Below are 144,179 nucleotides of genomic sequence, written 5' to 3' on the forward strand. Positions count from 1 at the left end.
AGAGAAAAAAAAACTTAAACAAAAGAATTCAGTCAATGTCATGGTGCTTGAGACTGTTTTTGTTTTTTAAGATTCAGCACGCAGAAAGCAGAATGAGAAAATCAAGCATTATCAGTGCAGATTGAACAAAAAGCATGCACATAAGAACATAAGGTGAAAAGTAAAAGATAATGTTAGCTGGAGTTCACGGGCAGAGACTAAGTGGAAAGAATAAATGAAAAGCAACGTGTTTCAAAGGAAAAAAGAAATTAAAAAAAAAAAAAACCACATCCTGACAGAAATTTTGAGTGATTAAAAACAGATGTTAAAGAAACAGGAGAAAATAAGCAAATATGAAAAAGATATCTGAGGAATCCTCTCATGGATGGACTGAAGATTACGGTGTTCTTGAATGGAAAATGAAGACGGAAATGAGAAGGAGGTGTAATGAACTTCTTTGACAACTTCTTTGAGGAGGGAGTGTGAGGCTGACTCATCTGCATCATATTTTCACTCTTTCACCCTCACAGTGTCAGACGTATTGCTTTTAAAACCTGCAAAAGAAAAGAAAATGGCATTAATGGCTCCAAAATGATTTCAACACCCCCATCCAAGGCAGACTCCTGCCTTCCGCATTTTGCTTTCACTTGCACAACTATGGATCTGCTGTTTGAAATTTAGGATGGCGTAAATAATTTCAGTGATTTTCAGCAGCGGGTGATGATCATGCACAGCAAAAATCTGAAAGATGCTGTAAAATGTGACTGTTGCAGTAAACAATGAACAAGCTAACTTCTGTAGATGTGGAGAAAAACGGCAGCAATTTATTGCAGCGAATGGTGATCCAAGTCAACAACAAATCATTTTTTGTCTTAGTAGTGCTAATCCTTGCTCCTCGCTGCATAAAAAGACTTTGGATTTTAGATTAAGCTTGTGGTTTGTAACTTGTTTATAGCAATCATTGATGCATAAAAGCAGATATGCTGTCCACACTTTGCATCAGCGGATACTTTTTTTTGCCACGACCATTCATACAACTGATTTCCTGATCAGATGCAGCAGGAAGGCATATATATATGGTCTTTATTCTATTATATTCTACAGTCATTTAGCAGGCACTTTTATCCATGTATGTATATATATATATATATATATATATATATATATATATATATATATATATATATATATATATGTATGTATGTATGTATGTATGTATGTATGTATGTATGTATGTATGTATGTATGTATATATATATATATATATATATATATATATATACATATGTATATATATATATATATATATATATATATATATATATATATATATATATACATATGTATATATATACATATGTGTATATGTTTATGTATATGTATGTATATATGTATATATATATATATGTATATGTATGTATGTATGTATATATATATATATATATATATATATATATATATATATATATATATATATATATATACATGTATATATAGATATAGAAATGTATATATATAAGTCGTTTTGGATAAAAGTGTCTGCTAAATGACTGTAGAATAGAATATACATACATATTTATTTATTTATATCGTATCTTATCTCATGTTATAATTGCCTCACTCTCTGTGTAGATGTAATCATAAGCTGGCACTCCTGAATTTGGGCAAATTATCACACTTTATAAAGACTTAGTTGACATCCAGCTTGAGTCTTATCTCATCTCTGAGCGCTCTCCAGCCAGTAAAAGTGAGTCTGATTTTGTTCTGTCACTTTCTCTCTGTCTTTTCCTCTCTTCCTTCAATAATATCCTCATGCATTTCTTTTCTGAATTGTGGTGGGCATCAAAAATGGCCACTGTGCTCTTGTGTCCGGTGTGTAATGTGGTGCCGTAAAGCAAATTTGTCCCAATTGCCTTGAGCTGGAGGGGAAAAAAATGCTGTTTTTCACCCCCAGGATTTTGCAGAGCAAAAATGGTTCCTGGGATGTGTATAATTGGATGTTTGTGTGCCATCAAAATAAGTCAGAAGCACCAAGATTTACGGTGTGGATGTTTTTGTTTTTTTTCTAAATTAGCTTCAACATACTGTTGAGAAAACAATTCCCCTAAACTGCAAACCAGAGACTCATTTCCTCTATCGTTAATAAATTTCCCATGTGTCTTTCGGATTTTTTTTTCTTCATCTTTGCCCATCGTCTGTTTACACACCTTACAGAGACGTAACAGCTGAGTCAACAGCCTGGTTTGTCTCTTGTTTCAAAGCAGCGCTGAAAGTTGCTGTTTTATCTGAAAAGAACATCAGTTAGATCAGAAACTGCAAATAGGTGGCTAAAAGCCAAACTAAACTTATTTTTTTCCTTTTGTGCATTGAATCAGATGAAGAGTATGCCCCTGACTCAGGATCTTGCACAGACATGAAAAATGGACCAGAACTTTCCACCAACATCATCAAAAACAGATCAGACACTCACAGAAAGTCATCATAAATTATTTAGCCAAGGTGCTTAGAGGGCAGCTAGTCTGGACTTTATTTAGCAATATCGTGTGTGCGTGTCTTTGTGTGCATCAGATTATTGAGTATGTTCCTACCCATGTGCGCTCACTGAGTTGTGCACAGAATCCATTGTGAGCGTGTGTCTGTGTGTTCTGTGGCTGCAAAGGCTAATGAGTTATAACGGTCACGCTGGGGTGTCAGAGAGCAGACTTCCTTTCATAGTGCTGATAACCTGCCCACTGGGGGTGATCATTCTGACACACATACACACCCACACACTCACACACACACACATATGAGCAACGGCTTTTGCATTCACATACTGTAAGTGTACATATTCTTCTGAATGCCACACTTAATTTATTCAAGACAAGACAGGAACCCTTCCACCAGTCACACCTGCATTCCAGCTGCCTGTCAACTCTGTCATGTCATCACATATGTTATCTTGACAGGTTTCATTCTACGTACACCACATACACAGAGCAATGGATAACTTTTTCTCTTTGTGAAGCCACTTGTGTCCACGCTTGGCCCTCAAATGTTGCAGTACAAACAACAGCAAACAGGCTGTTTGCAGCCCCCAGCAGCAATGGATGAGTCTTGTTGCAGCAGTGCAGAAGTCCAAACTCCGACCGAGCATTTGGTGGCATCTCTGCCTTTGTCTGTCTTTTGAAATGGATTTTTTTTTTCTTTGGTACTGCAGAAACGAGTTAATTTGTTTTGGAAACCGCAACAAAACGCTTATAATTTGTTTTGCAGAGCATGGTCCTGCTCTGAGGGCTTCGGATCATATTGGTTTTACTCAACATATGAGCTCCTATTGAATTTATTTTTTGGCCTTGGAAATGCTTTGTTGTTTGTTTTTATGTTTGATTATTTCTGGAGAGATTGCATGTATGTATTGTTTAGCCAAGTCATTTTGCATCATTTACATAAAACTATTTATAACTGTTTGAAAGTTGAGCTTGTCACAACTGGATCTATAAATCCCGCTCTCTGCTGGACTAATTGCAAATTTTGGATCTTTAATGGCTGAAACAGCTTCAGTTAATCTTCATATACCAATTAAAATGAAACCACTCTGCTTATTATGTGGGTTTCTACCATGATGCCAGTATCATTCAGCATTAATGACTTCTGAGAAAGCGATGGAACAGAATAAAAATGTTCTTGGCATGACATCTAACCATACTACTGTTGGGCCATTATATATGCAGATATTAGTGTTAATAACAGTTTTACACTTCCTGAGGTGTGATTATCAGCATATCTGACTAAACAGTCAGATATGCTCAGTTTACCAGAAAAAAAGGTGCACACACTAACAGAGTAATAGTTTCATCATCTGCTGTGACCTGATGTGTGGTTGATAAGATTTTTGGAGAGACAAATGCCAACATCATCAAAATGGCACAGAGGCTTAAAAAATATAACAGATTTATGGAAAAAAGGGAAAAAAAAAAATTTAACTACTTAACTTTCCCACTGACAAAAAGGGCAGAAAAATGTTTCTATGTATTTTTCTGTTTGTTCAGGAAAAGAATAAATGGAATAAATATTGTTTTTTTTAGCAAATGGTTAAGATGGTATAAAGAAGTTAATAATAATGTAACAACAATGAAACAGCTGAAATTTTAAACGGTTTGTGTTTTACATGACCAAACCAAATTGGTAGAGATGGCTCAGGGAGGTTTATTTCCACTTTTTTTTTTTTTTTTTTTAAAGAAATTCATCTAAGCCTCATGGTAGACCAGAAATTTCAAGGAGAGTTAATTTTATAATGCTATCATTCTGAACAAGCTGTTTAAATGCCAACAGTGTAAGCTTTAAGTAAACAGGGTCTGCACTGCAATTACCATCCCCATAACATAAGTTGGGTGTGTTTATGAAGCTGCTCAGGAAAACAAGACTGGAATGTGAAGATTTTTATAAGGTGGCCAAAGGATTGAGTGTGATAGTTGTGTGTTTACTCGTGCGAAGACCACAGGCATCTCTATCCAGCTGCAGTAAGGTGGAGTCTTTATTTGTTGTTTATTTAGTTGCTTGGAGATTTATCGGATAAGGCTCACGCTCTCTCGGTTTTATGAGTTGTGCAGTAGTTGAAGCATCTAAGTAAACAGGTATTTTTGAGGTGAGCCTTTGGGTTCAAGCTTGGAGCTTTCTTTTCTCTCGCTCCGCGCCATGATTTATCTCTTACCGCAAAGGGACAGCAGGTTTCTTCTGAGTGAATTTTATCTGTAAGAGATCCAGTCAGTGGTTCTGTGAATAGAAATGTGCCGTTTGATGCAAGATGTTCTCTTGGGAGATTTGATTGGATTGTTTATGAGTCTAATGATTGAAATCCAGAAAATGTTGTCAGCTGACCAAGAGAGCCGTGATTTGAGTGATGTAGTTAAACAGATTATCTGTCACAGATGTCACTTTACAGTTAGACATAGAATTACAATGACTGGCTACGAACATTCAGTTTGTAATGCTGCATCAAATCTTTACATATGAACTTATTCTTCTGAGAGTTTTTTCATTCTGCTGGGAAAATCTGCATCCTAGAAACTGATATTAATGTTCCTTAAAAAATGTGCCATCTACCTGCATTTTTACAGAATAGTAGCAGCTTTCCTGCTGAGGTGTGTCCTCCAAACTCCATGGAGGCCGATCTGAAGGGATCTGATGTTATCTGATGTTATCTGTTGGAAGCAAGCCCAATCCACCAAAGCCCCACCTCATGACCCACATGGCCTAAAGGATATTATCAGACACTTTAAGAAACTTTTAGATATATCCTGCCCTACCCCTAATCCCATCCTAAATGATCTGAACTTTTTTAGGAGGATGTTGCAGGAGGTGTGGGTGTATGTTTGCAAACCAGGTGATGCTGAATGTGATGTAGATGTATTATCAATCTTACAACGATGGTGCCATCAGCAAACTTGACGAGGCTTTTAGTAGGACCAATCGCTGTTGGTCCTCAGAATGAGAGGAGAAGATATGTGATCTCCCACCCTGATGTGCTGACGTCTGTTGCTGAGAAAGTCCAGTAATATCTTTACGTAACCGTAGACCTGTCATCCTCATAAAAAAAAAGTTTGGACCTTATTACGTTATAACGTGATAGTTTTATTGTGAAAACGTGAACTTAATCATTTTCGACTTTAGATGAGGAAATTGTGTGCGGGGTGGATAGGAGATTACAAATGGCTCATTTACAGGACTTGATTGAGTTTTTCTTCATACTTCGGTTGAGATATTGTGAAATTATGGTGCTTTGGAACACTTTGGATCACATTGTAATAAATATGCGTCGTTTAAGGACAGTTTTAAAAGGCATGGGTCTGTACAGAAGGAAAAATGAGTCCGGGTCCGATCCCCATGACGTGGCATAATTTCTGATTGAAACTTGAGCGGCACGAGAATCGCTATGAATGCAAACTATATCATTCAAGTGCCATCTATCCATCCCTCTTCTACCACTTATCGGGGTTCTGATCGCGGGGGCAGCAGCCTAAGCAGGGAAGCCCAGACTTCCCTCTCCCCAGCCACATTCGCCAACTCTGCGAGGGGGTCGCAAGGCGCTCCCAGGTGGTTATATGTTTTTACAGTAAAACTATCACATTATAACGTAATAAGGCCCAAACTTTTTTTTTATGATGACAGCTCTACGCTTCCGTATATCTTAACACCATCAAATTGGAATAAGATGCTCAATCTAAGCAATGAGAATCTGAAAAAATCCACCGTGATGTTCCTCTTTAGCAATATACTGTAAGTAAGGTTTTGAACTAATGATAACAAAGTAGAGTTTTACTAAGCAAAGTGGAAGTTTTATATTTAGAGAAAGAGAAACTCTGCATTCTGTTTCTTCTTACCCTTAACTGTAAAAAATGGTGGCAGTAGTATCCTGGGACAGTTTAACTATTTCTCATCCAGGAAAAAAAAAATTCTAAAACATACCAGTTCATCTGCACATCTGTGAACGGGCCATCAACAGGAAGTGGGTCACCTTACGTTGTCTGTGCTTTGATCTAAATGGAGACTCAGCAATGAAGCCTTCAGCTGATTTTCCTCCCAGCTACATTTGCAATAAAACTATACCAGTGTTATTGCTCTGCAAGTATATGCAAGTGAGTGTCAGAAGTGCTAAGGTTAGCTGTGTAGCCTCCAGTAACATGTGTTTCCTGTTTTTGCACTTTTTTCATCTGATCAAATCTCCCAGATGGGTCTGCCTAGAGAGCACAAGACATGAAATGATTTATAATACACAGACTAACCAGCATCCACACAGTATTCTGCATTTAGTAGTTTGTAGTTGAAAACTTACTAAGTGTGACTCTGCTTTCCAAAAGCTGTTTTATACTTTTCTTCTCTTTTTTTCCCCATCTGTTTCATACATATTTTATCAAAGATGCAATGCACTTGTATTGTTTAATTTCTCAGTCTGTCTGTGTATCTGTCTATTTAACCAACTCGGCAGCAGCTGACACAATTATCTGCTACAATACAGTAAGTTGGGACGTACAGAATTATATTCGCTGCCAGTCCTGAATTGTGCATGCTGTCTGTGTCAGTGCCAACCCTTGTCATTCCAGAGAGAGCTGACCACCAGTTGCCTGTTCACGTACACAGTGAAGGGTGTCACATTCATGTTATATCCAGCAGATCGCCAGGGGACAGACGTCCTGACCAACCTGTAGAAGTCACACTGCGAACATGGCATGATTGGCAGTGTTCATACCTGCCTGTACTGCCAACTCAGTTTGTCTTGCAGGCTGAGCCAAACACATTGGTGGCTGGAATTTTAGCTTCATTTTCCTCCCAGCGTGAAGGAGCTGGGTGTAAAGCCCTGCGATTCCATAATGACAAAAATAGTCACATTCTGATATAAAGTTTAGACAGAACTACTTGTTCTTTCCTTTTTCTAAATCTATTTTCAGGTGGCATCAGCAGCTTTAAAGGTTCAAAACGAAATGGACATATTTAACAAGTTAAAGATAAATATGTGTGATTATGTGAAAAAAACTAAACTTTTAGTCACTGACTGCCTGAAATCGTTTAGTGTTTTTCTGAGCCAAGGGATCTTCGTGGTTTGTCCAGCCTTCATCAAGTAGAGAGTGGACTCAGATTTGTGGAAGACATTTCTCCTCTTCACACAGAAAAGCTTCTGTATAGCAGAAAGATGAAATACTTGAAATCTATGAGGCTTCATGGTTCCCCATGGAAGGGTGGCTGTCGAGAAGCCATTCTTAAAGAAGGGAAACAGAGAGAAAGAGCATGGTATACCAAATGACACAAGAACTGGACTGAAAATCAGTGGTAGCAGGTCTGATGGAGTGATGAATCCCTCCCCAGAGCATGAACCTCAACAATACTGAAGCAATGTGGGATCATCCTGATGGAAAACAGAACAAAAGGCTGCAAGAATCCAACTTTTGCATAGCAGCATAAATTAGCATAAACCTCTCTGTGTTCAACTTATTTCTCTGGGAGTGACCCAAATGGCACTGAAAAGCTGCAACAGATGTGTTTGAAAAGATGCTTCACAGCGCAAAAGCAGATGCCGAACCAAAAGCCCTCACTCCTCGTATTTATCATAAACTCCACCTCAGTTTACTCACCACTTAACTCTGTGTCATCACTGAGCCACGTGTGAGCTCATCTTTGTACCAAACACTGCTGAAAACACATCTGCAGAGGAAATATTTAGTAGCTAAGTGTCCAGTTTCTTTTGAACATTAACTTCAGTCATTAACTGTCCTGGTATTTATCCTCTGAACTGTAAAAATAGTTCACATACAACAACAGCCCTTTTTCTTCTGAGTTGTTGTGATTGTAATAAGGAGCTGGAACAAATCAAGGTTAATTTCGAATTTAAGGAAAACACATCAGATTTTTCTGTTCTATGAACTTTATGTCACTTATGTCCAAATTAATTTTAGTTAGAATCACGCTGGCGTAATTGCATGACAGAAGTTATTTGAAAACTCAGCCATAAAGTTTACAGTGTTGCACATACACATCAGTTTGGGGGTGGGTTGAATAAAGATTGATATGGTGAACAATTTCATTTCATCTTGACAATACTGGATCAATCAGATTGAATAAAATGGAATCCTGCCCGCGTTCTCCCTCATAGCCGCAGTGCAACATCCACAGAAAAGCCATTCAGCTGTGTATTTTACTGCGTGTGTAATAGAAAAGATTCATGAATTTTTTAAATCCAACCATAGTAATGTAGAAAAAACACATTGTTGAGTTCAAGTCCTTAATCTCATTTAAATGCAACAAAAATCTTTTTAATACATTCCTCTTTTTTTGCATTTTAAATGCATTTGTGTGTGTGTGCACTGTTATTATTCATGTTGTTTCAGCTGAATCTGTTTATGCAGTAATATAAGCTTATGAGGATAAAAAGCAGTTCCTCACATTATCAATCATTGAAATTAAGGGTGAAGACTTGGTCAAAGTAGTGCCTACTATGGGGAAGGAGGCACCTGCTCTACGTATTTATGTATGCAGGAAGGTTCTTTAGGAGTGTGCATCAAGTAATTTGGGTAATTGAATAGTCTTTAGGAATTCAATGTGCCATGAATCGCCGCCAGGATGAACTCTTTTGATAAGTAACTCTTTACACACACAAGCCTACACAGTGTGATAAATCATTTTCATCAAATCAACGTGCATCCAGTACCTCAGGGTTTTTGTTATTTGTTTCCTCCTGTACCCATCTCCTTCTTCTTGTCTTTAGCTCATCGCTTTGCTTTGTTCTTTCTCTCAGTATAATCCAGCTGGAGATGTAGTCTCTGAAACCGGACATTTTTTAGATAAAAAAAAAAAATTAAGGTGGTGGCTTCCTTCATATTTGAAAAATGTAAATAAAGTATATCAAGCAAAGTGGAACATACCGCTTAGGGAAATGACATTCTTATGATTCAAAGACAGCTTCAATATGTTACTGTTTAGAATACGCAGCATCTGACTTCTTTAGTACTTTGGTAATAATCAAAATGCCCTGAAGCTTGCAGCTTCCCAGGCTAAAAAAACAGTAGAGTGCAAAGAAAGAGTGAGAAAGAGAGAGAGGCCTAACATCTTCACTTGCACTCGATATTAATCATTTATTTAATGGAACAGTTTGGATCTGAGAATGTCATTTTTATTGGACTATTTTAAATGTGCAAGTGAAGACCGACAAGCACGACTGTCCTTTTTCTTCCTGTGTCTGCAGATCCCCCACATACGGGCGGTCTCCATTATTCAAAAGTAATATCTAATATTCATACCTAAATGAAAGCTGTTCTATAATGTAGTGTGAAAGAGGCATAGGGTGGGAGCAGGGGACAAGGCTGAAGGACCAGAGGCTGGTGCGGACACAGGAATGTGTATGTGTGTCAGTGGGTGTTATGGATGGATGACTGTACATGTCTTCATGTATTTTAGGGATGTTTTTGAGCAGGTGGGAGGAAATAAAAGTGGCAAAAAAATGGGGGAAAGGAAGAAAACTGTGAAGTGAGGTTAAAGTGGTCAAAAGAACATTTACAACAGGAAAAGAAAAAAAAAAAAGGGGGGGGGGGGGGGGGGGGTTATCATTTGGCCATTAAAGGGCTAAAAATAGGTCCAACCTCAAACTGTTGTGACCAAACACTAATTTTCTGTTGTTGCTTTGATTTTTAATAATTCGTTTATTTATTGTTGATGTATCATTAGTTGTATTATCATTTTATAGGAGACACCCAGCTAACAGCAACCGTCCCATTCATCTCTGCTGCATGTCAGATCGGCGTGTTTGTGATGTAGGGCAATGCTGTCTCGCTACATCGTGTCTCAGTTAAGGGTCATATTCTCACCACTCTTTCCTACACGCCTCAATGACTTCATCAGCTTTCCTCCACCTCCTCATCATCTGTCCATGTACCGCTTTTCTTTTTTCTGTGTGTCTCTGTAAAAACCCTCCTCTGTCTTGGGGCCTTTGCACAGTCTGTTTGGATGTACTTCTCGCCGCTAACTCCCTTTATTCCCCCTTTCTCAAATCCTCCTGTCAAGCATTGTCTTTCTTGGTGAAGTATAATGCCCCTCTTGCTGAATCTGTCTGTCGTTTTAGTCGATTCTTCCAGCTCTTTCTATCCCAAACATTGTCCATATTAATTAACCACAGAGAGCCTCCGCCCTGAATTAGGTCATACTTTGAGCAAATCTTTATTGTCGTGCCCATTTTTTCCGCTAAAATAGCTCGACTCTTAACTGTTGACAGATGAAAACATGTTGATATGGACCGAGTTCAAACACAGTTCATAAGAGTCAGTGTTATTTTTTAAATTTTCTAATTTATATTACATGATGTGAACTCAATACAGATGAGACTCTTATCCCTAAAAAGCAGAAGAATAAAAGTGATTACTCCCTGTGGATGCTTTTTTTCCTTTTACTATCATCATTTACAGTTCATCGTATCATTGATTAGTTAATGCGTGGCTTAAAACCCGGTTCCTGTCTGTGTGATCAGTATTGTTCTCATTTTGTCTGTCTGTGTCTCATAATGTTTGCTTTGCAAAGGCTGCCGTGCCAGGAACACTAATAATGATGGCTTGAAGTACTTTATCATTCTGTTTGTGTGAACAAGTCGTATCAACATTCAAGGCACATAAAAATAATCCTGTTACTGAAAACTTGTGCATTAATGCAACAATTCCTGAGAACTTGTGGGTCTGAACGGCCACATGTTCATGACTGTTACCGCACATTTGGTCGGTCTGATTTTCCCCAATTTGAGTTTTTATCGTTCTTAAATGATTTGTTAAAGAATCAGATGTGATCAAATAAAATGGAGTTATATGAACAATAGGTTTTTTTCACAGTTTAAGAATTGGGAAAATGACCCAAAAGGATGCAGAACAGATAAAATAATAGATGGGAACAGAGGTTTGAAGAACTTAAAATATTTTTTTTTTCCATTTCCTGGTCTCCTAGGTAACTACAGGTTGGTGATTTGTCCTGATAAAGAAAGAAAGACACAACATCATTGGAAAGAGAGCCTGGAACAAAAAAATAAGAAGGTGACATGAAGGCAAGAATGGAAACATGAAACATTATTCTGATAAAAATAACTTCGATACAAGCACGAGGAAGGGAAGTAGAGTCAGCGTGGGTGGAGACAACACGCAGAAGCACAGAATCGGGTCAAGAATGAAAAGGCCTCGGTGATGGCTCTGCACTATAAAGTCATTTAAATGTGTGCATATTTAAGAAAAATGAAAACAGAGCCCGAGGGCAGCCTAATCTGTAAGACAAAGCGAGCTGACATTTGGCATGTATGTGTGTGAGTTAGCCCACAAGGACAAGATAAGAAGCTGCTGACAGACACAAAAACAGGCATGTCAGAATGATGGGTTCAAACAAACAACAAGCACTGTCTCACGCTGACCTTTTTTCTGATTGATCTGCCTTTCCCTGCAGCCTTCCTCTCTGTTTATTTTGACTTTTGTAACCTTAATTTTAATTCTGGTCACCCCATGTTTAACTCCACTGTAAGTTTTGTATTCAGTCTTGGTCATGTCTGTGGGACTAAGTGGAGTTCATTGTGCTTTGTAGAATTTCCCTGCCAAAAAACAAAAAAAAGAGAAGGAAAAAAAAGCTACTCTGTGATGGGTGTTGAATGGACAAACGTCTGACTTGCTGGTAGACCGTGGGATGTGACTGTCTGGCGGCACAGGGTAGACTGCTGTGTAATGATAGCAGCACAGGAAGGGTTGCCACAGCAACAACCAAGTCAGGAAACAGGACTTGTGAGATGTCGAGAAATCCATGTAAAATGCTAAGAGTAGTGAGGTTGCTATTTGAAATAGCCAAATAGTCTACCTCATACAGGAGTTTACATAATTGATATTCTGACTCATAATCAGCATTATCATCCATGTATTTATGACTGCCTCATGTCAGCTCAGATTATAATTTCAGATAACTCCACCTAAATGTTACGGCACAGTTCTGCACATCAACCTGCTCTTGTTTTATATTAAAACTAAATATTAAAAACCAAAGATAACAAAAAAAAGTCACATCAAGCATTGCTGATCAGCCATTTAATACTCATGCCACCCAATAGATGAGTCCACAAAGAAGTTAAGTTCAACAGAACCTTATGATGAGGATCATATTGATTTAATTGGATCTATTTGACCTTCTTGCCTCATGCTTCCCAGAAACACTGATAGCTCTTAGCAACTGGTAATAAAGCTAATAAGTGAATTTAACAACAAGCCAACTTCCAAACAAAAACCCACAAAAAGGGTTCTGGACAAGTCTGCTACTGAGCCATCAATTTGTGAAAGGTGTGTAAAAGCAGGTAAACATAAAAAAGCTGCAGGACAGCGGGCCTTGAGAGCCGCAGTTGGGGATCTCTGCTTTCAATCGTGGTTATTCGTGTGACACACCTTTTGTTTGGGTTCAGATTAAAAAAATTACAACGGCACAAAACAATCTCTGTTTGAGGAAAAATACATCACTTTTACATGATGTCACTGTCATGGATGTGAGTTTATTCCTTTGGATGCAGTTAATGATGCTGCATGTTCTTTGACCATTAGTGTCGTCTGTTTTAAAAAGGGAACTGGTTTCTCATCTCTGTGCCTTTTTTGGCGGGGCCTCTGGAATGTCATTTTAGTTCAATGTCCAAATAATTCATTCAAAATCTTCCAGCAGATCTAAAATACAGCGGCAAGGGTGTTGAACTGTACATTTCCTCCATGCTAGCTCCTCCTCATTGGTTCCCTGTCAAAATTAAAATTGAATTTAAAACTCTTTACCTTTTATCTAAAGCACTTAATGGAAAACTTACAACCTATATGAAAGATCTGTTGCACATCACCCCATAAGGACACTTGACTCAGTACACTTTCTTGCTGTTCCAAGATTTGCAGAGCTAAAATTGGACACATCGCTTTCAGGCTTTCAGGTTTTCAGGTTTTCAGGCTCCTCCCTGCTTGGATACGAAACGCAGGCCCCATCTCTGGTATTAGGAGGAGCTGAAAGACATATCTGTTTGAAGGAGCTACTATTTAACTCATTGCTATTATTTTCTCTGAACATCTTACTGTTTGTAGCCATTGTTTAATTCTGCAATTCTGATATTTTTTGTTTATCTGTGTCCTTTAACTGTGTTATTATTCTGTAAAGCACTATGTGTTGCATTCTAGCTGTAAAGTCAGTTACACCTATAGCTTTAGAGTTTTACATCACAGGAAACCATACGACATAAAATGTCATGGTGAAAAAATAAAAACAGAACAAGGTTTTGGAGAGACAAGAAACTGGACGCAGTAATGCTACAAATATTTTATTTATCAAAACCAACCTGGTGATATTCTTAATATAACAATACAGAAAGACAATAAATTACTGAAGTGAAGCACAAAATTATGTCATGAATATTTTTCTCAATGCAGCAAAGCAGGCAGATTTTTGCTTATTTAAAGTGACAGTAACTTTTCTGAATTGAACACACTACAGCGCAGCTGTTTTCTGATGCACAGAAGTGAACAGAACCTTAAAAACAAAGTTGTTGGGAGAAAAACAAGAATTGTTCATAGAGTATGGGGTTCTGATGTCCTCATTAAAGGGAAGTGAACAAGTTTTATGTCAGGCTTTATTGTAAGAAAAGGATGAGAAAACAATTTCAGGGAACAGGAAGGAATGTCACTTTTGGTACACACAACAAAGGAATGTGCTGATTACGCCGGCAAACTGGCATGCACAGGGTGCACACACATGCACACACACATACTTATATCCACTGCCATGTTTTATAGTGATGCACATGCAGTTTATGTAATTAATTAATCCTGTAATTTTTCACATGGCAAGTAAACTCTGACAATCCTTATAAAAGTTGCAAAATATTAAATTAAGAAAAGTCTGTCTTCCAATTATTTATCTCCTCATAAAGAAATATTACCCAGCCAGATGTTTCAATGCCACAAGCTCAAACTTAGTTAACAGAATAAAAGCTATGAGTTTGTAGCAATGCATCTTGGGACAAGACATGTTTCCTACTTTGTGCAAACTTGATGTTTCAAGCAAAAAATTAAAAAAAAAAAACTCAAAAGCAAAACCAAAAACCCTTGAGAATTGAGCATGTGTGTGTGTGTGTGTGTGTGTGTGTGTGTGTGTGTGTGTGTGTGTGTGTGTGTATGCATGATACATGGCACAAATTAACTGGAACTACACATTTGCAATCTTTAAGTATCATGTATTAAATATCCCACATCTGCCAAGTAACAGCCGTGACGTACAGCATAAGCATGCACATAAGAATTCTGCAGGAGTCGTGTTTCACTTTGACTGAATGAATCGTCTTAATGTCCAATATTTTTTTCCTGCCTTTAGAACAAAAGTAGCGTGTAAAATCCAATTTTTCTGGTTAATTCCAGCCTAAGCTCCTGAGCTGACCGTGGGACAAACAGGAGGCAGAGATGGATAGATGACAGATGACAAAGTACTTGTAGAATTTTCCATCACAGGATCATACATTTGGACATTTGAATTCTTGCCCTGCTGCTTTGACGCTCTTGACAGCTTTGAAGGTTCCCTACACATAAATGCATACCACATACATGCACTTGCACACACAGTTACATGCCAGCCGCTGACAGACTACTAGCTGCTGCCAGCTTCAACAGACTGTTGGTAACCCTCCACCCCTTGAACAATAGGGACCTCTTCCTGTGCTGTTACAAGCCAACTTCTGCACATACACACTCAAGTAATGTGGAGGAAAGCGAGAATATTACTCTCATTCAAGCAAATCTCTACAAAAAAAACCAAAACTCGAGCAGCAATCTCTTAGGTGCTGTGTTTTTACAGCGTGTCTCCTCCTGGAGTGCTGGAAATAAAAAAAAGAGGCACCATGATCACCATTTTTCTGTCAGCCACCTCTCTTGAAAACTTCCTTTTCATCTCTCTTCCTGAATTTCTATCTCCTTTTCCTCTCTTACGTGTTTTGGCTCTAAGGATCGTGGTTTTATCCGCAGCAGCAGAATTCCGCTTAGCATCTGGAATGCCAGGAATGCTCAGAAGACTGGGCACAGCCCAGCAGCCTGATCTGACATTTTCTTTGATCTGTTAGAGGGTGAGTGATGAAGGGAGTGAGAACGAGAATGTGCGTTTGGGACTGAGACTGTAAGAGGGAAAGGAGAGAAGTGTTTTGATGGATAGATGCACAATGATCAGTGTGACTATATCTAGTCAGGAATGACCGCAAAGCAACACAAAACTCTGAATTCTGCACATTTAGCTCCAGTTTTGTCTTCAGCTAGAATAAAAGTGTGTGTGTGTGTGTGTGTATTGGTGTGAAATTCAGATCTGAAGGGTTGAACTTAGCCTAATTTCACATCAAAATGAGTTGTTATTTCTGTGTAAACTTCCTCCAGCCCCTCTTCCTCCCTCCTTCTGTCTCTCACTCACTCTTCACAGCAGGCTGTTGGCAGAAGATCTTTCTGAAGTTTCTAGAAAGTGTCTTTTTAATCCAGAAAAAAAAAACTGCAAATACATACATTTGAAACAGGAATAGATTGTTCAATTCAATACAGATGCCACCTTCGAAGATTCTTTCAACATAAATATGTTTTACACATTATTAGTACAATTTCTCCAAACTGTGGTATTAAGTATTAAATTTTCAAAGAAAAATTCATATTGAATTCTGCTATAGAAAATCTTCGACCATTTCAACACTCCGTTGTGTGCCAGATATATAGAGATGCAGCATAAATAGTGACGAGATGTATGAATTTGAAATGGCAAATGTGTTTGACTGGAAACTTTTAGGTATTTATAAAATTTGGTTTGTGCACAGAGACATGAAAGTGGTTTTCTTGCAGGAACAAAAGTCATTGTGTAGACCAGAAGCTGCAGGTGCCAAATTGTTGCCCTCTTCTTTGCTGCAGGTTTGCCAGTGGTGCTGTTTGTTACATGAAGTCAAAACAGATACAAGAACTCATCTCTCAGTTCCACATGCGCGAACCGGAGCGAGTGTCTCAACGAGGGGGCTGGGAGGGGCATACGCACTCACAGGTGTCATGATGTGAAAGAAAGATTTCATCCATGACCCAGGGGACCCGCAGTCTCTGATGGCGCCTGTGCACGCCAGTGTCTGGGGCGTACTTCAGCACCTGGGGAAGACAGAGACAAAGAGGGTAAAGAGACCCAACAGGAAGTGGACAAAGCAGGTTTCTGGTTTAGCATTCACAAGGTGGTCATTCAGCAAAGCAAAGGGTCACTACCTGAGAGGAATGTCTGGTGGAAATTTAACCTACGCATTGTAAAGTAAACGAACACACACAAATCACACTGTTACTTTTTTCCTGCTTGGTATAAAAATGCAACATACAAGGTTTAATTTGGTTGATTTTTTTAGCGAGTTTAATCAAAATATATATTTTTCTTTTTGTCTTAATAACTTTTGTTGATAAAATAAAAAAGACTAGAGTAACCCAGTGTATATCATTTCACAGAGCTCCATGTTAGATGGCTTTCATCTCTTTTACACTGATATGAGTGGAATGACCTCCTGGCTGTTCACACTGGAGTCCTCAAACCCTTCTGCTGGGTCCACCTGCGCCTCCCCCCCCTGTGGCCTGACAGCCTAAGCGGTTGGCCTCATCCTCTCTCTGTGCATCAGCCTAACTACTCAGTGAGTGCTCTTACCACAGCAGGAGCCTCTCTGCAGCATTCCCTCTTCCTGGTTATTCACAATGTTAAGAAAAGAACTGAGCTCTGCTGTGAACCTCAACCTTTCAATTGTGTTTTGTCCTGTTATGCCACAGCTGTGGCAGGAGCTGTTTTTTACTGGGAGTTGCAATATGCCTGTACTAACACAATAATGACATTTAAAGGATGGAAGACTAATATTGTGTTGATTACATACATATGATTGCAACATACTTTTGAGCCTATGATCCTGTAGTGAAAGTCTAAGGAAAGGAGCAGTAGTGGCAGCCCCTCGGTTAGAGGGACACAACAGACTCGCTTAATTGTTTGGTGTATAGAAAGTCTATGGAGTTAAGGATCAATAAGAAAACGATTGTAGTTGCACATTTAACTTAAACAAATGAGATACATAGAAATCCTTTTGTTTGTATGTTGAAGGCAAGTTTTCCATTAATGCTGTTAATTGTTGTGAGGCCTCTACATCACCAGTGCTTCTCGCCAGTAACTGCAGAGGAACCCCCACATTATTATTTAACTAGTCATTCATTATGTGTAATAATCCTGGAACATGTTGCCAAGAGGTTTGATGAATGTTCCACATGAACAAAACCTGATGCAGTATCTCAGAAAATACGCTCCGAGGAGTCAAATCAAGCAGCTTTTGCAGAAGAGATACTGAGAGATTACACATATAGTATTTTCATATGATGTTTGACTGTAGGGATGCCTTAACTATGAACAGTGATTTAACCTTTTTGTTAGAACAAGTGACTTAAAAACAGGTTTTGAATGTTTATAACTCGACTTACTGCAGGAGGTCAAATTGTTTGCAGGTTTTTACCTTAAATTAAGTAGAATTACAAAACTGTCCACAAATTATGTCATGCTTAACAAAAGACACTTCCTGTGATTAATGTAAGGATTTCCCAACTGAAACAATAATTGTGAGTAATATGTTTCTTTATAAGTCACTACAGGAACTACTTTGGGTTTTATGGCATCAGGAAGGAGATGAGAGGAAGCTGGAAACATTAAATAAAACAAACATACAGCAGTAGCATAAAAACTCAGATTCATGTTGTTTAATGCATGTACTGCATATACAGAAACAATACACCTTTTTATGTTATTACACACACACACACACATGCGCACATCCATGCACACACACACTCACAGAGATGGCACAATTACAACCCAAATCCCACTTTTGTCTGAATTCCTATTGTGTGATTTTTTTAACAGTGAGAGGAAGAGAGACAGAAAAAGAGCCCCGAGGACCATGTTTCAATAATGAAGCTATGCAGGAACAAAGACACAAAGAGATGGAGAGAAGTGGGAGAAAGAAATGAATGACAGGCTTAAAGAACAAGAATGGTGCATCGCAAAGGGACAAATTGAAAATGGGAATTGGGGAGAGTGAAAGGATGATGGAGGCCCAGAGAGAAGAGGAGGAGAATGATCGAATCCTTGAGAGAGAGATATGGAAAGACTGCAAAGAAATGAGAAGCATAGAAAAATCATGGAGCTGCCGGTGCGCTGCTGCTTCAATGCTGTAGCTGATGCTGATGCTGCACTGGCCTCTGCACACTCAATTTCTTCCTGCTTCTCTCTCATTCAGCATCTGAATCTTTTCTTCTTCCTCACTCTTTTGCTCACACACAATCTCTCTCCAGAATCTTTTAGAAATTCCCCTTAATTATGGTTGAAATGTAAGTTTGAATATCTGTATAATGTTTGAATATCATTAGAACACAGCAGATTTCTACAATTTGTTAGTCTATATTAATTCATTCCAAAGTCAAATGACAGTACTTCTATATCTGATTAATATATGTGTTTCCTCTATTTAGAGTAGTTTTTACTGGCATGTGTGGGTGCAGTAATGAATGTGTCTAAAGTCAGTGATTTTCAGCTATTACACTTATTTCCATAACAGAATTGTTTCTGTTTTCACTGCAGTGCTGCCTGAACGTCTAAAGATAAACATCTGTGGTCCAATTTTCATGTTAAAAAAGGTAATTGCATCACAACATGTGGACCAACAGCGAACAAAATGTACCATAAACAGGTTCCTGGACCAGTTCTAAAGTAGGTGTTGTTGCAGTCCAATAGACTCAATATGAAATTTACCGGAAGTGTAAGCATGGGTCTACACCATTACAAGTCCAGAGCATGCCAGGGATGCGCTGAGTGAGTGGAGTTTGAACCCCATGGTGGTCCTAAGATCTGAATATATGCTCATTATGGAAGAAATATAGAGATAAATGGAAAATAGGACAATTGAGCTACTAATGAGTACAGTGGTAGTGTGACTCTACGAAACACTCATCTGGTAAGTAATCACTGTGAACCCCTGGATACAAATACATGTAGCAGAAGCAAAAACACACAAGATAAATCCAAACAGGACTTTGTTTAAACCACAACATCCCTGCAACTCTGCAAAGTTAAATCTATTGCTCAGCCCACTGAAAGGTTTTAGAATATTACAATGAAGCTGAGAATGACAGATTCTAAGGTGATTAAGAGTTTTTAGATCCACTGAAATGGACACAAGCTTCTTTATTCCACCTGTAATTACTCTTCAGGTCACCTGAGTACTGCAGCGTTGTCTTTCTCACACACTTCTCCAAATGTCACACAAAAACATGCACATAATGGACATAATGTTTAAACTGCCAAAATCCAATACACACCACTTAAGTCAAGTTATTGTTTTTCATTCAATTTTTCTTTTCTGTGTGTCTTACACTCATTTTCACTGTGTAACGTAATCTACTGGTTTACTGTATGATGAATGTATACAATGTAATGTTTGCATAGTTACTGAACACTTAACAGCTCTAACTCAGGGCTGCGGTTATTACAACTAATCAAGCAAAAGCATAAATGAAAGAAGCCTGAATGCCCCATAAATCAAATTGAATGTGTGTCCATGCCATCAAACCCACCTCATGCAGTTTGTTTGTGGTTTTTGAAGGCCGACAGGTGCAGCCATTATTCCAGTTGTCTGTTCCGCAGCCACAGTTGCCTCCACAGCGTTTCACCAACAGACATCGAGGGAAGAAGACAGCATTGGTGATCCTAAGCTCCTCCCGTAGATTCACTGAGTAGTTGCGCGGGGTGCAGCTGTATCGCTTGACGTCATCGTACAGACGATTCAGATCGACTGCAGTGTGAATAAAGTAAGAGAAAAAAAACACAAATATGCCATTTGTAGTTAGTTCTTGTAAAGCGTTTGGAAAAAAAAAAACACAGTGAGTCATGGAGTCCCACAGGGCTCTGTGCTTAGACTGGCACTTTTCATCTCATAGATACTTATATTAGGCAATATTATTATCTAATCATGTAGTCACTCCAGAAAAATTATCTTGGCATCAAGTATTACTGTAAGCAACTTTGAAATTATTTTTTAATTATTAGACAAATTGGGATAATTCTGTTAATTAAATATGCAGAAAAACTATATAGAACTTTGTTGCTGAAGAACCTGATTGATTTGGTAAAAAGAAACTCATTCATTAACATGTACGTATTTTGTTTACATTTTCAAATGATTACTTTTTCTTTGTTTACGTAAAACAATTCTAACTCAAAAATAACAAAAATAACTCCTAAATGCAGCTGGCCAGTGACCAGATCTCTGCCACGGGCCCTTTGTGGCATGTCACTCTCCCACCATCTCTAACCCTGTTTAATTTCAAGCTACTATGACAACTAAGCCACTATAGCCCAAAGCTCCAATGAAAAAAAGTGTTTTAAGTAATCCAGAAAGTATTTCTGCAATACACATATTAAGGCTTGTATAATTTGATAATAATTTGATAATTTAAACAGGTTTAGGATGAATTCAAACAAATTTGACTTAACTTACTTAAAAAAGACATTTGGATTTAATGAAAAAAGAATAAATTGATCTAATCAAAGTGCAAATTGGGTTAATCCAAAAGATCATTTTCTTGTGTGGACTGCAATTCAATTGTGACATTGAAGATATGTGCTTAACATTGACACAGTAAAAAATGATCAGCAAGTTAGGCCCAATTTGTGAGGATAGAACTGAAATACCAAACGTACTGCAGAGATGGTTAGATAAGTGGAACAAAGACTGACACAATTGAGTCTGTCAATACATTGATTATAAATCATTGTATTGAACTATTGCCATTAGTCTTTTTTTTTTTTTTTTTTTTGTCTTGTCCAGCATTGAACCAGGCAAAATGGATTTTCTGGATGCTCTATTCTGCTGGGCAAATTTACTTTGCCAAGGGAAGCATCATCGATATAATGCTCCCCTTGATATTCTGGAATTTAATTTTATTTTTCTGTTTATTTTGCATAATTGTTTGTATTACAAAGTTTGTACTGCTGGACCGGACCGGAGAGGACAGAAGAGGGACAGAAAGAGAATCGAAAAGAAGAGAAAATAGAAAACACCTTGTAGAGAGAAAAAGAGAGTCTGAAGCCATTAGTCTGAAGGAAAATGCCTTCATCATTTGTGCACACAAGACTCCAGAATAATTTAAAACAAATTTCAGGAGCATTCAATGGTTCTGGCACTTTAATGTGAAGTAAAGGATAAAAGTGTTTGTCCAGACAGCAGAAGCAGGAGACTGAATGACATCTGCATGTTTATCTATACATTTCTAGAATTACCAATGAGAAACTTTGGCTAAATGACATACGCCTGCTTTGTTGTGCTGCTGTAGCGTTTGAACATTTCTTTTGACATGGTCAAATGCTTGAAAGGCAAATACATTTGCAATGTGAAATTTGCCTTTCAAGCAAGCTTGAAAGCTTCCAAGCTTTGCTGGAAAACCACAAGACATCAAGAACACTTCTGTGGAAGACTGACAGAAAGAAACAATGTACTTTTTATATATAAGAAACACTCAAAGTGCTTCACATTGGCATGGAAACAGTACAATGAGACCACAGGTATCTGAAGAACGAATGGGACCAAAAATAAAAAGAAAGATATGCGAAAGAGAAAAATTAGCTCTATAAGAAGGGCAACAATCAGCAAAGGATTGAATGCTCTATGATTACAGTCAATAGGATATTAATCAACGCTGTTCTTACAGAAAAAGCTGAATAAAATGTCTGAAGTCATCAAACGGATAGGTCTTCTACAATAAAAATCAGGCGATTTATGGCAGAACATTTTCACCTTGAACTTGAATGGGAAGCAAACATGAGGAACTAACTGCATTAAGTCATGGGGGTAACCTGCCAAAGCTGGCGATCATAAAACAAAAATGATCATTTAGGCAAATGTTACAGTTTAAAGCTTAAATAATCTTACATCAGTATGCACTTAATACTGTGGAGAGAGATGCATGAAATACAACTCCGACACAACAACTTACAGGTGAGTCAGAGAACAACTTGCATGTTAAAAAGTGTGTGTGTGTGTGTGTGTGTGTGTGTGTGTGTGTGTGTGTGTGTGTGTGTCTGTGTGTGTGTGAATCAAACAAGACAAGGGTGTAGAGTTACTGTACATCTAAACCAATTCAAGCCATGAAAGGATTTAAAGAAAAAAGGTAAACATGTCATCTTGATGAGAAAAGATGAGACATTCAGGGCTTAATTCATTTTAGGAGAAGTTCACAGAAACAGGCTGGGATTTTTGAGGAAAATATTAGCAGAAATTACACCAGCACTGTATATAAGCAGTCCTATGAAACCTTAGAGGAGTATTGCAATGTTTGTGCCTTTTGAGCTCTACCTGTAGTAGCTTTACAAAGAAAATGTACTTCTTTCCCTGTAAAGACAAACAAAAATCCAAAAGTTTCATTGTTTTTTTTTCTCTTTTGTAATGAAGGACCACCATACATGTCCATCTCAGATAATTTGAATATTATGTATTAAGTTCAATATATTTTTTCAATCATTTCAGAATGTGATAACCATATATTATATAGATTCATTACTCAGAGTGAAACATTTCAAACATATATTCCTTGAAATTTTGATAATTGTGGCTTATAGATGATGAAAACCCAAAATGCAGTGTCTCAGAAATTCCAATCCAAATGTTGGAAAGTCACGGTGTCACACCCTAATCAACTAATTAGCTCAACCTGCAAAGATATCCTGAGCCTTTAAATAATCTCTCAGTCTGGGTCAGACTGGAGTCAAGACTGTTGACAGATGTCCAGAAGACAATCATTGACATCCTCCACGTGGAGGGGAAGCCACAAAAGGTCATGGCTAAATAATCTGGTTGTTTCCAAGCATATTAATGGAAAGTTGAGTGGAAGGAAAAAGTGTGGTAGGAAAAGGTGCACCAGCAAAATGGATAACCGCAGCCTTGAGATGATTTTCAAGAAACATCCATTCAAGAATTTGGGGGAGCTTCACAAGGAGTGACCACGGTGGCCTGAAGCTAGACTCAGCACATCAAGAGCCACTACGCACAGACGAATCCTAAACATGGGCTACAAATGTTGCAATTCTTGTGTCGAGCCACTCCTGAACCAGAGACAACGTCAGAAGCGTCTTACCTGGGCTGAGGAGAAAAAGGACTGGACTGTTTCTCGGTGGTCCAAAGTCCTCTTTTCAGATGAAAGCAAATTTTGCATTCCATTTGGAAACCAAGGTCCCAGAGTCTGGAGGAAGAGTGGAGAGGCTCAGAATCCATGTTGCTTGAAGTCCAGTGTGAAGTTTCCACAGTCAGTGAGGATTTGGGGAGCCATGTCATCTGCTCGTGTTGGTCCACTGTGTTTTCTGAAGTGAACAGTCAACACAGCATCTACCAGGAAATTTTTGAGCACTTCATGCTTCCTTCTGCTGACAAGCTTTATGGAGATGCCAATTCTTTTTCCCAGCAGGACTTGGCACCTGCCTACACTGCCAAAGGTACCAAAAGCTGCTTCAATGACCACGGTGTTACTGTGCTTGTTGGCCAACAAACTCACCTGATCTGAACCCCATAGAGAATCTGTGGGGTATTGTCAGGAGGAAGATGAGACACCAGACCCAACTTTGTAGATGACCTGAAGGCTGATATCAAAGCAACCTGGGCTTCCATTACACCTGAGCAGTGCCACACGCTGATCGCTTCCATTGCCACGCCACACTGATGCAGTAATTCACGCAAAATGAGGCCCAACCAAGTACTGAGTGCATGGAAATGAACATACTTTTCAGAAGCCTGAATGATTTTTTGATTTATCATATGTAAAATTTTAATCTAAGACTCTGCATTTTGGGTTTTCATTATCTATAAGCCACAGCCATCAAAATTTCAAGAAATAAATGTTTGAAATGTTTCACTCTGTGAATCTATATAATATATGGGTTTTACACTCTGAAATGAGTGACAAAAATAATTAACTTTTTCTTAATATTCTAATTTTCTGAGACGTACTTGTAAATGTTATCAGCACCGCCTCCTAGACTATATACGTATGTGTGTGTGTGTGTATGTGTGTATATATATATATATATATATATATATATATATATATATATATACATATGTGTGTACATTTCTATGTTTAATACAATAACAATGGTTTACTTGTAAATTATTAATGAAAAGACCAAATGTGGGAACAATGTGTATAGTCTTGAAAATCAATGTGATCTTTAATAGAAGGTTATAAAAAAAAATACTAAACTGATCTCCCACAAATCACAGACGATAATTATGAAAGCCATGAGCTAAATACTTTTCTGACTCTTTACATAATAACTGGAACAAATGTTGATTCTTTCACTTTTACGGTGAAACATGGCTGTCCTCAAAAGTAAAAGAAGCAGAAGAAACCATTATACTAATCAAAGACAGTAGCGGCTTGAGCACCATAAGCCTTACCATTTAGAGAGAGATCGACCGAGCCTATTCACCCAGAACAGTGTGCACCACAGAGAGGAGCAATCAAGGCTCTGTAGTCATTTAGGGTTCAAACCATCAGTGTCTGTCCAAGTACTGGCATCTGCCCTCCTTTTTGTTCACAAATAGATTTTCTTGTCTGTATGGTAGCTTTGTTCTCTATTCACGAATCACTTCAGTGACTCGATGACTTCTCTGACCCTTCTGAAGTCTAATAAATCTTCTGAAGACTCCACGTAGGTCCTGTTTGTGTATGATGTCTCATATCTATAGCCAGTGCAAGGCAGCGTTAGTTAAATAATTATTTTCCCTACAGATAACCTTATGAAAGAATACTGAGACAGTGGTAGCTTTTTCCTATAGCAGCAATAGTGTTATCAAAGCAGAATAATTGGAAACTGCATTATTTTGCATTTATATCAAAATGTGTTGTACAATAATGACAACTTGCCATTGTTTTGTTGCCTGAGAGAGAAAAAGCAAAGACAATTCATAAAATAATCCTTGAGGAGACTTGTCATTAATGTCACATGTTGGAAGCACAACAAACAACAGTCTTTTCATTAGGATTATTATCATTAGGTTACTAATTCAGCTAATTGTATTTAGGATTTATTATGAGAGGTTCTGAAGTCTGAAAAAAAATCCAGATTAAATTGGAAGGATACGTCCAGCTTGATATGGCAAAGTTAAAAAATCCATGATTGCAAATACATACCTTACTGCACATGACGTGTTACTTTTTCTGCCACTATTGCTGAACAATGCACACAGGTTTAGCTTTATGATCCTGATTCTTTTTCTGCAGCACGCTTTCTGAATCTGGTTATGCTGGAGCTCTGCTCCTGTTCAACTGTTCAAAAGGGAAGTTTTTCTCTCTACTGTAACTAAACTCTGTGCTCGAGTTGTGTGATTGAATCAATCTGAAGATAATGTGGCGTCTGCAGTCAGGCAACTTTTTGAAAAATTGGTATGATATGGATATAATTATAATCAACAAGATTGACTGGTACTAAAACTAACCCAGATAAAACTTTATTCAGTTGAATTTGGATTGCTTCTTCAATGTACCTTGATTTTTTTCGATAGCCTGAGTTAAACTGAACCATAACCCTAACCCTTTGGTGAAAGAAGTGGCATTGCTATTGCTATTCATATATTTGATACAGAGCTATGAATTTGCAAAGTACTGCTTTTTTTTTTTAAATAAAATTTAACATCACAGTTTGAAAACACAGTTGCAGCGTCACAGAGACTATTAGGGTGAATTACGAAATGTGATCCATTAAACCGACTGCTGCTGCAGCCCTGATGTACAATGACTGTTTGGGTTTTGGCAGTTAGATACATGCTTCTTTCAGTGACAATAAGTCGTACATGGGTGTTTATACTGTGCATTTCTGAGCGTGTGTATATGTGTCCATGCTTGCAGGGTTTGACTTGTCTGTTTAAGGGGAATAAGTGTAATCCCAGGAAAGCAGTAGTGTGGAACGCTGTCAGGGTGTTTTGAGAGGGGAAAAGACATGAGAGACATAAAGAGCAAGCAAGTCTCCCACTATGGCTGCCACTCACTCAGACAGAAACAAGGGAGAAGTGCAGCATCTGTGCACAAACATGTGAGAAATGATCCGAAACTGTCTGATGAAATTTGTAGCACAAATGTACAAAAAGCTCTGTTTGTTTGCACGTTATTAACTTCTTGTTTGAAATTACTTATGAGTGTGCATGTGTGGACATAACGTGCCCCAATTAATAACATTATCAAGCGTGTGGTCCATGAGAACAGAGACGGGTGTGTGCTTGTGTGTATCTTAATGAAAACAAAGCCAAGCTGCTGACTGCAGCAGATTTCTTTGCTGCTACTCAGGTTGAATTTCCAATTAGAGAGTGTTACATTGGCTTTTTAAAAAAAAAAAAAAAAAAAAAAAACTGCAGTGCTTACACAGCTTTAAGGAACTCCTGCAAAATGTACAAACTCCCCATCTACAAAGCCTTCGCATGCCAACAGAGCACACATGTGAACCAATAAATAGAAATAGATTTGCTGTCAAGTGCGAATATGTACCAAACAACGTGGAATCCCTCCATTACACAGATGCAGTGCAGGAACAAGATGTAAAGGCACAGGTAAGGGCAGGTGGGGTCCTTTTATCCAGGCATTCACACACATAACACACTCTCTAAGACAAGATCCCTTTCATATCTCAAGTACATCTGCTCTAACTGAGATACATTCTGTCCCACCACATAAAACACACAGACTTTAATGCTGTAAAGTCAATCTCTATTATTGTCTGGAAAAATACTTTTGATTTTATTTCAATATGAAAGAAATGGAAAATATCCATTTGTATTGTACAAATATGTACAAAAGTGAACAGACCTATAGTTAAAGTGTCATTTTAAGTTATTTAACTAACAGCTCCAGCTTTCCTCTTGTTAAGACTCTACATCAGGAGTGGCCGACTCGGGTCCTCGAGAGCTGCAGTTCTGCAAGTGCTGGGAGTTTCCCTGCTGTTATGTATTCGCATCATTTCCATCACTAGGCATGGACATATTGACCGCAACAGCTTTCCTCTGCAGCTTATCCATGATCTCTAAGTCCGGTTGTTTGGCCACCACAGGATCTTAGCCCTCTCATTCGCCACCACCTTGGGATGAGACTTATGGGTCTACAGTTCTCCTGTATTGATGTTTCTGTACACTATGCTGGCTAGTTGGTTATGGCGTTTCAATATATTCTTTGCCTGCCAGTATCTTGCAACCGGCTGTGAGGTGCTGGAGTGTTTCAGGAGCTTCTTTATATAGTCTGTAAATAGCATATAGTCTGTATTATGTTTGTTTTATTTATGATCACAACTACTTGCACTTTCTTCATTTATATTATTTGATCTACAACTGAATTTGCAAAAATCTAGCTGAATTGCAAAAGCACGTCTGTTGTGTATTGCAGAAACAAACTGGATAAATTAGAGCCTATAGTAATTGTGGCTTACATATAACTCTTTCAATGTACAATACCCATTTGCAGGAAAGAATTCTGTTAACGGTATTGTTAAACTCCTAGATGAATATGTCTTACCTTTATTGTGTCTGCTTGACAGATAATAGGCCCTGGATCTATAATGTATGTATGTCTGCATGTAGATGTTGTCCAGGTCCTGTTTCCAGGTGTCTGGGTTCAAAGATTTGAGAAGCTGTTCCACTGTGTCAAAGGCAGCAATCGTCTTGTCTAAATCCTCCAGTGACAAAGGAATATCTGTCACTGCTGCTGACGTACCCTTTTCACCCATGTCCTGTAAAAAGAAAAAGATCCAAAGGTAAAAAGACAGAAACATGGACTATGAAGGCCTACACTGACTTCAGCGAAGCTTTTGACTTTTTTACACAAATAAAAATCCTGTGAGCCCCTTTTGCCAAAATCCTTCCTGGATGCATCAATTTATTCTTTCTTTTCTGTCTTTTCACCCTGTTATGCAGCAGATAAGATGTGTTTTATACAAATAATCTGATGTGCAAAGTGATAAAATAGAGGAGGTAACATCAGCCTTCTGAACTCTGTGAGATCCTTATTGAATTCTTTCAAGCTGTGTATTTCTCTGCACATTTTCAGTGTTAAGTCTCCAGTTGCACTGTGCTGATGGAAGGAGATCAACACTGTTTGAAAGCAATAACATGAAGTCAAATGCTTCAAAGGAAGATTTTGTGATATAAACAAAACAAAAGAACTCCATGGCAGGACAACCCATCAGTAACTCAGTGTCATTCACTGTTGGTCATCCGACTTCATCTGTAATCTGAAATGACTGGAATTTACTACAGTTTTGTAGCACATAGAAAAAAGTAAAAAAAGAAAAAAAAACAAAAGCAAAGAAGAAGTCTATTTATAGATTTAAACAGGGAAGAAATTTCAATTGAGTGATATGAAGCCATGGTTTACTGTCATGAAACGCTAACGTTCCTCTGACTGAAGTCAACGCAAACAATTGGTGTCAGACAGAACTTTAACCAAAGTAAGACAAATTAATTGAAAATAAAAACTAAAACACAAGATTTTCTTGTTCAGGGCTGCTTTTTTTTTTTTTATAGGCAAACTCAGCAAGTTCTCCTGGGTAAACCTTCCCCTTTACCTTCAGTGCATTCCTGTACTACTAAACTGTAATGACTCTTATTTACACTCTAAAAAATGGAAAGACATTACATTAATAACATTATTATTTTTCCATAAGCTCAAACTTATCCACATCAGTTAATGGTATAACTAAAACGACCAAAAGCATCAGCTCATCCCACTGATGATGATCAGATGGTCACTGCACTCTGCTATGTGTGCCAGACAGTAAAACATTTCAGTACAGCTCATATGACAAGTGGAACTATTTTATCTGTGACATTGGCTGCCACACTTAGTCATGATGTCAGAGGAAAAGGGTGAGTAATGAGAAGTTTCCAATAGTTTATGAAGGAGGAATGAACTCATCATCAGCTCATAGTGATGATGTTTCATACTTGTGTGTGTGAAGACTTGTTTTTGATGTGCCAAATATTGTTTTTACAAAAAGCACTTTGTGCTACTTTTTGTATGAAAAGTGGTTTAAAAAATGAGATTTGATTTATTGATTTATTATTTTATTAGAAACACTTCTAACCCTAATGGCCATGAATCAAAAATGATATCTTAAGTATGACTTTAACTAAGAAGCTGGCTCACACTACTATTCTGATTATACTATATATACACTATAATGATTTTGTAAAGCATAATGTTAGCATAGAGATTAAAAAAAAGAATCTGGATTCATAATGTCCTCATCTTTATAATAAATGTTAAATGATTAAGTATACAACTGATGCTTTAAAGTGTCTGTATACCAGGAACAGACATGCACTTATTTAAAAGCAGCCAGAACTGACAGTAATATATATCCACACATACTCAAAACAAAATAATGCAATCAAAATCAGTCCATGCATAAAACCTTCCACACACTAATCAACACATGTGTCACCGAACTTTACTGCTTGTACTCTCACTCACTCACAAATTATTCTCATTACAAGTACTTGTACAGCGTTAGCCCAAGGAAGTGTTTCAACATTCATGCATAATTTACATACATAGAAGAATTAATGTAAACTATGTGGGTGTGTATTGCTTTATGAAAATGGGCCATACATACTGCATGTCATAATGATTATTGAAGCTATAAAAGCTAAACTTTGCTTTAAGGTTGAGAGGTGAGTAACCAGTGTGTGTTTATCATGTTGAGCAGGCTGGTAAGTTTTTAAAATGCCAATATTAGCTGGAAATAGTTGTATAATCCTGATTATATAACTTAAGCTCACTGAAAGTGTCTTTGTCATTGTACAAAAACATGAGGATTTATTTATTCATTTCAGTGGCTAGTCTATGACTGAAAAAGGAAGTCTGGTTATTTAAAAACATTTGTGTGTGTGTGTTCATGTTTTTGCGAATGTGTATACATGACTCACCGACATCGGCATAGTGACAGCCTCCCAGTTGGTTTTGGATGCAGGCAGAGGAGAGGAGACCTGCAGACGTGGAAAACAGAATAACTGACTAAATGTTGAGTTAAGCATACAGTGGAGGAGGACGAGAAGCCAGGCAGACGTTGAGAAAAACAGGTGAAGCATGCCGAAAGAATAACAAACTGTACAGTAGTGTTGCTCATAAAGGTACGTTCATAAAGTTTTTCATTTAGTGACAAAGTATTTAGGTACTCAGATTCCATTATGTTGCAACTACTAACAGTTCAAGTAATGAAAGTAGCTTTTTTGTTGAATAATTAATGCTGTTTTGCTGTATGTGCCTGTGAAACAGAATAAACAGACTAAGCACAGCTCCATCAGATAGATGACGTGGCCCATGCTTCTAGGGATTTACTCTTATCAATAGCAACGTTGAGGCCTTTCTGTAAGGTTATCAGTTAAATAGTAACATTTAAGCAACAACCTTTGAAGTATTGAGTCCCACATACTTGATTTGATTCTTATTTGTTAAAATCACTGCTAATAAAGTGATTCTGCAACAGGACAGGAAGTACGTTTAGTATTTTTTAGGTAAATACTTTTTCTACACTCTTGATGAACTTGTCAAAAAATTGCAAATGGATATTAATATTCATGACTGAAAGGTACTCTAACTGTAGTAAAAAGTGTAATCTAATTAAGTTACTCTAACAAGTAACCTTGCTCGACAGCAGCATTGAAAGCAACTTGATTATGATTTGCATGGACGGTACAGATTAAAATTAAATTTTGTTATATTTAGAATAGTGATCTGCCGAGCAAATGATTATGTGGTAAAGATGTGACATATGTTATGGGGAAAGTGCACCAATGAGCTGTGGTTCTGGAGTTGCTTGTTATAACTTCCACATCCAAAGTCAGTACAAACAGACAGCACAGATATAAAACATGTAACTTATCTGGAAAAAAAACAAAAACACTGGGTTTAGAACAAGTTTAAAAGTGTACAATACCTCATATTAAACTGGTTAGAAATACCACAATCTTCAGTAACAAGATCAAACACAGTGTAAGTGCCCACCACTTCACCCTTCATTACAATATGCGTCATGTAGTTTTCCTGCATAAACATGATCACATTCTGGTCAGAGTGGATAATTATGCACAGGCTGTGGAAAACAAATCTCTAAGGAATACGAGTCACACTGCTCAAATTTCCACTTTAACTCAGCGTCTTGAACCCCCACTTTCCATATGTGCCGGCCAAAGGAGAGTTACTGTAAGTGACGAATGAGGTAAGGCATCCAGGTCAACGGGTTAACAGAAGAACATGACGATTAGACAAGATGGAATATCGCTCCTTCAATTTTACTGTTCAGATCCTTTCCCTTGAACCCAAATTGCAAGCGACTGGGCAGAGCATGGATGTGTTTTCCAAAGCCTTCAGGTGTCTGCCTGCCTGGCTGAAGTGCTGTTGACGCGTCAGCAAAGTCTTTCCAGTGAAGCTGGTCACAGCATGCCTTCCTAATCCGTACACACGTTTGTTAGAGAGATAAACCAGACTTTGGTCAAACGGCTTTCCAATGAAAACTCATCTTAATGACATCACATTCACAAATTTCTTATCTATTTTTCCTTGTTTTATACGCAAACACATGCACACATCTCAAGGATCACCAGATTCACACACTCATACACAAAGTCTCACCCGCAATCAGATCCATCAATTTAGAGAGTCTTAAATACCATTGCAGGTCAATGTGGGACAGTAAATCTGTCTCAATTGCACTTCAAAGGCACAGTGCCCTCACTTTGTCTTACTTGGTGAGTCTGTGTGTGTGTGTGTGTATGGATGTAATAAAGTTTTTTTAGGCTTTTCTGTCTTGAATAAGCCCTTTGGAGAAATACACTAATGCATATAAATAGATGCTCAAAGCAGCTGTGAATGAGGTCAGAGGATTTCCTCAAAGAGTATTTGTGTATGCGTGTGTGTGTGTGTGTTTATGTGTGTGTGAGGGTAAAGGCATGTTTAAAAGTCTACTTGTCTCATTTCCTTTTATGATCAAATGCAGAGCATCAAGCACATCTGGAAACCTGAGCAGCTTGAAAAACAAGACTGAGCTGAGTTGTTTAGTTTAAAGTTGATGTGAAAATACTATATATGGCCCGAAAAACTAAACAAAACAAACAAAAAAGAACTAAATACTTAACATTTTGTTGAACCATCTTTAGGTTTGATGCTGTGATAGTCTAATGCAGTCACACCTTATATTTCCATTCTAAGTTACATTAAGTTTTACCAAAAACTTGTGGTTGTTGAACAGTCAGACCGCCGCATAAAATCTTCTCCAACACATCACAAGGATTTTCAGAGGAGTTAAGGTCTGAACTCGGTTGTGGCCAATCCGTGAGTGAAATATTATGTTTTACTGAGTGCTCTTTCACACTTTGAGCAAGTTGAATACTTGCTTTGTCTTCTTGGAATACCTCTGTGCCATCAGGAAAGAAAAGGAAAAAATTGAAGATGGAAAATCTGTTCCTATGAGTCAGATAATCTCAGGTTTTTTAAACGTTTTTCTCATGGCTGCACATCTGTTTAGTTCCAATGCCTTTAGTTCTCATCACTTTGTGTAAATGTAGATGATGTTACTCTCACGATTAAACACTACTTTTAGCTGTTTCATCAGTCCCTCTGGTTGTTTAGTTGACCTCGTCACCCTTTTAAAAAACACATTTTCCAACAGGGTCAGGGAAAGCGGTTGTGTAAGGCAGCGGCTTCTGAGCCGGGGCCCATGTCCCCACCAAGGGATTTATTCATGCTCCCTTTACAGATGTAAATAGGTATGTCTGTGTCAAACATTATGAAATACCACTGCCAACATACTCACCACGCAGGCTTTAGGTTGGCATGGTTGTTAGGGAAAGCATTTAAAAGAGGGCAGGACAGAGTTCAGAGCTTGCTCCACAGTTTCACTGTTACTTTCAATAACAGTATACAACATGGGCACAATGGAGGAGACCATGAAAATCCACTTTCTCAAAAAGAGATATAAAAAGAGAATAAAGTAAACAGCAGCCAAGATGTAAGCAGGATTATAAAAATAATACTAAGGTCCTTTACCAATTTTCACCTGCACATCTTTGGATGAGAATAAAGGCCAAATTCGTTTTACAATGAAAACAACTTTAGTTTCACAGAAACTACTTTCTTTTTCTAATGTGCTTTTATCTCTGTTTTCTCCACCTATTATGTCCTCATCTTTTGCTCTCTTTCCCCCTGTTACATTTACTAATACCCACATAAAAAGAACCAATATAACCAATATAACCCTCAGGATTGAAGCTTTTTCAACACTAGAGCTGCTCTGAAAATATTTGTCATTGAGTCATTCCTACATTTTTCGATGGATATTTTTATTAATTATATAAATGGAAAAAAGTGCAGAAGCTTTATTAGTCACACACATCTTAATAACACCAATCACATGTACACATGTAGCCCAATACATAAATGTAAAAGCAGCAAGTAAGATCTTAATATGGTACAGAAATAAGAAATAGCCGACCATTTACTGCTATTCACTTCAAACATAATGTAGCGTGGCTGGGAAATGAAATTGAAATCTGCAGCTATCTGGAACTCCTGTTTCAACTAGAAAAGAAGTCAAACTTTCAGTCAGCGGGTGAGCTACTTTTGAATTGTATGATTTATGAGGCAAATTTTTTATAGAAGTGAGATATAATATTTCAAGCCACACTGGCATAGTCACTGGTGGTGAGGGAATGAATTCTTATTTACAGTGCAGTCTAGTGGAAGGGACATCAGGGAGCTGCCCTTTTCAACTCCATTTTGTATAGTCGGACACTGGAGCAGAAGAGGATTAAGTGTGTGCTAGATGGCAGGAAAGGAAAAAGTATTTCCCTATCGACTTCTATGCATGAGCTGTTCTCTCGCTTCCAACCGGAGGATATTTATGCAGCAGATAAATCACATTGGCCACATTTATGCTGTTTAATTATTTCATGTCTAAGTCCAAGCTTATTTTCAGGTTGGTGTCCTTAACATAATTAGTCGTGGTTTCCGTCTGTTCAGCTATTATGCATCAGTACTTTTCCTCTAGCTGATTGACACAGGTGATGACTTTATTATAAAAAGGTTTGCACTCATTTGGGGGTCATTAGGTTCTGGAAATGTATGTGTTTACTGTAAACCCCAAAGAGAGCAACCAGGAATGCTTGTTTGGTAGAAGTGCAACATAATTCAGCTGAAGAACTCTGGCAATGCTTTATAGTTACTTGTCTGATCTCAACTGATAAAAAAGAAAACTCAAGCAAAACATTAGAAGCACTGAGATGCAGCAGACATCTGCCAAGCCACTTTTTTTTTGCCAATGACAGTGAGCATTAGGTTTGGAGTTATGCTCTAATGTCTTCTCTGTGACCCCAAAATGCACTAAGAAGTATAAAAAGTTAATGAAAGAATGCCCTAAAGGCAATAGTCTCGCTATGTCCAGGTGTAACTCTACATCACAGCTATTGGTCATGTGACCATTAACAGCTAGCCGATGGAAGTGCCTGTTTTAAAGTGTTCTCACATTTTCAAGTTTAATCCCTGTTTTTCTTTTGCTTTAATCCACAATGAACATTTTTTAAAATGATTCATAGTGTCATACAATTGTAATTGTATTGATACCTTCGGTGTCAAAGATATAAGGCAACGCTAGATCGCTAGTGTCTATGTCTACGTCTATCTGCTGTAACATTGTGAAGGAGCTGCTAATAAGAAGCACTGAAAACGTCCCAAAAAACACCAGCACGTATTTGTTATTGCTGCTGTAACCTGCCATTTCATGGTATTTTTCACATCTATACAAAAAGGACCAAATATTTTAAATGTTTATTATGATTTAATATCATAATAAACATTTTACTATTTGGTCACAAAATAATCCAAACAAATTACTTCAAAATTGAAGTGAACATTAACATCTGACGTGCGTCACTCTCTCTTGAGCCTCTGCTCTTAAAATGTTTATCTTACGCGATCAAAAGCAGTCATTACTCCATGAAAGCATGCACTGCAGATGATAAATCCCACCAGCTGAAAGCACGATTTGAAAAGGATCAAAGAAGAACAATTTTGAGGGAAGACAGTGGCATGAATAATGAGAAAGGCCTTCATCTCACTACAAAGTTGCCTATAGCAACTTCATATATATATATATATATATATATATATATATATATATATATGTATATATGTATATATGTATATATATATATGTATATATGTATATATGTATATATATATATATATATATATATATATATATATATATATATATATATATATATATATATATATATATATATATATATAATTTTTTTTTTTCCTTGCAGGTAGAGAAGGGTTCAATCACAGAGGTTACTTTTTCCGAATCCAAAACATATCTGAAATTAGTTTTCATACATTTGGTATTTCTCTGCACTGTGGACTTTTCCACTGACCACATGTGACTGAAGTCCCTGTTAAACATACTGAACTGCATGCACTTTGCCCCAACAAGTCCAAGATGGCCTCCTTTTATTAAGAGTTTAAAATGCTGAAGGTTCAGAACACGTGCTCTGATGATGTAGAGACACTTACAACTAAGACTGGGTATACCACTATTTTCTGGATCAATTTAATTCAATTCACAACAGACTGATTCTATTTGACCTTGATTAATTCTAATTTGAATGATATTCAAACAGCAATATTTCTTGAGTAATAAAGACATTCTCAGATAATTCACTTCATAAAACACAGAGCTTGTTTATAATCCATTAAAATCAAACATCTGGGAATAATCAGATACTTGTAAGAAAACAAGATCCACAAAGTCAACGTGAGCTCATCGTGGGGGCGGTGGTTTGGTTAGAGCGGTCGGGGAAACACTGCTTCATCTGCTTTTAGAGACCGTCAGAGCATGTGACTGTCCTTTCAAAACATTGTGTTTGCTGAAGATGGCGGAGTGGAGTCTTAGCAGTACCTGTATGTGTGAAAGGTACTAAGCTCCTAAACATGGAGGACCAGGGGGGTGTTTGGAAAAGCAATACAGCATTTTCATAGTAAGTAATAAAATATAAAATTATAATGTAGATTGCTTTATATAATTTCTAATTAAATAATTATTTAAACAACAACAATATCAATTTGCAAAGTGTTTTGTGATTACATATTTTTAAATCTAAATATTAAAAAGGATTGCAAATTGAAACATTAAATCATTATTAAATACTTTTATTTGTATTTTCAAATGTAATTTCAAAAAGTAGAAATAAAATCATACCTTTTCCTTTCTAGTTCTATTAACATCAGCTTAATTTTATTTGAGTTGAATCAAATTGTTTGTTTTCTTTTAAGTCAGATCTAATTACTATTATTCCAAAGACATAATTGTTACAAACAAGTTGTATCTTTAATCTACCAGCAGCTATTGTATATTCTTTCTCTTAGAGAATTTTCTTCTAATAGAAAAAAAAGAAAGCAAGATGAAAACAGAGATCCTGTCAGGTAGCGAATTGGCTCAAAGATGAAGGGAAGCCAGGGCGCCCTTGAAGACTGAGATTCAAATGCCGTCATTGGAGCGAGGTGTGAGACGCTAATTTAAAACATGACAGGAGTTTAACAGTAAGACTGCCTTCTCCTTTCTTTTCCTTGTATTCTTTCACGACCTCCGCTCTGCTGCTTCACTCTCACACTAACTCGCTTTTTCTTGCCATCATGGCTTCTCTTTTATCAAATCCACTCCGGTCCACTCCATACACAACTGCACTGCCTCTCTCTTGGCCCATTTTTTGTCTCTCTCACTTCAGGTTGTTTTAGTCATTAGCTGACATGCTGATACCATCTCAGACACCTGTTCTCTCCTTCCAGTGCTGCTTCTGCTCGTTCTCCCCATTCCCCTCTCCTTCCTTTTCACCCGCTGCCTCCTTTCCTCCTCCTTCTTATCTGTTCGACAGGTCTGGAGAGAACAAATTAGACCTGCTAAATTAAGCCACACACAGAGCTCCAGTCTAGCTGGAGGGAAGCTCTGTGTGTGCGTGTCTGTGTTGATGCATCCTCGTTTGTGTGTGTGTAAAAGATAGGAAGACACACATACACTCATACGCATACACAAACCAGGACTCTTTGAAAAATGGGTAAAACTGATCAAATGAGATAAGCCTGAAGAGTTGGATTCTGTGCTAAATGTAAAGAGGTGTGATTATTTGACCAGAGGAGAAATTACAAAGCTTGAGGAGGGAGGAAGAAAGCTGAGCGAGTCTGAGGGAGCGAGATAAGGAAGTTGTTTGTGGTTTATGCAGTAACAGAAAGTAAATAGTTACATTTAGGTCAGAACTTTATTATGAGGTGCCTTTACTTCTTCCTCTGTCATTATGCTAGACTGAGGGGAAGCATTCGCTGCTAAAGGGTTGTGGGTTTGAACCTGCAGGTTGGCTGAACTCTTTTTTGCTTTGAGTGGGCATACTCCCTGTGTGCTTCACTTTTCCCCAGGTGTTTCCTCCCACAGTCCCAAAACAAGTAAAGTGGTGATGCTAAATTGGACTGTTAGCAAGTGCAGCTGTGTGTCCCTTCATATTAACCCTGTGATGGATTAACCAGGGTCCACACTGAAATCCACTTCTCATGAAGGCCTGAATGATTTGCTCACAAAACTCCAATAGATCATTTTCTGATCATGTTGAGACAGTGATTTGGTTTGCATTTTAATATTTTAAATTCCAGCTTTTGTTCAGTATTTATGCAGAAATATATTTTCTATATGAGATAGAGGATTATGACATGGGATTAGGCCTGTCGCAATAAATCATATAACTGCATAATAAGAAAAAAATGTGCGCAATAAGTTTACCGGACGCAATCATTTTCATTTGTCTTTTTCTTGTGTCACATTTGTTTTAAGACAATATTAACTAAACACAGCAATACAACAAGTTTCCACCTGCACTTCAAACACTGCAGTTTTCCCAGTTGTGAAAAAAGACCTCAACAAACAGGCTAGCTCCATTTTCCCGACAGTCCACGATCACTGGGGTGTTTAACCGACAGATTAAACACAAACAGGACAGTGCAACATGGTGCCCACTCAGACAGCGTGGTTGGAAAAGCCTGGCTGCCATTTAATATTGTTAAAATGGTGACATTTTAAAAAATGTTGCAAACATTTCACAGCCAGTATGAACTTCCTGGATCAACATAGATGTCACAAACGGCAATTACACAACTTTACAATGACATTAAAAATGTAATACTGAAGGCGTTTAAAGACATTCAGTTTCATCATTCCACCTCTGGTCAAGTCCAAACATGTCCCCTTATATGAGCTTTACCATACTCTATGTAACTGTGTTACTTAGTGTTTAGAGACCATATGTTCCAGACAACCACACTGCCAAAACCCCAGGAGAAATCCTGATCTGTTTTAGCAGACTGGGGTCTGGATGAGCATAAACTGGTCTGCACATCGAGCTAAATGTTCTTTAGAAATTAAAGTATGTTGATCTTTGAAAGGGTGTACTTGCATTATTATTATTAGTATTATTTTTATTATTATTATTATTATTATTATTATTATTTTAGTTGAAAATGGTCTCAAAATTACAACAATAAAAGCTCAGCCCAATAATATTGTCTAGCACAATAATTTAAGAGACAATTAATCGCATGGAAAAGTATACTGTTACCGTGACAGGCCGACATGTGATGACTTTAGAATATGACCTACTCTATCTTACAAAGATGCAAGATGCATTCTGTCGTTAAAACCCTGAGGCCAGTCCACAGGTTGTATCTCACGACTGGCATGTGAAACTGAGAAGGAAGAAGAGAAACTCACACTTTCTCTGCAGTTTTGCACAAACACACATATATTTCTAACTTTACTTTTTAACCCTTACCATACCAATCAACAACTTGGTGCAAAATAAAAAAAATATGTTGTGATGGAAGTGAAAAAATGAATGGACAAAGGAAGGTAAAGAAGGATTCTCACGGCTTTATGTCCATCCACCACCACAACCTCCCTCCTATTAAAGAGTTCCCTGACCTCTGTTATCAGTGTTATTTTGAAAGCTGGATTAAAGGAAAGCACTTTAGAGGAGTTTGGAGAAAATATTGAACCCCATGTTGCCTCATTTACATTTCTTGAATGTGTTCGAGGTAACATATTGACTACAAGTATACCATAGAGATGTGAGTGCTTTACAAGTTCACTATTTATAAAAAAAAAACATAAAAACCTTTTCAAATATTATTTAATTTGCTAAACATCCGCAAAGACTAAAGCTTTAAAAAAAAAAAAACTAAGGTACATTAGCAGATTTTTTCAGTGATGCCCCTGAACTACAGCTACTTCAGCTACCTGATAACTCTCTCCAGACAGTAAAAGTCAGTCTTATGTTGACTCTTCTTAGCGCTTGATTTGTCTCTTTTTCTTCTTCTTTTTTATCTCTTTTTCAGATGATCTGTTCTTGTGTTTTTTTGCAGTCATCTACTGTGCATGTTGATAATGACCAGTGTCGGTACCTCATTGCTAGCTGGTGAAACAGTGCATAAAGGGAAACTCAGCTGCAACGTCACATGGTGTCCTAGAAGCAAATGTTGCTGTTTCTCAGCTGTTGTACTCTGCTGGACAGCAAAACCTCTAGAACTGTACATAACACATGTCACTGTGCCATGAAATGAGTTAGAAACACTAAGTTGCAGAGTGTGACTTTAAACAACTGGTTTATCACTCAGTTCATTGATTAAAATATTAATCAGCAACATTTAGCTAAAAACTTAAAAAGATGTCATGGTTCCATATTCACTGGTTTGAAGTGTTGCTAATTGTCTTTAGGTTCTTTATATATATATATATATATATATATATATATATATATATATATATATATATATATATATATATATATATATATATATATATATATATATATATATATATATATATATGTCTTATGGGGAAAAATAAGCATTATCAGGTGTTATGTTGGACTTGGTAAATGTGATTGTATTTCTGTCCATTTACAAGACAAAAAAACAAGACAAAAGAAAAATCAGTGGATTATTTTACAATAAGAAAAAGAAAGATAATTAGAAGATAATTAAAAGATACTGGTAATCTAATGACATAAAACCACAGCAATAGAATCCATGGGGATATTTTCTGCTTCACTCTCAGGTGGAATGCTTTAGCTACATTTTCTAGATGATATTTCCAAACTCTTTGTTTGGTAAATTTTAATGTGCGGACATTTTACATGTTAAAGACTATCTTTACTGTACGATATCAGTATTTGAATCCCAGTAAAGAATTGTGTAATTTTCTCACCTCTTGGGAATGATGGATGCTGATTGTATCATTTTTATCAAACACTTTGAGCTGAGGAAGAGTGGCTATAATTATGTTAAACATACAATTTATGTGTTTCTCTTGTTTTCGAAAAATTAAAAGTAGCGTTGACAACTTTGCTAGATGTTTAAATATTAAATTCAAGAAAAAGCTATAAAATTACACGGAATGGAAATGATAGAAATTTTGTATGCATACATACATATATATATACAGCTCTGTTCTCCCTCTCTCGCTTCCTGTCTGTCTCTCCCTCTCTCAGCTTTTATGCCATTAGTGCTCATGCTACATTTTCTAATACGCCATGCAGCCAACTCTTCATCTTTCCCTTCTCTTTACTCATACAGGAGGAAGCAGTTTTAAATGCCTCTCTGACTATCTCTTCCCCCTTCCCTTCTGATTATAGAGAGGAAGATCAACTTAAAATCAGAGCCTCTTTCTTCCCTTCCTCTTCCTGACAAAATGACCAAACTAATCTCCTTATCCATTGACTTGACATCCTATAAGAGAACATGTTTGCATCCCTCCCACCTCCTGCCATCCTTCCCTGATCCCTCCAACTCTCCTCTGTTGTCGTATGGTCGGGTGAGAAAAGCACAGCTGGCTAACGCATTCTGACATTTTACTGACAGTGTACCAGGACCTCCCTTTTGCCCTTCCTCCCTCCTCTCCTATCTCTCCCATTATCTCTTTTCCTTATTGTCAAGTGCAGCTATAACTGTGAAAGAAGTGTTCTTGTCCTGGACAATTGCAGTGACACTCAGGCTGAACCCAATGTGATAAAAACCATGATAAAAACAAACAAACAAACAAAAAAACTTAAAGCTGTGTCTCAAATAATGGCCAACAAGTGATGTGTGCACTTCTCTCACCAGCAGCGAGTAGTAGACTTTGAATCCTGGCTTGGCGACAAAGTAATCATCAGACTTGAAGGTGACTCTGAGCATGTTGGTTTTGGAGTTCATACTAGGTGGTACCTTCCGCCCACACCAACGACCCCAAATAATAGTGCTGGTCTCCGATTGGTCCTCCACTTCCAGATAATCATACCTGAAGTGATGAAGAGAGAGATGCAGGAAAACTGCAGACAACTTTAAAGCATAAAAAATTATACATGGGGAAGAAACAGAAAGAAAGAAATGTGTTTATGTACTGATGGATTGACCACAATGCAAAGCCTCATTAATAGATTACATCATTTTTGCCTTTAACAATCAGATACTTTTTAAGTTTATTTATGAGAGCTCAGAATACAAAGACATGAAGGAAAGATCGGGGATTCACACGTGCACCACACTAAACACTGCTGTGAACACAACTTTGATTACATTATTATTTGTGACTTTGAACTATTTTCTCTATTTGTAATGTCTTGTAACTGTATATATGTTTAAACCATTTTATTAAAATGTCCAAAAAGCTTGTAAAACTTTGCACCATGTGAAGCAGTCAACTAGAATTCATACAAAATCATACTTCAACCAAAGAAAATCAAATGAACACTACATCATGTCCATCAGCATTTAATGTGGTCATGCATTTTATTATATTTTTCCTGAGATCAAGCTGAAAGTTGAAAAAAATTGATGTCAGTGAATCATCTAGTATTGGGACCATCCCATGCTTGACTTATCTCATAATGGAGTGTCTTAAAGCCAGCATGGCAGTCACAAAATGTTTTTTTTTGCAGAAAACAGAAAATCCAAAACATTGTAAAAATTCCTCCTGATGCCACAAGTTTTGTAAAAACTTAGCTGTGCAGCTGAAAACCTGATTTCTCTATTTTTATTTATAGTGCATCAAATTCTAAACTAGCTTGAAGCATTTCTCTGTATTTTCGTCTTTGTGGGCCAAAGTTACAAGGTATATTCAGGTAACACCAAGGCACTGGAGAAAAATGAATCAATTTCCCCTTCAGGTGTAGGTGAGACTTAAATGAATTTTGTCTGTATTAGCACTGAAGTGCAACAGACCATGATAGGAATCTCATTTTGACCCAATTATGGTCTGAAGGAAAAGTCAGGGGATTACTAAAGTCGATATGACATGCTGTTGGAAAAGCACAACTTGGTCTTAGCAGAAAAGGTCTAATGGTGCCTTTGTACTAGTGCAAAAAACAGTAGCGTCACAATCCATGAGCAAACTGTGACATGGCACAGTTTATCGTGAGATTTGTGTTTTTTGTGATGTCATTTAAAAAAAAAAAACAGGATATTTAAATGCAAAGCCAACGTGAAATATGTACATTAACATGTAAAAGGATGATAAATCCTAGTGACCTAAACTATGTATGTTCAGCTTATACTCCTAATCCCTGTTAGAGCCAAGTAGAAAAGTAATGAATAGTCAGATGGAGAGACGTAGAAAAGTGAATGAACTGGGGAAAAATGGAGCACGGCATGAGTCGGAAATTAGCAATGTCTTGCATCAGCTAAGAGGCTAATGCTATTCACCATCTCACTTCCTGCTTACAGGCAGGGAAATGAACTATGTACAGAATGTGTTTATTGTTGTGCAGCAAGATTTGAAAATTAAACATCATCACAAAGTGCAAATGTGGATACACAATAAATATATAGTATAGTCTACTCCACATATCTGATGGTAAATATAGTCATGTTACAGTTGGAAGAATTTTTTCCTTGTGAAGTTGCAATATTTGGTGCTGAGGACCGAATGGGTGAAAAACATGAACCAGTAATTAGCTTTTTCTTTTTCTCTTTTCCATTTTGTTTAATAAAATTCTGTATTTATATTGATCAGATCTGTTATGAGACAAATTCAGTGTTGTCAGAAAAACCAATCATGATATTGACATGATTGACAAAACTATTTGGTAAATACTTTAACATCAAACTGAATAAATTCAATACCCAAGTTAGTTATCTGACGCACTCACATATTTATACTGTACACACAATCAATATGACAAGACTTAAAGGATTAAGTAAAGCTCCTTCCTCCTTGCCCCTACCTTTCTATATGTCTCCTCCTCCTCTTGTCTCTTGGCTACTCCCTCTTGTCTTTTCAGCAAAATGCTTACAAAGACCGCTGAGTTGCATATGGGGATTAAAAAGTCTATTTTCTTCACTCAGCCCTCAAGGACAAACTTCTTATATTCCTTGCCAAGAGAGCAAACTTCCGTTATCCATCTCACTCACTTCCTCTCAGCTACAATTTATCGTTGGAGTGCCAAAGTGAATATATTAACAAATAATTCCTACATATTTTATTGTTGCTGTCCTTTCAACTCGAGACTTTTACGCCATAAACTTTCCTGTCCTTTCTGTCACTTTAAGCCATCTTCTCCATAACTCATCCTCATGCTTTTTAATCACTTTTGTCTTTCATCTGACTTTTCTCCATTATAGATGCTTGTAATGCGTCAGTGCTCCCCACCATTTATCCTCAGCACTTAAAGCTTTTTTTTTTCTACTCTAGATAGGTAAAGTCTTTCTCTTCTTTGGTCTTTTACTCCAGCAGCACTTTAAGTCACCCTCCTTCCCTCTATAAATTATCTGCTGTATTTTTATTTTGTGTACATTTCCACCAACATCTCCATCCATTTTCTTTCTTTTTCTTTTACCTGCATGCTCCATTCTCAGGCTCCTCCAGGCAAAAGTGTGCGTCAAACTCCAGGTGTATGCGGCTCCCTGGTGGCGACAGCAGTTTCCATGACAACAGCAGGTTGCGAGGATAAGCGTTGGGGTAGCGTGGGCTGTGGATGACTCCACCCATTGGTGTTACTGTGATGTTTTCTTCTTTACTGAACAAGTCTGTGGTGAGGCGATTGCTGTGTGTTAGTGATTACAGCTAATCAGTTAGTTCGTCCACAAACACATGGACAGAAAATAAAAAAATCACACACTCATTGATGCTGGTACAAATACATGTTAAAAACACATGAGCTTTTTATTTTTTTCCAATAAACTGCTCTGATTTGTTGATTGTTTTTGAGTGACATACATACATAAACAGTGGGGTAATTCATGCTTTAACACTTTTCAGTGTTTTCCATTGGATAAGTTATGAGTAAACTTGGGCCTTTTTGTCAGAAATCATTCAACATGACACTAACATTTTTCAGAAGTATCAGTTTTAACTGTCCACTCTCCTCTGTCCTTTCTTATATCATGCTATAACTAAAGCAACACTTCAACCATCAAACTAAATGCTTCAATATTGTGCACAGGTCTACTGCTGTCGTTGCCCCGCATTGTGACCAGGCTAAGAAACCACATTTCATACCTTTCTTTACCCAGGCTGGGGTTGCAGTTGTGTTTTGCTTTGCAACAACTATCGAAAACCGTATTGATCCTTTCAGTCAAGGACACTTCACCACTGCCAAAATGCAGCCTAAATACAGCCAAACCAATGGGCAAATGAACAATCTCAAACAATTCTAGAAACAAACTTTGGGTGACTTCCTGTTTAAATGACATGATTGCAAGCGAAAAAATCAATTAATGTGGAAGCTGTTCATGTGTCAGTAGTTCCCTTCAGGAGCGGTAAGATGTTACTGACTGGTTTATATAAAATGATACAATCTTATGTTTCAAGATTGTGTTTAAAACATAATAAATGCTTGTTGCTACTCATAATCACCAAAAATGCACACTAGCCCTCACTAACCATTGTAGATGCAATTTTATTACATTTTAAAGGCAATTAACTACCTCCACATGAATGATACCACACACACAAACACACACATTTACTGAGAAAGTCAAGATGTGAGCTGAAGTAGGCTGACAGGGCTGTATTTTCTGAGGTGTGTGTGCTTTTTGCAAGAGAGCTGAATGCATAATGAAGGCACCACAGCCTGCACCCCTGAGAGATGATGATGAAACTTTGGCCTTCTCCTCCACCTCTAGACTGCAAACTTTGCTTAATTTCTGCTCCATCTGAACTCCCCTTCCTCTTCATCTATGCAGATTAATTCTTGCTTTGGTCATTCTGCTGTTATTTCTGCACCCAATACTATATTTCTAACAGCAATAAAGAGTGGAAATCATGTCATTTTTAGTTTGAAGGGTTTTTGCTTATAAGAAAGTCCAACTGTTCCAGGCACATGTGTGATGGTGGTGAATTTGTTTGTAATGGAATTGTTCCACTCTGCTGATCAGAGGTCTTGACTATGTGGGCCCATTCAGTCATGAAAGTGCTTACGTGCAAGGAACTTTCCCCACTAATGTCTCAGGGGGAAACACTTCTGACTGTGTGTGACTTACAATATTGCTCATGAAGCCATTTGTGTTAATGCACATATCACTGTTACAATTTCCTTGAAACCAGCATGGTCATCTGATAGTCTACATACCTTTTAATAAGCAAACTGAGGGCAAGCAAACTAAGTATTTGCAAATAAAGTTAGCAGTGCCTGTTTGTCCCCATTTATGCCACCGAACAGCTCAAAGGTAAAGCATAGAGTTTAGAGTGCGTGCACGTGCATGTGTGTGTATGCATACCCTTTATCATAATTGCACCCATCTTCGTGCACAGGTATGTGTGTGTCTGTGTGAGCATTAAGAAGAAGGAGGAAACCCAATTGAGAAAATATGCAAATATGCCTGAGCAGTACCAGTCTCTTTAGGAGGCTGAAGCACAGTCACATCATTGACCTTATTATAAATCATGCAGTGATGTCAGTGACACTATTGCAAATTAATGCAAATGGTCTAATGATTAGGAGAGAAGTTCCTGTTAAGTATCAGCAAGGAGAATTGACAGCGATTGCTACATTTTAACTGACAGCTAGACTTATGGGGCAGGACTCATGAACAAAAGGATTAAGCTGAATCCTGAGGAAACTCTGGGGGCATAGAATAAAATATGGATATATTACATCACTGATGCTGCTTAGTTTAACTGCACTTTGCAGCAAACTGCGTTTGAACCTGAAAGTTAACATGACCAAAATTTGATAGAAATGTGATCGTGTATTACTGTAATAACCTGTGGTGAATGATTTATGCACTTCTATTGCATTCCACCCACACCCACTTCCTGCAACCTGAGTTTGTTATTTTCTACACTGAAGGTCAGAATAAAGGTTACTAGTGCTTCAAAGATCCATCTCATGTTCTCCCTGTGATTTCAGTGAGAGTTAAATATTTAACTTAGTGGCTTTATTAGCCTGCAGTTTAAGGCATTATTTTGATGCATCCGATCTAATTAGTTTTCTGAAGGATTCAATAAGGTCAACACGAAAGTAATACTCAAATGCAAAGAGATAAGGGGAACATTAAACATCAAACACATCTAGCATCCTGATGAATTAAAATCTTCATTCATGACATGGTGGACATAAGAATGATCAGTGGAACTAAAAAACATTAATGGAAGTCTGGATTCAGAGTCCCCATCAACATAAAAGTGAACGGATCAATCTGTAGTGTGAACTTTGAACGAGACATGATGTTCCAGAGCCGCTCGATTGGATGCAGGTCTGGTGAGCGCATAGGCCAGTCCATTGCATCAATGCCTTCATTGCACTGACACACTCCAGCCACATGAGGCCGAGTATTGTCATGCATCAGAAAGAATACAGGTCCTACTGCAGCAGCCTAAGATCTTATAATGGGTCTGATGATCTCATCCTGGTACCTAATGGCAGTCAGGGTACCTCTGGCAAGCACATGGAGGTCTGTGCTATCCTCAAAACATATATCTCCCCACATCATCACTGACTCACTGCAAATCTGGTCACACTGGTGGATGTTGCAGGACGTCACCAGATTCTCTCACATCAGTCTCATGTGCTCAGTGTGAACCTGCTGTCGTCCATTAGGAGCACCGTGGGCCAAAGGCACATCTGCCAGTTCTGGTGTTGTCTGGCAAATGACAAGCGGGCTGAACGGTTTTGGACTACAGCACAGTCCCTGATTTTGGATGTTTCCACCACAGTTTGAGCAGAAACATGCAAATCAGTGGGCTGCTGGAGATAATTTTGTAGGGCTCTGGCAGGGCTTCTCCTGTTCCTCCTTACACATAGGCGCAGATAGCGGCCCTGCTGCTGGGTAGCTGGGCTCCAACAGTCACCTCAATGTATTCTGGTAAACTGTCCTGTCTCCTAGTATCTCCTCCATGTTCTCAACACTGTGTGGGGAGACACGGCAAACCTCCTCCACACCCCTCCAGGTAGTATAGCACATCCTAGATGAGCTACACTACCTGGGCAACGTCTGTGGGTTGCAGACAGCGCCTTGTGTTACTTCTACTGGTGAGGGCACTGGCAAAATGTAAACATGACCAGAACTGATTAAGAAGGGAAATAGTCTATGGTCACAATCTACAGAACCCTTCCTTATCGAGGAATGTCTTGTTAATTGCTCCTCATTTCAGATGGTCTTAACTTCCATTTCTATAACAGCAGGTGAAATTGACTCACAATCAGTGGCGCTCCCTAACTGACAAGATTATTATCACAGAATTTTTACTGATTTCAGTTCCGTGGTAATTATTATGTGCTGATGTTATTTTCTTCTTTTAGTAATGTCTCTTTAAATCAGACATAAATCATCATTACTGACTTTTACTGGCTGGAGAGAGCTCGGAGATGAGACAGAAGGAAAAAGTGCCAAAACGTGAAAACTTGCCAAAGTTCAGTAGTTCTGCTTTAAAAAGGCAAAATGCCTATACACACGCGCACACACACACACACACACACACACACACACACACACACACATATATATATATATATATATATATATATATATATATATATATATATGTGTGTATATGAACATACAAAGCCTACATATTAATAATAAAACATAATTTAGAATTATTACAATTTAACTTGTGAAAATCTTTTCTAAATGGTAACACCTTTTCTTTTTATTCAGTATCCTCTAGGTCATCCTCTTGGTATTAATTGCTCTAAATATATACTTTAGACATTTTAAATATCATTGCATTTGTTTTTATCTTATCTGAAATAACAACCCAAACTTGAAACAGGGTCGCTTTGCATTTTCTTCTGACCATTTCCAAAGCTAGATCAAAGAGCATGCATCTGTACTGTAAATCTTCTCATCAAAGCCATGAAACTTAAAAAATCGGTCTCATTAAAACATGTCTCACAGGACCTTTGAATTCCAGCTGATTATCATCTGGCCTTCTCTCCAAAACTTGATATAAAGTCAATGTTCTGCAGTCTCCGAGAATAAAAAAATATATATAAATATATCTGTAATATCACTGACCATCTGACTCGCATCCCATATGTAGACTCAAGCGTTCTCTGTTATCTGTGTAAAAACAAGCACAAACATTAAGTATCTGACTCTGGTAATTAAACTTTCATCTCCTGATCTCGTACTAAAGTAACTGTGACAATGATGCTGCGTGACTTGTGAAGAGTTTGTGTGTGTTGTGGGCAGTTAAAAGCAAGTTTATTGACGTGCCTGGTTTGAAAAGAAAAGTTCCTGATGCTGCGTGTGTGTGCGCGGGTAAATTCTCACTAATTAAACGTGTCTCTCCCACCTCCAGTGCCAGGGTGTGATGTTCTTCATGGCTCCCAGATCTATTTCTGATTCAAGTGCCAATCACACTCTAATCACCCAGCAACATGATGCATCAAAGACTGAAAAATAGCTCTTGTTCAAGAATGCTGAAGTCACAAATAAAGACTTGATAATAATTACTTCATATAAACCTTCACAATTTCAGTCTTAAACGAGAGGTGTGGGAAATTTGCCAATGTGCACACAACTGCCATGTGTTAAGACCTCACTTCTTTAATACAAGTCCCACTTCTGTGCAAACCCAACTTTTTATTTTGACTGACAGTTGATATATTCCCACTCAGAGACACAGTCCCACGGGACAATTCGTATACAAAAGCAATGCATACATCCTGTCTAGGACATCCTGCCTGACTTCCATCTACGCCAGGGGTGTCCAAAGTCGGTCCTCGAGGGCTGCTGTCCTGCAGGTTTCCCATGTATTCCTGTTCCAACACATCTAGCTTCCACTAAATGGATCAAACAGCCAATGACGTGCACAAATTAAGCTCTACTACTAATTAATTTGAATCAGGTGTGTTTGAGCAGGGATACATAGAAAATCTGCAGGATTCTGGCCCTCGAGGACCGGAGCTGGACACCTCTGATCTACGCATTCTTACAAACCTAACACAATCTGACAGAAAACTAATAAAAACTTTATTTTTAGCAGTAAAGACTTCACAGAGAAATGTGTTGCTGCTGTTTGGAGTCCTGGTGGCTTTTTTTGTTTTTCTGAAGTAAACAGGAATATCAGGGCAAAATATTATATCTCTTTTTTTTTTAACAAGTAGACATGATTTAGGATGAGGTAAGTGACATACTTTATCTAATGTATAACTAAAAGATGGAACGACTTCCCATCCAATTATGAATTTACTCTTTTTCTGACACTTGGTTATAAAAAAGCAGCTCAACTGGATTTTCAATCCTCAGCATTGTGTAGCTTATTAGAAATGTTTCCTCCAAATTCAAGACACACACCAAAACTGAGCTCTTTTTACAAAACATTTGCTCATATATGCAAAATGATCTTGTCTGATGTGGCAGAGCACTTTTTTTTTCAACTGGTGGCACAGTCAGTGTCCATTCAAACTGGAATCTCACACATCTAAATGGAAAGCTGCCCTGCAATGGACTGGCAACCTGTCCAGGGTGTTCCCTGCCTCTCACACAATGATTGCTGGGACAGGCTCCAGCTTTCCCACGACCCTTAATTGGATTCAGTGGTTAAGAAAATGAATGAATGAATGAATGAATGAATGAATAAATGAGTGAATGGTTAGAAAATAGTCTTGTTATGTTCACTGGAAGATTACATAAAAGGCAAATGATTTCAACAATATTCAAAAATGGATATTTTTCATAGTTTAGCATAAAGAAAATGTATGGCGCTGTTCAAAGACAGCACCAGCTGCATCTTTACATGTTGTGACTTAACATGTTTTTTCTCAGTTTAGAAAAAAGATGTAGGGCGGCTCAAAGTTTGTTTTCATTGACTAATCCTCCCTCGTTTTTTTTTTTAGCAGCTTTGAAAGAAACAAGTAAGATTATGGAATTCATCTTTTCCTGAGAAACTGCACTGACACCAAAACTCCGATTTCACCTCGGCAAAGGAAAGCTAGGAATTTCTCACTTTGTTTCTAGTTGCTGGGTGATTTCATAATGACTAAAAGGACATTACAAAGCCAGAACAAGGCAGCATGGAAGCATTTATAATAAAGCAGCCAGCATGCTGCTCAGTATTTTGCATGCAGCACTCGATCACTGACTCAACTATGTGAGCTGCAGATGGCTTTAACTTAAGGGAGGACTGAAAAAGGTATCTAAGTACTGATATCTTATAAATCAACCATAAAAACACCTAGTAACTGCTGTGTAAAACTATTCCTATCTTACCATTATTATTGGTATTGACTCATTGGCCAAAGTTGTCTGCTGAATAGTTTATTTATCTGTTTGGTAACAGAGTGTAAATCATTTCCAATTAGCAGTGATACTGAGGCTAAACACAGCAACCATGTGTGTATGCATGTGCGTTTATTACACTGATTGTGGGAGCAGTGGATTTATATGTGTACATCTGTTTGTCACTGTATATGGGTCGGTGTTTGTGTACGAGGAAGTGTGTATTGGCTGTGGATGTGGAACACTTTCCTTTCGTCCTCAGAGTATTTTCACCCTTGAGAAATAACCAAAGCCTTTTCCATCTAGCTAAATGTTAGCTCAAGGCCTATACCTATATATGTGTGTGTGTGTGTGTGTGTGTGTATGTGTGCCTTTATGCATCGCTGTGCTGCTTATCAAAGCCTATGCTGGCTCCACTGTTTTGCCACTCTCTCATGACAAATCAGCTTTAAATATTCTTCCCTGTTTCTCAGTCACGCTCACACAAGCATAGAGGCATGAAAAAAAAAAAGACATACACTCATGCACACACACACACACACACACACACACACACACACACACACACTCATACACCCTAGGGGTGAACACTGCATGCCAAGGGGTGTCAGCTTTGGTCAGCATCGACTTTCACTCCGCATCTCTTTTCTTGCACTTCTTCACTTCCACTGTTTCCTTCTTCCTGCACCATCTTCCTACTTCTGTTTCCACCCCTTGACCACAACAGAAATTCCAAAGTTTGGTTTTTCTTTTTCACGAGTTTATTTAAAGAGTAACTAACACAGACTCATTTTTATAATGTTGAGGGAGCCAATAAAACTGATTTCAATGGGCAGTCAGGCATTAAAGACATGCTGCATATTTCCGCCTTTCCTCTCTCCTTTTAAATAATCATTAACTTTTCAGCTGAAACAAATCAGTTTCCATCTTCAGCTTTGATGCATAAAGACTATTATTTAGCTGGGTGTGAAAGTGTGGGGAATTTTGAACTGAAGAGATAACCCGATGCAGGATGAAGAAAGAGCCAAAGCATAGGCAGGACTGGTGATTCTTCACTCTAAATAAGAAAGGCTGTGTGTGAGTGCCCGACACATTTAGAAGGTTGAAATCATCTGATGTGCTGAGGCAGCTGGGTTGTACATATTCATGAATTATAGAGAACAGCAGGCCTATAGAGAAGAACACATGCATTATGTGCCTTCAGCTGGACACAACACATTTGCTTGATGAGCATCAAATTGTGGTTTGATGGAAAGAAATATGAATTCGGTCTTGATTTGTTTCAAACTTAAGTAATGTAAGAATTTTATGACCAATTGTGTCTTTTAAAGGTTGAGTTTCAAAACAGAAAACAGCTAGGAAAAAAAGTAGGGAAATGTATGCACCTTGACATTCATTATTCAAATTCCCAAGCCCAAATTTCCCTGAATGCCTTCTGGCTGTAAAACTGCAGTTGAAAACTTTGGTTTCCAGCCTGCTAACGTACAGCTTTGCTTTATGACACCACGTCACACACAAATCCCAAAATTACAAGATACCTTTACCATAATAAATGAAGTAAAAAAAAAAAAAAAAAAGAGAGGAAAAAATCACCCCATGTTTTAAAAAAAAAGAATCAAAAAGAAAAAAGAAAAGACACCGTGGTGCACAGATTCCTGCATACAGATGGTGAACCACCACTCATGCCTGCAGAACTTTCCTATGCATCTATTTTTGCCTTTGTAACAGTTCTACAAGGTGAAAATCGGCTTTCTTTCACTTCATTTACAAAGCCATTACAAGACCTACAGGCATCTTCTGCTTAGCTGGAATCATTGATCTATGTGCATAACAGGCACTTAAAGAAATCCCTTATTTGTCTAAAAAGGTTAGCTGATGTCCTATAAATGGCTTTGAAATGTCTCATTTTCCTTCTTTTTTTCCCCTCCTTATATTCAGAGCAATAAAGATAAAAGTTCATCATGACCTACCACTTGTCCTTACAGCCCCCCTGCCTGGGGACAATTTTAGTACAATCCAAAACACCGTGGGGGTGTTTGTCTCTTTGCATTCACCGCTCATAAAAGGGGTAACACCCTCTGTGTGTGTCTGTGTGGGTGGATGTTTTCGGTGTGACAGCGTCAGCATGTGAGCGGGTGCATGAGAGAGACTTTGCGTGCTACGTGGGCGTTAAGGGTGCGCGCATACCTCTGTTTGGGGATTTTGCCGATTTTGTGAAAGCGCAGCTGTGTGTGCGAATCTGTGTGTGAGAATGTGCGAATGTTCCTTTGATGCTGAAACAAAAGCATGCCCTGTGACACAGACATGGGAGGTTAGACAAACAGACCAAGACAGGACCAGAGCCATGTTTACTGAGCTAGTGGACTACACATAACTCAGAGTGGAAATCCTCACAGGCTGAAAACGTAAGCAAAAAGTGGAATGCGCAGAATGAGAAAAACGAAGGCGAAGACAGGATGAGAAACAAGAATGGGACAGAGGATGAAGGATGATGGCAAGGAGGAGAGAGAAATATTAGGGGGCAGTGATGGAATGAGGTAGAGAAGGGCAGAGGTTAGAGAAAAAAAGAGACTGAAAGGGAAGCAACTCAGATGGAAGGACAGAGAAGATAAGGATGGACGGAGTAGAGGCAGCAGGAAGGCAGGAAATCTCCAACGTTTTACTGTGAAAAGAATAAGGCATGTCTAATTTACCAGTACACATCTAACACTGCACAGGCTGCACTGAAGAGCACGCTGATTCATAAAAAGGAACAATACTGACGACTTTGTTCACATTGGTGAAGTAAAACTGATGTTTGTGTGAGTTTTCCACTTGCTTTGTGGTAATGTTTCAGACTCATTTATGCAAATTCTTTATTGTCTAGTTTTTTTTTTTTTCTTCTCTTCCAAAGCAAATAGAAGAGAGAAGCGTGAGTCACAAAGCTTCTGAAAGGCTCTTTGACGCTGTGGCTTTTCAGCTGGTCCTTCCAGCCCCACCAGCAGGTTTCAGTGGTCCTTTCGCTCCTTTGATTAGCATTTGCATCCACTTAACTTTTACAAGTGCCTCTCATGCGACTGTGACTCAACATCGTTCACAGGGACAAATTAGCTTAATGGTTATAAAGGGGAGGCAAGGGCTGCTGTCTGCCAGATTGGGTGTAACATCGGGGTTTTTTAAAGTTTAAAGTTTTTGGAGCATTTATACGCTTTGGGTAAATTAAGTATATTTGAGTTCATTTAAATTGATAACCAGCAATGTTATTTTTGTCTGACTTTTTGCTTCAGCTCAACTTCTGAAGATGTGTAATGACATATTTATGTCATGAGGTGTACAGATCAACAGCAGCAAAAGGTATCATGGTGAAAATGAAAGATTTATGTTTATTATGTACCTTGTTCCATCTAACCAGACCTCATGTTGGACAGAACCAATTGTAAATGTTTCTTTAGATTTGCAAAAAAAAAAAAAAAAAAAATGTCATTAATATTTCTGGAAGCACAGCTTTAAAAAAGTTTGATGACTTTGAGGTAGTTTGGGATCTAATGAATGACAACTGAGCCTTGTGATTATAACTCATCTACTCATGGGTCAGAAAGACCAGAAAAGATTATTAAAAAAAATTTAAACCGCAAGCAGTGATATAGGCCCTCACACCATGGCGCCATTCGGCATAATGCCACCGCCTCCCCTGCCAACATCCTTCCCATGCCTCTCTCAATCTAAAGTACAGCCAGACTGCACTTCAGGCCGTTAAGGCCTTATGAACGGTCACTTCCTGTCACCAAGGGGCGGGGCTAATTTATTATCTAATTATTGACATGCACAAATGTGAAGGATATGACTGGCATCATCTGTAGCAAATTTGGTGCAGGTTGGTTGTTTTTTGTGGGAGTTATGTCAGTTTTCCTTTTCATTGCATCACAGCTGCTTTGCTGCCCTGCCTCTCCTAAATGATATCCCCTATTAAAAGAAATAGCACAACTTTTAATCACACATGCCTCTTGAGCATCCTGACTCATTTGGGTTAAAGTTAGATAAAATTCTTAGCAGAACTTCCTCAAAATGCATGGCAAAGAAAATGACAGAAATGACCCCAAAAATGGCACCCTTTTCAAAATGGCCGACTTCCTGTTTGATTTAGCCCATATGTCCAAGAGACTTTTTTGAAGGTACTGGGAGGGTCTACAAGTTTCCCGAAACATATCCATATCAGTCAATGTAGTGGGCGGGGCTGATTAATTAAAATATTGGAGGGGGCGCTATAGAGCCATTTACTATCTTCTCCACTATATTGTAATTTTACTCTATTAAGGACATAACTGTCATGACTCATGGCAAGTATGGTGAAGATCAACAATTTCATGGCTTTGTTACAGGTACTTCCTGGTTCATGATATCAGACACTTGTTGTTGCCAAGGGGTGGGGCTAGTTCATAGTCATATTATTGCATTGTATATTTTGTTCATCATGGGACTGGCATCAAATGTGTCGATTCCTGTGCTGATATGTTGTTTTATGTGGGAGTTTTATCAATAAGTCTTTGTTAATGAGACATAAAACTTTGAGGGCCCGCCCCTCCTAAACTAAATCTTCTATTAGAAGAAATAACACAACTTCAAATCACACATGCCTCCTGAGCATCCTGTGCAAGTTGGGTGTCAGTTGGACAATGTCCCTAGGAGGAGTTGTTTAAAATGCATGGCAAAGAAATGACCCCAAAAATGGCACCTTTTTCAAAATGGCCGACTTCCTGTTGAATTTAGCCCATATGTCCAAGAGACTTTTATGAAGGTATTGGAAGGTTCTCCAACTGTGCTGAATTTTATCCATGTCGGTCCATGTAGTGGGCGGGGCTGATTGATTGAAAGTTTGTAGGGGGCGCTATGGAGACATGCTCCATTTATTCCATAATGTTTCAATGGGGCTTAGTTCAGGGCCTTACTGTCATTAGTCATGGCAAGTTTGGTGGCGGTCCAAGGTTCCATGGCTTGGTCACAGGTACTTCCTGTTTCATGGCGTTGGACCGCCATTCGCCATGTCCCGTTTAGCGTAGCGACTTGAGGTTTTTATTGTGGCATCATGAAAGGGTTTGACATGTTTTGGAGGAGTCTCAAGTGTTTGGGACCATTTGCTTAGAAGCATGACCCTCAAACGTGCAAAAAACCACTTCCTGTTATAGGTGGGCGGGGCTTAGGTCTACACCAGCAATGGTCACATTAATCTGTTCAGGACTGATCCCTTATTAATGCCCATAAGTTTTAGGCTGATCAGATCAAAATTGACAATTTTATAGTGATTTATGATGTCACGCCGCCGCATGGAACTTCGCCATGGCGTCACGGGCACGCCGTGCAGCGTAGAGCAACGTCCTTTACCAGATCTCTTCACCAACATGTTTTGTGGTGCCTGAGTGAATTTGGGCCATGTGGTGTCCACCAAGCCAGAGTTATGGGTGTGTGAGCAAAAAACAACACTTTTGACGTCCAGGGGGTGTGGCTATTTCATAATCAAAATATTGACATATAGAACTCTGTAGGAGGGGACTGCCATCATATCTAGCAAATTTGGTGCAGAAATGTTGCTTTATGTGGGAGTTATATCCGTTTAATTTTTCATGGCGAGACATCAAACTTTGAGGCCCCGCCCCTCGTAAACTAAGTCTCCTATTAGAAGAAATAACACAACATTTAATCACACATGTCTCCTGAACATCCTGAGCAATTTGTGGCTCAGTGGGATAAAAGCTCTAGGACAAGTTCGTTAAAAGGTGGCGCTCTCGTTCAGTTTCGCCCAAACATTCTGGAGCACCTCAAAATATCAAATTTTTCACATTCCATTGGGGGGGTACGCAAAATTTGGTGAGTTTTCGAGCACGTTCAGGCCTCCAAAAAAGCAATTCATTTATTAGGAGAATAATAATAATTAAAGCCGCAAGCGGCATCCATCGGGTCCTCGCCTCGTGCCGAACCCTCCACCCGAACTCGCCACAAAGCTTCCGGGTGGATGTGAAGTAAAAGGCACGAATCCAAAACTAGTTTGTGAAAAAAACAATGCACATACAGTGCTAAATGGGCGTAAATGCCAAGATGGCGGACACCCCGTTGCCATGGTAACAGGTGGTCAATGCACTTTTTTACTCACCTTGGGTTGTTAGACATGTGTGCCGAATTTCGTAGCCATAGGTGAAAGTAGACAATCGGGCCCCTAGGGGCCACCCCCAAAACGTGCCCCCCCCACAATACATTCTATAATGTGTTAAGGACCTACCAAATATTAATATTTACAGTTTTGGTGCACATCGCATGAATTTGTGCGAAGATATAAGCAAACCGTGTTTAATGGCGAGAAGGTTTTTTTCCAAGATGGCGGACACCCTGTTGCCATGGTAACGGCTGCACAATGAAGTTTTTTGCTTGTCTTGGGTTGATACACATGTGCGCCGAATTTCGTAGCCCTAGCTCTAAGTAGACGACTTTTTTGGTCGTCTTGAGGTGGTAGACATGTGTACCGAATTTCGTTGTCCTACGTGAAAGTAGACTTTTGACACCCCATTTTATTTTCCATCTTTGGCGTTTCTAGGGGGCGCCGTCGAGGCATTTTTACATTGGCGTGCACACGGACCCCAGAATATCGCTATTCTGGGGGACTGAGGTGTGTGCCAAGTTTCGCAACTTTTCACGGGGTCTAAGGGGGTCAAAATTGAGTGAGTTGTGCTGAGGAAAAAAAAAAAAAAAATAATAATAAACATTACAATAACAATAGGGCCCTGCCATACTTCGTATGGCTCGGACCCTAATAATAAACATTACAATAACAATAGGGCCTTGCCATACTTCGTATGGCTCGGACCCTAATAATAATAATAAACACTGCAATTACAATAGGCCTTCGCACCGCCAAGGTGCTCGGGCCTAATAAACGCTAGAAATACAATAGGCCTTCGCACCGCCAAGGTGCTCGGGCCTAATAACACAAAAAACTAGGTGTGGGAAAATTGAATTGAAAAATCGAATATTGGGATTTTTTGCTTCACAATTTTTAAATGGATTTTTTTTTTTTTTTAAACAAAAAATCCATTTTTTTTCAAATAAATAAAAATAATCCATTATAATATTTTTTGTCATTCTTATTGTTTTTATTAATCTTTTTTTCTTGTCTTCTTGGGGATTATAGCAGCAGAATGATAGTCTGGCCACTGTGTTGTTTTTTTCTCATTAAAATCAAGAAAAATAACTAGCAATAAAAAAAAGTTTTGAACATTTTTTTGTTTTTAATCTACAAAAATCAGCAATATCGAAGAATTGTGAGAATCGCAATTTAAATCGAATCGGCACCTAAAAAAAATCAGAATTGAATCGAATCGGGACAAAAGCATGCCGTCACAGCCCTACAAAAAATGCCAAACACAAATTAAACTGCACTCTTTTAGACGATTTCATAGTTGCAATAAACCTGCAGAATCTTCTTCTAACTGTGGGATAAAGTGCTCATCAAACTTTGAAAAAGAAAATCAGTCCGTTCTTTGAATTCAAACATCCTGAAATCAAAGTTGAAATGAGAGTAAACGGAAGCTTTGCTTTTGTTTCCACAGGCAAATCTCTGCATCTCACAAAAGGTAACATCTACATTCTCCTCAGCTTGTGCCAGTCCACTTAGCAAGCTGCCGTCCTCTGCTGCGATGTGGTCCTGTTTAACACCTTGGCTCAGCTCACTGAATAATGCAGAGGGGAGCAACTCCCACTGAGTCAGCACTGAGGACAGGTCAGTGGAGATGCTGTGTTTGAACTACTTTGGCAGCCTTGACACATGAATGCGGAAGTGGCACACATATGCAGATGGATGCTTGCTGTTTTCTCATAAAACACATAGGTAGAAGATTGCATCGCTGTGCAAATTAGGAAAAGTATGAAAATGCATAATCAATGCAGATTAAAGCGTATTTCAGGGTCAACACTTTTGCTGCTGCAAGAATTCATCACAGCACACCAGTTAGCTACAACAATCTCTAATTTATGCAAGCTGCTTTTCTTATAGGTTCTTCCCTGCCTCGACAGCATGCACAACTACATTGTTTATTAATAAATCGATCAATATTTCTATAACTCTTGAGCCCAAGTTGTTTCTATGTTTTAAAAGATTGTGGTGCTTGTTTTTATCTAATCCTGTAAGTAACTTTAATATAATCTGACAAGCATAGCGGATTTTTTTCACAAATATAACTGACAAAAGCATGCTCAGGCTGTCATACACAAATTCCTATCAGGAGAACTGGGGAACAGATTTTTGCAATATACAGGTACAACATACAGAAATATACAGTATAAAGAAATGCTTCATCTTGCTGACAAGGGTAAAAAAGAAACATTATAAGAACATAAGACAAGGAAGACAGGAAGATGTGCAGATATAGCAAGGAGGGGAAGTTATCCTTGTTAGCAAGGTGGAGAGAAAGTAGGAGGCAGGCCGGCTGTTGGAATCCAGCTCGACTTGTAACAACAGAGTGAAAGGAGGGTTTGAGGGAGGGGCAGGGCAGAGAGGAGGAAATGATGAGAGCGGTTTGTCCCTGTGTAACCTCCTCCAATGTGATGGAGCTTATTTACTGAGACTTTGTCAACAATATCCTCCCCCTGTGAGCGCATGTGTTTCTGCAGTATGCGTGGCTTGATGAAGAGTGCCGCCTTGCATCACTTTATCTTTCATGGTATCGTTCTTTAGGATTGCATCTGCACTATTTATAACACAAACTTTTCCTGTAAAACAAACAGAAGATTAAATTTTAGGATTAAAGTCGGGCTGGGTTTGTGTTGTGCTGTCAAAATGACGAGGGGGATTCTTATTGCATATCCCAAACATCTGTCACTCAAACTGGTAAATGTCATACAAATCATCTGGGACAGTCACACCATGTGCATGCCTTTTTATAGATCTCCTAAGCTTCCAACATGTGTGAATGTGTATTTGTGAAGGTGTCTGTATTAAGAGTTAATGTAATATTTCGTGTGCTGGTAAGTGTGTGAAGTACATTTGTGAGGCTTGTTAGAGAGCCAGTTGGACCCTGCTGACAGCTACTGCAGTCTGAACAGCAGGGCTGATGAGGACAATCAATTAGCCCTGATTTTTAAACACCCATACACACAGGGATATTCACAGCTTTGTGCACAAAATAAAACACACACACATCTTTTGTCTTTGAAGGAAACAATGTGGAGAAGTGAAAGTTTCCGACTGTAAGATGCATCCCATTGCAGGGATGAACAATTCTGCATTGATAATAGACAGAACAAAAACAATTTGCTACCTTAACAAAAGTTACAGTATCCTGTCAAAAATAAGGGACTTTTTAGCTTCAGCAATACAACAAGATTGCATAGTTTAGATTTAAGTGCATTCAGGTGCTGCTAAAAACAGCAAATAAGCAGCTACAAAATGTAGCACCAATGCTGGTCTAATGTTTTAATGGGTAGGATTGTAGAAGTATTAACAGCTTGACAACAAATGACAAAAAAAATAAATAAGGTACGGTAAAACAAATATTTAAAACCAGACTTTAGACAAGCTTTAGATTTTATGAACTAAATGAGAAGTAGGAAACCCTCTCTCGTTCATCCATCCATCCCTGCATCCTCACCGCCTTCCCTCACACATTTCTCATTGGATCCTTTCACCTTCATCCATCCTCCATCTCCCTTATTCGTTCATCCTCTTCAGTCTCCCTCTCTTACCCATTTATCCTTCCTTTCTTCTCTTATCCATCCATCCTCTCCCTCCACATCCATCCATCCATCTTCCCTCTCCCTCAGTTATATACCCATTCATCCATCCTGCTCTCTCCCTCTTCCATCCAATTCTCTTCATACATCATCCTTAAGCCTAGCTCAACTCTGTCTTGTCCATATTCATAACATTCACTGGTTTCCCCTTTTTCAGGTACCTTCTACAGGGGTCTTGAGTTGGCTTGGGTCACTGACACCCTGAGATGGAACCCCCACACTGAACCTCCTCCCAGCCTTTGCTAATGCAACACCCTCAGAGAACCTTCAAATGCTGCCATAACCTCATCCCTACGCTCATCCACATTTTTCATTAAACCAGTCAACCCACGGTGTTGAGCCGTGGATCTTGCTGGTTAAAAGGACAGAGCTTTACATTTAATTATAAAACAAAAATAGAAAAAAAACAAAAAAAAAAACAAAACAATGTTTTTATCCATGTAATCATTTTGGTTTATTGTTGTCATTATGTATCTCTTTTGGTTGTTTAGTCACCTAAAAGTAAGTTTATATAAGTTCATTTAGGGTTGTTTTGTTCCTTGTCATTTTGTCTAAATGAGGCCATTTTGCATTGATTAGCTTCTCTGTGGTTATTTAGACTTCTTATAATTTTGTCTCTTTGTGACTCTTGAAATTCCTTGAACTAAATCTCAGACATTCTGCTTGTGTCCTTCTGATAGCCGATACAATATTTCTTAACTTCCATGCAGTGAGTGTAACCATGCTCTGAAACAGGTGTTTTTATGTTGCAGGAAAAGCTAAGTTGGCCTGTTGGGTATGTCAGCTTTTTAACTTATATAAAGCAGAATATAGAGTAAGATTGCGGATAACAATATAGTTGGATGTTGCTTGATTAGATAAGCTCCATCTACTCAGCAGCAGAGGCTGTTTTATTTTTTTTCCTCCTCTTCCAGTAGGAGAGCAAAGCATGAGCATACTGTTTCTCCTCATTGTTTCCTTTTTTTTGTGACACAAAGACAAATTTAGCTGCAAGCACTAAGCCCTTGCATGCAGAAAGGCAACACTAAGTGTATTATTTTTGCTTGGAAAAAGGTTTGGTTTGGAATAGCTTGAAGAGCATCAGAGCTACCAGCATGCCAGAGATATTTCCAAGATTATATAGGTAAATGTTAAGAAAAACTGAGAGAGACACGTAAGATAACGTTTTTTTTTCCCCAAATGAATAAATGGGAAAACAGATGAAAAATGTCTCACTTTTTTAAGTAGGTTCTCTTCATCTACTCTGAAAACGTAGAAAATTTCAAGCACTTCTGTTTTCAGCCATCATGCAAAAAGTATTTAATAAAAGACAAATGATGAGAAGTTTAACTTTATGCTCTCAGAAACGGAAACAGAAAACTTCAGGAAGAAGAAATGAAGGGAAAAGGATGTTTCAGGGCATTTTTACACAATGTGTGTATGTCCATGCGCGCTTTCCAGGCCCCAGCTGGGTTTGCGCAAGTTTATCAAAAATCAGACTCAATGCCTCTAAGGACCACTTGAACACTGTTTGCTAGATGTATGTTTGTGTGTGTGTGTTTGCTTGGAGCGTTGTGTGTGTGTGTGTGTGTGTGTGATGCTGAGCAGATGCTGATGTTTTGACAGCCATCCTGCTCCCAGTCTGTCTGCCTTACATCAGCTGTGTGTGTCCATGAGAGTACATTTGTATATGTTTTTGTCAGGAAGTGTGTGTGTGCCCTAAGCACAGCACTGTGTATGTGTCTATATGTGTGTGTGTGTTTGTAACGCAGGGTTAAGCAGTGGTCTGACTGTCAAGTGGGTGTCTGACCTTCTATCTACCACTGGGATCACTTAACCTGCTGCAGGCTTTACAGTAGAACATAACATCATCATCCACCCCTCCCTCCTTCCATTTATTCTTTTATCCATCTTTCTTCTTTTTCAGCTTTAACTTTTCTTTCTACCACTTTCTCTTTCCATTTTGATATCCCACTAATCAAGCCATACCCCCCTCCTAAATTCCCAGGCCTCCCTTTTTGCTCTGTATTTATACTTTGCTTCTCTTTTGACACTTGCAGCTGCCCCCCCCCACACCCCTCTCTGCTGCTCAGAAGCCATATTCTGAGAGTTAGCAATGAAATGAAAACAGGAGAGGAAAAGCTAATGAATACAAGAGAAGTGAGGTGTAAAGAGACAGCAGAAGAAGTGCTGAGATGCACAAATGAAGAATCAGAGAGAAGGGTGGTAGTGGGTGGGTTTGGGGGGGGGGGGGGGGGGGGGGGGTTGTATGGGGAGAAATGCTGACAGTTGGAGAGGGAAAGATAAAAGTGTTTGACAGAAAGAAAAAAAAAGAGTCTTTTTCATTTTCGTCAGGACACCATTGTGAGAGTAACAAAGACACAGCTCTCATAGTGCACTAGAGGATTTGTCAAACACAATCTCAATTCAACATGCGCGCGCGCGCACACACACACACACACACACACACACAATGTCTATATGCCTCTTGAATCTTCAAGTTTCAGGAGAAACTGAAAACATCTTCAGTTCAATATTCCTTTGTGTCTTTTTTCTTGTGCAAACATCCCGACGACTACGTTCACGTGTTGCTGTATTTTACAGAGAAGTCAGAAGCCAAAGATGAACAACAAACAGCTTCTGCTCTGCCTTTGCTACTCATGCTCCTTGAAATTCCTCCAAGTAGCAATTCTTTAGAGTCATCGACCTGTTGCATGAAAGGCCCGTGGCACATCATGGCTCACTATGTGGATCAGCCATCTCTTCTGTATGTCAGAGTGGATTGTCACTGAATGGCTTTGTCGAGAACAATATTCCTGCCACAAGCTAAACATTTTCAAAAAGCTATATAATGATGAATTTGGCCAGTAAAGGTGCTTTACAAAGAACATTTAGAGCCTGACTTGTCAGTCAAACTGTTATGACTCATCACAGCCCAGGTCAGAGCAGCAGATGATGGATGGTAATGCTTTTCCTCCTACTGTAGCCTTTTTATAAAGCAGAACAGGTGGATACAGGGTTGCAGATCTGACGAAATGCTGTATGAAAAGCAGCAGAAGCACATGAACGATGCAGTTGTGCCTGTCAGAAACACTCAATACTCAACTGCAGTGATGTGAGAACATGCAGCTTCCATTAATGAGATATGTAATGTTAATACGTCTATCAGGCAGCATTCATCCACTTCTACATTTATGTCTCTCATGACTTCATTTTCAAGGCAAATCCTTGATAGCGTCACAGAGTCTGCATCCTCTGTCGCAGCTCTGCTACCTGTCATGTTGCCACAGTGAGACATTTTAATCTAATAAGTGTGCTGTTTATGGGAGCAGTGGAGAATATTACTTTTCTCTATGTTTAAGCTGTTACTCTACTAAGACAAGCATAGTCATTACTGTTGTCTGCATAAAAACTTTATTGCTCACTTTGCCTGAGATGCACTGCTGTCTCTGTTAGAGCAGAGGTTGTAAATGAGACCAACACACAGCAACATTCATCATTTTCAGTGAAAAGACTGCAATTTTTCTGTAGGAATGTAATTAACATGGGGTTCATTCAGACCTGAAGATGATATTTTTTTTAATTTGTTAACATATTAATGGAAAGTTTGAGAGGGACCAACTTGTGATGTGTGTCCCCAAAATTTCAATACTATTAAAAATGCCCACATTAAGTAATTAAATTACAATTATATAAAACTAAGAAATGTGAAGTTGTAAATGGTAAATGTATTTTTTAAAATATATAACAAACAATTTTGAAATGAATTAAAGCAATAATGCCACATACATTTCCAGCCCACCCCTGAGTCCCCCAGCTCTGCTTCCTCATCGGAAGACGTGTTGGTGAGATTGAAGAGGTCTTCGAAGTATTCCTTCCACCGACCCACAACGTCCCGAGTTGAGGTCAGCCGCTCCCCACCTCTGCTGTACACAGTGTTGATGGAGCATTGCTTCACAACACGCCTCACAACACGTTTGGGCCTGCCAGATCTGACCGGCCTCCTCCCCCACCATCTGAGCCAACTCACCACCAGGTGGTGATCAGTTGACAGCTCCGCCCCCCTCTTCATCCGAGTGTCCAAGGCATGTGGCTGCAGTTCCGACGATAAAAATCTACAAAATCGATCATCGAACTGCGGCCCAGGGAATCCTGATGCCAGGTGTACATATGGACACTCTTATGTTGGAACATAGTGTTCGTTATGGACAATCCATGACGAGCACAGAAGTCCAATAACAAAACACCATTTGGGTTCAGAGGGGGGGGGGGGGGGGGGGGCATGCCTCCCAATCACTCCCCTCCAGGTCTCACTGTCGTTGCCCACGTGAGCATTGAAGTCCCCCAGCAGAACAATGGAGTCCCCAGAAGGAGCACCCTCCAGCACTCCCTCCAAGGACTCTAGAAAGGGTGGGTACTCTGAACTGCTGTTCGGTGCATAAGCACAGACAACAGTCAGGACCCGTCCCCCACCCGGAGGCGGAGGGAAACTACCCTTTCATCCACCGGGGTAAACCCCAACGTGCAGGCACCAAGCTGGGGGCTGATGAGAATGCCCACACCTGCTCGGCGCCTCTCACCATGAGCAACTCCAGAGTGGAAGAAAGTCCAGCCCCTTTCGAGGGTACTGGTTCTAGAGCCCAAGCCATGCGTCGAGGTGAGTCCAACTATATCTACCCGGAACTGCTCAACCTCGCGCACAAACTCAGGCTCCTTCCCCACCAGAGAGGTGACATTCCACGTCCCTAGAGCCAGCTTCTGCAGCCGGGGATCGGACCACCAGGGTCCCCGCCCCTTGCTGCCGCCCAGCTCACATTGCACCCGACCCCTACGGCTCCTCCCGCAGATGGTGAGCCCACGGGACTCTCCTATCTCTGGGGCTGAAGTCGCTGAGGTGGTCAAAAAGCTCCTTGGCGGCAAGGCCCCGGGGGTGGATGAGATCCGCCCGGAGTTCCTTAAGGCTCTGGATGCTGTGGGGCTGTCCTGGCTGACACACCTCTGCAGAATCGCGTGGACATTGGGGGCAGTACCGCTGGATTGGCAGACTGGGGTGGTGGGGTGGTGGTCCCCCTTTTTAAGAAGGGGGACCGGAGGGTGTGTTCCAATTACAGGGGAATCACACTCCTCAGCCTCCCTGGGAAGGTCTATTCAGGGGTCCTGGAGAGGAGGGTCCGCCGGATAGTCGAATCCCGGATTGAGGAGGAGCAGTGTGGTTTTCGTCCTGGTCGTGGAACAGTGGGCCAGCTCTTTACCCTCTTTGGAGTCCTGGAGGGGGCATGGGAGTTTGCCCAACCAGTCTACATGTGCTTTGTGGACCTGGAGAAGGCATTCAACCGTGTCCCCCGGGGGCTCCTGTGGGGGGTATTCCAGGAGTATGGGGTACTGGAGCCCCTTGTTCGAGCTGTCTGGTCCCTGTACGACAGGTGTCAGAGCTTGGTCCGCATTGCCGGTAGTAAGTCGAATTCGTTTCGGGTGAGGGTTGGACTCCGCCAAGGCTGCCCTTTATCACCGATTCTGAGCATAACTTATATGAACAGAATTTCTTGGTGCGGCCGAGGTGTTGAGGGGATCCGACTTGGTGGCCTCAGGATTGGGTCCCTGCTTTTTGCAGATGACGTGGTCCTGCTGGCTTCATCTGGTCGTGATCTCCAGCTCTCGCTTGAGCGATTCGCGGTGTGAAGCGGCTGGGATGAGAATCAGCACGTCCAAATCTGAGACCAGGCCCTCAGCCGGAATAGGGTGGGTTGCCCTCTCCGGGTCGGGAGTGAGGTCCTGCCACAAGTGGAGGAGTTTAAATAGCTCAGGGTCTTGTTCACGAGTGAGGGAAGGATGGAGCGCGAGATCGACGGTGCGGCGTCTGCAGTAATGCAGACTCTGCGCCGGTCTGTTGTGGTGAAGAAGGAGCTGAGCCAGAAGGCAAAGCTCTCGATTTACCAGTCGATTTACGTTCCTACCCTCACCTATGGTCATGAGCTGTGGGTCGTGACCGAAAGAACGAGATCTCGTATACAGGCGGCTGAAATGAGTTTCCTCCGCAGGGTGGCCGGGCTCTCCCTTAGAGATAGGGTGAGGAGCTTGGTCATCCAGGAGGGGCTCAGAGTAGAGCCGCTGCTCCTCCGCATCGAGAGGAACCAGTTGAGGTGGCTCGGGGATCTGGTCAGGATGCCTCCTGGACGCCTCCCTGGTGAGGTGTTCCAGGCACGTCCCTTTGGGAGGAGACCCCGGGGGAGACCCAGGACACGCTGGAGGGATTATATCTCTCGGCTGGCCTGGGAACGCCTCGGGATCCCCCCCGCAGAGTTGGCAAATGTGGCTGGGGAGAGGGAAGTCCGGGCTTCCCTGCATAGGCTGCTGCCCCCGCGACCCGACCCCGGATAAGCGGCACGAAGATGAAGATGAAGACATTTCCAGCCTTAAGACTCTGCTTCTGTTTTGATGGCATGTTGACATCCATGATGGACATTCCTGCAGTCATTGATGCCCTGCAGAATCCTGGAGCTGAAAAACAGCAGTTTTTGTTTTTACAGCCCCACGTCTCACTCGCTATCAACACACTGGACATTTTGGATAAGCACCATGCCTGGTTGAGCAAAAAACACAAGAGGACCTTAGAGGAGGACAAGAGGAGGACGCAAGGAAAAAACAAGAAAAAAGAGAAAGTGATAGAGGAAGAAATAAGACAAAGTTAGTATTGGACTGGTTTTTCCTGGCTGGAGGACAGAGGACAGAGACAGGATGCAAGGTGGATGCATCGGCAACTGTTCAGTAGCGTTGCTTTAACTAATCTAATGATGATTTAGTAAACAAACTCGCCACGGTTCTCAGATAGCATCATGCCAGCAGGTTGGCATTTAGACTAATGCCAGTCTTTAAACCTGGCTTTTACTTTTGAACCTTTACATCTGAAGTTGTGTGATTGCATTTTCCACAGTTAATACATTATAGTCTTGCCTTGTTTTTTTAATTGTGCAAATTCTGCAACATAAATAAATGCTTCTTGTCTTGAATGTTACCGAAACAATCTGTCAAAGAAAACCAAAAGATGAACAGTGGTGACAGCAGGTAAACACAGAGACGTTGCTATTCAGGTCTTTCTGATTGCTAATCTTCCTCACAACACTTTAATCACTCTCCAAGACTGAAACAAAGGTCAATACTCGCCTTTTTTTTTTATCAATAAACTGCATGAACATAAACAAGATTGATTAGGCTTGGGCTGAACATATAAAAATAACACAGTGGGCAGATGAAATATAAAGAGTGTAGTCTTGAAAGAGCGCAAACATGTGGTTTAAAGTAACTGCAGCTAAACAGTAAATCTTTGTTAGCTTGTGTGATGAAAAAAAAATGGTGCAGCCATTTGGAGAATTTTACGTTACATATATTTTTTTCTGTATAAGGACATTTCCTACAGTTTGATTGATCATTTTAACATCTCATTCTTTTATTATCGCACTCAAATTTTAATAGCTATCAGATAACTGCACAAAGGGTCTTTTAAATTTCCCCTAACAAACACCTCAGAGAGCTTATTTCAATGTAGCACCATGCCTGAAGGGATATAAATGTAATTAACACACCAGCTGCATGTACAGCGACATTGCCGTACACCAGTTTCTTATGTAACTATAAAGCGTAATGAAGCTGTGTGGACAGCTCAATGCAGTCAAATGCCATATATGGATATGTTGAGTTTTTTTCCCTTTAAAGTTATTTAGTTTCCTCAAGGACTCTTCTTTTAACCAAATCCAATGGCGACCACCTTTACGTTGATTTACTTTTAGCATGCTAAAACATTTTAAACTCATATGCTGTTTTTTTCAAAATAAAATGAAAATTAGTGAATTAGCGAGCAAAGTCATTGTTTCTGTTCACTAAACATTTTCAAAGTTGACCTCCACATGTCCTTAAACATACACATATAAAGGCTAATTCTCTCCATCTTTGTTTCTGTAATACATGCAAACAGATCAGCAGTTTCGTCATGTATTTGCTGTTGAGTCACATTAGCTTTGTTTGCCAAGGACTGGGACGGAGCCAATGCTGAGAGAAGCTCACTATGCAGTTAATTTACATCCTTTTAAAGTACACACTCCACGCTGCACACTGTTCTCTCCCCATATTATCCTTCATTCGTATTCATTGATGCTGCTCTGAGTTTTGGGGATGCTGTGAATCTCTCTCTCAAACTTTTCACTCCGTCTATGCCCGTCTTATCCCTCCATCTCTGTATTATTTTGCTCTTGCTTATTCAGCACACCCCTCCCACTCATATTCATCTTTTGTGATGCCATGCACTCTTCCTCATCGCTCTTTTAACACCTCTACTCCGTCTTTTCCCATAACCATCACACTCTGTTTGACTTGTCTCATTTTATCCTTCTCTTGTCTGTCTCTCACCAGCTCTTTCTTTCATGTGCTTGTCAGCTGCTTTCTTTTTTTTGGGGGGGGGGACTCACATATTGGCAGATTAAAATGTCTTCTCTCTCCTCCTTCAGTTGCCTCACCCTACTCAGTCTTTCATCTTCCACACAGTTATACCTTTTCAACTTGTTAGAGTTCCAGTTCAATTAATTTCACCTCCCTTATATCCGCCAAAGAGACATTCTGCCATATGTTCTCGCATTCCTTGATCCTTCTTATTTTTTTCCTTCTTAGTCGACTGGCCTAATCATGTTACTCAATGCTTCTTGTTCCTTTTTTTTATGTTGTCTGACTTGCCAAGCAACTTCCATCTCCTTCCTCTGCGTCATATTTCCCCACTCCTCTTTTAACTGCACCCAGTGGTGGTCAGACGGCTTAGATAGAAAGGCTTAAAAAGTCTGCTCTCCAGTTCTCCTCTACAATGTCCCCAGCTCAGCTCATTTTCAGAAGTGCTTCATTGGCTTGTAAAATGAGTTATTATTGCCAAAGGAAGACAATACACATCAACAGAGATAAATCAGTGTACAAAAGTCACAAGTTTGCACTAACAAGCTATTCTGTTTGGAAATTCTGCTCGCTGCTTTTCCAAACTAAAGATTAGAAAAATCAACAATTCATAAGCCAACAGTGATGGGATGGGGGAGCACAAATGTGTAACTTGCACACTTTTGAGGACAACATTCATGCAGTATGATACGTACAACTTTTGAAGCAACATATTTTTTAATTGACATGTTTTTGTGGGAAGGTTTTACATCCTTCATCAAGATAATGTCAAACCACACAGTGCAGCTATTCTATACGACTAAGTCCAGGTAGCCTGGCCTCCCTGCAGCCCAGACCTGTCACCCACTAAACACGTTAAGCACATTATAAAATCTTAAATAGGACAAAGGAGGTTATAAAGAAAACACTGCCATGATTTGTATCCCCAGTTTCCAATCACTGCCAGTGTTGTTTGCAGACAAAGTGATGCATCTCTGCGCGGTAGACAGCTATTTTCAGTTAGGATTTATATGCTCTGCAAATCACAATACTTAGTTTTTATTTACCTTTAAAAAGGATCCAAACTTCTTTAGAAATGTGGCTGCAGTTGTTACTGAGATTTTCATCTGACTTTAGTTTTACATTGCTTTGCAATATGTTCTGCTTTACTAGAGATCCACAGGGCGCATTAAAATTTGATATTATGTTCACAGTATAAGTTAATTGGGTGGAACAAATCACAAGGACTGACACTGGGAAAACAGCTCTAAGTCTTTGGGGGGTTTTTTTTCTGCTGTGGCTGTCATATAAAGCTCCTGTTAAGTTCACACTACAGCCGATGCTCGTTACGTTTACCATTGTTGATATGCTCGGCTTCCTCTGATCATTCATTGTTCGTTGACTAATCGTTGACAAATAACAATCTGTACAGCTGCTAGAGTACAGCTCCCTTCAACTCTTGCTTCTCAGTCTTCGTCACTAAAGTATTGTTGTAATAGAAGTGGAACTTTAACCTCATTTGTTGAATGCTAACTACTGTGTAAATATTCTAAAATGATCCTGCCTACATCGCCACCCACCAACAGACACCCCATTACTACCTGTCTTCTCCATTTCTGCTTTGCATCAGGATGAGGATGTGTTCACTTCCTGTTTCTCTCATCAATATGAGAAATGTAACAATACAACAGTGGCTCTCTCAAACTTCCTGAATGCTTCTGGGCTATTAGAAGTACCTCTTGAGTGCTAGAATTGTGATCAAGACAGTTACACTGAAAGTACCTTTACACATATTAATAAATACCTTTTTTATTTTCTTATTGTACTGTCTCCTTAAACACACTGTGATGATTTTAAAAACCGATAGGACGTGATGATGGCTGTTACTTAAAGACACATATTAGCCAAAAACATCCAACATTTGGGCAATTTCCCTATTGATAGGAGGTGCTTTTTGGCCCCAAAGCGAAGAAGTGATGTCTTCACCGGGTGAACAGTTAGTAATGGCTAACCACCCTAACCTGGGGAAAGAGAACCATAATTATGCTTTTTTTTTTTTTTTCCTCCTGCCTTCGGTTTGAGTTCTGATCAGATACTGAGATCAGATAATCTGCTTATGTTTGATTCTACACTTGCTTCTGTTCTCCCTTTCCAGAAACGTTCTTATCTCGTCCCTCCATTCCTCTATCAGTCCTGCTTTCGTCCATCCCCTCTTTATAGTCTATCCATTTGGCTTGCCGTTGGTCTCACTATCTCTTTGGAAGCTGACAGGGCAGAAAAGTGGAGGGACCAGTCTTTTAACTTGGCATATCTCTCTTCACACACCTTTTCCGTCTCCTCCTCCTCTCCTCCTCCTCCTCTGTGCCCTTCAGCTTCCTTCTAGACTTACTCTCCTATGTGTCTTCTCTTCCTCCTGAAAACGAAGCACCACCACATGCATGAGCATACACCTCGCTTTACTCTCTTTCCAAGGCTTCCTTTTTTTTTTCTTCCCTTTTGATACTGACACACACACACACACACACACACACACACACACACACACACACACACACACACACACACACACACACACACACACACACACACATACGGTACACAGCATACACTCCTCCCCCAATCAGGTTGTTCAAGGGGTCACCACCCTATTTTCTCTGTGCAGGGGAGGAAAAGAGTGTCTGCCAAACATTAAAAGGTGGGGTAGTTTTGGCTCTTTCAAAGTGCGGATGTGTGTATGTGCATGATCACAAGTGTTTATTGGGGGATTCCCTTGAAAGGGAGATCCTGTAATTGTGTTTGCTTGTGTGCTGGCCTGAGTGGGTGGGAAGCATGTCGGGTGTCCGTAATGTGACTCATGAATTCCAATAACCTAAGTGACACTCCTCCCTCCTGAAAGCCTCGCTGTTTATTAGCTGATGGAGTTGTTAGGTGAGACCACATGATGAGCTTAACAGGTTCGCGGACACCAATGCAATGAGAAAGAAAATGCATATCAGACTAAGCAGATGAGACTAGAGGACCCTACATTCAGTGAATGAAAATTAGGAAGTATTCTAAATGTTCCTCATGCTAACTCACACTTATTAAAGAAACAACCTTAGATATGATGCATAGGGATGTTTCTCCAAACTAAATCCCCTACATGCATTTCAGGTCAAACAGTAATACAATATGAGAGTTTATTGCTGAAGAAATAAAATATATGTTGAAGTATTTGGCAAGTAACAGATCCTTTTAAAGGTTAAAGATTGATAACATGAGTATGTGCAGCTCTTTCAACTTTGAATTTCAAGTTCAAGATCAATATTCTTCATCTTCTTCTTTTTTTTTACCTGTCCTGTCCAGTGTAGCAGAGAGCATGCTGATACCAGAAAGATGGTCTGGCTGCCGTGCTGTGCTAAACACATTTACTCTTCCAAGGGGAGTCTGTGGATCTGAGGCTCCCTTTGGTTCTTAAGCTTTATACTTTATTTTATTATTTATTTCATAAGTATGTCATCTCAGCCAATAACTGCTGACCAGTCACCCCAGAGACTGCAATGACCTCCGATGGGTTATCAGCACTGCGACCCCATTTCTCCCCTAACTACATTCTTTGTTTTTCTTGATTTCAATTACTCATGGCCAAAAATTAACCCTTGTGAATCAATGTTTAATGTGAGAAAACAAGTCAGTCAAATCCTTTGGGAATTGGAAAATATAACACCTAAAATTACTTAAAAAAGAAACAGTTACAGAAGGATACCCAAACATGGACTCGGGTAGAAACTGGTCATTATACATGACAGTGTATAATATATATATATATATATATATATATATATATATATATATATATATATATATATATATATATATATATATATATATATATATACATATATATACATATATATATATATATATATATATATATATATATATATAGATATAGATATAGATATATATAGATATATAATTTGAAACAAGCATATTGTATTATCCTATCCTACATGCACCTTTGCTTTGTCTGAGAATGCCATGGTGCATAAGTGTGCCACTGTTTGCCATATTATATTTGTTCAAAGAGCTGATGGGGTGAAACAGCTTTTGATTAAAAAAAACAGAGGGGAAGATTTGACGATAAAAAAAGAAAAATGAGAAAAGAGGAGATTGAAAGAGGGGGATCTGGAGAGATGATATGTAGCAAGGCATACACTGATAAGACAGGACTGAGGGAGGAAGACAAAAGATAAGAGACTTATTAGACAAGAGGGAGGCTATGCCAGTATGCTCAATGAGAACCGTTGCTGCTCTGTAGCCACAACGAAGCTCGATTATTTTCTCTGTTAAGCAGAGTTGCTGTATAACTAAATAATGATTCCATGACACTGAATGCTTAAGCCAGTACTACCAACCTGTTTCTGCATGACAGGTTAACCGTGGTGCTCACTGTAAGCATGATTATGCTCCTCATTGTCCAACTGCAACTGTCAAGAATACGTTTGTCTGCATAAATAATGTGTGAGGGTGCGTGTTTACTTCCATAAAGTGTGTCTAAGTAGTATTGTTACATAACTTTAGTTGATCTTAAAGCAAACAAAACTAAAAATATATAACACTTACTCTGAATAGTCTCTTGTACTGCACGCTCTTGTAGTCACAGAACTGGAAGATGTCTGCAAATTACTTCAAAATGCATGATTTTTAAAGCCGAGACTGTAAACCACAGTAGCTCAACACACACTGATAGTCATTCAGATTAGCCCTGCTGCACAGGAGAAATAAACCATTAAAAAGAAGACTCATTTCATGTCTAAATGGGTTTATTAAAGACACACTTAAAAGTGAATCTTTTAGCTTTTCAAGTCATGGGGATGATGGAACCTTCTCTTTAAATTTACATTAAAAAATCCAATAAAGGCTACCACAGAAGCACACCCTGATGTGCTCTAAGAAGTCAATGAATAAAGGGAACAACCAATGAAAAGCCACTGAGAGTTACAAAGCACTGAAAATGCTTGTTAAAAGTATTGTTTATTTTCTTCCTCTTCTTTTTTCATATTTAGATTTTTTTTTCCCAATATTTCACGATCATGTAAATATTTCAACCAAGATTAATTTTTCCACGTCCATCTTTTAGCATCTATGAATGACTAAATAAAGCGGTGCAATAATGTTCATTACTTGGTAATACTCTCTTTATCAAATATGACAGCTGGTGCACATTTGTAGTATTAATTTAAGTCTTTCAGATCATGTTTGGGTGATTTTAGTTGGTTTTTTCAGCAATAAAAATTCAACCTCTCTAAATTTAAGGTCCATGGGCTGTGAGGTCTGCAAATCTTAAGCTTGCTTATTTTTAGATCATTTCATTTAGATTTTGGTTAAGAATAGGGTCAATTTTAGTTTGTTTCTTTACAAATGATATGAGATTTGCTTCCAGAATTCAGTGATATTTAATTCTTACCTCAACTAGTGAAATGTCTCCCATTCTACTAGCTACATCCAGCCAAATTATAATATAATCCACCTACCCTCATGCTTCACACTGAAAGATGTTTCTAAAAAATAAACACATTAGCTTCCAAAAACAATCTGACCCCAAACTAAGTTTATGTTTATTTCACTGCACGGTGCTCCAGCACTGACCACCCTTTTTCCGTTCAACAATAAGATCACTGAATCTGAATTTAAAGTGAATATTTATAGACTTTCTCACAATGTAAAAGCAACTTGAAAAATCTATTTATTCTTTCTCTGATTTGTTTCAGGATATTCTATTAAACTGCAGCTTCATAAAACCCACCCACTACCTTCCATAACTACAAAACAGTCAAAAACATTCAAGCAGAGCTCAGAGAGGCTGCCACAGAATCAAACCAGATGAAATGTACAGTGTTTCTAAACCATATTTATAGGCAAATATGTGTGAGAGTTTCTAATATTTTGCCTGACTATGTGCGTCTGCCTGCGTTTGTGTATTAGGCTAAAAAACTGTCTGGGCCATCTGGTCTTTTCAGTAAAGATAAGTTGCTCAGCGCAGAAAAACCAAATAGTTTCTGCATTGTGCAGTGTGTTTACATGTTTCCCTTTTAATAAGACACTCTGTCTCACCCCTGCCTTGCCCAAACCCTTTTAATGCACACACAGAAACACTTCAATGGCAGGCGAAAAGAACAAGCGCCACGCTGAACAAACTCAGGATAAAAAAGAAAAAAAAAAACCTTCGGGGGAATTCCTCAAAGTGAGCTAAGACATTCTGTCAGAACATTTACACACAAACACTCACATTCAAATACACTGGGGCATATGCACATGAGCGCGGTCACAGTAGTTAGTGGACGAGTGAAAGCTGTGGAGTCCCTATCAGCATGAAGCTCACCCATCCACAAGGAAGCAACTCTAATCAGCACCAGTCAATCAAATAACGGAACTAAGCTCTCATGTTCCGCTTAAAGCTGAATGTTTAGGGAGAAGCGCACACACACACACACACACACAAGTGGGGAAAACGTCGAGGCAGTGAATTGCAGCAAAACTGCAGCAGATTAAAGGGCTTTTAAATGAAAACATCTAACAAGCAGTCTATCTCAGGAGCACTGATCACATTGTCTCATAGTCTGTGTTGATGAAGATATGAAAGACTTTGATCATATCAGTCTGATTCCTTTTAAGTAGAACAAATATATGGTTTGATAAATGTGGCAGGGGACATTTACTATAGCTGTGCCCCCTCCCAAATGGGCGACAATCTGTAATAAATTTCACATTGTACTTCTGTGTCAGGCATATTGAGTATTCTCTTACTTTAATGACAACTCAGAGCATTTTCATTGTAATACCAGTAAGCCTGTGCAATTATAACATAATCATATAACTGAGATTATGTGAGATAATCACAGTCAATTTGCAAGACTGTGCCACTCATTCATTTCCATAAAAGCGGCAGGAAAAAAATAAATTTTTTCACAATGTTGTCTACGCTATTGTTTCCATCGTTGTTTTGTTTGTTTTTGTTTTTGCAAAAGGCATTAATATTTGGATTATACTAATTAATTACACAAACACTTTCATATAACCAACATTTAATTTGAAATGCAATAAAAACATGTGCAAAATGACTGATTTTGACAGACCAGACAAGCGATCCATTTATTTGCATGCAAAGTCACCAAAGTATTGTGAAATTCTTTGGGCAATACACAACAGCAAGCACGGCAACGCTGGAGAAGATCGTAATAAACTGCAATCTGAGAAAGGCACTTAAAAAGAAGCAGTGTGGTGGATGGTGGTGGTCTGTGTGGCCATTAAATACACTGCAGAGTTGTTATTAGTTCCATTGGTTGCACTTGAGATGTACTGCACATTGCTGCCCCTAACATTTCCAGTGGCATTGCTCCATTTGCTGCATTTGGGTACGCATCTGCAAGCTCTCTGCAAGTGCGCTGAAATATACACAAAATACATGCACTGTCCATATGCGAGTGCAGGGTCAATATTGAGCATAAATAAACCCTTTCTGAGTTGTCGTCCCACAGACCCCCACCACCACCCTCATGCACGTATTCAGCATGCATCCATATAAATATATAAGGTAAGCAGAAACTTGTGACAAACTATTCATTCATTCATTTTCCTAACCACTTGGTCCGATTAAGGGTCATGGGGAAGCTGAAGCCTATCCCAGCAGTCTTTGGGCGAAAAGTAGGGTACACCCTGGACAGCTCGCCAGTCCATCCAGCCTGTGACAAACTACTGGTCACATTAATTTCATAAGTCAACAGATTTTATCATAAAAAAAAATACAGACTTTAGGAGTTTTTAGTTTTGCCTATGGTTCTTCTTACTTGTTGCAGCACATTATAAATATTTCCATTTCTGCTGCATTATAAGAACAGTTTGGGGCCTGATCGCTGTCTTCATCTCTTCTGATCTTCTGCTTATTATTTTTAAAAGTCACCACCTCATTGACAGGCAACTCTTTCTCAGTTAATGACCATAAAGTGAACATGATGACATCTTGAATGACTCATCATGATGGGTTAAGAATCACCTGCAGACTTTAAACTAGTGAAACTAGTTAGAATTGGTTGGACTCAAATGATTCATCACAAACTGATTGAGAGCATTTACTTTATACAGTTGTAGAAAGTTTCTGATGGACACTAAAGGTCATATAAATATAGACTGTTTAATGTGCCATAAGACTAACTAAAAGCCTTGACCTTCTTGTCCACATTTTTTAATACACTCACACACCCACATTCACAGGGAGGTTTAGTTAATCAGGCCTCAGAGGCAGCCATCCAAGTTAGAAGCTAATACACTGGTATTTATATGTTTCCCAGCCAAAAGCAACCCTGCAGCTGAGTGTGTATACGCAATCAAAGGTAAGCCACTGTACCCTGTCTTTAGCCTCAGGGCCGCGTAAAGGGTAAGCATGGCACACTTCCAGGATGTTAGATATGCAAGAGGATCAGGGAATCTGTTAACTTCAGCTTGGGTGAGGGGACAGATGTTCTGTATCAGCGACATGGTCTCAGTAAAATAAATTAAGCACCTAGACGGCTGAGAGTGTTTGTCATCAGAGAAAACTTGGTTTACCTTCTTGAAGGTATTAGGCGGTGCCTGTTGCGCAAATATGACTGCAAGACCTCAGGCTATAACTAAAAGGATTACATTATCTTTTGAACAGCTCATCCTATCTTCCTAAAACTGCAGCTGAGACACTGAGGGCACAAAACATTTAGACTGAGTTGTGTGTGCTTAATAAAAGGGCACATAGTCAGAGAGAAACGTTGTTCTGTTGGAGGAATAATGGAGATTTAAAAATAATACATCTCACCGTCTCTTCTGCTGTTGCCTCTCAGCACTTTGGCCGTAGAAACTTGAGCTTTCCCCACTCCTGTTATGGTCCCCAACAACAAAACTATCCACATCTGGAAAAGCACCGGTCCTCTCATGGTGCTGACAAATTCGCACGCGCGTAAAAACCTCGTCCTTTTCTACTTCCAGCGGGTCAGATGAAGGATGATTGACTTGAAATTCCGCTCAGTAAAGTTTTTCTTTGGCAACTTTCCATTCAGTAACTTTCAAATGCCTCTCCTCAACAAGAACATAAAAGCCACTTGTTGACTCCTGGTGCGTGTGGACACTTTGTCCCGTCTCGTGCCACAACGTCTAAGAGTTTGCCTTCCTGAGAAAGTTACGCACACGCACGGTGGTAAAACTCCGAGACAGCGAAGAGCAGGTGGAGGATAATATAGCTCCACTCACGGTCAAACATGAGATTATAGGCGCCGAACTTCTTATCACCGTGAAGCCCAAAACATTCTTTCTAGTCGCTGACAAATAGCCCGCATTGCTCCCCAACTGTTTCTGGAGCTTTTGCGCGTCAAACTTTGCCAACCGACCTGGCTTGTGTGTAATGTGGGTGTGACAGTAAGATATGTTGGTGCGGGAGGTCAAACAAGGAGATCAGAAAAATACACTGAAAAATGAAAATCTATCTAAACATGTGAGGTGCCGCATGTTTTTTGGTAAATATATAAATAAAGAAATAAATGCTGTATTAAGAACCGGTTACTGTAAATGACTCTTCACACACAATGTTATTTTCTTCTCTATTCATTGAAATAAATCCTTTTTTCTTCTTCCCAGAAATCCTTCAATGGGAAGCTTTGTTGCAGCAGAAACAAGAGGGCTTTTTAGACTGCCATCAGGCTTGCTTTAAAAACAGATAACATTTTAAAGCGATTCATGCAGCACTGTCAAGGATTTTCATGTTCTTTCTCAAGAAAAACTATATATATATATATATATATATATATATATATATATATATATATATATATATATATATATATATATATCCTATAAGAATGAACACACACTTCAAGCTCATGGTTTAAAATGAGAAAGACTAAAAATGGCAAGTGTTTCAAATCCAGTCTTCCTCAAACTGACAGGACTTTTCACACATCACTGTCAAGCCAGGACTGATACGCCTTCATTGTGTGTTATGTCATGTGTGGAAGTACAAAGGTGGATTAGAGGGTCAAGATCAGTCTGCTGCTGATGTGTCTGAGAGGCAAAACAATCATTGAGTATAGGAAGAACCCACAGAACATGCCGCTAGGAAACAACAGGAATGGACTTTACTGATCCCACATTTGGGAAATTAACATGATGCATCAGCAAAGGGCAGTACATAAGTAAAGAGGACATACAAAATAATAATATACACAATATGAAAAATATTACAATATCTACATCAGATTACATCTACATCACAATATCTCGATTATCTCAATATATTCCGACAGCATAGTACAAGTTTTCAAGAAGAATTTAAATAATTCACATGAATTTCATAGGAATCTGAGAAAAGCACAAGGAATGGCTGAGAAAAGAAAAATACACATATGTGGATATTATTATGGAGAGTTGTTATACAGCTAGGACCGGAGGGGACCAATCCCTTCAGGCAATGCTCTGGGATGCACAGCCTCTCTCATATGATGCTTAAATTCTGTTGATTCTTTAAAAAAAAAAAAAAAAAAAAATTATAACAAGAAGCATGCTGAGATCGCAGACATCTGCAAAGCCGTCAAGATTTTGTTTTTGCCTATAATTGTGGACATTATTTTTGAGTTAGAAGCTCAAGCCTTGTCCACATGTAGCTAGGGTTTTGCAAAATCAAATGTCTTCCCCCCTCTGGCTATTAAAAAGAAGAGCTCACGCAGCCTTATTTTTTTTCAAAATCAAAGCCATCCACACTATCTGCATAACGGTGTTGTTAAGCACATCAGGCACATATCAAACCTTTAGGTGACAGTAGCGCCCCTTATCCTATCCAGTCACAATAACCTTCCATGTCATGTTATTTCCACATAAACATGGTTAGGTAGCTGAAAATGACTGTCCTGAATCACATCCTTTGCCTTCGGTCGTCTATGTGGTGCAGCACTGACGGCACAAACAAACACAAAGCACCTAGACGATAAAAAAAACACCAACATAGTATTGAGGACGTCCATGCTGTTAAAAAGAAAGCATGAGACGTCATGATACTTTTTGTCACAGGGGGTGACATTTCAAAACCTAAAACCCTGGTTATATAAGTCCACATGCACAAATCTTCACTTTGGTCAAAGGTTTTTAAATGAATATATATGATCTCTGCCTCAGCAGAGATAATGAGAGAGTTGATTCATAGAGTTCATTTTAAAAGGAACCCAAACCTGAATGTGATAAACTATATGGAAAGCCACAGCTATCCTGTAGTAGACTGACAAACATGGCAGCCAATCAGCACCAATCACCTCTTCAACCACCACCACACATCCTGCAACACCAACACTGGAGCCATGGTGGATGAATTGTTACGACCTTTCAACCAAGGACACAAAACTAATGTTGGATTTTAACCAACCTTCTGGTTACTGAATCGCTCACTCCACATACCTTGGCAAAGTTATTTCTTTAGTCTTTGTGCAGAATAAAGCATTTTGTACAAATATTTCCAGATAAGTGCTTAATTACCTACCTGACTACAATTCTCCAGGTAAGCCCTGCAGAACAATTTTCATACATAAGCTATATAATGTTGCCAGTAAGGATGCTGTCCACAGCTGCCCTCTCTGTTGTAATGGACAAAGGCTGAGTGAGATACATACTCGCCACCGAAATTCTCCAGATTGGTGCCTGGAGTACTAAGGAGGTGACACATCAAGCTTCAAAGTGTTTCATTTTATAGCGTTTAAAAGTTTGTGGACTGTGATTTCAACTTCTGGCAGGTTTTATAGTAACAATCCCCTGAATCAGTTTTAGTTAATGTCCTTTTGTTAGTCACCCAGAGGCCGTGGACATACAGTCATTCAGGACATACAGCTCATCTTTGCTTTCATTTCCATCACCATCCAGTCTAATTTTGAGAGTTATCTAGATTTTATAGCATAAACTTGCCAACTTGCGGTTTAAGCTGATTCAGCACAAAGCCTTCCCATTATCCTGCAATTGGCTAATGACTATGCAGCAACTGAAAGTTGGAACCACTTAGGGAATTATATAGGTTATTAATAGAGAGGAGAAATTAATTAAAATTAAAAGCTATTAGACTACATTTCTGAACTTCAAAGGCAAATGCACCCTGGGAGTGAATTGTAAGTGCACTTAAAGATCCCTTGCAGGCACAAACGTATCACACCTCATGCACAAACACACATAGTGGAATTACTACAAATTTCTACTGCAATGAACGTGTGACCTGCCAAGACTGTAATAAAACAGAAAAGATGCATAAAATGTCACTCATGAGGAGGATAGATTAAAAAAAAGACATGATCCTAGATGGTTATGCATTTTTTTTTTAGATGAACAAATAGCACTTTACAACAACCATATTCTGTAATAGTGGCTGAGTATTAACACTGTTTAGTGGATTACACTGCAGTGCCAGTAGTAGATATCCTCATAATCTCTCTCTGACTGTGTATTCCACTCCCTCGTCAGAGTTTGTGTGTATGCGTCCACAGCATGTGTCTGCTTGAATGAGCTGGCATTTGTCTGTCTTCCCTGAAGCGAACACACAGTGCATAGACACGCTCCTCATGTCTGATGCGTGTCTGTTTATATGGCTGTACCAGGCTTGTCTCTTACAATGTGCTGATTTAATCTGCCTCAATGACAGGCCCTGTTGAGAGTGCTCAAGCGCCCTTGAGCAAAGCTCTGTGACTCATGTTTCAGTTTTCAATATTTTAAGCATTCTTTCATATCAAGTAAATGATATTGCTGTAAATGTAAATTTGTAAGCTATGCCAGTCACACAGACAAGTATGCTATTAACCCGGCTAATGTCGGCTGGGTCAAGAATTTTGCACATTTCCTGCTTGGTTTCATCCAGATGTTGTTAGCATCCACAGGACAGTAGATATAATCTGAGTTTAGTCCAGTGGTTGCAGAGAATGGAAGGATGGGAGTTTTGATTTTCTAATGTTCATTGTAACTACTATGTTAGTTATGGTCTATGACAGATAATCTCCCAATTCTTTTAAAGTAACCGTGTCAAGTTGAAGACAGCAGCTCTCATAAATGTTGTTAACCTATTATCTCACAATAAATAAGGTTTTATTTTCAAACAAGCAAAGTTACGCTTGATATCTATTTTTGTTTTCTGCCTTTGTCTCTCCTCAGTTTGTTTGTGAATTTTCTCATCTTTTATGATGTGGATTCAGTCACTTTGCCTGCTTCTACATTACATAATGAACACCATCCTGTATGTTTTCAAAACTTTTAAAAATAGTTTCTTCAACCATGTATTCCTACAGTTTCATAACCGAAAAGTCCCTCTGAACAGTATCTATATGCCACTTCCCAGATGACACAACATGGCAGATATGTTCTCAATTTAGAAGAACTCGATGGAGAAATATATAAACAGGTCTTTCTTGGTAATAAAAAGTAGTTTAGCGAAATTATTAGGTGTTAATTAAAAAATTTATTCAAAGTTATGTAACAAATTTTTTGGCATATTATAACATACAGCCCCTCTGAACTTCTCCCCCTTTGCTGAAACATGGTATTCTACTGCTCTCTAGTAAATAGAGATATGATTTCCAAATCAGGATTACTAGACTAATTTTTATTATTATTATTATTATTATTATTATTATTATTATTATTATTATTATTATTATCATCATCATCATATGTTGTATATTCAAACACATTTACATTGGAATGGACCTATTTGCATATATTATAAATAGATCATTTATTTTTTTCAGAGAAGGATTAGGCAGAAGTGTGATTGAAAATGTTTCTGACAAAGTTACTGAAACATTTATGGAAATAATCAAACATACCTGAAACGCAGTATCTTAAATATCTTCAGGATTCTCTGAAAGGGATTTGTAATTCATTTTTATCAGACCAAGTAATAAAAAAAAAAACTCATCATAAAAGGGTTCTTTTGTTGCTTTAGCCTGTTGAAGTTGTCTCCGTCTCATATAATATACAACTGACTTAATGATGGCGAGTTTGGGGACTGCAGGGGCCGTGTCATCTGCTGCAGGGTTCCTTGTTCTTCTTGTAGATGATGATAGTTTTTAATGACTCTGGCTGTTTGACTCCGGTTGTTGTCATGCTTCAAAACTGATTTGGGACCAATCAGACAGCTCCCTGAAGATATTGCCTTATAAGAATTTAAACATCTGCAGTGCCTAAATCTTCTTCACAGCATGCACTCGAATTTGCATCCACCAGACATTTGAAGCTATTGTTTATATTTTTACACCTCAAAGTCTTTCCAGTTCATATGGTAAACAAACAGCGTTAACTGTAAAGACACTCTTCTGTGTGCCATGGTTCTGGGTTGTGCTTTGTGAACATTGCTTTTTGGTGTGTTTGTTTGTTTGTTTGTTTCTGTGTGTGTAATCCTGTCATACTCGGCTGCACTTCTTTCCATGTATACTGGAGGTCATCATGTCTGTCTTGTGTTTTTTGTGTTTGTTTGAAGTGCTCTTGTGCACATCTTCAGAAATGAATGTTCTAGGAGCAGAGGTCAAGGTCACAGCTCTGGATTTATCCGATGGTAAAAGCCTTCTACTGAATAATTACAGGATGGAAGATTATGTTTCATCAGGCAAGAAGTTATTTAACCCCATCTGAATAGTAAGTAGCTTTTTTTTCTTTAACCATGTCAGAAGACATATTCTGTCGTCATGGAAAATAGATTATTCTGCTTTAGAAGTTTTAAATTATTGGCATGCATGAAGAAAAGAAAAAAAAAATTAAAGAGTTTGCTGACATGACAAAACTGGGTTAAAAACTCTTCAACACAATATTGACACTGGAAGGATGGTGGGGAATAAAAACTATGGCTGTTTAATGATTCCAGTTTATAACTGATTAATTACATGATACCTGGATAACATCATGACTGATCACATGTCAACGTTTAAACACCTCTTGTTCTGTCGAAAGTTAGGTAGTAGCTTCAACAAATGCATTCTTGGTGTTGAAATGCTAGAAATGCTTCAGTGAAATGAAAACTCATTTCTGCTCTGTCTGCTACTGACATTAAAAATTATTTCCTCCTTTCTTTTTTTTTATTTATGTTTTTTTCTTTTAAATGTCCGATCTAGAGGCCAACAGTTTTGTTTGGATGATTTGGACCATTTTACTCTGGTCGCATCTGTATACAAAATACCACAACCTCTTTTTTGTTGGTGGCTGACATGCATCAACTTGGTGTCTCCAACTGGCATGGTGCATGGACCAGAATGAGTTGCACATGTTGATGCATGAAAAAAAGAATTACTGTGTCTATTTCACAAAATAAAATTTGCATTAATACTTAAGACGTTCATTTTGGCAGCACTAGTATCATAACAGTGGTTTTTGAGTAAAATGATTAAATACCAATAGAAACACACTTCATGTTGTGTGTGACCTTATATTTTGTCTCAAGCTACAAAATCAGAAACTGTGTAGAAAAAAAAAAATCAATCCTGAAAGTGAACTATTTTCAGAGCTCGCCTTGATTAGTGTTTTAAGGGGAGCTCATGGAGGAACTAAACTCTACTCCTCTCAAAAGTTCTCTTTTAAAATAAAGTATTCTGTCATACTAAACACTGACATTTTAAAAAGCTATTTCTTGGGGAAAAAGTCTCAAAATTATTTTTTACTCTAATGATATTTTGGCTCTCGGTGTGAAACAAATTACTATCAAAAATATTTTTTCCTTACAAAACCTTTTCCCTACCTAGATTGCCTAATTTCTTGCATTGAATAAAAATAAAAATATAACTCTGTATTCAATCCAATATTAGTTACCACAGCCAATGAGTTTTGCCTGCATTTATCTGTGTGTTTCTTCGCAATTTTATGCATTAACTACTGAGAAAGGTTTTGTGATTTATTTTCCAAATGATGGAACTTGGTCTGACTTACATTTCCATTAAATATTGTCAGTGATCTGGAAAGAACTGTGGACATGGGGATTTTTAAAAGGATTTGTCCCTGCCTGGGTGGAAATGAGCTGCATGGCAGAGGTTTGTACTCTTCAAGAGTTTTTCTGCTTCTGTAATATTAAAGTTTCCCAGAGAATATAATGCCCACCCCACCCTTCCCATATCCCCCAAATCATACACAACCTCTTACACTTTCATTGACAAAGAAAGAAGACAATCTGAATATATTATGTGATAATAATGTTTAGTTGCTGTTCCAACAGACAGTGGGTCAGAGTTTTTTAATGGCATGCAGTTTCTAAAGACTTTACTGACTTTGGAACTTATAGATTCACAATTGACTCTTTTTACTAGCCTGGATCCACAACCTTCTACTGTACTTGGCAAACAACTCTGATCCTCACAAAATATATCATTCATCTGTGTTTGTGTTTGGTTCAGTTACCTGCCTTGTCATCTCTGCTTTGGAGCTTTGGTCTACCAAATAAACCAGCATGAGCAATGCTTTCTCTCTTCTATATATCCACACAACTCTGTCATGATGCTGTCCACATGTTCTTTAATTTCTTTTTTTATTCTGGCCATTTGTGACTTTTCACTGCAAAATGGGTCCTGCTGTGTGAGGGATTCAACCTTGTCATTTGGGACACAAGCTAGTCCATTAGAATTTGGGTGGTCCTGATGAATTTTCTTAATTGAAAGTGTGTGTTTTTCCATGGGCATGCATTTTTTGTGTATGTGTAGGTAAAATTGCATGAACACAATGTCAATCATTGATACTCTCCTGACTACCAGTAGTTCCATTTTTCCTCTATGGAGGACCTTTGTAAACCTAAATATTTTCATCTCCCTGAATTCTACTGAACTAACACCTTTTGGTCTTTAAAGAGGACATTTAGTGCTTTTAAATGGTACATCATTTGTGGGGGTGGGGCTTTGTGAACTTTCTTTCTCTCTTCAAGAAAAATGGTCTCCATTGCAACAAGCATGTTTTATGGGAAGAGCAAAAGTGCATAATACTTTACTTTGTGCCGATTTTTACTTGAAATTTTGTAGTTATATTTTCATTGAATATCTTATAAACACATTAAATAATTTCTTAGATAAATATAACTATATTTTATCACAATATTAAAAAGTTTAAGCAATGTCCTCTGTAGCGGACATTTGTAGTTATACATTTTTTTTCCTGGTAGTCAGGAGGATAACAGACCTCTTGGGTTGTATTTTATGGCGAAAGCTTCTTGTCCCTGTTCCTGACTGAAGAATTTTCAAAAAAAGATTGGGAACATATGGGAAGGAGTGTGAAGAAATAAAGTATGCACTTTAGTAAGGGCTGAAACAATAAAAACAAAGAATAAATGCAAAAGACAGAAATGCATTTGATATGAATCTGGTTTAAAAACTAATACTAAAATCAAAATGAGGTAAAACCATTTTTTGGAGAAAGAAAAAAAAGAAAAGAATAGGAATGTCATGAGACAAATGATTCATTCAGCAAGCTACAATTAGACATAATTAGTTTTTAGGCCTCAATGTATGTGCCTCTATTCTGTAATTATAAGTTGACACAAATAGGTTATATCATCGCTGGGGTTTTATAACCCCCTGTGCACAAGGATCCAGTGAAGAGTATTAACCCCAACAACAACAGGCCGCACTGGTGGTTCGCACCGTTGCCTCACAGCAACAAGGTTTCTGGTCTGAACTTTGGTGTCTTTCTGTGCATATTCTCTCTGCGCATGTTCTCCAGGTACTCCTTTTGCAGTCCAAAAACATGCTTAGTGGGTTAATTGATGTCTGAATCTTCTTAGAAATGAGTGTGAGGATGAGTGGTTGGTTGTCCCTATGTGTTCATGCTGTGATGGACCAGCAATTTGTCCAGGATGTTCTCTGCTGCTCAGAGGAGTAAGCAGGAAGCAGCTTTGTGCAATCCTGTAAAGTAATACACAATGCAGTTTCCCTTCAGGTGTTTGTTGGCAGATATTCTGAGAAGAAGAATAAGGCAACATATGAAAATGTGTATCATTTAACAAAAAAGAACCAGTGCAAATTTAAGAATTTGTTAAAAATAAAAATGTTTGATAAAATCATCAAAAATTGAAAGTGTTTAAGATGACCAAATACACACAAAATTAATCTTGATTATGTATCAATAACTATAAATGTAAAAAAAAATCTGTTCTTTAGATCATATAATCACATCACACATGTATACATACAAAAAAACACTTTTATAACCTGAATCACAAAATGATCAGTTTGCTTTGTTCACATGTAAACACTCAGCAGAGGTGTGACAATAAATCCACAGTCATTGAACAGTTTTTAGGCATTTAGCAGATAACCTTTCTGAAACTGATATTTATCAAAACTCAGTTCAGTAAAATTACAATAACTATATATGTTTTTAGATCTTTGTATTTAAAATTTGATTAAATGTTTTTATATTTAGGATATGACAAATACTCTTTTGCTTATTTCAGTGAATATTGCTGCTCAGGTGGATTATTATCCAGGAAATATGTAGCGCAACACAATGTTTCTTTCTTTAATTTAGTTACATGATTATATTTAAAATACAAGCAGCTTAAAACAAACATAAATATATGATAAGTGACACATAAGGTGAAATTTGAGGTTTTTGGAACATTTTAAATGAAAATGAAACTAAAACAAGCCAGGCTTTTTAAAATCCCTTTTAAAGCATGGCAGAGTGTATTATCAGATCGGTCCTGGGGTCTCCTGTCTGCTGTTGATGGAATGAGGCAGTGGTGTTGTAGGCCAGTATTTAATGAGAGATAACACAGCAGCCCATGACACAGAAACTTCTCCAAAAGCGATTTTAGGGCTCTCATCCATGTCTCTTGACATGACAGTTTTCTGAGCATCACTGGTCTGTTGTGGAAGTGCTTTGTGAGTGTGTTGATATCATTCTGTTTTGTCAAAAAGGGAATAAAAGCCTTCTGTGCAGATGGCTGACTCGTGCCATAGTTAACCTTCCAGCATTTGCAGGTTTTGTTATGAAATGTTACGAATCAAAGACTTTTTTCATGTGTGAACAGAAATATAGTTTTAAAAAATGAACACGGACATGAATATGATGTCAGGTTTAGGGGTGTAGCTTTGTTGTACTGATGTTACTTTTTTCTTTTTTTTTTTTTTTTTATCAAGGTAACAATCTGTGCTTAAAAATGAAAATTTACAGCTGGAGGAAACATAACGCTTTGGCTGTGAGAAAATGGCAAACTCCTCTTGGCAGATTCAGTGAGATCACATACAGAAGGTTTTATGTGGTCTAAAAGGACGCGCTGTTGGGAGCAGATTAGCCAACACAAGGTTTCATGGTCTATTCATGCTCTTTTCACATCATGGTGTTGCGGTAGAGCGACTCTTTGGTGGATGAAAGCAGAGAAGCCTACAAGAAAAAAGAAGTTGACAACCACAAATAACATTTCTTGAAGTGTTATTCCAGCAGTCTTTTCAAGTCAAGCACAGACTTTTTGGACTTGCACTCTTTCCATTCTTTATAGTAAAACTCATGTCAAAGACGTAAACTTTTTGACTGTCACAGGTTTTCTCTTTTTTCTGCTTTTTGCAAAATTAAAAAGCAAACAAACAAAAAAAATGCTGAAAACATTCATAAATCTGACCCACTTAAATTTCTCCCTTTTACATCTGTATTGCTAATTTTCTTCTTTTTTTTAAACTACTTATTGTTTCATCTTTCCATTCTTAGATTTAATATCAGATAAATAAACGAGAAGTTACTTGATGAGATGCAAATTTTTTGTGTTTGATGGGATTATATGTGCCTTTAGCTATGTTTACTAATCAGGTCTGCAACCACAACACAAAAAATAAAAAATACTTTATTTATTCATTAATTAAGATGAAATGTTAAAATTAAAGCATTATAAGGAACCATTCGATTAAATTACAGATTAAAGGACACCACACTGTACTGAGAAGAAGAATTTTCTGGGCAAGATAGAACCTTGCTCACCACAGCAGCTGGTCACTCAAAGACAAAACTTGCCAAGTTTTCAAATCACCTTTAAAACCTTTTGAGCAGAAAAAAAGAATCACTTCATATTTAATCTTCTGCCCGTCTAGAATACTTTGTCATTTTCCTGAATAAGTGAAGTATTTAATGGTAACTTTATGACATCCTCTCAGTTGTTTGACTTGGCACATCCAAATGAAGAATAAATAAATTAGGCATTCAGATCTAAAAAATCTCATCTAGGAGTGGTGCAAGATCATCACCCATTTCATATATTTCTCTTTTTTGGCTGGTTTTTACAGTGTGTTTGTTCAGGTCAGAGTAACAGATTCCTCCAGGTTTCCAAAGTCGTTCTTGGCTGCCCTCTGGGTTTCTTCTAATGAGCTGAACATCTGTGGCTGTATGAACACAGAAGTTTGTGTATGTGTGTGTGTGTGTGTGTGTGTGTGTGTGTGTGTGTGTTTGCATTGGGGTGCAATTTGAGCAGTGATGCGTTCAATTTAGAGGGTTTTTTCAGGTGACATCCTTGCATTGTGTGAGCATGTGTAGTGCATGTGTGAGGTTAGTTGACTGTGCATATTTGACAGCACTACATAGATGATGCAAGGCCAGTGACATCACACATAATCTCATTAAGATGCTGTAATATTGCTTTGTAAGATCTCAATGGTTAAGCATTCCATGTAACCTGGAAGCTATGTAACCTGAAAATCCCTGGATATGTTGAGCTCAGTAGTATACACTGCTCACACAGCATATAACGCCCACATTAACACCAGCAAATGGAAATGCATACGTGTATATGTATGTGCATATATACATGTAGAAGTATGTGAAGGAGGTCACAGAAGTTATTCCTAAATAAGACAAGCACTTACACACAAACACAGGATTTGCTCTGTCACAATGCATGCAACAGCACTTACTGTGAGTACAATATAGCAAATCCTCCCGCTGTAAAGGAGAAAATGTAGCAAAAATGTACATCTTGTGTTTGTGTGCAAAAGGATGAAGCTGCACATGTACACTCAAAAGATGAATAACCTTTGATGTCATATTTTGAACCCGGCGCATATTCATTTTAAAGCACAGCGCAGAAAGCTAGTTCACAGTTTGTCCTCTCTCCCTTTCATGCTCACATTAAAACTCTAAAATTAACTGTGAAGCATATTCAGAACTTAACAGAGTTGTTGCTTAACTACTTGAGCTCCTTATCGTACATAACAGTCAAAATATATAAGATTTACTCTTTTATTCATCACGACAAACAGACAAGGAAACTAAATAGAAAAATGGATAAACAAAATACCTGCATGTTATTTGTTAGGGTTGGCAGGTACTTTGTTAGAGGGTTGAAGTTGCAGCAAGTTTATTTACCACCTGAAATGTTTGATCACCGTAATAAGCTATAGGGTCATCATTTGCTCATCATTATTATGTACATGTGCACTGAATCTACCAGAAATCTGTCCAACAGATTAAGATGAGATAGTTTAATATTTACGATTTTTCAATAATAAAATGTCAGCCTTATAGCAGAGCTAACTGGATTAAATCTCAGGGGATCACCAAAGTTAGCTGTTTCCATCCCCTGGCGCTGTAACTGCATGTACACAATTTCATGGCAGCTTATCCAGTTGTAGATTTTTTTTTTATGCATCAAAGAGGTGGACTGATGCCATCCCTACAGCCATGCTGCTAGTGTGGCAATGAAGTTGTTTATGAAAACTCCAGCGTCTGAACTCTTAGGTGATAAAAATACACTAATGTACTACAACTTGCAACCAGTTAGAAGATAAGTAACTGGGGTGTTTCCAGCCTTTGAGGAGATGCAGGGCTGAGCTCAGACCGGATGTAAATTCAAAGATGAGTCAATAATGTTTTCATTCTTAAAAAGGTGTAATAGTAGACAATAGACAGTTTTATTCAGCTTAGCTGTGGATCCACCATCTCCTGGACAGTCGGTGGTACAACTTGGCGTTGGTGGATGGAGAGAGACATGATGTCCCAGATGTGCTCAATGTGATTCAGGTCTGTCCAGTCCATAACATCAATGCCGTCGTGTTGCAGGAACTGCTGACACACTCCAGCCACATGAGGTCTAGCATTGTCTTGCATTAGGAGGAACCCAGGGCCAACCGCACCAGCAAATGGTCCCACAAGGGGTCTGAGGATCTCTTCTCGGTACCTAATGGCAGTCAGGCTACCTCTGGCAAGCACATGGAGGGTTGTGCGGCCCTCCAAAGAAAAGCCACCCCACACCATTACTGACCCACTGCCAAACTGGTCATGCTGGAGGATGTTGCAGGCACCAGAACGTTCTCCACTGTGTCTCCAGACTCTGTCACATGTGCTCAGTGTGAACCTGCTTTCATCTATGAAGAGCACGGGGTGCCAGTAGCAAATTTGGTAGTCTTGGTGTTTTCTGGCAAATGCCAGACGTCCTGCACGGTGTTGGGCTGTAAGCAAAACCCCCACCAGTGGACGTCAGGCCTTCATACCACCCTCATGGAGACTGTTTCTGACTGTTTGAGCAGACACTTGCATATTTGTGGCCTGCTGGAGCTCATTTTGCAGGGCTCTGGCAGTGCTCCTCCTGTTCCTCCTTGCACAAAGAAGGAGGTAGCGGTCCTGCTGCTGGGTTGTTGACCTCCCACGGCCTCCTCCACATCTCCTGATGTACTGGCCTGTCTCCTGGTAGCGCCTCCATGCTGTGGACACTACGCTGACAGACACTGCAAACCTTCTTACCACAGCTCGCATTGATGTGCCATCCTGGATGAGCTGCACTACATGAGCCACTTGTGTGGGTTGTAGACTCCGTCTCATGCTCCCACTAGAGTGAAAGCACCGCCAGCATTCAAAAGTGACCAAAACGTCAGCCAGAAAGCATCGGAACTGAGAAGTGGTCTGTGGTCACCACCTGCAGAACCACTCCTTTATTGGGTGTGTCTTGCCAATTGCCTATAATTTCCACCTGTTGTCTGTTCCATTTGCACAACAGCATGTGAAACTGATTGTCAATCAGTGTTGCTTCCTAAGTGGACAGTTCGGTTTCACAGAAGTGTGGTGCCCTTGGAGTTACGTTGTGTTGTTTTGTTTCCTTTCATTTTTCAGCAATCTATATATCATATCAACCAAGGGGCAATATATAATCCCCAAAAAATGAATGAAAAAGGATGAGAAAAAAATAATCCTATTAAAATATTCTTTGTGCATGTCATTATATTATGACAGGAGTTGCTAACAGATTCACCAGACAATGTTTCTATAACTGTTCTGACTTATCTCTCAAAGAAAAAAATGTTTTTGGAACATGGATTTTCTTCTCGCACCAGTCTAGTTTAATGGAATTTTTTTTAAATTGCCCAACAAACCCAAATTAGCCATCCATCTATTGCCTATATGCACTTACTTGTTTTCAGGGTCACATGGGGGCTGGAGCCTATCCAAGCTGCTATCAGGAGAGAAGCAGGGCACAACCTGGACAGGTCACCAGTAGTTATATAATCATTTGTACTGCATTAAGCTAGATCCCCTTCAAACTTGCATGTTGGCAGCTTCAGTAACTTGTAGTGCTGCTGTCGTTGGACACACAAACATGTACTGGTGTGCACAGACAATGCTGTGAAGTCACATAGCCTTTGGCCACTTTATAAGAAGAGCAACCAATGATTTCTGCAACATGAAGAGCTGTGCAACTTGAATCTTCCTTTGATGAACTCTTTTATGTTGCAATTAGGTAAACTGTGTCTCCAGGTCCATCAGAAGTGACTGAAACACTGGTCCTGATACAAACTAATGGGCTGCAGATCTTTCCATATAAATCTGCTATTTTGTCAGTAATGTTATTTCTATGATTTTGCAGAGGACCTACTGTGGCTTACGGAGTCGAATGCTAACTTGCTTGTAAGGTTGTAGCTTACTTGGATATGATGTAAGTTTACAGGTGAGTCACAGATTTACAGATATTTGTTGAATATTAAATACTGCCAAAAAGTAATTACGTCACATAAATCAGTAAAATAATGCAACCTTTTGTGTTGCCTGCTAAAAATAAATAATATGAACTAATTAATAGCTTCTATTGATAAAAGTTAAAGCTGAGATACTTGGAAAGCAGAAATGATACATTTATGATAAAGGAAGAAACAACAAAACGATGCCTGTTGTGGAAAATATTCATTATGCTTTTTCAAATCCGCTTGTACATCTTAGGGATACTAGTTGCAAGCTTTGTCACAGTAAACAGGAAAAGGTGAGTGACAGGATTCTTCTTTTGTCCATTACGGCATGACCATCATGTGAAAACAGCGATCTTCTCTTGCAAGTGAAGAGGAATTGCTCCGTCTAACAAGAATATTCCTCAGCAGTGTCGATTCCTTACCAATGAGAAGCAGCAGGTGCATCCTTTGAACTGAATCTTGGAACAACTGAATTTATTTAATGGCTCATTCAATATTGATTATTTTAAATCTAAAAATTCACCTTGTTGTATATTTCTCTATTTAAAATGTTGGTTAATTCCATTTCATTGTTCTTTTGTTCAAGAAGGAGGAGCAAAACTTTACAAGACTGGACGCAAAGATTGCTTCGTTACTCGGTGAATTAGGAACTAACAATTAATCAACCAGTACTTAATAGTGACCACAAAGACCAGTGACTCCCCAATAATCCTGATCTTCGTGGTCACAGTAAAGTACAGGTTAATTACCCATTAGTTTTGTGATTCACCCTGAGGTGATTCCTGGTAAAGAAGCAAAGTTACTGGTATTTTCTGCCTCTGTAGTAACAACTTAATGCCACAACAGATGTATTTACCACTGACACACACATACACACACATATACACACACATACAAACAGGAGTAGCAGTGATCAGCTGGTTGTTTTGAGCGTCCAGCATGGATCAGACATTTTTCTGCATTGGTCTACACAAAGTGGATTGATGCAAATGATTTTCTTTCAAATGAAGGATTTTGTAAGGAAAATGATTTTACATGCCTAATTTTAGTGTGAACATGTAAATGTACACGGCCACAAAGTCTCCAGAAATAAAACACTTGCTTTTGATCATATCCTTGTGGAAATGCAGAAAACTGCAGCAGGTTCACAAATTACCTTTTGTTATTTGCTGGTAAATGTGTGTGTTGCTGATTATATATACATATATATATATATATATATATATATATATATATATATATATATATATATATATATATATATATATATATATATAAAATATATAAAATATATAAAATCAAAGTTGTGGTTTTCAATTCCACAGAAGAAATAGGCATAAAAAAAAATGTCACGTAGCCTCAGAATTCCTGTCCTTGTCTTCCGAGGCATTTACTGTGTCAGAACAGTGTAAATGTAAAGCATGCATTCATTACCACACGCTCTGTGCATTCTAATTATTTGGAAAATTCTACAGATTTTCTGTTTTTCATCTTTTTAGTGGAAGCCAATTTTTAAAAGTTGCAATAGGTTCTTTTTCTTTCCTTTTTTTATTATTCATGCAAGGAAAGTTTAGCAGTTTCTTATTTCATATTCATGTACTTAAATTTTGCATTGACGCTGCAGGGATCCACTTTCGGCCACCAAGCTTCTCCATTTAAGAGTTCATGCAGCTTGTTTTCATCTGTGCCGGTATTCCTGCTATTTTCAGGGATCAGACTAATGATCCTCTTTTCACATTTAAGCCACTGCCACAGATTGTAGTGGAGAATATAACTGTGGCGGCACTCATCTTTAAAGCTATGTTAATATCTTCAGTTTTTGTAAAAATATAAAAATACCTTAATCTACCTAAATATTACAATACTCTTACACAAAGCACTTGAACTCTGAAATATTGTTGAATTTAAATCAATTATACCTGCACAATGTAGGAATAAACTGCAGTAATGTTAAAATGGAAGCTAGAAAAGAATGTATCAGTGGCTGGACCTACATAGTGCCCATATTTCACCATTATTTACATATAATCACGTGTGTATATTTACATATAATCATGTGTAAATGTGGTTGGCCTTAATTTTACTTGTTAGGTCAAAAATGACCACACACACAAACTACACAAACGTCAAATGGTTAATGCTTTGAAAAGAATTCCCTCGCTTGCCATGGGCATGCAGGAGGAGCTTGAAGGGAAATCATTTGCGCAGTCTCTTGAAACGATAAGCAAAGCATCCACAGATAACTCACTGTAGGGAAATACATGCATTTGAAAACTGGTAACTGGATGGCTTTAAAAGAGAAAACCTGCATGGTTAACCAGGGATGCGGGCCGAAGGTTTTCAGTGGTTAATTCATGTGGAATTGTAAGCTGGCCAGTTTAGCACCTAAACTCTCACCACATAGTTGCACAATGTGGTTTTGACAGTATTGTGAAGAACAAATAGAGAGACAGGCAGCATACGATTCCCAAGAAGCTTTGCAAAAATCCTCAGTTATGTTGTGTGTCATTTTATACAAAAAAAAAATGTTGGTTTTTTTTTTTTAGACAATATAAGTGAGTTTTTCCATTTGCTCCTGAATAATAACACCATAATGCATGCATGATTGCATTTTCAAGCGGGGAAGGTCAGATAACTTGAATATTACAGTGTGTCTAAAACCGCATCACTGGCTGCTGTTTCCTCCATCCATTGCTGAATAAAAATAAATACTGTGTTTGCAGTGTCCCACCCCCAAGACAAACAAGCAGGGCAGCAACTTGTGTTCATATTCCAATTCTTTACCAGCTAATTATCCAATCCCCTTTGGCTCAGTGCTGCATGATTGGCAAAAAAATAATTGCACAGAACAAATATAAATTGTGTATTCCACTGAGCTAAAAGAGATGAACTGCCACCAGTCTAAACGCTGTTCTGTCTGTTCCTACCATTTCTCCTCTGGCACCTCCAGGCACTCTGAAAGAAAGCAACCACTTACATTCACTTAATCTGTATTACAATTTATAGCATAATCTTATATTCAAGTCTGTGGGGAACATGTTTTTTGGGCATAGTTTCTTCATAGTTTCTTTACAAGAAAGCTAAGTACCACACATCTTTTTGTTGATATACACTGACAAAATGAGGAGTGAATAATACATATAAATGAAATGCAGACAGCAAACATCTTGTCTACATTCAGTGTTCCGCTTAGTCAGCGGGGATGATCTAACGTTCACTCTTGCATACACATTTTCTCATCCTTTTTCTGCAGTTGTCTTCTTTCTTCAGCTTGACCTTCCATCTTTCTTATCTATCCTTGCTTTCTCCAGGGCACAAAGTAGGTTCTCTGCAAAAACTATATAAATCTTGTATTTGTTGTAAGAGGAACTGTATTGAAAACAGAGAAAGTCTTAACATTCACTGAATTTGACTATAGTCTCTTTTTATGATCTCAACTTTGGTTTTATTCATTTCTTCAAGTGTCAACTTGATACTCAGTCAATAATTGCAAACGTTTTATCTTTTATCCTTACAGCCACCTATCATCTAATTCTTGTCTCTATCCATCTGTTTCCTTCTCCTCTGTTTGCTTTCTCTTTGCCTCATCTGATTTAATTCTCCTCTGATTGCCAACCTCTGCTTCTCAACATCCCTTACCTCTGTCTCTCCTTCCCCCTTCTTCCACCCATTCATCAGTGACTTTTACCTTCTATCCCTCCATGCCACTTCCCTTTTTTTTCAGTCCATAATTATCGTCCCTGTTTTTTAATTTCCCTGGCAGACTGTTCCAGTGATGGTCCATTTACTCAGAGACTTTTAATTAGGAGAAAGCAGATTAGAAAGGCCACTCTCTACCTTGCTAATGGTGAACACACATGCAACACCCACCAACACTGAGCCACCGCTTCACATCCACAGGTGCATGAAGTACAAACAATGTGACAGGAGACTTGTAGGACATTTATGCTTGTGCAGTTACGACCAGGATCCAGACACCTGGTTTGTTTGCATCTCAAAAGAAGAGCTGCTGGAGACACATGACACATTTCTGGATTTATGAATTCCAGCTACACTGGCTTTTATTTGGTAATGACTTATTTAATCAATGAAATATATCCTGACACGTCTCAGACTGTCTATGAGCTACAAGCTAAATTAATTTACAATCTTGGAGCACAATTCAAAAATTCCTTTTAGGATTCTAAGGCCAGCTGTGCACTTCATTCCATAGCAACCAGAAAGTAGTGTCACTTCTCTTCTTATCCATCACAGACAGACGTTTCACATCAGCAGGTTCCACTTCATTTTGAACATGATCAGACTGAACAAAAATTGGTTTGGAACCCAAAAAGTGGGTTCCCATCTGAAATCCAAACATACTTCTTCAAATTGTGACAAAGCAAAGCCTGAGTTGGCCCATATGTCAGGCTATTAAATTGATAAGAAATGACTGTAACGGTAAATTAAAAAAAAGACTTGCGAAAAAGTGGTGCTGGACATGGTGGTACATTTCCTTGTTTTGATGAACAGAGTGAGGAGTCATCGACCAACCCTTGGGTCTTGTACAAATGAAGATGGCAGGTTGACAATAAAGACGGAAAGTTTACAGATAATCAACATGATCTGTACTTCATAAGTACTTCCAGATACTACAAAGGTTCCCAAACTTCATAATCAGAGCCAAACCAGAACTAGAACCAGAATTACAAACAGAAAGACAACAACAGCTGTTTGTCTGAAAGCACTGAAGATGTACAACCTGACCCATTTTGCCCAGTCAGCAGATTTGATGTTTATGATTAATGGATATTCATTCCTCATGTTAAGTAAAGGTTCAGAAATTTTTAGTTTTTTCAATTTCACAATTAATCCTTAGCATTAATTAAATATAATGAATCACTTAAAAACACAAACAAGCATTTCATTTTTTTATATGTTCACCCTCTTAAAATGATGGCCAAGGTAATCAAAATTTTTTTTTTTACTGTTGTAAAGTGTATTTACTTTTGTGCTGTGGTGGTAAACAAGGGTGGATTTCTATGTTGTCATCTGTAATGTTATGTGAGGCCAACAGCAAGTCAGAGTCATCCAAACTCCCCTTAAAGCTCATCAAGGCTGTTGAGTAATTTATTGCCTTTAGGGGGTTTATAATAACATTTAAATGACTTACTTGAAGCAACGTGATGACTCACTAAGCAGACTGAGAAGTGCAGTGACAACTAAACTTATTCACCTTGAAATTGTTCAAGTGAAAGCAGAAAGGAGTTCAGTTTGATCATATAAACAACCAGGAGTGAACAAAATACTTTTTTATTCATAGAAAATGATCTTTGATTGACATGTGGGAGGAACAAGACCAGCTGCTGCTGTTCTAACTTCCCCATTAAAGAAAATTAAATTCAGTGCATGGACAAAATGTGTCATGCACTATAGATGTTCAGCATTCATTTTGGTATTTCGCAAAGAAAAACAATATTTCGCCATTTCTCTGACCACATCAGTGCCAAACAGTTAAAACTGGAGCATTTCATGAACAAGTTTAATATAAATATAATCTCATAGCAAGCATGGCTTATCCACACTCACTGTTCAGTTTGCAAAACTCTGCACATTAATCCAACTTGTATCAGAAGAGCTTATCATATTAGATAAGGAAGTTTACTTATTCTGCACGCAAATTCTCCTTTCCTTCTGCAGCCACTGCAGCTAAGTGATAAAGTCTTGTCTAGATGAGATGAAATGCGTGTTGCTTATTCCCAACACCTGACAGGATATAAACATAGCTCTTCAGGCAGGAAGTCTTTATGCATGCCAATGTGTGTGTTTGTGGATGAGTCGTTTTAACATCCTGACTCGCTCATCATATTCTTCTTATCATCCTGTTCGAGGACTTCACGTGGTATTTGTTGTCAAAGCCAAATTACTTCGTCTTAATCATGTTGATTGCTTTCTTTCTGTTTGCTTATTACAGGTGCATGTACACATTTAACTAAGGCATATTATTTTTGCGTGCAATTCCTCATAATGGTATACATAAATATGGATTTTTCATCTCCTTTCGTGCCCAGCAGGGAGGCAGAACAGGATCCAGGTGTGTTGTAAGTTGCATCATCATCATTAGTTCTTTGTGTAATAAAACTACAAATCTAGACTATCTTGTGCACTTTGCCGTAATGTGGTTCATTACGTCATTTTAAAGTACATTATTTTTAAAGAACATTTATTTTTGTAAAGAGAGAAAGGGCAGTGTGCAAATGGAATGTGCATATACTCGGTGTTTTTTTTTAAAGCAGCAATAAATAAGTGTACTTGTTTGTTGCTATGGAGGACAGGAAGCACAGCTACCGAGGTAGCCAAGACTCAGAAATCAGAGCAGCTTGTAATAGTTTCTTCATATGATTAATCCTATATTTCTTTATGACTTTGCAATTTGATCACAGGACTTGAAATGCTCCCCGGCATCCAATGAAGATGCATTTTCATGAGGATGTTAGAACAATTAGCTAGTTACTGCAGGTGGCAAAGCTGAGTTGTTTAATGCTAATGCATCAAAGTAGTACACCTTGTAACACTGCAATGTTAGCGGCAGGTGAGTTTTTGTGTGCCTAGGATAAACTGGTCACTGTTTTGTCACTGTGTCAAGATACCTGACTCACCCCAAAAATCCTGCAATCAAAAACTGTTTAATAGCTCGACATCATATTTTCATAAATCATGTTTTCATAAAGTATTTGAAAAAAAGTGACACAGAACTTATTTTTAGAACAGAATATGTGGTGCAGAAATAGTTTGTAAAATCCACTTGATCTAATATTACTGGTGAAACAAATCTTGAAGTTTAATCCCGATTATGAACAGCAGGGGGCCTATAAATGTGTTGGTACAGGTGATATCCTGGGCTGTGTCTCAATCAGCGCACTAACACTACTTCACGCACTATGTTTCAGTGTGTAGTGCGTTTACACTGACTTTTGCGCAAAAAACTCAGTGCACTGAAAGTACCCGGATGCTGCCCTAAACCCGCCCATAAATGCAGTGTGGAACGATGGACACTTCGCACACTAAATCGACGCCATTTTGCTGACGTAGTGGAAGAGGATGGACTTTCCATCAGTTTTCCAGAGGTGAAAAAAAAAAAGAAGTTATCCAGAGGTGAATAATGGCGTCAAGTGAACAGGCTGTGCCCGCGGAGGGAAATTTGTACAGATGTGAGTATGGAAGTTATTAGGAATTATTATTAATAATTCCGAAATCATTTTAATGTGTACTGCAGCTTGCTGCCTATTTAATCTAATATCACTGACGACAGCTATGAATGGGATAATTTCCGTGAGGCTGCGGTCACCAACTCAGTAAAGTTAGCACACGTATTCATTAGCATGTAGTACACGTAGATGTACGTGTGATATATTATGAATGTCAATTGTTCTGGATGTTCATTCATTCGTAAACATCCAGATTAAGCATTGCGGTGTATATGACATACATGTGATATTTAATATGAAAACTGTTCTCAATATGCCGCCAACTTGGAGGGAACCAACTCGTTTCCATGGTAACGCTGACGCCATATATCTGCATAACATATATCAATGACAAAAAATGGGAGAATAACGAGACCACATATATGTATTATTGTACTTGATATGCCTATACAAGAAGGCCTACACGACTGGGTCGATTAGAACCATCAACATTGATTGGGAAAGCAAAATCTAATATGTAGACCTGAATGTGCAAACACACTTGGTGTGTAATACTCCTCTAACTGGCTTCATATATCTACCTATATATATATATATATATATATATATATATATATATATATATATATATATATATATATATATATATGTATATATATATATATGTATATATATATATATATATATATATATATATATATATATATATATATATATATAAATATATGTATAGCTATAGATATAGATATATATAGATATATGATTTGAAACAAGCATATTGTATTATCCTATCCTACATGCACCTTTGCTTTGTCTGATAATGCCATGGTGCATAAGTGTGCCACTGTTTGCCATATTATATTTGTTCAAAGAGCTGATGGGGTGAAACAGCTTTTGATTAAAAAAAACAGAGGGGAAGATTTGACGATAAAAAAAGAAAAATGAGAAAAGAGGAGATTGAAAGAGGGGGATCTGGAGAGATTAGAGATGATATGTAGATGATATGTCATTAATGCATTATGTGTGTGTTTATGACAGACACACACACACACACACACACACATATATATATATATATATATATATATATATATATATATATATATATATAAATGTTTATATATATATATATATAGATATAGATATAGATATAGATATATAAATGTATATATATATATATATATATATATATATATATATATGTATATATGTATATATATGTGTGTATATACATATATATATATATATATAGACATTTATATATCTATATCTATATATATATATATATATATATATATATATATATATATATATATATATATAAACATTTATATATATATATATATATATATATATATATATATATATATATATATATATATATATATATGTGTGTGTGTGTGTGTGTGTGTGTGTGTGTCTGTTATTATTATATTATTGCAGGGACAGATGAGGACACCAGGGCCATGATTACCTGGAGGGTGGCAAATCCCTCCTTGTTCACTGGCAAGAGGCATGCCTCGTTGGAGGCGTATAAGTAAGCATAATTCTGTACATAGTTGTCAACATCAGGTGCCAAATAATATCAAATGAATGTGAGCAGATCATAATTAATAAACCATAACAATAGGGTGAACACAACTGAAAAAAAAAGCAATATACTTTTAACCACATTGTTTTCTTGTCTTGGCACATTTAACACTTTTTTTTTTTTAATAATATCAGTAACTGACAAGAGAGTGCAAAGTACCTATAATGTATAGATAAACAATGTTTGTGTTCACTGCCAATTTGTGTTCACCAGTGTCTTCTTGAAAGAAAGAGGGCTTGAGGGGAAGGCGGAGGCAAAAGCCCTGAAAAAAAGGTGGGAGAACCTAGTCTCCAAGTACAAGGTTAGATCTGCCACCTTTGCCTTTCTACAATAAAATCATGTAAATAAGAGAACAGAGATCACAGTGATGTATTGATGGATATGAAGTGCATGTTTTATTGGACTGTTTCTATTTCCACAGGATCTTAAACGTCCCCGAACTGGGGTCAGCACAGAAGGGGGTGGGGTCACTGCTGCTTCTTGGAAGTGGTATTCCCTCATGGATGAGGCAATAGGGAGCAGGCCGTCCGTGACACCGCCTGTTGTCTTTGCCTCATCCAGCCGGGAGGTGGCAGTGACCACACCCCCTCCTGTGGAGCAGGACACCAGCTCCACCCTGTCAACCCCAAAAAGACGGCGGGTAGACAGGGTGGAGGATATACTTGGTACCCTGAAAGACAGTGACAAGGAGTACCAGGAGGCGCTGCTGGAGATCCAGAGAGAGCAGCAGCGGCGAGACGAAGAAAGGGAGAGAGAAGCCAGGGTGGCATCAGACAGGGAAGAGAGGAGACACAGAGAGATGGTGGAGAGGGAGGACAGACTGTTCAGGGAGGTGTGGGAGAGGGAGGAGAGGAGGGACAGGGAGGCTGCTATTTTGGAAAAATTATCAAATAAGTTGTAGTTTACTGTTGTAATGTTAGTTGACTGTTCAGTGTTTTTTGGTTCATTGTGTTCAGTATTGTTCATTGTTTTAAATGAATCACAAAGAAATTAAACTATATTAAAAAAATTGTAAATACGTTTACATTGTTCATCTTGATTACACAGAGAAACACAATTTTTCACAATTAGCCAGATTCTTTTATTGCATGTTGGATTTAAATGTAGTCGTGGTCTGGGGAGAAGCATAACATTGCCATCCTCTGCCTCTCATTAGCCCCACAGATGGTTCCTGGAGGTGCTGCTGCTGGTCCTGCTGCTTGCTCGTCCCCAGCTGCCCTCCTGGCATCTTCATCAGCATCTGGTTCCAGTAGGTCACCGTTGCTAATGCAGATGTTGTGGAGGACGGTGCAGCAGACAATGACCTGTGGCACGTACTTCACCTCCACCTCCAGAGCCTTCAAGAAGATCGACCTCCACCTGGTCTTCAGGATCCCAAAAGACCTCTCCACAACACACCTGGCCTTTGACAGGCAGCAGTTGTAGCGAGCTTGCAGGCTGCCTGAAGGGTGCCATGAGGCGGATGGGCTGCGACACGCAGGGATAGCCACCATCTCCAAGGATGCAGTAACCTGGTGGGGGGTAGGACTGCTGGTAGTAGATGGGGCTGTTCTGCAGGACTCGGGCATCGTGAACAGACCCACAGTATCCCACGAAGACATCCAGAAACCTCCCAATGTCATCGCAGATGGCCTGCAGCTGGACTGAATAGAAGAGCTTCCTGTTGAAATAGCAGGAAGCGTCCTCTGCAGGGGGCTTCACCCGGACATGGCAACCATCGATCGCTCCCACCACTCGGTTGAAGGCTGCTGATCCAGCGAGACGGGCGAAGCGGGCACCCAGGCGAGGTAGTTCCTCTGCACTCGGATGGCGGACCACATTGTAGAGGAGGCCAGCGATCTTTGCACTCACCCTGTGCACGGCGCGGTGAACGGTTGCCCGAGGCATGTCAAAAGCCCTGGCAACCACACGGTAGGATGTGGCACTGGCCAGCCAGAACAGGAAGACCAGGGTATCAATTTCTGGCCCCCAACCATGGTCGGATGTTGTACCCAGCACAGCCATTAGGCCGTTGAAGGATTGCCTTGTCAGGCGGAAATCAACCCGCAGGTCACTGTGGCCATCAAAGTACAGTGCCAGCAGTGGCACTGAGGCATTAATCTGGCAATACCTGGGGCTGGCACGCTGCTGTAAAGTAGAAAGGGAGACAGGAGATAAATATTCCAATAAAGGCTTTGCTGCATCACTGTGTTTGAGCATCTTCTTTACACCATTGTATTACCTGAATTACTTTTTTACATTGGTTTCCCCTTGCCAAGTGTGCATGGTATCAGAGTTAACACCAGTTAAAACAGATGTGTATGATGAAAGCTCTGAAGATATCTTTGCATATTTAAAAGCTGTATTATTATCGTTTTGCTTTGCACCTTATGATACTAATAAGTATGCAGTGGCCATGCAGAAACACATAACAGTCTGATGTTGCATTGTATTGTTATAAGTGGAGCCTGAACACTTTAGTGTTAGCCATGAAATATGATGAGATGCAAAACAAAAGTGTGCTGGATTTGTTCATTGATGTTTTACTACTTACAGGTAGTGGGACGAATGAAGCGGAGCTGTCAACAGACACGTATGTAGGCAGCTGATTCATTCAGGGAAAAAAAATTACATCAACAAAGCTTAATGAATAAAAATGCACATGTACCAACTCATGTTCAGCCAATCTGAGAAGTATTCTACGTCGCCTCTGGATGCGATGTCGATTTATTAAATCCATCATTCAAATGTGCGCTTTCTTCAAACTTTGGGCGGTCAGAAGCGTCGTGTGGTCACATGCGAGTTCGTCACTACCGGTTAGTGCACTACGTCCAGTGTTCCATTTGGGACAGCACTTACCCACCGTAGTGCGCACTACAGAGAAAAGTGCGTAGTGCACACTATGCACTAACGAATTGAGACACAGCCCTGGTTTAAGGTGCTCATGGGAAAATAATTCCAGGAAGTACTCTGGAAGGGGAGATTGCACATGCCAATGATGAGAAAAGAAATAGTTAACCATCCTATGCTATTTGACAGGCAATCTGCACAATCCTGTTTTATAATAACTGAATTTTGTTTAATATATTAATTTCAATCAATATTTAGTGTTATTGTAGTACTAGGAATGTTGATGCTAGTGAGAGAGCAGCATATGTGTGTTGGATGTCATTGCATGTGCTAGGTAGGACACTTATTTTTGTTTTAAATGCTGCTTTGTACTTTTGCTTGGGTAACATGTTCTTGAATAAGATGGTTTGATATGAAGATAGATTTTTTATGTTTGCACAGCAATTGTGATTTGATAAGGAGGCAGTGTGGTGATTATTCTTTTTTTTTAATTTGTCCATTTAGGTGCCACTGCCGTATTGTAAAACCAAATTAGTACTCACATTTCATATTTTTCTGATGTATCACGTTTTTCACATGTTGGCAAACATCTGGCATTGTTAAATGTGCCTAAAGTCTGTTGGTGGATTTTTTTGTTTACTCAGAGTTAAAATGCACTGGCAATAAGAATACGGGAGACCAAGACAGCCACAAAGACAAGCTGTATTTGAAGCTTTGCGTGTTCCTTTTACCCCAGCTTCTTTTGTTTTAAGTTTACTGCAGTTGCACTTTGCACTTCTTTTTTTCTATTTAACTTTCAGTAAACTTTCCATCTGCTCTTCAAAAACACCCCCATTCACCTCCGAATGCTAAATCAGTGCTACTGTTTATTATTGCAGGGACAATGACTCACACTGAGCGAATGGCTGGCATTTTAAAAATACAGAAGAAACATCCATCTCATTGTTGATTATAAATTATACGGATGCCAGCAACACTGCTTGGCTTGTCTCATATTTAGCACAAACTTAGACACAAGTCACGAAGCCCTTTTTTCTTATATTTACTTAATTTATTACTCTTCAACTTTGTTTTGTGGAATCAAAAAGGCAAAAAAAAAAATCGTGACTGCTTTATTTATCAAATTCTTGTATTAATTAACCAGAAATGGCAATAAATACTTGGAATATGAAGCGACCTTTTTACTTTGTAATTTGCCATTTTCTCATTTATCACCTGATGTAATCTTTATAAATGATATTCCAAGTCTCCAAATCTATTCTGAGTCACTGAAGAAAGAAAGAAAAAAAAAAACGGAGATCTCTACTTTCCCAACATCTGTACCTTTACCCGCAGGCTGTGGGCCAACCAACAGGGCAATGGATCCATGCAGTTTTTTTTAGACCTTTCCCTCGTAAGCTCCATGTGTCAGAGCTCTGTTACCATGGTGCAGTTTCCAGTATGCTGTATCTTGATCTTCTTGTTTCATTAAAGTACGTAAGGGTCCTACTTAGATGGTTTGGTCATCTGATTAGGATTCCCTCCAGGATGCCGTTTTCTTCAGAGGTGTTCTGTGCATGTTTATCTGCGGGGTGGGTGGAGGATACATATCCCATCTGGTCAAGGAAAGCCTTAGGATCCCTGAGGATAGCATAGAAAGCAGCTCTGGGGAGATGTATCTCTGAAATATCCCACTAAATCACACCAACAAGCTCTGGGAAATGTAGGAGTTGTACGTTTTATTAACACACAACTTAGTCAAACAGTTAATTTCAACTTCAGAATTACTGCATTGTATAAAATTTGAAGGGAAGATATGGGGAAAAAAAACACCACTTCTTACTGTGCTTGGGTACAACATCTGGACAGGCATTTAGATTTTCGAGGTAAAATTTGATTTTACACAGTTATCCAGCTTCCTCAGTCATCAGGCCAGTTTCCACCGACGCGACATCCACTTCACCTAGAAAGATAATGGAAGTGTACCAGAATTTTTCTGATGTTTTAATTCCTGAAAAGAAAATCTGACTTGCAACTGGGGTTCTTTTAGGGGGTGGAATTTTTATTTCTCGATCATCTGTGAATGCACCATCAAAGCAAATACTGCTGCGCAGTCACACTGCAACTGTTTGGTCTGCTTCCAATGGACCAGAGATAGCATGATTCAGATGATGACTGCACTGTAATGTGGACCTCTACCCATTGCGCAGTAAAATTGAAAACCCCAAGACCACAGTCCTGCACGAGTCTAAATTTTGTCCATTATGACAACCAAATCCATTTTCTGACCTCTCTGGCTGAAACCTGGACCCGACCTGACCTGCTTATGCATGGGCGTAGCGGACACGGGGTACACGGGGGACATGTCTCCCGCTCTTCCCGCATCTCTGTCCTCTGTCCCCTGCACTTTTTTATAGCTATTATAACCACTTGATTACTTTTTTACATGCTGAAACGTGTTTTTCCGAGCCGCACCCACACGCATCGTGAGCAAGCAAAGCTACGGCGGCTGACAACAAACACTGTGTGGTAACAGAGAACCCTGTCTGTGGCATTATTCCCATCTTCAAACTTGTTCACCAAACCAGCTAAGAGACTAAACAAACTGACAGTTTCTTCTAAACAAACCGCGTCAGATGATTCATGCTGCTGAATGTAGATACGAGCTGAAACTGAGACGTTCTGTCATGTTTATGTCACCATGTGGATTTTAAAAGATGACAGATGTCAATTAAATTAGCTAAGCCAATTAGTTAAGGCAGAGGCAGTAGTATCTACATTTACTTGAATAACTTTTTGGATAAATTGTACTCTTCGGAGTCATTTTGTTGGAAAAATGTTTTTACTTAAGTATTATTATTCTAAAGTAATAATAAGCTGCTCTTACTGAAGTAAAGTGAGGCTACTGTTTAGGCTGCTCTGAGATTACTCACTGCTGGGTTGAAAATAATATAAATTTATTTGTCTTTCTTTGACTGTTATATTTGTAAAGATTTAATTAAGTTTTGTGGTAGTTAAAGTTTTAAGGAAATGAGTTTTACGACTGCTGGTTATTATTTTGATTGAATGATTTCAGTAATGTTATTTGGTGAATGAAATCAGATGTCAAGCCACACAGCATTTCAGTAGTTTTTTTTCTAGATAATTTTTTACTCTTACTCAGGTAATTATTTGGATGGATACTTTTTGCTTCTATGGAAGCAACATTGTTCTAAAGAAGCAATACCCTTGTTGAATTTTTGCTAATTTACCCCCCAGGAATGAACCCATTCCTTCTGCACTTCTGCACAGAATATCAGAAGGAGCAGAATGGGAGTGGAGACAGTGGTCCAGAGATCAGCAGCAGGGATGGACATGGATGGTTTTCACAGCAGGTGAAATTATAACCGAAGTCCTGCCGTAGAATGACTCTGCTATAACTGACTAAGAGGAAATATTGATAGCATCAAAGAGATTTTGATATTAAATTCTACAACAATTTCACTTTTACTACTGTATGTATGTAGTTAATTCCTTTGTAATTTATTTATGGATAGCCCCCACTCAAATATTAACATAAAATGTTATTTATTTTGATTATATTACTATTTCTGCCTGAGTGTAAAATTAAATTTAGAGCTCATGATATTATTTTGGAATATAGTTTTTTAGGAGAGCCTGTTGTCTTTGATTCCATTGGTTCAATAAGGAAATACTTACACAGATGCAGTTTAACTGTCATTTCAAAGACAATACTTGTTTATTATTCATTTATAATACGAATAATGAATTATTATTCATTTGCAAATACAATTTGACTGCTGTATCAGGCAGAAGGCACCGGTCATAAAATTCTGTTTGACTGATTAATTTTACACTGATATATTTAAACAAGAATGGTATTTTACCAGACTTTTTGTTTTTAGTGTCGTCATTTGGCACATAATCATCTGACTACTCTCCCTGTACTACTCTCTCTGTCAACTCAACCAGTTTAGCAGCTTTAGATTTTAGATTTTGGCTTTAGAGTTTGATTGTATATCCTCCTAAAGAACTAAAGTTGGTTTCCGGGTCCTGTGCTGTTTGTATTTATGTGGTTCTGTAGCTGCTAAGGATAGATGCAGTTACAGTCTCTTTTAAAAAAACTCATCTTTTTACGTTGACTTTTAACTCCAGAGAGCAGGACCACAAGGTCTTTTCTGTCTTTTTTTTTTTTTTTTTATGTCTTTTGGACTATCTTATTGTCTTTCAAATGTTTTATTGTTATGCTATTAATGTTGATTTATTTTAGTTTACCTGTACAACACTTTGGTTACCTCGTGGTATGTGAAAGTGCTCCACGAATAAGGTTTTGATTGATTGATTCATTGACTGATTGAATGCGAGAGGATGATAAATCATTTTATAGATCTAAGCAATTTGTCCCCCTCACTTCTAAAATGATGGCTACGCCTTTGCGCTTATGTATAACCAGCCACCAGACCTGCATGTTAACACATGACCTACTGTAACTGCAAATACACCCTATGTCCCTTCTTCATTACATTAATTACTTTTCTGTATTTGTTGTCATTTTGATGTGATAATTACTGTTTTTCATTATAACCTATAATTTAAAAAAAAAAAGAAAAGAGAATAACAGTAACTGTAAAGTTTTATTTTCAGCAAAACTTGATCTTAATATTTTTTCTACTTCCACAAAATCACATTGAACTACTAGACCACCTCCCCATTGTCTGTTTGCTACGTGGGGCCCTTATTCATTTGATTAGGAGAAAACTGCATAAAGCAGATATCATCCGCCATCTTTGTGCCAAGCTGTGTTTTTGTGTTTTCAGCCCCCTCTAGCACAGAACCAGCAGTAGAAAAATGCCTCACAGGCAGGGCAGGATGGTGGAGGGCAAAAACTTTACTTGCAATGAGTACAAGGTTTGGAAATACTCTGGCAGGGCTTCAAAATAAAGGCGACCTCAGTGCCTGCACACTGGTCATGTCCACAAAAATAAAAAAGGAAAGAATGAGACATCCTGTTAGCCGCACACTAAATACATTTCCACCTGCATTATATTTCATCTATTTAATTTTCACCTGCTAAACTGTGTTTTAAGCAGCAATTCTTAATCTCTGTTAACAGAAAAATAATAGTGAACACATTTATGGAGTTACCAGGGAACTTCTTAGAATCACTCCTAAGAACACTGTGATGTACTGACTTATGAGTAAAACAATTCCTCACCTAAAGCTGCACTTAAAAGTTATTTGTCAAGTTTCTCACTTACACTATTAGTGAAGTGTAGGACAGAGTCCACTGCAGAGTGGGAAATTGTAAATATTTGAGAGTAAAATTTTTTGTTTCATGTGTGTGATTGGAGTCTTCATGCCACCTATTTGTTCTTTCATACCATAATAACATGCTGTATTAGAGCTGTGAAGCACTGCAAACCTGAAAAGAAGCAGAACCTGAAGAAGAGAGAGATGGACTGGAGCGTGGCAACCTTCCAACTAGACGAGCAGATCATTGTGTAGATTTACAAAAAAGGGGTGCAATATGTCTTTTAAGATCTTCAGCTAATAATGGAAACAGTTTTTGTTGTCTTGATAGAACAAAGCAGCTGATATGAGAGTGGGGATCTACACATTAGACTAATATCTTTAAACTTGTGACTTAACTGGGTACATATAAATACAAGCATACATAATTGAAATGAATACAAGTGTTTTTTTTTTTGTTATTTTTAAAAAAAAATTTTTTTTAATTTAATTGTATCTGCCTGCACATCGACAATTTGTCCAATGAAAGAATAGCTATCTCCAGGGCAACAGTGGTACAACTCTCTACTCTTTTGCATTTTAGATGTATCATACTTTAATAGTGCTCCAATTGCCATGGCTCTTATTGAACAAAGTTAGGTACTGTACAGTAAATATGTAGTACAGATGTCAAAGATAACATTCACATTGCTGTAGTTTTCAATCCAAGCTACAAATCTGAACAATTTTGAGTTTCAGACACTGAAAAGAAAATGGCTCAGTGTAATGAGTCACTCCTCACTTTGCACTTCTCGTCATTTTATTTCCACTCAGCCTCTACCAAAATGATGAAGATAGTGGAAAGTACATAAAAAGTATTATGTTTGAAGCATTCAAAGTCATGGTGTTATGACCTGAATACACTTGCAGCTCTCTAGCACCATAGTTGACCACCCCTGACTTAGCGACAGATAAAAGAGATGATCAATATGTCCACAACAAACGTTTCCAAGATGACAACACATACAATCATTTTAAGGCAGTTACTTACATAACCACAATATTTGTTTAAGAAATTCTAATTTTGCTTCTCTTTGACACCATTTGTTGATTAAAAAAAAAATTATAAAAAAAGAAAGAAAACTAAACTGAATAGAGACAAACTGAAGATGGCCGCACCAAAGACACTGGAAATTCTAACCATGGTGATGAAGCAGCTGCTAATCTCTTGGCAGTGAGAGGTATAAATAACGGTGTAATTTGAATTCATTTGTGTATTTTGTATTACTTTTGAATCCTAAAATGTTTGGCATTTTGTTATTCAGGAGCCTTCACACACTTGTTTTTATTGACAACCCAATCTCATGGTTAGGCATGCAGCTTGGAATAAAACTGCATATTCCTCTTAAGATCATGAATAAAATGTAAGTATGGACAGCAAGAACAAATCAAATAGATGGGCATTTCAACTGGAAATGGTGTTGCCAACATGAGACAATGCTTTCCATCCACAGCTTTCTGTAAAGGTAAGTTTTTACAACAAACACTTTGTTTGAGATGACTGAAGAATAGTTTGCTTATAAAAGGGTTGTATTTCACTTAAAGTAGAATGTTATCTGTATTGAATTGGATTTTGCTCTTTGCCTAATTATAAGCAGGACAAGTCTAATAATGCTGTAGTTAATGTTGAGAAAGCAAACCTTTGAGCAGAAGCCAATGAAGTTACAGTTAGTTCCAAACCAAACCACTACATTCCCTTATCTCAGCTTAAGCACTACATTTATGGACCACTGGTTTTTAGCCTCTCTTGTAAAAACAACAGCTATATTATAAATGTTACTATTTCAAGTTTTAACATGAATTTAAGTTCAATCTTATTCTTATTTCTATGCTATGTAAATATACTTGCTGCTATGTGTGTGTGTGTTATGGGACCTATAGTAATACTGTATTTATATTTTTATTATATATGCTGCTGCTACAATTCAATTTCCTTACGGGGATAAATAAAGTAAATCTTAATCTTAAAGTGCAAATACATTACAAATAGTGATTGCTAAGACACATGCAGTCTATCAAAATTTTGATAAAATTGCTGCCAATAAGAGAAGAATAATCACACATACTGTATGAAAGTAGATGACGCCTTTTTGGCAAACTCTTCAGTGCGTCTTCCTTACAGAGTGTGAAGTTTCTGAAGTGCCATTCTGTCTGTGAATGTCAGTCTTCATGCTTTCCATTCTTTGAAAAGGTCAGTGCCACATTTAGACACAAAGAAAATGGTAAAAAAAAAGAGAAAAAAGAAGAAGCAATACTTGAGGCTGTCTTTTAAAGATTATGTACTATTATCAGGACTGTTGTCATGAAATTTGAGTAACTGTGGTGAACTTTATTTTAAGGTCCTAATTTCCGTCAAGGTCCGTTATGTTTTTATCTGTGTTGGTCTTTTTGAGAAACATGAAACAGTCTGGTGTTGCGTGTTTCCTAGCTGAGATACTGTAAATGTCACTACAAGCCTCTGGCCTGCAACTGTGCAAATGTCCATATATGCAGTGTACATATATGCAGTGTATTTATATTGCATGTTTGTGCACTGCAGTCGTCACTCCAGACGCACTGGCCAGTCATTACTTTGTCAAACTAACAGATAGGCACAGGTGTGGACTCACTTACCCACCACCTGTGTGAAATAATGACTCAGGTACATTCATGTCACAAAAAGTAAAGTATTTAAATACATTAAAAATTTTAAGATTACAGTATAAAATCTTTATTTTACATAAAAAAGCTATCAAACCCACGATGTTCTTATCGCTTAGCTACTAAGTTCCAGGATGTGTTTAGGCCATTATTAGTGTAATAACTTGAACAGTTATTGCTGTTGTGATTATATCAGATATAAATCTGTCTATAAATCTGTCTGTCTTTATATCTATATCTATCTGCACACACAAAGAGAGAGACTTTCTCATGATGACTGTGCCAACATGTTTGCTGTATGTTGGCATGTGCACACTGGAGAACAGATAAATGACAAGTAATTTTTATGTGAATGTGTGTGTGTGTGTGTGTGTGTGTGTGTGTATGTGTGGTTGTATTTGTGCGTGCTGATTAGTGTTTACACTCCTGTTCCCGAGCCAGTTAAAGTAGAGCAGCAATAAAATAGTCTAATTGCCTCCACAGCTTCTGGAGATAGAGAGGGACAGAAAGCAGGAGTAGATGTAATGAGTCAAAGAGGAATGAAGGGAAGAATGAATGAAACTGGGGCAATTAGGTAATAGGGGTTGGAGCAGGACTGAGCAGAATTTTAAATGACTAAACCTTAAACAGAAGAAAAATGATGCAGTTTTGATATGTTTAAACTGGCCTGATTACACTTTCAAAGAGGTGTAAAATATTTGTAACCTGTACTGTCAGCTGTCCTGCCCTAAATCCGATCAGTCACTATCTGTAGTCGTACACGGTTCTGAGATTATGTGTTCATAGCTGTAAACATGCGATAATTTTAAACTGTATATAAGAACAGTTGTGATGCAGACACTTTTTCATTACATAACATTATTGACTACTGCAAATCCTAAGTGAGCCACTTCTGTGTGTCATCTTTTTATGTGACAGTACTCAAAATGCCACTTTTGGCTATTTATGTACCGCTGAATGACATGATTAATTCTCTGGGCATAGACACTTAAACTCAATCTAGCTTTATTAGATCATCACAGCTGTCTTCCAAATTGAAACAGTCCAGCAAACACATGTGTGTGTCTGTGCCTATCTTTTTATGTAAGACAGAAGGGATTTATGTTGAACTTTATACAGCTGTCAGCAACAATATGGCACCGCTTCCCTAACTCCCTAACTTAGCAGCCTTCCCGAGCAGGACACCAGTGGGCTGCATAAAAACTTCATTAAGAAGGGTTTAAGGAAGTTTATAAAGAATCAAACTTGTCCAAAGTTCTCCGAACTTCCCAGATACCAATCCAATGTCATGGCGTCTATGGAAAGCAAGCCCATTCCACAGGGACCCCACCCCACAACCCACAGAACCCAACGGATTTATTTGCTGACAAACTCCAGTACAGCCTCAGATGTTGTAAATCCACACCCAAACTGTTCAGAGCTCTTTTGCCAACATGCTTGTGTGTGTAGTTGTGCAAAAGAATGCCAAGCCATGTTAGACATACAGTTGCCAGCAAAATGATTCAATTCCCATTGCATGAGAATACAATGCAATGGGCACAGAAATATTGTTGCTGGTGACTGTCTATACAAAAGAAGAAAATATGTACTCGTGCATGTGCATGTATACATTATGGTTCAATTGATTTTGCATCTAAGATGTTTGTGTGTCAGTGTCTGTACCCAGGCTTAGGAGGTTCCCCTTGTCATGCATTTTGAAATTTGCCCCGTGGCTGTTCTACTGAACAGCTGCTCTCTCCTCAAAGGCTTTCTCTCGTCTTCTGCTCTCATTCCTGTTAAGACATGTCTTGCTTTTTCTGTCTGTTTCAATTTTCTCTCTTTGAAGCTCATTTGGTATCATCCGTTGGTTGGAGATAATGGTAGTCCAGCACCTCTCATTTGTCATTATGCGATACAAACCTTTTATTTAATATTAAATCTGGTTGAACCTATTATAATCTATCTAATCTGGCTAACTTTTATTATAAATTTGTCAAAAAAACGCCATATTTTAAGGTTTTCAGACTCAGAACCACAGAAATAGGTTTTCAGTTGTAACCGTTTGCAGTTAACTTAGTTTTATGGCATATAGAATAAAATAAAAACACAAAATACATTGATGGCATTGCTTTTTTCTTGAGCTCTAAAAGAGGACCCAGATAGCTTACCCCCTTTACAATTATACTTTTTTTTTAAAGAATGCATAGGACAGTTCAGTAATGGGACAGTGGCATCATGTTGGTTAATTCTTGCATAAATTCCAACTAATATTTTGAAATTTATAAAAAATAATATATTTTATTAGACACTTATTAACACAAGGTTATGCAATGAAAACAATTCATTTCAACTTGGAGCCTTTCAAATTCCCAGCTCATGATTTCATACAGAGGAGCCAGATGAGGTCGCTTAGGAATCTGATTGAGATGCCGCCTGGACGCCTCCCTGTTGAGCTGTTCCAGACATTTTCCACTGGAAGGAGACCTTGAGGAAGACCCAAGACGTTCTGGCGGGACCATGTCGCTCCACTAGCCTGCAAATGTCTCAGGATGACCTAGAAGAAGATGCAGGGGAGGGAGAAGTCTGGGCTTTCCTGCTCAGGCAGCTGCCCCCACACCCCAAACCCAGAAAAGGGGAGGACAGCATAGATGCTTTGTCGTGCTCCCAAACACACACCCTCTCAAAGAGATGGAGAATCCATTAGGTTTTGGTGTTGTATTTGTATTCTCTATCTCCTTTTTTAAAACAGCAAACTATTGTGAACAAAAGAGACCCAATAAAAGCTGAAATCACTCTTAAGGAAGGATTATAATATCCTGATATTATACTGATCATTTCCATCAGCTAGACACACAGATGGGCTTTGATTTTAATTCATATAAACAATAATGACTTGAAGAGAAATAGTTACAGAATCTTTCTTACTTCTGTTGCATGGTGTGCAGTCACACTCTGTGTAACTAACCTCAGGAGCAACTTTGCAAATATGCAGGCAGTTCTTCAGTACTGGAGCTACTTCTGTCTGCCCCTAAATGAGCACAGTGGAAGCTGAGAGGAGTGCTCCCGCAGCAGAAGAGAGACCTTACATGAGAGTGGTAGTGCTAATAACTAATTGTCCCTGGATGTTGATAGATTTGTCATTATGTGCTCTTCACTGAGAGAGTAGGAGAGAGAAAGACAAGAGAAAAACCTGATTGATTGGGTTTGTAAATCTAGAGAAAAGGCTGTGAGCTTGCAATAGTGAATTTTCTTTTTCCAGTTATGGCACCATGCTAAGGTGGGATTCATTTAAGAAAGCAGCTGAAAATAATACAATTTTGGAAAGAATTTCCACCCACATCAAATACTTTATCTTACTGAGAACTAATTTCTTGCTGTTGACTGAACTTCAGTCCAACTCTGTGAGTGTAAATGCAGGATCTGACTTGCTATGCTTGTGCCATTTAAACTTGTATTATAGGCATACAAAGTACGTAATATAATAGGGAACATATGACTACGTTTGAAAAAAAATTACACGAATTAATTGTGCTGCTCCGACAAAACAAAGTGTTTTATGAAACATTGTAATTTGAACATATGTTTATCCTAGCTGGTGTGAAGTTTCAAAACATATATATATAAATAAATAAATAAATAAATAAATAAATATAAACAGAACAAATTAGATTTGTTAGAATTAAATTTTGATTGTCACGTATAATTCATCACTGACTTATAAATAGATGGAGAACATCGATTTGAGTCAGATGAGTTGAAGCTGGGAAACTCTGAATACTTGCAGGACTGTGGCTCTGCAGGATACAGGATGTCCTACAGGATAACAACCGCCTTGCTATGTCCAAGTAAAAGGCAGCCAGAGGTCAAAAGCATCCTGGATTTTTTTTCTTTTTTTTTTCCGTGTTTCAAAATTGTCAATAGTTCAGAAAAAAACGTTCAAAAAACTTTTCTGTAATGTGGGTTGTAGAAAAACCCTTAGAGGTCTTGTAGCTTTTTACATGTGTCTTCTGTGGGAGAAATACATAGTTAATACGTAGTATTTATTTATTGTTTACAGAGCAATGCGATTTTATAGGCATATACTTCTTGTTTTCTTTACTTTTGTAATGCAAAAATCAAAAGACAGAATAAAAAAAATAAGAGAAATAATAATCACAAAATTGCAATAATTTATTTGACAATGATTGTAAAAAGAAAATGTGTAATATGACAACCCTAGTCTACAATGTGCATCCCTAAACATGTTTACAGATTTTAAATGTGAACTGTTTACAACTTTATTAACATCATGTGTTTAAATGTCTAATCAAAGCTGGTTACAGCGTTATGTGTTGAGCTGCTCCTGCCAACAGACTGAAAACAAACAAAAGTCTCAAGACAACCTTTAATTGGAGATGTTATATGTGGTATTTTGTTCCCTTACAGGTGTAGCAGCTGTTTGTTTGTTTGTGTTTTTATTTTTATTATTGATTATTTGTCTTTTTTGGTTGTTTAGATTGGACGTCTCATACTGTTGATTATTATCTGTCTATCCATTTCCCCTTTGTCCTCTTTCCCTCTCTTCTCTTCCGTCTTTTTTCTTCCCAGTTTGCTTTCTTTTTTCTTTGTCCCCCAACCCTCTTGTCCAGAATTAAGATGTAAATTCAACAATAGAGAAATTTACAAATAAAGAATAATTTTCAAAATTTCAAGAAGGGCTTTGTATTTATAAACCTCTCCTTGGCAATGCAAATCTGTTTGGCACAATACTAAAAAAAAGTTCCAAAATGCTTCCCAGGGACACACATTTTATCATATGAAGGGGCACTTCTAATATACACCCTTTGCATAGAAATTTTGCAATATAATGCCACCCTATGTGAACTTTTAAGCAGAAGCAATTTGCAAACTAAAGCCATTAAACATATGTTGAGTAAACTTGAACTGTTCTTGTAAATTAAAGTTGTTGGTTGTTATCCTGAAACAACATGATTTAAAATTGATGACCTAAAAAGCACGAGTTTATTTTATATAAGCCATGTGTTTGATTTGGAATAATGTAACAGTTACTTAGTTTTCTTCTTCTCTTTATAGAAAAAGATCGCTGTAAAACTGAATAGTCTTGGTGAGAAATGGAGACCGACAAAACTCTGAACGTGGCTATATCCTTTAGATCATAGATAATAATGGATCATCAAGGAACAGAAAAAACATTATTAGTTGAAATCATGTTGCAACTACGATATTCCCTTAAAAATGACAAATGATGTCATGTTGAATAAAAAAAGGAAGTGCTCAGACTGTGTTCTTTTGGTACCAGCAGAGAGACTCAGTGTAATCGATTAAACGTAGAGAAATGTGACATATAATTTGTCAAAGAAGAGAACGGAAAAGCAAAATAACCTTTCTCTTTAGATGACTTGCTGTCCTCAGTTATAACTGACAGATTTGAGGAAAAATCATTGTTTTTGGTTAAAAAAAAAAGAGGACCTTAGTTGTCTTTGCAACACAAGTAAGCATAGTTTTGGCATTTGATATATTATCTCAATTAATGTTCATTTCAGCAAGTTTGGCCCTTTTACAGCGGCATAAACTGGTACCTCCTGCATTATTTCTGGTGCAAAACTTTCCATTACAGCTTCAACATTTTGATTTTTTGATGTTGTATTTTATCATTTCCACATGCATGTAATACCTGCCCTTTTATAAGTACATCCCCACACTACTCTATTTCATTTTTCAATTAGAGAAGGCATAGAAGTGTAACATGACAGGGAGGTCATTTAGCTATTTCTTCTGGCTTAAAAGGTGCAGGTGATTAAATACTAAATGAGAGCAAAGAATCAAAAGGAGAGGCGGCGGCTGCTATGTGATGGAAATGACATGCTTCTTTTTGCTTTGTGGCACAAAACAGGAGGATTACATTACACTTCCACTGTGCCTCGGTTTTTAATTATGTATAAAACTATTTTTTACCTCTCATCTGTGCTCCTTTTAAATCTCATATACCTGTCCATATTGCCCTTTAATCTTCAACTGCCGTGCTCACCACACCACCCCCTCCTCCCTGGTGCAATTTTTAGATTTTTAATGAGCCTGCATTTAGCCTTGCCGGATAGAAGAAATGTCTCTGAAGCATTTTACCCTGAGCAGCATTTCTGCTGTCACCTTGGACATTTTTGCCTTCTGCCACATGCATTTTATTTCCAAGCATTACATCCCCTTACCTTGTCTCACTCTCTGGATCCATCTTGCTTTCTGAAGATTCATTATGACATATTAAATGCATTAGTGGAAGGAGGGAGGACCAAATGCACTTGTATTCCAATAGAAACACACATTGTCCATTAGGAACTTCTTTTCCTGTTTTAATATTTTGTGTGTGTGTCCTGCACCTTTTGAAAGAATTTGAACATTCATATTCTTTAATATTTATGGCAGAGATTTCTTATTCCTCTCATTTAAAAAGAAAATAAGTCCCTGGAAGCATACTCGATTGTCTTTAGATTTATATGACCATGATGGCTGATTTCTGACTGAGTGAGTGACAGAAATAGAAACGTAATGTAAAAGTCAGATCATTATTGTTAATTCAAAATCAGTCCTGACTGTCATATATAGTTATACAGAACTTAGTATGATTGCAATGATGTCTTCCCTTGATCCCTGCCTGACATTTAAAATGACATGGAAAAAAAACAAAAAAACAAAAGTGTGTATCCATGACCTGATGAAAAGATAATTTTGAACAGAGAAATGACCCACCAATGATAACTCCATTCAGCTGGGCTGGATGTCCTGGCACACACTCATCCTGACAAATTAGTGCTGGGTTGAAGCTGTTCTTAAATACAATGGCAGGAAACCGACATAACACCCTCACAAAATTGTGGAAATAGGAGTGTTTGACATATAAATACTCAGGGGAGACGGGCAAACAAGTCGATGTAGGAAAAGACATAAACCACACGCATGCAAGGGCTTTTCTTTGCTGGTGAAAGTGTTAGTGAGTTATCATTGCTGATCCATTCAATTTTAATAAAGCTTTCTGTCAGACTACCATTCTTTTGTCACATTTTGAAACTCCATGAACACATCTGCTTGATGCCTGAGCATGGTCTCTTTGGCCACAGCTGTTCATCCATTTTTCAGTTCTTTCAAAACTTTGATGGAAGAATTCATCATAAGTTTTCATAACCTTCTCAAGGTGCCAAACGAACAGGTTTGGGTTTTGGTTTGTTTCTTGGTTTTTTAAATAGTTATTATCTTGTTTTATATACGGTTTATATATGGTTCTTTTCAGTTATCACTTCCCTTAATCCTTTCTGCATGTACTTTTCAGCGTTTTTTATCGATAGACTTACTTTTTGTTTACTTCTATTTGATAGATTTTTAGATGTTATTTGACAAACTAGCCCAAAAACAGGGCTAAGTAAAAAAAAAAAATAAAAAAAAAGGAAATTAGACAAAGACACTGAATGTTAAGAGCACATGATGCAAGAATAAATAATGCTTAAGATAATCAATAAAACAGATGCGTTTTCATGTAGGTTTACATTTTAAAAAGACACTATGTACAAAATTATATACATTCATTTTTATATGACATTTTCATTGGGATTTTAATATTTTTAGCTATTTAAAAAAGAAGTATATGTATATATATATATATATATATGTTTTTTTTTTAAATATATATTTTCTAATAACAAACAAAAAGATAAGATTGTTTTCTTTTCCTTTTTTAAAACTTTTTATGGAAATGCTTGTGTCATTGGGATCCTCCGTGCCAGAGCTATGCCACAGTGATCACTCTTGCCTATTTGGTTGGTGTGTTCCTATGCAACATGCTTTTAATGTTGGACCCAGCCGTATTATTTGGGTTTTCCCATAGTGGTAGTCCCTGTGGTAACAGTGAGGTGGCTGTCAGTATGGACTGATACTCAAGACATCATTTCCTTCACAGCAGCATAAAGCTTGATATCAGTGATTGGAGTCTGTCTGCGTAAAATGGGATTGGTTGGTGGGTGGGGCTGGATGGCCTTGAGTGGGCTCTATCTCTATGATTGCATGAGAGATAATGAATGATTATGTGTGTGCTTAAATTTGGTGAGGTTATATGAAACCTTAATGTCAATTGATCTCCTGGTTTTTATGTAATCTAAACTTTCTGTTTTTCCCTTCTGTAAGTCACTATATTGATATTTTTCACACCATATCATCAGGGACAAAGTCTGCACCTTGGATGTACCACGAACCCACATGTGCCTGGCTACACACACACACTGTTTAATCAGGAAAGGGTTGGGTTCCTCTTTTAATAGATCATCATGCTACTTGACAAAATGTATGTGCTAATGTGTGTGTGTGTGTGTGTGTGTGTGTGTGTGTTCATGATGTGACTCATACTGAAGGCTTGTTTCCACTTTTGTACTATATCTCTTTGTATTTGCGTGAGTCTGCTACGGAGGATAATACAACAACAGGTGATCAGGAAACTGGGAACTCCAGGAAATTCCTCAGGGCATGGGAGAGAGCAGCTACAGCAATGTGCACATTCAGCCAATGTGTTTAGATGCACACGCACACATACAAATGCAATTACCATTTTATTGAAGTCAAACTCCTTCTAAAAGATATATATATATATATATATATATATATATATATATATATATATATATATATATATATATATATATATATATATATATATATGTATATATATATATATATATATATAGTATATATATATATATATATATATATATATATATATATATATATGTATATATATATATATATATATATATATAATGATACTGATATCTATAAGTAGAACAGTCAGACAGTAACAGGCAAATGTTCCAATGAATGAACCAAAAGCCCAGGTATCCTAAAAAAGAAAAAAACATGCTTGCATTTGTGAAAAGTGCACCAACAAAAAATGATGGATGAAAAACCCTGCAAGTAGTTCTAGTGGACCCTGTTCTTCTGCAGCAAGTGGGCAGTAGTTACAGTAGTTGGCCTGACTTCCACTTTTGTACTGTGCCAATATAAATTTATGGTTCAGACTAACTTTACACAAAAAAATGTGTGAAATTTTGTTGGAACAACTACAGTTATGAATTTCTCAAGGAATTAAATGTTTTAAGTTCAGTTTTACTAAAATTATTTTAAGGTGAACAAATGTGAGGATTCTCCTTTTTACAGTGTGTGCACAGCTCGGAAGTCATGGGATTGCTGCTTTTCTTCTTCTTCTTAATATTATGTTGGTAAAAAAGCTAACCAGTATTTGTCTTATAGAAAAAGACAAATGAAACCAAAGTTTTTGTTTGAAAATCAATGTGCCTGAGCTTCAACTGATGGTAGCTTCTTGTTTTCTCTGCAGCTGAGTTAATCCATGAGTTGTTTGTAGCTCAACACAAACTGCAATCAACACCAGCTGAGAATTCACTTCACTTTGTATCTAAATTCAGCTTGCTTGTTATCTCAGTAAAAGAGAGAACCACTTCAAGGCTGCTCACACAGCTAAAAAAAAAGATTTAGTTGAAACAGCACTGATCGTCTAATTCCACACTTCATTTTTATTCATTCTTCCGAGCATCTTTGAAACCCTGCAAATAAAACGGCAGAAAAAAAAAAAAGAGACCAACAGTAATTTGTCACTGTCTTCCCACCTGCAAATCCTGCCAGTTTGGATAGTGGGCATTATATGACCTACACATTTGATCTACCAACACACAAGCGTAATTTGATTGACAGTATCTGCATGTTCTTGGGGCCAAATTCTTTCAACCACTGCTGTGATCTCATGAAAATCAAATGATCCTACCAGCAGGTGTGACAAGAACTGTTCTGCCTCTGCTATCAGTAGATACAGTGAGGCATAAGTTTGGGTGTGGAGAGCTGAACTTTGCTGCTGCCTGCAGGAGAGGAAGAATACTGATGAGACTGAGATAGCGTAAGGAGAAGAGTGAGGAGGGGAGACACAGGGAGTAGATGACAGAAAGCAGGGGGAGGTAATGGTGTTGGCGAAAGGGAGATAAATGGTATGTGAAAGTTAAAAAGTATTGTGGTTCCAGCTTTGAGGGAACAGTAGAACAGAGAATAAATGGGAGGAGAGGGAGAAGAACGTGGCTGAAATGTGCATTCGCTTTGTGGTCCCTGCAGTGATAGAGGAATGAAAAATGAAGCAGGCAGAAAGTGACTGAGTAGAACAACTGAGGTGAGAGACATACCAGTTTTATATATATATATATATATATATATATATATATATATATATATATATATATATATATATATATATATATATATATATATATATATACATATATATACATATATATGTATATATATATATATATACATATATATGTATATATATATATATATACATATATATGTATATATATATATATATATATATATATATATATATATATATATATATATATATATATATATATATATATATATATATATATATATATATATATGAACCTGATAAACAAGCTTTTAAGTGAAAGTAAAAACATTAATGGAAACCTTAATAATGTGTCTTTAATCTACAAAGGTATCTTAGTTATAAAAGACAAGAAAGTAAAACATCTGTCAGAGGATGAAGAAGAAGGTGAACTAACTGTAGAAAAGCCTCAGAACTCATATCTAACGTTGCAGTTTTGTATAACCTTCCATGTTTAATGTCACCCATGTTGCAAAGTTCAAATTTATATGTGCAAAAAAAGAAACTTTGACTGCTGTATCAGAAATTCAAGAGAATAGCGTTGGGTGCCTCCATACTGACTCTTTGACAGCCACCCATGTGCATGCGTCTACAGTTTGAGTCTGTTTGCATCATGTAAACATGCTTACTTTGGCTATCTAAACAAAGAGCCAAAACTGACTCCACTCCCTCAGCAAGCTTGATCAATGAATGTTTTAGGGAAAATGCCTTCTACATTTCTGTTAATTACAGCGTTAAAGTCAGCAATTCCAAATAAGGTTCACAAACTTTTTCAATCATTTAATCATAACATTACCCATAAAGCACTTTCACATACCTTAAAGTAACCACAGTGCTGTACATGGAATAATAATAAAAACAGCATCAAGAGAATAAGCAATAAGAGGCGGGAGCTAGTACAACTGGTCTTGTCCTCATGCTCTCTGGAGTTAAAAGCCAACCTGAAAGGATGAGTGTTTAAAGGAGATTTAAAATGATTGGGAATCATAGTAAACCTCAGAGAGATGGGCGCCGTTCCAGAGTCTGGGGTCTGCGGCAGAAAAGGTTCTATCTCCCTGAGTCACAAGATGAGTCCTGGGAACCACCAACAGCATTTGATCTTCAGATCTCAGAGCACTGCGGGGTGATAAATATGCAGGAGCTCAGCAAGGTAAGGGGGTGCCAGATCATTTAAACATTTAAAAGCCAGCAATAAAATTTTAAAAAGGATTCTAAAAGAAACAGGCAGTCAGTAAAAAGAAAGCAATACTGAGGTGATGTTCTCACACCTTCTTGTCCCTATTAATAAGTAGGCAGCTGACAAGAGATGCTGGAGGAGAGATTCATCAATCCCAATTAAAAGGGAGTTGGAGTAGTCCAGTCTATAATAGATAAAAGTGTGAATAACTTTTACAAGGACAACAAAAGGGAGGTGAGGCTTTACTTTGAGAAACCTTTGGTAATAAAAACTAGACTGGGATCTGTCTGTCAAACTTCAGTCAATAATAAAATAACACCAACATTTCTGATGAAAGGATGATTAGATTAGTCAAAGGAGCCAAAAGCACTTCTGCATCCTGTCTACAGATCATTTGTACAAAAAACAGTCACATCTGATTCAGTTCCATCCGTCTTTTTATTTCCTCTTAACATTTACGCAAATTATCAATACAATGTGTACCAGCAGGATTTAAAGGTTAACAAATCTGGATGTCATCGACATAACAATGAAACAGCAAGGTTGCATGTCTGATCTTTCAGTCTGTTCACGTTAGCTGTCGGGCTGTGTTAGCATATTGGCTGTGCTAAGGGAACCCAGGTTTTATTAATGTGAAGGATGTCCTGTTCAGACTTTGCCTGGCTGTTTGTGGATTGATCATCTGTGAATAGGTCCCTCACCCTTTCTATCAGAACACTTAATTACTGCACAATTACAAATTATTCAGTGCAAAATTCGCTGCTTACTTGTTTTGATGCTTACCAAAATGATCTGATCTTATATTTTGATTTGAGAGTAGATAACTACAACTGAATTAAACAGGAAAAAAGATTTATTGTTAGTTCAAATCTTTGTGTGTGGACAAAGGACTGACATCTTTGCATTTGATGTTCGCATACTGCAGTGTTTCCCAATCCAGGTCTGAGGACCCCCATGTCCCACACATTTTAGACACCTTCCTCGTCCAAAACACCTGAATCAAATTACTGAACTTTCTCATCAAGTTCTTTGCATCCTGTTAACAAGCTCTTTATTTAATTCAGGAATGTTAAAGTAGGGTTATCTATAAAAATATGCAGGGCAGGGGGTCCTGAGGACCTTGATTGGGAAACTCTGCTATACTGCATGTCTGTGTCACTGCACTAACTTTCCTTTCCTTGTAAGTTGAATGTGTTTGCCCAGACAATGGAACATATGTGATACCAAAAGTGTAACGACGGGCAAAACACATATTGGGTCTTTCAAAATAACACAGAGGAAAGAAAGAGGGGAAAGACAAAGTGGGCTTGCAAGATGATTGGACAGAGAGAATATCGGATTTTGTGCTGAATAGGAGAGATGAGAAAGACAGTCCCAAATCTGTTTCAGCGATCATAAAGTGTGACAGTGAGAATGGGAAAACAAGTAGATGGAAACATGAGAAGAGTACCCCAGGAAGATAAATGCCATGGGATGGCACATATATTTACTGTCTGCCACTCTCCCCTGAGTAAATGAGAGGAAAAGAATGTGGATAAGAAGCAAGGGAGAGACTGACTTATAGGAGGATGAACTATGTGACAGAAAAAAGAAGCTTGGAAGAAGGGAAGAAAATTGACACCATGGGAGATAAAAACCGGCTAGAAATGGGGGCTGGGGGTTTGAGAGAGAAAGGAAAAAAAGAGGTCAGGTTAGCAGTAGACAAAAAAAAAAAAAAAACTAAATAAAAATTCACCAATTGAGAGTGGAGGAACTTTTAACAGTACCACAGACTAAACAACAACAAACATAAACAAAAAAATGATACCTCCAAACTAGATAACCATTTTTTTTCATATGTGCTCTCTTAAATTACAAATAATTGTTGTCTCATTTGCAGGACAAGAATCTGTGTATTCCTTTTTTTTTATACCCCAGTCTATAACAGTGTGCATGTTTTCTTTTTGTTTCTGTCTATGTGTGATGAGCGCAATGTGCATCCAGCATGCATGTATATTGCACACAGCTATATGGCCACCATGCTGCGGTATTTCAGCCCCTTAATGTCTTAGGATGACAAGCTCAGCCTGGCAGAGTGACATAAAAGAAAGTTTTTAAAAAAGCTGCGACAATAGAGAGGGTAAAGATGGGCCAGGGTATACAAGGCATTGTAAAGATGAGAAACTGACTGACATTTAAAGAGGAAGACTGAGGAAAATGGCCTGTATACACAAGTAAATGAAGACCCAGAAATGTAATTTGGCATATGAGATAAAAGAACACAAAAAAACTGCATTTTCTCCCTTTCTGCTGATGTTATTATGTGGAGACATTTTACAAATGCATTAGCAAAATGAATAACAGACAAAAACTGAAGGAAAGTCATGTTAGAGTACAAACAATGCCAAAGGCATAAACGGTAATCACTGATTAGTTTTTTGGGGAGAAAATATGGAGATGTATTTTTTAGCCTGAACACAAAGTGTTCTTTTTTTTTTTTTTTTTTTTAAACCATTGCCCATTTATTGGAAGCTGTTTGGTTAAATTTAGGTAAGATGCCCTTGCTTCAGTTAAACACTGTTAAATCTAACCAAACCCTCTTGTGAAGGACTGGCAACAAAAATACTTGACAGAAACAAGATAGTTTGGGACATTTTCAGGCAGTGACGACACAATTCTGACCTCTTCTGAATGAAATGATTGTATATCTTTAACCTTTTCACCAAGGTGTTGCTGTAAACACCACTAACTGGAAGAACCCAACAATGCCATTCGGAGTGAAGCTTGTTGTGAGTTGTTACACTGATAAATTATAACACAATATGTGCCAACCCCACCCAGCATAACAGGTCTGTGTCTACATGGTTATGCTGGGGTTTCAGCTCATCTTTACAATGTTGAGTCAGTGCATATGAGCCCGCCCTTCATCTAGAACAAGTGGATTTCTGGAAGAAAAGAAATCTTTGATCAGCAGATGTTCTCCAAGTCAGTTTTTAAAGGTTGTACTTCATCTTTATGAAATACAGCTCCTATCAAATATTTCTGGAGGGGAAAAAAAAGTGAAAAACCAAAGTTTTTTTTATAACATACCGTGTATCAGCTTCAGACAGCGGCACTAAAAACTTATGAAAAAGCCAGAAATCTTGGTGTAGTTCTGAACCTGAATTCAGCATCACATCAGTTGTGAATCCAGACTTTTACTACTTACAATCACACTACATAACTTCTGCCATTTTCCCTGTCACGCGCCCCCTATCGACGGCTAATTCCGCATCCATCCTGCATCCTACCTGACCTGTTGCTCTCTCCAGCCAGGAAAAGACCATCTAACGATGACTCTTGTTTTGTCCCTTTTTCTTTTTTAATATTTTGTCTTTTAGAACAAACATTTTATTCTGAATCAGAGATGTTATATGTTAAAAAAAAAAGCCACTTCCTAAAACGACGCAAACTGTGGATGAAGTAAAATGACGTCTGCAAATTAAACAGGTGTAGACAGAAAGAAGGAGAAAGTTAATTAATATGACACAGTCTCTTGTTTCTTATGTAGGCCTAATTTAATTTGACTAAGAATTTTATAAATTCATTTAATTTCTTTTTTGAAGTTTTCTTTTAATGTTTCACCCCACAGTAATGCTTTTATGTTTTCATATAAAGCAAACTGAATGGTCTTGTAGATCAATTGTGCTTTTAAAAAAAACCCAAAAAACCCAAAAAAACATTTGTTTTGCCTTTTGAATGTTTTAACAGCAAAGCTTAATAAATCTGACAGAATCATTGATATTTTACAACAAAAAATGAACAAAGGCAATACAGCTGAGGGTTAAGCCTTAGTTGTATTGCTGCTGAAGGTGAGGAGATGAAGAAATATTTAATTACTCAACAAATAATGTTACTGCTGCTTTGTGTAGCAGTTGTGCCGGTTTAATTAAATTCTGTGCTTAGAAGAAAAGCATGATTGCCATGGCTGCAGTAAAGAGTTCTGACATCAAGCAACTCTTCTCATCATCACAAAGATGAAGATAAGACTGAATGAGTATTTGGAGACATGCTGGTGAAGCCAAAAAGAAGAAGAAATGACATTACCAAGATCAAAGAGAAAGTTGCAAACTAGTGGGAGGTGTAAAAAAAATGTAATGAGAGCTTAAGAAAGAAAATGATAAATGAAAGATGAGCCACAGAACTCAAGGAGGAGGTTAATAGACAATGCTGAGGTTCAAGGAGCTTGGAGAATAATATGAAAGGTCTCTGAAGAGGAAAATGGGGAAAAAAAAAAAGTCCTTTCTTTTATATATATATATATATATATATATATATATATATATATATATATATATATATATATATATATATATATATATATATATAAAAGTTCAATGGCTGTAGAGAAAAAGAAATAAGAAACTGAACCACCTTAATTCTAATTCTAATACAATTTCCATACAAAGTTATGTTACAAGGTAAAACCTGCAGTGAGTTTTTTTTCTTCTCTCTCCATCTCTGTGAGCACTGTACTGTTCTGGTGTCTGACAAGATGTGACAGATACATTTACCTCTCCTGCCATTCCTCAAAATAGACTCATCAGTGTAAGTGTTTGCAGAAACACAAAGGCACTTTAATGGTATCTTTTATTCTGCAGCGGTAGCCAATTAAAATGACTGGAGAACACTTTCCTGCATAACACCTTTTTTTTGAGGCTGACAGCGCTTCTGACTGCTGCATTTGTGGAACGATTGTTGTTGCATTGTAAAAGACTTGATTATTTTCCACAAAGACACAACAGGCTGCAGCCACTGGGTACAACCATATTTTTGAAATTACAATTTCAGTTCCATTTCATGGACAGGGTGTGATTTATTGCTTTTTCCTTAATTCAGATAAACATTTGTGAGGAAATGTGCTGTCAATGACACTTTTCACACTCTAATGACTAAACTATGTTAGTTTATGTTCCATTAACACATTCAGCCCAATCCACACTTGAGTGTCATTCATTACTTTGAGTTCTGCCCATGTACCATATCTGTATATCTGGGCGTCAATAATAGGAAGCTGACACACTTGTTCCACATAAAAGTCACAATCTCACTCTTATTTTAACACAAATGACGTTCTTGTTCAAATTTATTTTTCAAGGCCCAAAAAAACACTTCCCTGGATATCCCTGTCATCCATTTAGCTGTGATCACATCCAGAAAAAAGTTTATTTCCTTTTTTTCTTTTTCCAGTATCTCCACTCTGCTGAAAAACTGTCTCAATGACGAATGAGAGGTATCTGTCCATCTGCACTCATCTCCAGAGGAGTGTGTAGCGGCGCCTGGTCTGCATAATAACTATGTTAACATAGAAAAATGAAGCAAAACAAGTACGATCTTTTACTGAGTGTGGATTTTTAATCAGACCCAAAGTTACTGACAATGGTAAGCTCATCCAGCAGCCTTTTATTTTTATTTATAAATTTTTAAATATGGTTTTACTTTTAATAATTTAACCATTATTTATGAATTCTGTGATGGGCTGGCAAACTGTCCAGGGTGTACCATGCCTCTCACCTGCTGAGGGATAAACTCCAGCTTACCCACAAACTTGAATTGGACAAAGTTTTATGAAGAAAAAGAGAGAATGATTTATTTCTAAATTGGTAATCACATATCAGAGTTATAATTAGTTCCTGTATGTGCTTTTTCTGCTCTGAGAAAACTAACATCTCATGATAATGGCATGTTTTGTTCCTATGTCATATGCTATCTCACACAAAATAAGGTATTAGCAGGTTTTAACTGAAACCTTTTGATCAGGGACATAAGACAGCGGTTAAACAATACCATTAAGAAAGGGACATTTGCATTTGTCATGATTCCAGCAAGGTGACACGACCTTCAGCTACAGCAATCACTGCTGCACGTGTCCCTCTCCAAGCACATCCTTACAAACTCTAATTAATGACAATGACATATCTACTAACAGTAATGACTTTTAGTGTGTCAGGTTTTTCTGTGTTGAGGATGTTTCCTTTATGATTTGAAGAGTTAAAGTAAGTTTCATGATATCAAACATGTTGGTTGAGTACTAATAGATTTTCCCAAAAATGCACTTTTGTGATGTACATGTTTGTCACTAAGCATGCTGCAATTCCTCTTTAATAAAAGGTTTTTAGTTCTAAGAGCATAATTAAAGCATTTGCATTGAGTCTGTTTTTTTGTGAAATGCAGTGGTGCTGAACTCTTTTAATATTACTGTTTAAGGAATGAGATTATTGGTTATAATCATACATAACAGTCATATTAACAGGATGTTAATATGTTTTCAATGAAGAGTTCCCGTGGACTTGTCAGGAAAAAGCTCTGTATTCTGAAATGCAGCTGCAAACCACAAAGACAAACCCAGTCCCACATCCATATGCACACTCATGTTTTGTCTGTTGTTACACTGTGAAGAGCATTTATAGTGTCAGTGAGTTTGCTCTTTTGTGTGTCTCTCATCATCCCTTCTAAATGATAATACCCCATTTTCTTCAGTTTTTTCTTCCCTGCTTTTTTGTGCAATGCTGACATCCTCTTTTTTGTCAGTGTCCCTATTCTCCCCGCTCTATTGCCGCATGTATGTTTTCCCTCTGTCGCTCTCTCTGTGCAAGGGGTTGAAAAGTGAATGGGCACGAAAGAGCCTATTTTAGATACAACTGTGTGTAACATTATTAATTAAATGAGATGTTCACATCTGCAAAAGTTGTAAGGCAAAACATGAGCAACACTGCCAATAGATACAGTATAAAACATACACAGACTGTTAAAATGGAACAGAAAACTTGGAAACCCAATGAATTACAGACATATGGAAACTTATTAACATTGTAGATGTTGATATTGTATCTTTGGAAAATAGTGGTACCAACAATGCATATGTTTTTCCTCTAGATAAAGAGAAATGTATTGCACTGTTTCTTTTTGTCAAAGTTTTAGGTAATAGATGTTTGTTTTTGCCATGACATGTTTGACTGACAGCTGCAGTCTTCCTCAGAAACATCATTTGATTGCTGTGATTCATCATTTAGCAGCTGATATTCCTGGCAGATCTGTCAGATCCATCAGGATTTTCATGCCTAACAGCAAAAGGACACATATACCAGTCAGGTCAGGTGATGCTTCTGAGGATGACTACAGATGGCAATTGAAACATGTCAAGGTAAACCATCTGACTTACTTTAGACAAGCCTGTTCTTATACTTTAATAATCAGTAACCACAAAGTACACACCACACACATCCTTAAACATTTCTATTATGACCATGTTCTTTGAGCAGAAGAGGTGATGTCATTTTATTTTTAAAAAAGCAGCAAATTTCATGGCTTTAGTTAAGTTTCACAGGGTTTTAGTTCTTATTGTTAGCTTTAATGATATAGTAACTGTGGGTGTTATAAATAACTGCAGTGAATAAGTGTCACATATTAAGGCTGCCCGTGTACTATTGGTAGATGTTACCAATGACATGTTGAGAAGAAAAAGGTTAGCAACAAGTTTTATTTGCTGGAGATGACAAATGGCTCATGCATTTCATTAGGTTATAAATGCTGTCAAACTAATCGGTTGTACCTTGTCATTTCTGTCAAATTTTTATCTTGTTATTTTCTTTTCTTTTTAACCTCTGGATCCTAACCTACACATAAGTTTAGAGATTAAGTCCTGTAACCCCTACAGCATTCTAAAAGATATCTCTAGCATGTGTAAGATGCAAAAAAAAATAGGCAATAATATTATTTATTTCAAGTTGGTAGGATTTAAAATTCTCTAAACCATTTTTGGAGTGAGGTACAGTGATAAAAACAAACAATGCTATTTATTTTTTGCTTGCAAAAACTGTCCTTCCAATGATTACATTGCGTGGATTAAGATACTAGGTGTATACGTAGGTGTACACACAGCTGCCACTTACACTGAAGCCAAAATAGCTTGCAGTGTTTCACCTCCATAAATTACTTAGTTTTAAAGTAAGACAACAGATTGTTCCAAGCTACAAATATTACATATATGCACAGGGCATAAAATTACCTGGGCAAATATGCATTCATTTTGACAAAAATATAAACTATTTGAAGAAAGGAACATTTGCATGCATGGAAATCCTTTCCATCAAATCATCAACATTGTGGTGCTGAAGAAACTACGTATGTATCCATTTCATGAAGATGGCAGGTGTCCTACCTCACACAAGCTCTGGCTACTGCTGGGACCCCAATGGGTAATAATCTTCAGTTCTTAGCAAAGCACATGATACCTGCTGCTCTCTGCCCCTTCACTGTGATGACATTGCACAAAACATCTTTGCCAAATCTCACCCAAATTAGATATTAGCTGTTCTAGTTTGCGATGTGTCTATGAATGTAAGGGTAGTACTAGTGCATTAGCCTGGGATTTCCTGACTGGAGTTCAGAGATTGCACATTAGTGGAATTTGTAAAATGGAATATAAAAAATGGATGTCTCAATAGAACAAGTTAATATTTTGATCTGATTTTAGTTCATTGTAATTAATTTACTTTTATTTCTAGTATTTTACATTTTAAAGTCCTTGCAAATTTTATTTACGCTATTTAGGTTTAATTCTGCACATTGCACTTTGGTCAACTTTGTTTTTTTTTTTTTTAAAGTGCATTATAAATCAAGTTGCATTGCATATCTGTGTATATCTGTTCAGACTTTATCAGATTAATGACTCAGACAGGGTGTATAGTTTCGATGAAAATTGCAGCAATCAGGCACATATGGTTTGAAAGTAGCTTAATTGCTTCTATGAGGCGTGTGTAGCTGCTGACTGTGCTGATCAGCGGGCCAAACCACAGCAACAAACTTCCTGTTGTTTTCCGAACATCTAAAGCACCTGTCACAAAATTTCACCCCATGCGATGTCTCAGCTTTTTCACTCACACCTTTCAGCTCCCTCCTGCGTCCTACATGGGGGGGCATGCCTCGTTGTTAGACAACATCTGGTATCAGGGCAGACTGAATATGTGACAAACCAGAGCCTTCGAGAGAGGGAGCCGTCTCAAACACTCTCCAGATATGCACAATTATTTACATAACATGATTTTGTCAGTAATTAGAGATGCAGAGAAAATTAACTCTTCTGCCTTGTTCCTGACAGATGGATGAGTTTGTGGGTTTGAATTAGTATAGTAAAAATGAATCCCTTGAGACAGTCCAGCACAAGAAGAGTAGCACAGTTGCAGTCTCATCAGGCATCCACTTGTCTTTTTGATTTGTTTATTCTCTGTTTGTTCTTTTTTTTTTCATCGTTTTTTTTTCTTCTTTTTTTTTTTTTAAATGGAACTCTAATTTATTTGCGACACATTATTCTTTCTCTGCAGAGATCTGGTCTAATCTAAAGTTTAGAGGGAAACTAATTCAGAAATTAACTCACTTTGCGCCTTTCTCGTCTTTTCACACGCTGTTATTCATTTATCACTGCTCAGCTCACTTGTGACCAATTTGACTTTCATCCATCTGCATTCACATTTTCTCTGTGGAGCCTTCACCCCTTTTTCCCTTTTATTCGCTTCTTTTCAGCTTCTCAATGCAGAATTTCCACTTTACAGGTTTCTGCCCAGTTGTAATTATTATTATCTTAATTATTTTTTATCACATTATGGTTAATTTGAGCCAAGAAGTCTGCAAAATTAAGGCTCACAATAAAAAAGGCTGTTTAAAGTGGAGCTTTGTCATGTAAGGTTTCTTTTTTTTTTTTTTTTACCCCCATTTGTCACATTTTATAAGCACATCCGATCAAGGAATTTATTTTTAACCTTTGAGACCAGAACTGATTTAAACAGTTGTGATAAGAATTCACCACATCCTACTTGTCCCCAAAAACTCACAGACTGTGATTTTTTTCTTTCTTTTTTTTTTTTTTTTTTTCAAAACATGTTGAACTAACATTATAGTCCATGGTAGATTCCCAAGTCTAATGTGTTGGTGAATGACTCACCAGCAGTCTTTTTTCATTCAGTTTTAAATACACACATCAGGTAGAGCAAATAACTGCACCCAGCTTATTTTACACAGGGCTTCATTTTTACGGTGTTACAGGAACAAAGGCTATAAAAGATCATAAGCTGAATATTGAAATGGCTGTAAAACAATTATAGCTCTCTTTTTCAAGTAAACATGGTAGTTGTCATCACAGCAAGGGGCAGCAGATAAACCAGACATTGGCAGTGAGTGTTTCATGAAACCTTTGGGATAATTTGGATTTGTTAAATTGTGGAAAAGTTTAGATTCTCTTTAAATGAAAGATGTAACAAAGTTTCAGAACTTTTTATTCTGATGATAAACCTAAAAGCAAGTTTAACCTTTTACTTTTTGAGATTAAGCCTTTAAATTCCCACAGATCTCTCATACAACATGGCCTCAACTACTGTGGCCTCACAAATGTCTCAAAACAACACTCTCAAAAATAGAGGACTCAATAAGGACATTTCTGTACCTATAGGTACATTTTAAAGAAATGTTCTCTCAAAAGTACAATACTGGTCTTTAAGAGACCAGAAGAACACCTTCAGAGTATGAAAAAGGGTTCAAAGTGACAAAGTACAAATTTATACCATTTTAGCCATAAGGGTACCTGCAGCATTGAAAAATGTTTGTCAGGACAAAAACTAGTGTTAGCAGCAGTGCTATGATTTTAATGAAAAAAAATTTAAAAAGTCGCCTCAAAAGAAATGTATTGTTCACACCGGTTTAGACCCACAAAGGTGGAGAAAAAAAACTATTGTGGCTGTAATGTTACAAACTAGAGCAGAGTTGAGTGATGACAGTAGTACTAGTAAACATTTACTACACCAGACAATGAAGGTCAGACGCTGCAAACTAAGTGTATGTTTGGTCAGTATTTTGAGTTTTTGAAGATTATTTCTAGATTAAAGATGAGATAATATTGCTAAGTGGCATGGACCAGGCCTAATGCTGTGGAAAACCTAAAAAAACATGACTTGATAAGGTGAGGTTGAACTTGATAAGGTACAAAAATAGTCGAGAACTGAAGGGTACAGAAATGTCTCTGAAAAGAGTACACCCCCAGTGACAAGCATTTGTACCTTTTTAGGTACAAGCTGGTACCTCTATTTTTGAGTGTGAAGTCCAGACACCATTTACACTGGGTCGATTTGCATTGTAGATAAATACTCATTGGTGTAAAACTGCTGTATCGACAAAAGAACCCGTCTCTTTTGATAAGCTCATAAAATACACAAAAATCTTAGTATTAACAAGTCTCCACAAAACTCTCCTCTGTTTATAACACAAATATCATTAACTGAACCACTACTGTCACACTAGTAATAGCTATAATCAAGCTCTCTGCAGCAGTAGAAAGTTGTGTGTTTGTGTATGTGTATGGTTGTGCAAAGAAGGCGTATGCGGCAAGGCTTTGAGCCTTGTTTTGACAGCGAATGGATAAAGCAGAGCAGCATGAAGGAAAAAAGGCTCATTTTGCCTGATATGGCAGTGGCTGAAGTGTAATTCTTCATTATAACGTGGAAAGTCTGACTACACCAGCTTATGCTCGTGTGTCTGATAGATTGTTTATGTATATTCAATATAACACTGTGTGCTTGTTTGTGAAGATAATTCCATTTTAGTGTATTATTGAAATTAACGGTATTAATTCAAATATATGACTTAAAAATAGGATCAATTAAAACGTGACTTGTCATTGCAGCAGTTTTGATGTTATAAATTTATTATAGAAAAGGAACTTCTGAACCAAAATGGGACAAAATTCTACAAAAATAAACAAAATAAATGCTTAAAAATGCACGAAGAATATTAATATGCATACTTACAATTAGATTCAATGGAGGTCAGGAAATATTGAGTAATAACGGGTTCCTTTACATGCTGTGCAAGTAATGAGTTTCTAGGTTAATTTTCTTTATGAACATCTTCCACACAAAGACATTGTCACACACACACACACACACACACACACACACACTCGCACACACTTACTCTGACATCCAAATATGCTCAAGAGTTTGTCACTGAGGAAGGCCTTTCAGTGGAAATGCTTTTATCTGTCAGCTATTTTAGGATTAAATATGCAAGAATTACCTCCAGATAAAAAGAACATGGTTAATGCATTAGTGTAAGTGCGCGTGACATATACGACAGTCTCTATGTTTAGCAGTTCAGGTTACGTCTTTCTTTCCGTGACAGAGATTTTTCATTGCACAGAGAGCTTGTTTCTTTTTTGATGGGCTCTACATTACCATTTTTGTTAATCCTCTGTGCTAAGTTCATTCTTTCTCACCAGTGAAACCTGCACATAGAGGTAAATGACACATAACAATACATTTTGCTACTAATTTCAAAACTGCTTTGAAGAGGAATGCAAAGGTTTATGGAACGGACTTCTTCAAATGGCCCCTTGAAAGTAGCTCCAAATGTGGGTTAATTCTCAGAATTAGATATGGTGAAGCTGATAGGGATCCCAGGGACTTTTTCTAAGGAACAAATATTCATTCTCACTGTGCTTGTCTGTATTTATACTGGGATATAAACAAGATTTTTAAATACATGGCAATAACATTGGTTATAGTCAGTGTGATATAGGTTGGAAAAAGATCATGATTAGAGGTGAAAAACTGTTATTACTAAATGACCGACACCCCTGTTCAGCATAAAAAACCTAATTCTTATCAGAATTAAAAGTCAAAATTACTAGATGGAAAAGTCTGAAGTATATTGTTTTAAAAGTGCAACTATTACTTTTGTGGATTTTTTTTGTTTGTTTGTTTCTTTTTACACTATACATGCATGTGCTTTCATGAAGTTGTGCAGTTTTCAGAAGAAGTAAGTTGGTTTGACTTGCATTAGTTAATGCAAGGAAAAAGGCAGTCTCCTTTTTTTAAACTCATTACCAATTTCTTTCTTCTTTCGAATTTTACGGAAACAACACCCTTTAAAATACTAATGCTTAACTTTGCATTTTCTGTCCCTCTACTAACAAAGGATGTTGTCACACCAGCCTGTCTGAATGTAATTATAGATTATATGTTTAAAAGGTCTGGTTAACATTGGGAAATGTGAATGCACAACTGAACTATGGTGAGCAGCAAGGACGGGAACTCTCATCAAACCTAAAAAATATTGATTGAAGTTTGTTTTAAGTCAATCAAATACATAAAGCAGACTACAATGCAAGTGGTGGGAACAGAAGCTGCCCTGTATTAACCAGTGTACGAGGAAGTCTTCTTGTTTGCTGTTTGTCATGTTTTTTCTCTGCTCATGCTGTGCCACTACAGGTGAGGTAGGAAACATGTTATTCAAATAATTTTATTTGTCTAAGTATATAGAAGTAATAGATATAGAAGTAAAGCAGGCGGAATTTTGCAACCCACAACTGAATTGAAATTGTCCATGTTTAGCAGACTATAAATTGTGAATATAATCAAAGTAAAAAAGTAACATAACATAATTTCTTTTTATTCTAATAAACCATCAACAAATAATAAAAGAAAAAGCAAAATTTTTATTGGTATTAAATAAAATCAAACCAAATCAAATTTTTATTTATAATAACTTTTCATATAAAAAGTAGATCAAAGTCCTCATGGTGTAAACATATTGCGCAATGCTTCCGCTGGTCTTTCTTCCTCCCCAAAAATATCAAATCATCAACATGACTTCTCTAAATCTGATAAAGACATATACACAAGGATTAAGTCAAATTGAATGGAATGTATTTAAGTAATGCCACCACCTTATACAAACACTGTCAACTTATCCTGACAAGCTGCCACCACAATAGGTGAAGCACTGATTTCAGTGTTGTGTAGTATGTGTGTGTTTGTGTGTGAATTATTGCAAAATGGCACTTCACATATAAAGAAACTAAAAGTCATAATGAATAAAGGGAAGATTAACCTGTTATCATTTATCATGAAGGAAATGTTTGAACCGGATCTGGTGATGGGAGCCAACAACACTAAGGGGTTACAGAGTCGTGGTAAAATAAATACAGAAAAAAGACAGCAATAAGACTCACTACAAACCAAAACAACATTTTAACAATAACAGAATAATAATAGAAAACATAATATTGTGCGGATGAGCTATAGGGGGTGATTAAATGATGATTAGTTTGGCATGTAATGGATTAACCCCATACCAATGATAGTTAAGAGCAGGGTTACTGAATAGGCTAGAAATTACAACAGCCCATTTGTTCCACTTAGCAACAGAAGGTCTTTTGCCTCATGAGGGGATGTCAAAATGTGTACTTATGTGCATCGCCACTGTTAAATTCAAATTAATTAATGTTTCAGCACAGTGGGGTTTCCCGTGGAATTAACGTTTATGGCAGCCAACACTAGCTGACATGGCAACTTGGTTTGTTTACAACTTGGGGCTTGCAAACACACACTCCATGCTATATGCCATGTCTGCAGTGGAGCAGCTCCCCACTTCATGCAAAAACAGGTAAGATCCTGAGTAATATTTTATAGCAAACACAGTGCAGCAAAAACAACATCTGTCACTTCAAAGGAAATATTTAATTAATTAGGATGCTTTAGTAAAAAAGGACATTTCTGCACATGCCTTTATATTGTGGAATTATTAGCACTCAACTCAACTAATGGCTGTTTTTCTGTAACCTATAGTTTCTTATGTAATGGAAAAGGATTGTGTATTTTAAGCATCTTGTTCTAACATTAGGAAAGGAATACGGACAAACTAAACAAGATTCTTACAATTTCAGCACATTATCTATATTTATCAAAGTCTAAAGTGATTTATTTGTACGTGTGATCCCAGTTTAAATAATGGCCAGTGTAACATGAAATGCAACATCTACAAGAGCAATTTTGTCTTCGCTGACTCGCATGCTTTAGTTTGTTTACACACCGTAACATGACAACCCATAATTAGAAATGCTGATAAAAAGCTTACAGCTGGTAATAAGTGTTTGTTCAAGTAGAAGCCTTAAGCTTTGTGACTTGGACAATTATCTTCTTGCCCTCTGTCATGGTGTCAGATGACTGAGACACATTAATGAATATATCAGCATATGTACACCATGTTTCTGTTCACAAAGACATGACTCATAACACATTTTTAAACAAGTTATAAATTTTTTTTTTTTTAAACAATAAAACCTGTGTTATAATATGATACATAAATTTATGTCTTTATATATATATATATATATATATATATATATATATATATATATATATATATATATATATATATATATATATATATATATATAAATATGTATATATAAATATGTATATATCAATCAACGGTTAGCAGTTAAGAGTTTTCTTGCTTCTTGTTGAGATTTTCTTTGTTTTTATTCACTTATACGGTAACATCTATCATTGGAAATCTTAAACTTATCACCAATATGTTTTGCTCCTATCAACCTCACCCACACACTACCATTGATCCAGAGTTATAATATACGGCACCTGCCTTCCCTTTTCCAGCAGCATATTTACTTATATATTTTCCCTCAACAAAACTTACAATAGTGAGCAGAAGGTTACTGCATGACCTTTTTCACCCCCTGAACAACAGCACATTGGAAATAGCTCTACACACAATAACAACAATAAAGAAAAAAAGTGATACAGCTTAAGGCTTGAGACAAAAATTCCTCATGAGAAACAGGACAATTTCATAAAATCAAGGAAGGAAAATAAGAAAGTTTGTGGGGATTTATTGTTCCCTTTATAATATTTTTTCTTTTTCTTTTAATGGAAAATATGTTTACATAAATAGTACTGGTCTGAGAATTGAACATTCTTGCATGTTTTTTTTTGTTTTTTTTTAAAACAGTGACTTTAGATTTTCTTTCTAAAAATCAATGCAACCAAGAACCATAAATGAAAAAAAAAGTGCTATAATTTATTTAATGCGTCAAATCCAATTCACTTCAGGGATCAAATCCAGTTTAAAGCTACCAGTGCCAGGTAATGAAATCATCTCTTTGATTTTGATGCTGCTTGTTCAGGTGTCACATCACTGGCAGTTATCAAGGTTAATGCCTGAGAGGAGCAAAGGAGCTTAAGGCAAAATGAAAACGGCTCTTTCTTTGATGGATTAAACTTCAAATGGAGTCAAAGAAAATATATTTATTCATACTTGATGGAAATTCAGTATAAAAAAAAAAATCTGACAGCCAAAAATACACTACAGTATGACATTCAGGAAAACATTTATACATGTGATACTATCAAATTCTGAAACAGTTATACTGCTGAAAAATGTAGCATTTCATTGCTTTTTTTTTTTTTTTTTGTTATTCCTTATTTTAATTTCAATAAGCTAAATTTCACATCTATACTTTATTTCAATATTATTTAGAAAACCAAATGAAATAAAATACAAAATCACATTGTTTAAAAAAACAGTTTTCTTTTGACTAATTTGAATTATTTTGTTTTTCTAGTTGGTCTTGGAGTTATGCTTGATAGTAGATTAAAGATTAATAGGTCTAATGCACAACCCAATATACAGTATTTGCAGTTCTTTTGATGTTGGATGAGATTGACCATAACTTTTCTGAACATGGACAGCAGCATAAATGACAAACATGAAGCAAAAATGAGTAGAATAAATTAATTCACTTTGATTTACATTCATTTGAAGAGCATTTCCATGATCAGTAACTGCTGCTTTGGGGACTTAATACTAAATAGCTGAATTGAGTGGGGCTGCTTACACACCGACATTGTTTAATTTGGGTTTTAAAACTCCTAAATTTGCTGAGTCTGCTTATTTCAGATAAAAAAAATCTTCTGAATTAGGGTCCAGGTCAGGAAGCAGAAATCTTTTCTGACTAAGCATTGGTATTGGTTTGAACTGAACTGAAGTATGGTATGATTGTAAATGTCAAGCTTGGTAAAGACAAAACTGATTTTTTGAACAGTAGAAGAATTTTTATTTAATTTCCAAAAAAAAAGTTGTCACTCATCAGAAAGAGACATTGTGTAAGAATTCCTTCCATCTCATGAGCAAATTGTGTATCACATTCAAATGTATAATGCATTTCATCACCTTAGCAATTCAAACACCTGTAGCAACAGCAACAATAGCTGCTGTTTATCAAAAAGTCATCTCCATGCTGTGCATTTGTTCTGCTCAGCTACTCAACCTACATCTATTGTGCAGATTGGAATCACCTGGTTTAGTGCATGAGCAGAACAAATCTATGGCATGGAGATGACTTGTTGAACATGATGCCAACCTTTACTATCCAATTAGTTCCCTTATGCACTCACACACTGCACATACAGTAAAATCCTGTTATACTCCTTTGGTTCTTTGAGTAGCTTTCATAGCTAAATGCCAGTAAATGATGTTTATTTTTACGAGTGCTTTTATGACTATTAACAGCAACACACAAGTTTTATGACAGTTTGACAGAATGCACAATATAGCAATTTTAATAAGTGAGTTAAATGTAAAACTTTGTATTGTATTAAATTGTTGCTCTCATATTGTTTTGTTTATTTATTGAGAAAACGTAATTTTTTTTGCACTTTATGCATTGCATGGAGTGAGACTGTATTGCAGTGAGACTTTCCACTTATCCAAATACAACAATAATTGCCCCGGGCAAGTGGAAAACATTCATGTCAGTTCTTTATTTATGCTATCGAGGTATCTTGCTGCCTTCAGAGGGATGGGTCACTTTTAACTCAGTACAAAGTCATTCTGAGTGATATCCTTTATCCTCTGAAGAAATACTCCTGCCCCTGATGGGAGTAGTGTCTTCCAGATTAAAAATGCCCTGCAGTGTCAGGGGAGGCTGCTGAATGGTTTGATGAGTGATGAAAATTATGTAAATCATGAGCTACGGTCTTCAAAGTCACTGGATCAGGTCGTATGACCCTGAAATATTTCTCTCACCTGGGACATTAAAACAAGAGCCAGCAATATGCATGGCGCTTTTAGTAACAGCAAAATAGGGGCAATTATGTTCCCTGTGTTCAGATAAAGAAATAGAGGCCATGTATGACAAACAGAGCTGTAGCATTTTCTGCTCAGAGACATTACACAGCACAATCTGCTATTAACTATTTATTTATATTCTTACTTTGTGTGCATCTGTTTGTAGATTGATTGAATATTCTAGGAGATTTTCATCTTTTAGTTCCCACCACGCCACCCAAACACATACACACACTCTGTGACCAAAAGACAACCATCTCTGTCTTAATTGAAAGATGTAATCTTGGAAATGGAAGCCATGAAACATTCAGGCGGTGAGCATGTGCCTGTGTGTGTGTGTGTGTGTGTGTGTATGCGTTGTTGGTGCATGTGTGTAAATCTCGAAAGACTCACTTGGAGACACTTTTGGTATGAAAAGAAAGCAAAAACCCTGATGACCTCCCTTGGTCTCCTTTCATCTTCCCTCTTCATTTTTCTATTTACCTTCTGAATCATCTTCTTTTCCAAGTTCAGACTAAAATGGTGTCATTCTGTCCCAAATATAGATTTTTTGTGCATGATCACACCACTTCAGTCTCACTCTTCACTCATCATAAACACATGCTTTGTCAGTATTGGTAAGGTTGTGAAAGACTACATCTAAAATCAAATGTCTTTACTTCCATGCTGTAATCAAGTAATTTTGCTCTCTTCAGTAAAAAGAACTGAAAATAACTTCCAAGCCAGAGATGATGCGTGCAATGTATAAGTAGCACTCAAGTAGCACTTGTCATACACTGTCTGTTCATTCTGTATATACAACGCTAGTTCACACTGATTTGCTCAAACTGTGTGTGGAATTTTCTTCTCATTCTTGCTTGATGTACAGCTTCAGTTCTCAGTTGGCGTCTTTGTTGTTGTTGTTTGCTCTTCATAACGCACCACACAAGTCTGGTGGGCCAGTCTAATGGCCACATGTCTTTATTATGAAGACAATATGTTGTAACATGTCCAGAATGTGTCGTGACATTGTCTTGCTGAAATAAACAGAGACGTTCCTGAGAAGGACGTTGCTCGGATGCAGCATATGTTGCTCTAAAACCTGTGTGTACCTTTCAGCATTAATGGTTCCTTCACATAAGCTGGCTTTTCAACTTTGCAGCGACAAAAAGCACTTTGGCCTCGAGGAGACCACGTCCATGATTTCCAAAAACAATTTAAAAATGTAGACTCATCATGAAGTCACACCACAAAACAGGTATCCACTTTGCATCGGTCCATCTCCGATAAGCTCAGCGCACTCCAATTAACCGGTTCACTTGTCAAACATGAACCAGGTGGTTTTTTTTCAGCATTACTCAACTTTTCCATTTTTGTTTTTTTGCCCTGTCCCAGCTTTTTTTCCAACTTGTTGCAAGGATTAAATTAAAAATGAGTGAGTATTTCTTTTTTTAAAAAAAAGTATAATTAAAAATAAGTTTAAAAAGTTTTGTAAATCATTGTTTTTAATAAATAAACAAAATGAAAAATAAGATAACATTAAATAAATCAACCTTAATAGCATAAAACAACAGTTAAATAGATATTATAAGACAAAAAAAGGCAGAGTCGTCCTGCTCTCTGGAGTTTAAAGCCAGTGTGAAAAGACAAGCTTTTAAAAGTAACCTAAAATCACTAAAAGTCCTTGCAGACCTCACAGAAAGAGGGAGACCATTCCTGAGTTTGTGGGCTGTGGGAGAGGCTTTGTCTACCTGAGTCACAAGTCAAGTCAGGGACTTCTATAGATGGTGGGGGAGAGACTGGTCAATCCCAGACCCAATGTGTGGAAAAAAGGCTAAAGTAGTATGGAAAGAAGGCTCAAGCAATTAAAAAAAAATAAAAAAATAAATAAAAGGAATGCAGAAATAAGATATTTGAAATGATAAGAGGTGTCAGCTAATAAAGACGAAAGGAAAAGGGAAAGGGCACAAGAAGGCAAAAAG

General features: G+C 37.8%; 1 protein-coding gene across 1 annotated transcript; it reads right to left on the minus strand.

The window, feature by feature from the left end:
- Positions 1-16,496: 16,496 nt before the first annotated feature.
- pdgfd (platelet derived growth factor d) lies at positions 16,497-78,500 on the minus strand (the record flags this gene model as incomplete). The annotated part of the gene is made up of 7 exons (XM_079246201.1): positions 78,286-78,500; positions 44,486-44,675; positions 41,772-41,949; positions 30,506-30,565; positions 28,095-28,308; positions 20,124-20,341; positions 16,497-16,631 (listed from the first exon to the last, which is right to left on the minus strand). Exons 1-7 carry the CDS (start codon positions 78,401-78,403, stop codon positions 16,497-16,499), a joined length of 1,113 nt encoding a protein of 370 aa, XP_079102327.1. The 5' UTR covers positions 78,404-78,500.
- Between the last annotated feature and the right edge of the window lie 65,679 nt (positions 78,501-144,179).

Source organism: Telmatherina bonti, assembly GCF_933228915.1.
Source record: "Telmatherina bonti genome assembly, chromosome: 9".
In the NCBI taxonomy this organism is placed as follows: Eukaryota; Metazoa; Chordata; class Actinopteri; order Atheriniformes; family Telmatherinidae; genus Telmatherina; species Telmatherina bonti.